Source organism: Nuphar pumila, chromosome 13 (genome assembly GCF_984573655.1).
Source record: "Nuphar pumila chromosome 13, dmNupPumi1.hap1.1, whole genome shotgun sequence".
Taxonomy (NCBI): domain Eukaryota; kingdom Viridiplantae; phylum Streptophyta; class Magnoliopsida; order Nymphaeales; family Nymphaeaceae; genus Nuphar; species Nuphar pumila.
The window spans coordinates 86383346-86527524 of NC_143261.1; the positions used below are offsets into that span (position 1 = coordinate 86383346).

Below are 144179 nucleotides of genomic sequence, written 5' to 3' on the forward strand. Positions count from 1 at the left end.
CTAGTGTGTCTGAAGGGTGTCGAGAGGGATACACATGGTAAGTGAAGTTTCTTGGTGGTGTAGTTTAGTTTTGGATAAATATCAAGGATGATCATAGCCATGTCTGATATGTTGACACCCCTACTTTCACCTGCCATCAAAGAGCTTTATGGAAATGGATACTTACTGTTCCGGACCACCATATTTTTCACCTTTTTGCTCTGATGTATATACCTCTTTGGCACTCTAGAGTGCCCCACAAGGCCTTACGGCCTAAGAACTTCGTGTATTCGGACCCTCTCTCCCCCTCTTGATGTAGTTTGCTTTCAAGTATCTATAAAGAAGCTTTTTGCATCCTTGTCTCTTTGCCATCTTTGTGTTTGGGCATACGCGTACTCTTGCTTCCGCTCGTGCGCATGTGTTGTGTGTGTTCTTGTGCGCTCAAAAGGCCTGCCTTCGGTGCTTGTGATTGCCCGAAGCTGCATCACGGGGGCCTTCGCTTCTAAGCCCGTGACAAGTTGGTACCAGAGCCTTGTCGACATTGGGAGTGACAATGGCGCCGAAGAAGATTGCCATGACTCCTTCAAGCAGTATGGTTCCTGCTGAAGAGGATTTCATGGTCGATGATTGGGTGCCAGTCATCTCGCGTGATGTGGCAGAGCTGACTAGGTCAGTGACCAACATGGAGAAGTTGGTTAATAGAACTTGTGTCGCTTTTAGAGATCTCAATGCAGAGATCAAGACAGCAGTAGAGGGAGTGGAAGACTCGGTGGAAAGTCTTGCCACTAAACTTAACTACTTGGTGGAGGACTTTTCCACCAGATTTGATGATTTGTTGGGTCGGTTCAACATCATGGCTACTGAATTGGATGTTGTTCGACAAAAGAATGAACAGTTAGAGCGACAGTTGAGAACTGCCTCGGCTGGCAATGTTACAACAAGCTACTTCCAAACTCAGAAGAAGTTGAGTCTAAGGCAAGCATGTTGGCAGGATTTCTTGGCAGAATTCAATATGGTCCTTGAGTATAAACTAGGCAGGACCAATGTTGTGGCCGACGCCTTGAGTCGAAAGGCGAAACTTGCAGCTTTGCTCACCTGGGATGACAGTGTGATCCAACCGACGAGCGATCTTCTTGAACAAGTGCGTGAAGCTTCAAAAAGTGACCTAATAGCTCAATAATTGATTATATTGGTGAAGGAAGGAAAGACGCGGAGATTCTAGCTAGAGGATGGTTTGCTCTGCGCCGCAGGCGATCGTCTATATATTCCGCGACAAGATACCTTGAGGAGGCGCTTGATGCACGAGTGCCATGATACTACTTGGGCGGGTCACCCAGGACAACAGAGAACCTTGGCATTGTTGGAACGTGCATTCTACTGGCCGCAGATGCGCGATGACGTAGATGCGTATGTGCGGACTTGCTTGATTTGCCAACAAGACAAGCTCATCAATCAGAGACCCGGTGGACTATTGGAGCCCCTACCTGTGACTAGTCGTTTGTGGAAGTGCATAACCATGGACTTTATTGTAAGCTTGCTGAAAGCACAAGGTTGCAGTTCAATTTATGTGGTTGTGGATAGGTTCTCGAAGTATGCTATCTTCGTGCCTGCCCTTGCCACCTGCTCAGCCGCGGATACTGCAAAGTTATTCATGCGGAACGTAATTAAGCATTGGGGAATTCCAGAGAGCATCGTCAGTAATCGTGATGCACGATTCACTGGCAAGTTTTGGCGAGAAGTGTTTCGCTTGATGGGGACGAACTTGCATTTCAGCACAAGTTTCCACCCCCAAACTGACGGACAGACAGAGAGAATAAATGGCATGCTGGAGGAATACCTGCGGCACTTTGTCAGTGCCAACCAAAGGGATTGGGTTGATTTACTTGATGCGGCCCACTTCTGCTACAACCTTCAAAAGAGCGAGTCATCCGGCCATAGTCCATTTGAAGTCGCAACTGGACAACAGCCGCAGACTCCGCACTCCCTTGCTGCGCGAAGATGTGGAAAAGCACCTTATGCATACCAGTTTGTCAGAAACTGGCAAGATCAGACAGAGTTGGCGAAGGCATATCTAAACAAGGCAACCAAGCGCATGAAGAAATGGGCAGATGAGAAGAGTCGCTCAGCAGAATTTCGAGTTGGAGACAAAGTGTTGGCCAAGCTCTTTCCTGACCGCACAGCTATCTTTCGGGGCCACCACCGAGGCCTTATTCGCAAGTATGATGGCCTCTTCACCATTATCAAACGTGTGGGAAACTTGGCGTACCGGCTGGACTTGCCAGCAAACTTTCAAGTGCACCCGGTATTCCATATATGCAACCTGAAGTCATTCCACAAAGATGAAGGAGATCTTCCACGGAGCATGCCTTAACGTGCCCCGATCCCGCAGCGAGCTCCTTCAACAGTTAGTGAACCAGGCAGAGATCCAGATATCATCCTCAACCATTCCAACAACTATCTAGGGGAAGTCAAAAAGTACTTAGTGCAGTGGAAGGGATTGCCAGAATGTGAAGCCACCTGGGAGAAAGCCAGCAGCATGTTTAAGTATCGACAACTTGTAGAAGGCTACCATGAACAATTGGCGTCGAGGACGGCGCCAACTTAGGCGGGAGAGCGTGTTTCGGACCGCCATGTTTTTCACCTTTTTACTCTGATGTATATACCTCTTTGGAACTCTAGAGTGCCCCACAAGGCCTTACGGCCTAAGAACTCCGTGTATTCAGACCCTCTCCCCCTCTTGATGTACTTTGCTTTGAAGTATCTATAAAGAAGTTTTTTGCATTCTTGTCTCTTTGCTCTCTTTGTGTTTGGGCATACGTGTACTCTTGCTTCCGCTCGTGCGCGTGTGTTGTGTGTGTTCTTGTGCGCTCAAAAGGCCTGCCTTCGGTGTTTGTGATTGCCCGAAGCTACGTCACGGGGACCTTCGCTTCCAAGCCTGTGACACTTACAGTCCACAAATGGACCTTTGGTACTTAAAGCAAAATTAGAGCGCTATTTGAAAGCCCTCTAGGCTAGGGTTGCAAACGGGTCAGATTCAGGAAGCCAAATTTATAAAATTTGGCTGTCATGATTCCAATGTATTTTGGGATCTGAAATTTGAAAAGTTTGCATCCTTACTCTAAGCTCTTGCGGAGGGTGCCGGAGAGTCCTTAGCCATAAGTATGCTTTGCTTATTTCATTATGCACGATGTCTGTTCAATAATTTTAATATAGAAGCTCATGGTCTATGTTACACGGACACTCCATTTTGGCTGTCTTCTTATTTTTTAGGCATATTGAAAAGTTCATAAAAATGATCGTATCCCGTGTCAATGTGACATAGCTCATAATAAACATGAGTTGCTCCAAATACGGCCTCTGTTTGACAGATTTAGTGAAAAAACTAAGTCCTGAATTTTGTTTTAAAAAAACATGACTTTTGCAATGTTAAGCAAAAATGGATCTTTTCATGTTTTTTCCTTAACCAACCATTTCTTTTTTATGCCTAAGAGTGATAAGCACTTTTTCATACGGCTAAGATCCTGGTTAGTAACAGGGACCTGTAGATGGTCATGACCAGGGGGTGTCAACGGGCCTGGTTTACTTGGACCCGACCTGAGCCAAACCTTATAGGGTCTGGGCATAGTGATAAATAAGAAGACCTGATTAATATCTTGGATCCCAAGGTCCGATTACTACATGGATCTGGGTATAGTTTGTGAAATTTTATACCAGACCTGAATCTGACTCGAGTTCGATTAAGACCCAAAAAAATCAATAAAAACTATGATTTTACCGGGTATTGTTCAAGTTTGGTTCATGTAGTTCTTATCTGGTCTGGATATGGTTTTTCTTATAATGGATCCGATTAGACTACCCGGTACCATACCCAAAAATTTGGTACAAGTCTGGTTCCACCTGAGTTCTAACCAAATCCGACCCGTTCACCCCTAGTCATGACCATAATCCCAGTCTTATTCAAAAGCTAGACCGCAAGAATTGATTGCAATTCGGGCTAAGCACATGAGCGATTCTGTGGTGGGGCCAGAGCTTTACTCTTGACTCGTGAGATTGAAAGTGGGCCTAGCGACACGAGCCGATACTGTGGTGGGCCAGTGCTTCGCACTCATGAGAGGTGATATTAAACTCTAATTCTCAAACTCTCTCTCTCTCTCTCTATCTATCTATCTATCTCTCTGACGCGATGATGCGAGCTGGAGAGGTGAATGAGAAGTCTGTACAACTCGAATCAACTGCTCATGAATTAATTCATGCCTGACAGACCTCAGCGTAGAACTAGTCTGGGACCCCTTTCATTCATTGCTCTCTGTCTCTCTCTCTTTGTGATAACTCAAAGAGAACTCTCATGGCCTTTGTTTTCGTGCTGCTTGTGATCTTTTTGCCTCCTGAGGAAGAAAGAGAAGCAAATGGGGTTTTCCAATCCTACGTTTCTCATTAAATTCTTGCCCATTGACTCTCTCTCTCGCTCTCTCTGCTTGTGTAGCTGATAGTACGGAATATTTTGAGTATTTATAGCTAAGGGAGTCGATCCACACAGCACTCTTTTGGTTTCAAATTCAGGGTCTCCTTCACCTGACAGAGAAAGAGAGAGATGGGGAGAGCTCCATGTTGTGAAAAGCAAGGGTTGAAAAAGGGTCCGTGGACGACTGAAGAAGACGAGATCCTGGTCGATTACATCAAGAAGAATGGCCATGGCAGCTGGCGCTCCCTTCCTAAACTTGCTGGTACTCTTTTAATTTCCTACTTGTTCATTCTTTCTTCTTCTCCATCATTGTTTTCTCTATTTTTTTTTTCCTCTTTTGCTTCTCCTTGGTTTTAATCTGTTTCATGGTTTTTTTTTTTACGATCTCCAGTCAATGAAAATGTTGTACTTTGTTTAGTGTTGTCACCCATGGTATTTCTCTAGTAAAACGAAGAAATATATGAAGGGGGCTTTAAAACCCCAAACTAGCACTACACAGTGAATTATGTGCAAGTTGTAAAACATAACTTTCACAAACACCGAACAAGCACTCTAGAGTGGGATTTCTATATGGATTTTCACTGTAGAGGTTTGCAAGCATCCAAGTAATACGTGGTCATGGTCTTGGACGTCAAGGTGACTAGTAATAGGGTGGTGAAGGATGCCAACCGACATATGTTGGATACAAGGGGTGCATATATTAAGTGTGTTTGCTTGTTTGAATTGAGAGTCAGGCCCTATTCTCTTCCTTATAGGGTAGGGGGCATCAACACGACTGCTTACAAAGATGCAGGAATGACCTGAAGAAGGAAGACATGCATTTGGGAAGCATAAACATTTCTTGGTTTCAATTCTGATGGATTTGGACAACCTTGTCAAGATAACCTAATTCATTCACCCAGACCCAGACGGGCCCATAGTCCAAGTAAGCTGGATCCATTTCTTTGACTCCCACACAGTTGGGCAGGTTATGTAAGGGGCTCTCAAAGTGGCTTTGGTTCTTAGGATCCTTGGTTAGCGTTCTTGTTATATTGAAAGGGTGTTTTATTAGCTTCCCAGAGAGGACCAGGATTATCTGTTCTCTTCTTCTTGCTAGAAGCAGTAACCACACAAAACCTGGTGACATTGTGGAGGAGGCTGACTCAATTCTGAACTTTTGACCTACTTGGTTAATTTTGTTTCGTTTTTTTTTCCTTTTTGTTTTTCATGATCCGGACCATCTAAAATATTCTTTCAGCAGAACCACTTGGTTCATAGGCTACTCAAGTTGCACATTTTTTCCAGATGACCAAGTTCCTCAAGGTAATGTCATAACTAGTTTTATTGTGGACTTTTTAGTTTCAAGAGTAAGAGACCTCTTGGCTGTCATTTATATATTTTCAGTTTTAATTATTACTGTTTCCAACCGACACAATTTGTGGAGATGAACTGTCAACTTGAACAAGAATGTATTGTCAAAAACTTTACTTTACTCACTGGCCTTGAATTAAAACATAATTTGGAGAATCACAGTTCAGGATATTATGTACGTTTTCATTAATAACAAAAAAATTTAAAACCATTAATTTACCTCGATGCAGTCAAAACCCTGAAGGAAAGTTTACTTTTTTCCATAAAAAAAAAAACTGAAGTAATGGGCCTCTTTGTTTAGGGTATTGATAAATTATTCTTTGTATGGGCTCCCCTAAATGCTACATTCATGGTCTTCTGCTCTAAATTCATTTCTTAGCCACTATACTGCATTGAAAAGTATTCAACTTGGCCTACCTATACCTTCCTCTTGCACAAAGCTCTGTCAGTGTTTATGAGTCCATTTGAGCGAAGGGATGGTTCTAGCTGGAGCATATGCAGTCCATGTTCCCAACATGGGAAGTGTCAGTGGCAGTCAAAGCAGTGGACCCTGTTGAAAAATATGGTATGTATACGTGGTGTATCATTGTGTGTACTACAATGTACTGTACCATACTCTCTAGTAGAAACCACCTATTTCTTAACATTTTCTTGATTTTTTGAGCATCAAACCCTGTGGATATGATCTACATGGTTTGTCTAATCAAAAACATGTTTTGGATCGTCTGATTATGTTGTTTAAGCACGAATTTTAAAAAGCATTCACACAGCCACACATATATAATTGGTACGTGTGTACCTGTGTGCATTAACCATGGACAGTCCAATCAAATGATTGGAAAGTGAAAAACCTCTATAGATGTGCTCTACATTGTTCGCTTAGTGAAAAATGAAAAAACAAAGAGATCATATTATCCCAATGTGTAAAAAGGATTTTTACAGGTGGTAAAAATCAACAGCCCATAATGTATCAAATTTTTTATTATTCAAAAGAACACGATTTTGTTCAAAAAACAAAATAAAGACATAAACCTAACCAAACAAGCAATGTTAAACAAATCTATAGAGTAAAATTTTGTGAGGGGGATCGAAGTTTTCGACTTTTGTGTGCACCATTCACAACCCTACACACACATATATATAGTCACTAGAATATGAGAACTAATGTGTGAACCACAATTTTTATGAATTTTTATTCTTTTCTCTTGAATCTAACTGTACAGATGTGATCTACATGCTTGGTTTTATAAAAACACACTCTTGAATCATCCAATTTTGATGCATAAATGAGATTTTTTTTAAGACTTTAAAATCAATGGTTCATATTCTTCATAAATATTCAAGCATTCAAAACTCATATTTTTTCATCAAAAATACACGATCCAATGGTTGATTCTTAGCAAAATTCATCATGCCAAGCACAACAACATGGTTGGATTTGCAAAAAACGTGTTGGAAATGCCCATATTTTCAGTTCTCATATTTTGGTTCTCATCTTCTAGTGATTATATATATATATATATATATATATATATATCACATGCCATTCACAATGTGATGGGATCAAGTGCAATCACATTACACAAATGCAATGTGCCACTGCACCTGATCACCATCCATTTTCTGTTGGGCCCCACTCTGACAGGCTGTACAACAGAAGATGAAGGGTGATCAGGTGCTGCAGCACATTGCATTTGTGCAATGTGATTTCACCTGATCCTGCCTCATTCACACACGCGCACACATCCATGCATATATATTGCACAAATGCAATGTGCTGCAGCACCTGATCACCCTGTATCTTCTATTGTACATCCTGTCATAGTGGGGCCAAACAGCAAATGGATGGTGATCAGGTGCTGCAGCACATTGCATTTGTGCAATGTGATTTCACCTGATCCTGCCTCATTCACACAGGCGCACACACAATCACATTGCACAAATGTGCTGCAGTACTTGATCACCCTTCATCTTCTATTGTACAGCCTGTCAGAGTGGGGCCCAACAGCAAATGAATTGTTATCAGGTGCTTAAGCACATTGCATTTGTGCAATGTGCTTTCACCTGTTCCTGCCTCACACACACACACACACACACACACACAATATATATATATATATATAATGTAGGTTCTTGAATATTAGGTGTTTGATGGGGTTTTCAGGGTTTTTTCGTTTTATTTTTAAATTTTGACCATACAGATGTGGTCTATGTACTTGGTTTTATAGGGATCAGCTCTTCAAGTGTTCGATTCTGACACATGAGTGTGTTTTTATAAGGTTCAAAAAAACAACGGTACAAAGTCTTTGTAAATTTTTGAGGCTCCAAATATCATTTTTTTTCATCAAAAACACATGATCTAGGTGTGGATTCCTCGTAAATCGACCATGCCCAACAGATTTATGTGGTCGGAACTGCGAAAAAAATATCAGAAGAGTAGAAAAACCCATCAAGCACGTATCACAAGCACCTACTTTCTCTCTCTCTCTCTCTCTCTCTCTCTCTCTCTCTATATATATATATATATATATATATATATATATATATATATATATATATATATATATATATATATATATAGGAAAAAAGGATTGTCCAACCAAAGGAAGGTCCAAAAACTACAAGCAACGACAATTGAATGGCTCCCCTTCTCTAATGCTTGAACATGTCATCGAACAAACTTCATATGTTGATTTTTTATAATTTATTTAGTAAAAAATATGCTTTACACGAAGACTTTACAACATATAGACATGTTTTTTGAAACGCAATGCATATAAAATTTTACAATACAAAGTAGAGCATAGCACCTGATCACCCTTCATCTTCTGTTGTACAGGCTGTGAGAGTGGGTCCCAGCAGCAAATGAATGGTTATCAGGTGCTGCAGTACATTGCATTTGTGCAATGTGCTTTCACTTGTTCCTGCCTCACACACACACACACACACACACACACACACACATATATATATATATAGTAGAGCATAGGTGCTTGAATATTAGGTGCTTGATGGGGTTTTCAGTTTTTTTTTCATTTTATTTTTAAATTCTGACCATACAGATGTGGTCTATGTACTTGATTTTATAGGGATCAGATCTTTAAGTGTTTGATTCCGACACATGGTGGGTTTTTATAAGGTTAAAAAAATCAACGGTCCAAAATCTTTGTAAAATTTTGAGGCTCCAAATATCATTTTTTCCATCAAAAACACATGATCCAGGTGTGGATTCCTCGTAAATAGACCATTCTCAACTCATTTATGTGGTCGGAACTGCGAAAAAAATACCAGAAGAGTAGAAAAACCCATCAAGCACGTATCACAAACACCTCATGTTCAAGCACCTATGCTCTCTCTCTCTCTCTCTCTCTCTCTCTCTCTCTCTCTCTCTCTCTCTCTCTCTCTATATATATATATATATATATATATATATATATATATATATATATATATATATATATATAAAGAGGATCGTCCAACCAAAGGTCCAAAAACTACAAGCAACGACGATCGGATGCCTTCCCTTCTTTAATGCTTGAACATGTCATCGAACAGACTTCATATATTTATTATTTATAATTTATTTAGTAAGAAATACGCTTTACCTGAAGACTTTACAACATATAGACATGTTTTTTGAAACATGAAAAATTGATCGCTCACAATGCATATAAAATTTTATAATACAAAGGATTGTGGGCTTTGTATTGTGGGCCATTGATTTTTAGTGCTTTAAAAAATGCATATAAACATTGAAAATTCATATCCAAAACATGTCACTCACTAAATAAATGATATAAATCCAATATGTAAAGTCCGATCGGTGAAATATTCGATCGTTAGAGAATGAATGCCGTCAATTATCATCGGTTGTAGATTTTGGATCTTTCTTTGGTTGGACGGTGTCTCCTATATCAGTGATATTTTGAAAATAACGCTTTAATATCGGCTATTTCAAGGTATCTGCTAATATCAAGAATATCTCATGATGTTTTCAAAATATCGAGATAATAGCATAATATTTTTTGGGGAAAACTCTTTTTTAATATTTTAAGTTTGCATTTTCTATTATTTTTTTCCTTTTATATTTTTAACTCCTTTTACAACTTGTATCTTTATATTTCGAAAGAAAAAATAATGCAAAACTTATTATTTTCTTGTTTTTTTTTGTTATTATTTGTATTTTTCAATTTTTTAAACTTTCAAGATTTTTTTGAGAAATACAAACTTTTGAAATCTCTCTAAGAAAAACCCTTGCTGAGAAATTACCTTGAACGATATAAGTGACTATGATATATATATATATATGCTACTAATAAAGGTACACAACTAATGAGCTAAAAATCATTGGTGCAAGTTATATTGACTCGATCTAACCTCATATATGTGTTCAACATGTTTTGTTTGCTAAAGTCTTCGAACGTGCTTTTCTAATGTAACATGAAATTTTGGTACAGTATGAGCCATTGATTTTTGAACCGCTTTAAAAACTTAATTACTATTCATAATCAAATGATTCAAAACAAGTTTCCTACTAAACAAACCATGTAGATCACATCCGTAGCATTTGATCTAAAAAATTTAATTTTAGTTTTTTTAAGAAAAGAGTGATTTCTACTCATTAATTCCTTAGGTTCATTAGTAACCAATATTTATCATATATATATATATATATAGAGAGAGAGAGAGAGAGAGGTAAATATTGATATTTTCTCTTTTTGGTATTTTTAGGTCTGCTTCGGTGTGGTAAGAGCTGTCGGCTAAGGTGGACCAACTATTTGAGACCTGACATTAAGAGGGGCCCTTTCACTCCTGAAGAAGAGAACACCATCATTCAATTGCATGGCATCCTTGGCAACAGGTGCTCTTCTATTAAATACTTTTGTGCATCACCCCCCCTTCGCTTTTCACCTTGAAGCTCATGTTGCCGTGGCCTCTCAGTCTCATTACCTTGACAATTTTCGGAAACAAAATTTCCAACCATGTGCTATAAGTTTTTAACTCTACTTTGGATTCTCTGTAGCCGTAACCCAACAGTAGTGCTGACCGCGTGTTTCCTTATTACTCCTTCATCCATGAAGCTGACAAAAGATTGTCTACTAAATGACAAGAAACTCGGTTCATACATTGTGGTCCCAAGGATGACTACCAATCAACCATTTACACTGTGTGATCCTTTATGATCTTGTCCTTCAAATAGCATGTTACCTACTCTCATCATGAAAGATTGATTATCATAATATAAGCATTCTTAGGTCATATAATCCGTCTCATTGTTGTTATCATCATGATTATTGTTTTCACTCTTGTCCTCGGTGATCTGCCTTTAGGTGGTCATCCATAGCCTCTCAATTACCCGGCCGAACCGACAATGAGATCAAGAACCTGTGGAACACTCACCTCAAGAAGCGGTTGATCCGAATGGGTCTTGACCCCACAACTCATGGCCCTCACTGTGGAGCTGCTACTGCATCACCCTCTCAATCCTTAGAGACCACTGCGATGCGCCACATGGCCCAATGGGAGAACGCGAGGCTGGAGGCCGAGGCAAGGCTGTCCAAAGAGTCCCTTCACTTTTCCTTGCAGACTACCACAGCTGCAATGGAGGAGACTGGACCCATTTCGGATCATTACCTTAGGATATGGAATTCTGATGTAGGCGAATCGTTCCGGAAGTTCCGCAACAGCATCAGCCATGTATCTTCTGCATCCTCATCAACCAAACATGGATCAGAAGCGACTGCCATGACCACCAGCACCAAGATTGGAGGATTGGAGAGTGCTTCGGAACATGGCATTGGTCCGGTTTTGGCAGATGATGAGTCCAAGGATGATGGCTCGTCGAGCTCAAATGAGATGGACGGATCAGCCATTTCATTCTCAGGGCTGTTGGGCACTGAATTTCTTGTGGATTTCACACAAACCATCGGGGAATCAGCTACTTTTAACGGTGGTCCACCTCACAATTGGCCATGGACAGAGTTGAGATCCGACTTCTGATCCAACTCCATTTCTCACTGTTTCGGAATCAATTTTATGGTTGTCTCTGTGCGTGTTTTCTTTTTTGTGTCTATAGTAGCAAGAAGTTGAGACAGCTCCCTTGTTTTCAAGATTGGAAGCCAACCTTGTTTTTCTTAGATGGCCATGAAGCCTCCTATTTTGTGATATATGAAGTGGCTGCATTTCCTGTCATGAAAAATGTGTGTGGGTACGTAGCTTTGCATTTATAATTTTTGTCTAGATGATGAAATTGATGAAATATGGTTGAAGGGGATGATGTAATTTAAAAAACAAAAGAGTGCCTCAAAGGATGGATTTACATTTCTTGACTCCTTTATGAACTTTTCTATGTAAATCACATGAATTTTGAAGCATGGTTGCTTTTCATTTGGTTTCTTCGTCTTATGCTTTTATTTTTGTTGTGTGCTTGGTCCCACAGGGTCGGACTAGATCAATTCATGGGTTAGGATAGGCCAAATCTAAATCAGGTAGATTGGTCGATTGATTCTGTTGGGAGAAAAATTATCTCTCAAACCACTGCCATGTAAAATTTTAAGTCAAGCTTCTGTACACGTGGAAGATTCTGTCAAAATTTTATAGCCTAACTCCATGGGGTTTGGGAGATAGAGGTTTAGAAACAAGCTATTGGATTGAGACAAAACTGTATTTCAAAGGGTTAGGGTAGGTCAAATCAAATTAGGTAGATAGGTTGACTGATTCTGTTGGGTTCTAATAGAGATTCAGAGAAAAATTATTTCTCTCAAACCACTGCAGGAAAACATTTAAAATTTTAGGTTAAGCTTCTATAAATGTGTAATAAGGTTCCGTCAAAATTTGATAGCATAACTCTACGGGGTGAGATAGAGGTTCGGGAACAAGTGACATGGTTTATGTTTTGGATTGAGACAAGACTGTATTTTGCCTCTTGGCAGGTTTTAATGGAAATATCAGATCTCCTTACTGGAAGAGATAAATTCTAATATTTTGATGGTAGGACGGGGACTCGTTGGGGAAGCTAGTGTTAAAATTTCAGACCTAAACTCGCTATGGTTAAGGAGATACGACGTTTTCCGATTTTGACAAAAACTCGTTAATAACAACCAAGTTTTGTCTAAATTTTGAAAACTACTTGGGACAAGGGGGTTCCAACATGGGTTTGGGATTAGGTAATGGACATGCTAACTTACTGGGGTTGGTTAGACTTAGTCACGGTCATACACAACAACTTGAAGGTCCAAGTTGAGGTCGGTTCAACCTGGAATGATTTCGGGACAACTGAGCCACCAAATCCTAGCATTGAGCCATCGAACTAAGACATGGGTCCTTGAACAACAAGGGAGTATTGAACAACAAGACCTACTAGAGGTCTGTAACATCTGCGATTTTCTTGGCTTTCTTGAAATTCTTGATTTTCTTGATTTCGAGTTATTATGAAATTAAAACTCAAGTTATGAAGAAAATTGCAAGAATAATTATAAAATTTAAAATATAAGGATTAAACAAGAAAATAAATGATTATATATATATAATTGTGATTATGGATCTTGGATTGGGTTAGGTTTGGATTCAAACTTGCGTTTGGATCCAATGTTGATTTGAATCTCATGTTTGGATATGAATCTTTAATGGGGTTTTGGTTTTGATTTTGGATCTTTTTATTTGGTTCTTAGATCCAACTCAATTAGGTTTTTAAATTTGGATTGGGTTTTGGATCTGGATTGGGTTTTTGGATTTAGTTTATTTTTTTATTTGGACCCAAGTGGGATCCACTCTGGTCCCTAGAGAGTCTTTAAACTATAGAAGGCTCTAGAGAGGGTGGGACATCCCTCCCTAGTAGAGTCATAATTAATTTAAATTAATTAATAATTAATTAAGATTAAAATAAGAGCAAATTAAATTAAATTAATTGCTTAATTAATTAAGAAGATTAGTTAGGATATTCTTGGATTAGGACTCATAAAGATCAGCCCTAGAGAGCACCATATGGAATGGAACTCTAAGGAGGGGGACGCCCACCTCCTTGTTAGGTTTTCCATTATAAAAAAAGAAGAGTTCTCTCTTATTATTCTTTCCTATTCTTTTATTCTCCTTCTTCTTTCTCTTCTTTCTTTCTTTTTTATTAAAACTTTTTTGGCAACCATTGGAGCTTTTTCAAGGTTCTAAGAAGAGAGACAAAGGTCGATCTATTGTTGAAAACTCAGTCAAGGTAGGTATATCAATCGCGTAGACATCGATTTTTCCAAACGCATGAAATATGCGTGAGATGATTTTCAGAATGATGGATCAGACCTTGAAACACCTCTAAAATTGATTTTCAATCTTAAGAATACATTTTTATGGATCTATATCACCAAAGAATAAAAAAGAAGAAGAATTTTTGAAATAAGATGATTTACGGGCATTTAAAAAAATGATTTGAGAAAACTTCTTTATTGTTCTTTATTAGATTTTATTGTTCCAGCATGATTAATATGTTAATCTTAATTTATATTTATGAGATATAGGTTTTATAAGTTATAGAAATTTGTTATATGCTTGAATCCATGTTCTTATATGCGAAAGATCGTTTTAAAGGAGGTTTTGGCAAAAACGTTTTTAGAGTTTTTATATTTTTGATAAAGAAAGTTGATCTGAGCATGTATGATGGATTATTTCATGTTTAGATTGATTAAACAACATGTTAATGTATAAAGAATCTATGTGTTCATGATTGTTTAGGGTTTATTATGATTCTGACATAGATGTAATCTTATTCGAGTTATTTCTTGATGGTTTTACGATTCTTGGATGTTGCTTGTTAATGTTTTAGCAAGATTAGTATGGATCTGAGCAAATATTTATTGTATGAGGATGTAAACATGTTTAGAGTATCAAAAATTGTGATTATATGTACCTTTAGCTTGAATCTTGTTCGTTCTTGATGAATCTTACATGAGTTTGAATATTGGTTTTTCAGGAAAAAAAATCAATAGCTCCTTGAAAATAAAGTCAATAAATTGAAATAAAAATACTAGAGTGTTCTACACCCAGAGCTTGAATTTAGAATCTTGAATTGCTTCGTTTGGAGTAGTATTGAAGCCAAAACATCCCTTGCAACAGAGTACTGGTTTTCTGCTCTGTCTGCAGGACTTTTCCGACCCATGATTTTGTTGGTTTTAAATACTCAATCAAGATTGATTCAAATAAATTAGGAAAATTATGGGTGAAAGGAAATAGGTATAAAAAGATCTTTTAAAAAGGGTTTTGTAAAAAGATTTTTGTGTAGGCTTGGAAAAATTTCCCAATCCGAGATAAATTTTTGCAGATGATAGGATCTGACTTATATTTTTCTTGAACAGGGTTTAGTCCAGAAATTTTCATGATTTATGTACAATAAATTTTTTAGTTATGTTTCTTAGACTGTTTTGCTGAGACATAAGGGCATTGCTAGTAAAACTGGAAAAGTGTAATTCGGTCTTTGTGATTTTTGGTGGGTTTTTCAAAAATAGGTTAATAGGAATCCAAATTTACACATGATGACATGTATGAATGCTAAAATATATTTTATATTATGCATCATGACTATGAATATTTATATTAAAATGTGAGCTGATATGCATGCAAACTGTATGTATTCCATATTATTCTTGATTTATAACCAATCATATGACATGCATGTTAATGAACATTAAATCTCATAAGGTATGATCAATATAAAGTGAATTGTTACACATGTTGCTTGTTTAAGCATGATCATGAATTTCATGTGGTTGCAACCTTTATTTATGCATGTGAGCATATGGAATGGTGATAATGATGTGTGATATGCGCATGTGTGTATGACTTGGTGTGAGCCAAGGTTCGGTGGAACCTATGGGTGTCTGTGGTGCACCAGAGATAGAAAATATATTCATACACATAATCATATAATTGCCTCGTAGAGGCTGGGCTCACAGTGTTAACTGTGAGATCTGAATGGGTCAAAAACAGACTTTCTTATGGAATCTCAAGTGGGGAGATTGGGTTGGTGAGCCCGGATGCGTGTGCGGTGTGCATATGTAATTTAATTTATTAGCCTAATAATTAAATAACACTCATGACCCATTTAGAACAGGTCCTTTGAACTGGGGCCTACTTTGGAGAGAGTAGGAGTACACACGACCATGTGACCGTTGTTTTGTTTTGGAGAGCAACGACATCTTGTGGTCCTTGTCTCTGATCATAGGGAGGCCAAACTACCATGTGTCCTAGGTGGTGGGTCCAAAATCTCTACAAAGTAGGAATCGATTTTGCGCAGGACCACTGAAAGTTCTCTTAGTTACGGACCACTCTAGTGGGACCTCGAAGTGAGGTTCCAGGTTCTTTTAGTTCAATGAGGTTAATAAAATACATGAAATAATATGCCCTTCATTGGATTGGATGAATCAAAGTTAGGAACTCAAGAGTGTACCTTCAGGCACGAAAAAAAAGTGGCACATAAAAAATCATAAAAAATCATTGTAATATTTCAGTTTATGCATAAATTATTATTTTATTAGCATGATGCATTATAACATATTATTTCTGAAATATGAATGCGGGCATGATTAGTTGTGTAATTGTGAATTATGCTTAATTCTGATATTGTGATGTTGCATGATGTAGATGTTATCTGAAAATGTGCCAAAGTTTATTTATGTGATTGGAATAATTATGTTCATGTGTTTTGGTGATTGCCTACTGAGGTTGTGGACTTATGCCTCTATTTATAATATTTCAAGTAATAAATAGGTTGATAGGTGATGACCGTAGGCTTGGGGTGGCGCCAAGAGGGTCACAGTTCTTTGCAGTGTATAGGGGACTTGATATTTTATTATTTGTTTATTTGATTAAGTCATGTTAACTCTGATACAGTTTGAGACTAGTATTTGATTTAATTAAATGCATACCATAGTTTGATTTAGTTATTCTAGTTTTATGCGTACGTGTTGTATCTGTAACCTGCCCAAGGCTTGAACTGTATTAAAAAAGAGTTTCCGTTATGTTTCTTGAAAATCATGTAAAGGGATTTAAAAGAAAAAAAAATCCTAAATTTTTTATTTCAAAAATTAGGGTGTTACAGGTCTGCCTTATGAGCTTGAGGCAAGCAGTAGAAGAAGAGAGAGACATAACAGAGGCTAGAACCAAGAGAGAGATAGAGAGAGAAAGCTAGGCGAGTTTTAGATAGAGAGGGAGAGAAGAATTTGAAAGAGGGAGAGCAAGCTTCAATATCAATTTTCATTCCTACAAATGGGGTTTTATAAGCCTATATATAGGCCAAGAACTGGTATTAACACTACTTCATAAGTTACAAAAAATAATTTAAGAGTTATTCTAATATTGGACAAGACCTAAGCCTAAGAATAGATAACACCTTAGAATCAAGGCTAACTTTAAATAATAGAAAATGATCGTAATGCACCATAAATATGACACATGCCCCAAATTTTTTGCTATTCTCCCCATGTCCAAAATTATAAATACCCAACTTCGTTATGATCTTTTTAACCCTCTCGAAACTGGGAAAGTTCGCATGATATATAGCTTCACATCATGGGTAACGCAAACTCCCACTAAAAAGAAGATCTGTGCATTTCTTTTTGTGAACATCATGGAGGTCGTATAAAATTATGTGTGAACTTTGTGTTACGAACTTTAAAACATCGCACATATCTGACGAAATTCGCACATGTGTCACAAAGTTCACATAAAATTATGTGTGAACCTCATGTTACTCTCAAACTTTGGAATATCACATACCTGATGAAGTTCACAATATGTCACGAAGTTCACATAAAATTATGTGCAAAACAATTTAGTATAAAAATAGAAACACCGCACCCAAAGCTCTTTTCCACAAATTTTTAGGGTTCTTTGTGGTCCCCCAAACAAAGGTTTGTGGTTGTAATCTTGACTCCCATCCCAAAAGTATATAAAGAGGGGGAGGGTGACTCAGAGGTAAAGAAGAGTCACCCATTGGCTCACTCTGATATTGTTGAAGACCAGAATACCTGGATAGATAATGTTGGAGATGCAGCCAACTGCAATGGCAATGGCGAGATGATGATGGAGGTACCTCACCAAGGGGAAGATGAGAAACCTAAGGCTAAGGTTAATGTGGATCATCCTTAAGAAGAGGATGTATCTCAGGGTCCTATGACTAGATTGAATGTTGAGGGCGATTTTCAGGTTGAGCTGGAGAGTGCATTGAACGATTATAAGGGGGATCATCCTTACGAGTCTAAGTATCCAATCCCAGAGAAGTGCAAGCTTTGAAGAAGATGTTGTAGTGAGGAATAAGGTCTAATGCTCGTGGATAGGGATGCACAATGAACTGTGTCGGCTCAGGCTCGACCCTGTAAAGCTCGGCTTAGGCTTCGTTCATCTCGTAAATGAGCCGAGCTTGAACTAACGTCTAAGGCTTGACCGAGCAAATGAGCCAAGCTCCATGCATGTATTTATATTTTATATAGTATAAAGTTATATATTATATATTAATTATTAAATATTGCCCCACCCCTTCCACCTTTCTTGAGCCACGACCTGCCCTTCTTGAGCCCTATGCTTCTCGAGCCATGTGACCCATCTCTCTCTCTCTCTCTCTCTCTCTCTCTCTCTCTCTCTCTCTCTCTCTCTCTCTCTCTCTCTCTCTGTGTGTGTGTGTGTTAGGACTTGGAAAAGGGGGGAAGAGGCAGAGGATCCCTCTCCCACCAGCGTCTTTAATGGTGGTTTGGGTGGGTTTCCCGTCGACATACCTCATTTGGTGAAAGATCGGTCTTCTATTGTAAGATCCATAATTTTTTAGTAAATTTTTGAATAAAAATAAGAGGGATTTTAATGTAATTTCATCGTATTAACCTGGAATATGAAACAAAGAAATTTTGTAGACCCAATTATACTTAGGACATATATATCCTCAGGGATATATACTCAAATACTCAGGGAGCCATATCACACTCATTGGGCAAAATGAAAGAATTTTGCAGAGCCAATCTGCTTCGTCTCATCGAGACGAAGAGAATGACATACTTTTTGGCAAAAAATATCAGCAAAACCTCAAAATGTGTGCACCCCATAAAAATATCTCGTGGGCCCTATATAAGTATCTTATAAAAATATCTTATGGGCTCCACATAACTATCCTATGAAAATATCTAGTTGGCCCCACAGAGATATGCATGTCATTTTATTACTTTAGCCTTAAGTTTGGATCTGGATCAGATGGTTTAAATGGATTGAATCCAGTTTCTGTTCACATCCAAGATCCATGAAGTTGGCTATAAATAAGAGAAGACCCCTCCTTTTAGAAAATTGCCCCCCCCCCCTCTCTTGTGTTCTCTCTCCTTTCTCTCCTCCCTCCCCTTTCTCTCTCTTGGTTCTAGCCTAAACCAAGCCCGCTTGAGGAGAGCTTGGACCTGTCTGACCCAGCATGAGCCCACTTGGGTAAAGCCTACTTGACCTACCAGGTTAGCTTTTCTCTCTCCTCTTTTGTTTTTGGTCTTAGCCTCGGTCAAGATCACTTAACGTAGACTGAGCCCACTTAAGGTGAGCTTGGACCTGCCTGACCTAAACTGAGTTTGATTGAGTTAAGACCCCTTGACTTCTATCTTTTCTCTTTTTGTTTTTGGTCTTAGCTTGGGTCAAGCTCACTTTGCTTGTTTTATTTTTGCCTTCAAGGGCATCGTACTCATAAGGGCCACTGCGCTATAGTAGTTGTTGCACCTTGTTAGGTCAATGCTTGTTGCAGCTAAATATGCCAATCAGTCAATCTAAAGTGATCCTTAATTATGTATGCCTTTGCAAAATACTATACAAGAATAATATTTGTAAGCGTTGTTGTGCCAGAGTTGGTTATCCACCTGCAAGGGATGAAGCGCTCTTGAAGGCAGTAAACACCAAGAACAAGGTTTGCATGTATATAAACAAAAATAATGGTAGTCTCTGTCTATACGAAAATTGATTGGGGTTGGGTTCATATTCTTTTTATGCAGAATGCACTGGATTGCCTATGTGGCACTCGATGTTCTAATAAGAACGATTATGTTGTTGAACCCCTTCAAGACTTACGCTCATCGAGGTAGTCAATGATGATACCACCTCGAGTAACATACTATATCTGATAAACCAAAGAGTTCAGAAGGTCTTCAAGTCACTCAGAGGTTAGGAGGTCGGGTTATCCCTAAGATCTAGAAATTTAACCCCACTACTGCAGTAGAAGGATGCATCCAAAATGGCTTAGCAGGGTTTATCTCGACATATAAACTATTGCCCCGCTACAAACAAGGTCACTCAGGCTTCTGAGCATACAAAAATATTGTAACACCTGTAATTTTTTAGTAAAAAATTCTGAATAAATTCATAAAGCATATCTATATGAAAATAACATACGAACTCAAAATGCGAAACAAATAGATTTTCGCAAATCATATATACTGAGGATATACGTATATATGCTTAAACACTCTGGGAGCTATAACTTCCTCCCTGAGTAAAATCAAGAGATTTGTATGAGCTAACTTTCTTAGTTTCGTCAATACGAAGATAATGACGTACTCAGAATTTTTCAAAAAAAAATCATTGAAACCCTAAAATTTTTTTGGAACCCAAAAAAATATTGGCGAGCTCCACAAAAATATTCTTCAAAAAATATCTTGTGGGATCGATAAAATATTCTATGTGGGTCCCACACCAAAGGAACCTCTTGAAATTATTTTTAAAGCTAAGGGCAAAAATGTAAAGAAGTATTCTGGAAAATTCTAAAAAAAGAAGCTTCCATGGGCTATAAATAGGGACCCCCTCTCTCTCTCCTTTCATAAATTTCAGCCCTCCCTCTCTCTCCTCTTTCTCTCTCTAAAACGTCCCCTACCTAGCCTAGCTCACCTGAGCCCACTTACAGTGAGCTTGGACCTACTTAGCCCAGGTTGAGCCCAGTTGGTCAAGACCCACTTGACCTACCAGGTTAGCTTTTCTTTATCCTCTTTTTCTTTTGGTCTTAGCCTAGGTCAAACCCACTTAACCTAGACTTAGCTTAGTTAGGGTGAGCTTGGACCCACTTAACCCAGTTTGGACATGACCCCTTAGTCTTGATGGCTTGTTCTTCTAAACCCTTTCTTTGCCTAAACCCAACCCATTCGACGAAACCTAACCTAGTTGAGGTAGTTTCGAACTCAGTTGAACCTAAGCTAGGTCTAAACCGATTCTTAGTCTAGACTTCGTTGGATTGTCATTCCGTTGAAAGCTGCAAGAGACACTCTTAGTTATTATTGTACTGAACGTAAAGGACGTGTTGGCCACGACTTAGGAGTGCCTCAACTACCTCGTTGGAGTACTGTCACGTATCTTAGTAAGTTTGATTCATCGATCATTCTCTCTCAAGTATTTATTGATTTGTATTATGATATATATCATATACGTTTTGAAAGTAGTATTTGACCCTAGTCTTTGGTTTACGTTCTCTTAATTAATTAGAAACAATGTCTAGTTAACCTTAGAGTAGCTAATTACTTCTGAATTATTCCTTAAGCTATGATTTTAATTAAGGAAAAATATATTAAAGTATTAATGTAGAGTTTGGAACTAATTGGATCGAATCCAACTAGAAGATTCAAAGTAGAAAAAAAATAGTGAAATAGAATTTCAAGAAAAATAAAGACTAATATGGAATTTTTTAAAAATGACTAACATGGAATTTTAAGAAAAAATAAGGACTAAAATAGAATTATAAGAAAAATAAGAAGTAATATGAAATATTCATAAATTAAGGTCTCTCAAAGTAATATCAACAAACAATGAAAATAATAAATAATAAAATATGGTAAAAAGGTAACTAGGTAGTTAAGATAGTTGAATTAGAACTAAACTAGAAGACAAACAAGTGGGGGCAATTTTTGCTAATCATGACCTTGGGATTTGCAATCTAAGTGAGATCTACTAAATCTCAAGTAGAATCTCTACAAATCTTAGGTAAATCAAAAGAAGAAAAAAAGCTAGAATCCTTAGCTTTAGTGTAGGTTTTCATATTAGGAAGAATCTTCATGTGATATGGAAGTCAAGGGTTATGCATGGGAGAATTTTTTTGAGAATTGGGTTGGACAAATCCCAACCTTCCATTCCTTGCAAATAATATAAGCCACGCATCTTTCTTGTAATCATTACCTCTTGCCTATAAATACCACTCAAAATTGAGAAGGAGAAGCATCCGAGAGTTCTCCCACTCTTCTCTCTCTTTTTCTCTTTCTCTTCCATGATTTTGGCATTTTGCTCATCTTCTCCTTTTTAGTGCAGTGTAGGGTGTCCATTGAGGAACTCTACTCTACACCATTAGTGAGTTGAAGATTTAAAGGTGAAGTAGTTCAAGCTAGTTACAACAACAAGATAAGTTTTGAGGATTTATGTTTTATGCATTTTGATATTTATTCAAACTCTTCTCTCTCTTATTCTCTTTCTCTCTCCAAACCATATAAACATGTGTTTCATAATACATATAGGTATGGTAAAGGAATTTGCATGATATGAACCATGATGATTATCTTTTTTTATGTATATAGTTCTTGAACCACACACGATTTTTGGCAAGGTACATGGTTGAAATGGAGGTGCACCACCTCTAATGGTGTTTCCTCATTTCAAAAACCATGATCAAGCGTAAAAAGTATTTATGTTTTAATGAAGTTATCCTTCTTGAAAATTTTAAGCATCTCATGAATTTTATTTCTCTCTAAGCAAACCATACTTAAGAGATCATCATATTTACTACTTAATGTTCCTCAATAATAAAGATTTCTTAAAAATTTGTGTGAATGTGATAAGATTCAAAAATTGTAAATGATTTCTCAAAAATTCATTTGAATGTGATAGGATTCACAAATTGAAATTGATTTTTTAAAAATCTTTGTGAATGTGATAGAATTCACAAATTGGAAATGATTTATTGAAGAATCTAAAATAACTCATGAAGAAAAAAAGTGTTAGATAATCAATTGTGATTTACTCAAATTCTTTAAACTCATTGATAAAAGCAAATTGTCTTAATAGGTAATGAATTATTTCAAAAGGTCAAGAAACCAATATACATATTTATTTTGACAATTCTCTCATCTCTTGAGGTTTCACTCTTGAAACTAAACAACAAATATATCTCAAAAATATGTTGCCCTATGTACATATTTGAATTACTTAAACTATGATGAAACAAGGCTGATCAAACAGATCCAGTCTGGACCCCAATCATGGTCCAGGCTAGGTATGAACCATGCCTAGGCCATACAGGTCTGAACCAACAACCGGTTCAGACCTGAGTCCATTTGGGTTAGCACAGACCTACCTGAAACCGAGCAGACCAGTTCAGGCAGGCTGTGTTGAGTCCGTTCAAACTGGTTGGACCGAATGGTCTGGTCCAGCCAAGTCTGAACCAAACCGTGTTGTCTGGTCCAGACAAGTCTCAAGCTAGTTAGATAGACCAGCATCCAGTGGTTCCGTTGGTATTGAAATCAAAACAAAAAAATAAAAGAAGAAGAAAAGAGAAAAACAAGAAAAAGGGAAATGGAAAGCATGGTATCTACAAAAAATCAATTTTTGACAACGAATGAAATGGAGTTTTAACTTGAAAAGATTATGCAAAGTCTAATTCAAACAATATTCTCCTATGCATACTTGGAAGAAAATATTTGTGTATGCCTAAGCTTTTCCATACGTAAAAACATCATAACGACTTATACACTTTTGAAATTTAGGGTTTAATTGCCTTAAGATCAAGGCAATGCAAAGAATGAATTTGTTTTGGACTACACGAATGAGTATGATCGAAGCAATGTGACATTGTATAAAAATCAATACATGTATGTGTATGATTCCAACAAGTGTGTGATGATTTGTCACACAAAAGGCTTACACTCATCTATACTTATACTTGAGACAATGCAACATGAAAGAACATTTGGATCTATGCGTATGATAGATGCATGACCGATACTTTTACACATGCTTATGATAAAGGCAAAGCGACATTGCACTGTCTATGCTTATAGAATTCACCATATGACAAACACTCATGAAAATCATATTTATCTATGCTCATGTATGTGATGAGTACACTTTGACATAGAACAATTATGCTTATGCTTGACATAAACACATTGAGTCATAATGTCTATGCACGGGCCAAGTGCCATATGATAACTCTTGTTTTGTATTGTGCTAAATACAAATTGCCTATTGCCTCACATATCAAGTTACCAGTATAAGCTTGAGTGAGTTGGGATGATGTAATATATACTATTTTTTGTCTGCAAAAGGCTCCCTTGAACCTGAGGCATTCTAAAAACGAACCTATTCATGATGCCAGTGTGGGAAAACCACCCAGAGGCTCAATGGAGATTGTGAAGCATACGATGTAGCTCAAGCTCATTGCAGTTGAAGGTGGGGTGCATCTTAAGTATCTTAGGTGCAGCCTAGAAAATAAGTATGTGAAACAAAATTTATTTTAGAACTTTTTTTTTTTTTTGAAAAAGTAACTTTTAAAATAAAAGTCTATGGCTCAAGGCACCACGTTTTTGGAGCCTCATTGAGTAAGATATGTTCATGATTCAATAGTTTTCAAGATAAAGTTGAGATCTTGTTTTATGCCAAGGTAATCCCACTGTGCTTTTTTTTTCTAGCAGGTCTTCTTGGAAAACATTCTTTGGTCTCAAGATATAATAAGGATTTTTCGGTGACAGTTGCTCAAGAACAATCTTTTTGGGAGAATTGATTTTTAGAAATGACGAGACTTTTTTTAAGAAAAAAAATGGAGTTTTTTTCTCTTTTGAAAGATCATTTAAAAAAAAAACTCCCTTTTTTATATCATTCTTTTCTTAAAGGGGTTTCTTGGAAAAAAAATTGTGCTCGCCATTAAGTAACAGGTCGCTCTATCAACCTAGATGGGATGGATCCTATAATGAGTTCCCAAAGCACAGCCTACTTAGTTAAGATAGGTTAGGTAACCTAAAATGGGCTCTAACTGGCATAGTTTCAGTCCTACTTGGAGTTAGCTGCATGAACAAACTGTGTGTGTGACCCATTGGTAAGGATAGGCATTTTTTCTAGCACTATTTACATATCATGTTGGGTTTGTGTATGAATTCATGTATATTTCATGGATAGGTGCAGTGAGTTTATCCATTATTTGAAGCTTAGGTGTATTAATTGATGTAGTTTTTTCATAAAAAAAAAATTTTTTTGAAAGGCAAGAAGGGGTTAGGAAGACCCCTACCAGATAACTCTTAAGCCCCATGTGGCAGAGGGATTCGAACCTGGACTTGGCACAGGACCCCGCTTACCACATGGGATAATTTTTTGATAGTACCATTTAGATCAAATATTATGTTTGGCTTGTCTATGTTTGAATTTATGTATGTTTCGTGGATATGTGAAGTGAACTTATGTTATTTTTGGTCCTCAGCTGCATCGAAACGTGAGATTTTCCATAACTTTTGTGATAGTAATCACTTGAGTCTAGATCTAAACACATTTTCTCATCCAAATGTAAGGTGGTACTTTAATTTGGTGTTTGGTCATGTTTGCCGATGTGCAGATCTAAATCTGATTTGGTTCGTGTTAGGGTTCTTTTGTTTCCTTTTTTGGTTGTGTCTTATGTTTACGGATTCAAAGATTTGAATCCGATTTGATTCATATTAGGTTTTCCCGTTTTCTTCTTTTGGTTTAGGTGCAATCAAACACGACACACTTTATCAGGACCCGGTCAAACACTGGAGCACTTGTGTCGTGACAACTTCTCCAGGACAAATTCACAGTGACAATTCGTCCCAAGGACAAAATCTCCCCATGCAATCAATCATGGAGACAAACTTGATCACTCGGCATTGAGTCCGAGCTCGAGCCAGAAAGAAACATTTGAGTGTGCATGAATGACTAAGTTCAAACCCATTGGAATTCATGAACTTGGTCAAGTACATGATGCCCAAGACTTGGGCTAAGTTGTCCTGTAATGAAAGTCAGGTTCCAAGGGTTGTGAAGGCCTCGAGGAAAATACAAGGCTCAAAAAGGTTGGTCAATATTGGGTGAATGTACCACCGTGGTGGTTACTCATGTGGTCAGGAGGGTCCTATGTCAAGCTGAAGACCCAGGATCGAATCCCACTGGTGTGAGTTTCTACTTCGCAGAGCGATGAGCCCATTAAGTGACCCGGTTCTTGGTAAGGGTTTGCCTATCACGGTTGGGTCAAGTAAGGCTGGGTGGTCGAGTCCTGAAACTGCAGTTTTACCACCGTTAGCAGACAATTATCCACCGCTGATTGCGCTTTGATCAGCAGTGGAACATCATTTTTTTTGCCATCCAAGACCGCCACTAATGATCTTAAAACTCTAAAAATAGAGTTGGACAATAAGGGGTCCATAGTTAGGTCTCTCTCTCTCTCTCTCTCTCTCTCTCTCTCTCTCTCTCTCTCTCTCTCTGCTTTGATCAGCAGTGGAACATCATTTTTTTTGCCATCCAAGACCGCCACTAATGATCTTAAAACTCTAAAAATAGAGTTGGACAATAAGGGGTCCATAGTTAGGTCTCTCTCTCTCTCTCTCTCTCTCTCTCTCTCTCTCTCTCTCTCTCTCTCTCTATATATATATATATATATATATATATATATATATATATATATATATATATATATATATATATATATGTGTGTGTGTGAGTTTTGTTATTCATTTCCCCTCCCACTGTTGGGGATAAAATTTGAGCAGACCAAAATTAATGATGGTCCCACCACTTCCACACATTTATATGTGTATACCCCTTGGAGGGAACCTACTCAAGAGGGGGGGTGGGGTGCAGGACCCACTTGTGCTAGTGGGGGTAGTAACATTTGCCGTTTCTTTGACAAAATATCCAAACCTTTCAACCTGTACCATAGTCATATCAGTGTTGATTTAACCACGTTAAAATCAAGGAGTGTGGACTTTACTAGAGGCTAGCTGCATTTAATCGTTGTAAGGTAAGGCCTGCGAAATTTAAATAAAGCCTTGCCACTCGCTGCCTTCACGCTAATAAGAATTTGTGATTATTCTGAGCCTGCAATAAATTAAAGACATGCATAAACAGTATAAAGGGTTTAAATTTGGTACAATCGATTGTACCTACAATCTAGTTTGAATCTAAGGATGTGAATCGTTTTGACACAATCTAACCTTAGTGCTCAGCATGCTCGATTTAATAGGAATCAACTTTTGGATCATGTTTTTCATCAAAAAATATGTTTTTATTTGTCGGAAAAAATCAGCGGAAAGAAAAAACCTATGTAGAGGCTGGTTTCCTGCTCTCTAAAGGCCGGTTCCCACTAAACAAAACATGTAGATCACATCTATTGTGTTAGATGTGAAAAAAAACAAACAAACAAGGGGGTTCTGCCCCATCTGCTAGGTATTTTGCACATACAAATGACTATTGCAAATCTTAACTCGTAGCATACTTGACATATTGTCTACACTAGATTGTATTGTACCCTCTAATAAAAACTGTAGCAACAAAAATTATAAACAAGATGAATATTTTGTGAGAATTTGAATTGTTTTCATGTTTTTATTGATAAAATATGGAAAACAATAATATTTTGCATTCAACTAAGTGGTTCCTTACCCACAAGGATACCAAATATTTTCCCATGTGTGTGTGTTAGATTAGGTACTTTTTTATGATCACATTTGTATATTTTTAGATAAATCAACAATCAATAAATATAAATAGCTCATATTGCATTAGAAATTTGTGAAAACGAGTTCAAAATTTTCTTTAAATTAATTTGATTCATACATTCAAGTTGGCATCGAATGATATAACCAGTTTTTTTTTCTTTTATTTTCTATGATGAAACTGGGAAATTAAGGCGCCCCTCCCCCGATACATTCAAGTAGATAAGCACTGTGAAACACATTTGCAGGTTGGCATCGAATGATATAACCAGTTTTTTTTTTCTTCTTTTTTCTTTTTTGATGTTCAAGCTGGAAAATAAAGGTGAAGACAAGTTCTACTAGTAGATACAACTAGGTGCCCACCCTGACCCGCTGATAGCATGGGCAGCTGTCAAGGTGGGCACTGGTGTGGTGCCCAAACCAAAGGGGGTCGGCCGCTCTTTGGTAACGCATTTCCCCAATCCTGCTCACTCTCCCCTGATTTTGCCTTCTCTCTCTCTGGCGCCCTCCGCCTTGTCTGCAAGGCTCCACCGGTGCCGGTCATCCTCTCCTGCTATGGCCGGTGGTCAACTCCTCCTCCTCCTCCTCCTCTCTCTCTCTCTCTCTCTCTCTCTCTCTCTCTCTCTCTCTCCACCTCTACTAGGGTTTTGTACGTGTGTGTTTTCTTTTTTTAATTAGCATTAAGCAAGAATAATGAATACTTGATTTTTGTTAGAATATTAGAGCTTTTATTTATTTATTTTCAATTAGCATAAATCTAATATTTTTTTAGGATTTTGGGTAATGATTTGGTTTTTTTTCAAATTACATTATTATATAATGTAGGTTTGGGGTTTGTATTTGGTATTTTTTTTAATTATCATTAAGTGTGATTCCATTGACAAATGTTTGGTTTTGGTTATCAAACCCCTAAATCTTTGATTTTTGTTAGGATTTATGCCTTTTATTTTGTTTTCAAATTACTTAAATATTTAATTAGGGTTTTTTTTTAATTAACATATCTATAAAATGTAATGTTTGTTAAGATTTAAGGTTTTTATTTGTTTTTTTTAGAATGAAGTAAATGATTAGTTTATGGTTTTAAGGTGTATGTGTGTGTGTTTAATTACCATTAGGCATGAATCCATGAATATTATGTGGTTTGATTTTTGTTAGAATATTAAGGTTTTTTATTAATTAATCACAACTGCATAATTTATAATGTTTTGTAGGGATTAGAGTCTTATTTTTTTTAAATGACATAATTGCTTAGTTATGGTTTAAGGGTTTTTCTGTGTTTTTTTATCAATTATCATTAGGCATGGATATATGAATATTGCAAGATGTGATTTTGTTTAGAATATTAGTGTTTTTATTACTTATCATAAATGCATAATTTATGTTGTTTGTAGTGATTAGTTTTGATTAGTTTTTTTTTAGAATGTATAAATGTTTAGTTTATAGTTTTAAGATTTTTGCATTTTTTTTTAATACCCATTCGACATGAATCCATGAATATTGTGTGATTTGATTTTAGTTAGAATATTAGGGTTTTTTTATCTAGCATAAATGAACCTTTATGATGTTTATAGAAAATAGGGTTTTGATTTGGTTTTTTAAAACATATTGTTAGTAATTTTTCCTAAAAGCTATATTGTTAGTAATTATATTTTTTACATTATATTTGTGCCCACCCTAGGTCAAACTTGCAACGCCCCATCACATGGTGACTTGAACAAACTGGGCCCGTTGGTAACCAGATGGTTAGGTCGCACTATCAAAACCGAGGGTCTTGGGTTTGAATTCCATGGGGTTATCTCACTTGCCTATAAACACACACATATGCGCATGCGTGCACACAATTGGAGAATACCAGTGACTGTCCTAGGGATGGATCATCAAAACCCCTAGCACTAATTGCCCAAGATGTTTACTGATGTCTTAAATATGGGGATAATTGTAATGAGCCTTATGTTAAAAGCGTCTGTTAATTTGGAGTTTCTCTTATATCGTACTTACAATATTTTTCCTCGTGTAAAAACATTCAAGTCCTTAGGAATGCCAGTTTCCAGAAAACTCGTACAATTTTTCAACCCAGTTAATATATTTTCCTCTGATTTGTCTTCAGTGGTGGATATTCCTCTTGCCATCCAGCAGACCATGGCAAACCATGGTATTCACTTATTTTTTATATATTATACATAAAACATATATATTTTATATATTACACTTAATAATTCATATCTGGTGTATATATTTTTCATGCATCCTTCTCCTTGTATATATATTTTATGCAATCTTTGTTTTATATATATATATATATATATATATATATATATATATATATATATATATATATATATATATATATATATATATATATATATATATATATATTATCTGTACAATTCAAGCTGAAATGAACATCTCTTGTTTGGCTCAACTTGTTTAAGCTAATGAGCTGCTTGTGGGTTGTGTTGCCAGCTATACAAACCAATCACAAACGAGTTCATGACGAACCAAAATGAGCCGAGTCATGAGCTGATCGGCTCATTTACCAGTCGCCCTAGGTGTGAGCGGCATTCAGGGATTGATCTCATTGCCATGACAGCACTACAATTGCATAGATGTAGTCCTGAACTTCTGATCGCCCACTGGTTGCAAGTTATAATTCTTTCACTTGAAAAGATTTTGATAAAAAATGCCTTTCATGATTCACCACTATATAAAACCTTTGAGTTAGACTATCACCTTGATACTGAGCTTGATATTTTGCACTGAATGCATTTGGTTAAAGATGGGATGTGTTTTCCCTTAGGGGTTGCTTGATGGCGCATCCGGCACGTTGTGCAGGACAAAAAAGCTGTCAAGAACAACATTTGTAACAAACGTTGAACGTGGCGGACATGCGAAACACTCTTTAATATATAGGTCAAGAGGTCGGCGGCAAGGCCATCGGCAGCAATTAGTCGGCGGTGACAGGCCCTGGTCTCTCTTTCTCTCTCTTCTTCTTCTCTCTCTCTCTCTTTGATTAGGGCTCCAGGGCTATCTTTGATTTTATTAGGCTTTTTTTATTTTAATTAATTAGAATATTGAATCAAATTTCTTAAATTAAGGCTTTGAATCAAATTTCTTAAATTAAATCTTTTTATAGTTAGTTTGATTAGGGTTTTTCTTGTATTTGATTAGGATTTTTTTTAATTTTCTTAGGTTAGGGTTTGAATTAAGGGTTTTAATTTAATTTTATGGTTTTTTTGTTTATTTATGATTTATTTTATTGTTTTGTTAGGGTTTGAACTAGGGGTTTTTTATTTAATTTTATGATTTTTTCTTATATAGTTTAGGTTTTTTATTTATTTATGATTTATTTTATTGCATTTTAAGATTAGTTCATTTGATTAGGGCTTTTCTTGTACTTGATTGGAGATTTTTATTTATTTTCTTTGGTTAGGGTTTGAATAAGGAGTTTTTATTTAATTTTATGGTTTTTTTTCTTATAGTCTAGGGTTTTTTTGTTTATTTATGATTTATTTTATAATTTGATTAGAGATTTTTTTATTTTCTTTGGTTAGGTTTTGAATTAGGGGTTTTTTATTTAATTTTATGGTTTTTTCTTATACTTTAGGGTTTTGGGGTTTATTTATGATTATTTTATTGCATTTTAAGATTAGTTAATTTGATTAGGGCTTTTCTTTTATTTGATTATGGTTTTTTTTCTTTAGTTAGGGTTTGAATTAAGGTTTTTATTTAATTTTATGGGTTTTCTTATAGTTTAAGGTTTTTTGGTTTATTTATGATTTATATTATTGCATTTTAAGCATTTATGATTTAATAGGATTTGATAATTTGATTTTTTATTGTTAATTTGCTTTTAGGGTTTGATATTTTTATGATAAACTTTCATAATTAAATGTGATATGACATTTATTAAATCATTTATATATATAAAATATCATTTCTTATTTTTCTCTAATGACTCAAATTGTAAACATTTTTAGTTTTTAGATCTAATCCCAGATCCATATCCGATGCTAAAATCCATAATAAACATGTCAAAACACTCATATGGTTGGACGGATCGAGTCATATGATCCAAAACAAAGTTATCCAACCCATTATCCGTGTGTGTTCATGTTGTCCGCACATAACTTAAAACAAAAGTTGGACACAAAGAGCTCAACCTCTTGTTCAGTCGAAACAAACATTTTGGACTTGGTACAATTGTTACAAAACAAGTGTTTTGTCAGTTTTGCTTGTTCATTTCATCCAATCCTGAAGCCATCAAACAAGCCCTTAAAGTTAGACCATCACCTTGGTATTGAGCTTGGTCTTTTTCTCTTGCATTTGCTAAAAGATGGAGCATGCAATTTGTTTTTAAAAGCCAAATCTATCCGACTACTTGCAAGTTGCAATTCTCCCACTTGGAGAGATTGATAAAAATGCCTAAGGCACTTGGGTTATTTAGCCAAACCATGGTCATTTTGGCCAGTTGGAAGTAGGTTTTGTGTTTTACTTATGTGCCAACAAGGCGAACGTTTTAACACTACATTCTACACTAAATTTCGTATCAAATGGACTCACCAACACATACTAGCTGGATCTGAACCTACCAAGATAGCAAGCTGCCCTTGTTAATTGCATCTTAAACCTCCACCTAGTTTTTAATCGACACATTCAGATCTATGCATGATATGTTGTGGTGACTGTGATATATGACCATGACAAGCTCCTGATTGCAAATGGATCCAACACCGAAAAACGGACTCGTGTTGGCGATGCAGTTGACATAACCCATTTAACTCTCTTGTTGAGCTAAATGACGAGGTCAAGCCCACCTCAAATTCCATAGAGTGATGGAAAGCATTGACCAGGATTGCACCGATATAACCATTGGAAGGAAGAGGGTGCCGCATCCTGCACAGACAATACACCTTTCAAGGGCATGACCTCTTTCAGAAGCACCAAATGTATGGCTTGATCAGGAGACTTTTTCTCTACATCACGTATTGGCACTTGCGGAAACCAAATTTAGACCATTTTCTTCTCAACTCAGACATGTCCTAAAATCAACCGACACTCAAAGTTGAGCATGATGAGCATCACATTGCAATATCTAGGACAATAATAAAGCATATTTCATCATAAACCTAGTTATTTTAAAAGCAAACACAAATGAGTTGCAGCCAAACAGAGCCGTCTTATCCACAGCTTGAGAACCAAAATTTCCATAAGCAAGAAAAATAAATATTATTGTGTCAATATTTATTGTTGCAGATCTCATGCCCTTGAAATTTCAATAGAAATACAGTAGTGTAACTACGACATCGCACCACAACATTCTCATATCAAGACTCCACATGATCAACCGCTCTCTTTGCAGCTAAACTGCTTCAAGATGGAACTAGTTGTAACAAACAGCTTTGCACAGAAAGCAGCTTTCACCCGTTGTATCCCTCCAGCAAGTATCACTTAGCTTTGGAATCAATAACCTTCTTTGCGAAGGATGGCAAGCAGAAAGCAGCCGAATGAATCTGAAAATCGATACGATCTTATGATGAGTAATACAGAAACAGGTTTATATGGGCAAATCTGATTTAGAAGTTATCAAGTCGGTTGATTAGCTTATGTTAGCTTCCCATCACCAGTAGAGTTGGCCTATCATCCAAGCCTCCAAGTGATTCAACTCCTGTAACCTAAGATTCATTGTGTATTACAGCAAGCAAAAAAATTAAAGGATAAGGAATCACCTCAGAGTTGTAAAATTTCAAAGGGCGACTTCCTTTGCCTTGGTTCCCATTTTCAACATCAATGGGATTCACCGGGTGGCGAAAATCAACAGCTGGACCCTCAGTCGAGCAGAGCATGAACCCAATAACACCACTGGAATAATGCAACATATGTAATTTATCAAAACCAAATCAAATATTTGACTAATTAGCATATTCTCTAAAAAGGCTACCTTGGGTATGTTGGCACTGTCGTCCATGCATAGTTGACAGAGCCCTTGAATACCTGACGACAGTTAGAGACAACATCTTCTATTATGTGCATATGCAACCAGATACTTTCTGCCTGTGTGCACACCACTCCTCCTGGGCGAAGTACTCTAGCTACCAATTCAAAGAAAGGCTTCTTGAAAAGTTCTTCAGCAGGTCCTATAGAATATAGAAGCATTTGTTAGTAAAGATCATGGTTACCAGAAACTTCAATATATCCTCAGGAGCTTGCTTCCCCAGAATCTGCTACATGAGCCAAAACTAAGCACTTATGAAACTCACTTCCCATGTTATGGGAGGCGTAGTTTCATAGATATGAGGTTTTGGGCAAAGTAATTGTACTTCTGTTAAAAATCAACAGATTTATGCGTCTACAGAATTGTGATTCCTATAAGAAAAAGAAATATCAGTTGACCTATTAATTGAATTAAAGGATAAATTATAAATGACAACCCAATTTTAAATTGTTCAAACTTCAAAGCATAAGAGGATGCAATTTTTCATTAAACCCAAAAGTCAGATAATTCATTTAGAAGATCAAGTCAAGTAATTCATTAAACTATCATGTATTCTTCCCTATATAATTCATGGACTTTTATGCTAAAGGTAATCTGGCATTTATTAATTTGCCAATTATCAATTATTGTGACACTAATGAATATTTTTTTTTGTCTTCAAAATATTCATATCAATTTTTGTCTTTATATTTAATAAATGTATAATAAAATAATTATGTAATACCATAAACAGAAAAAATTCAAATTACATGAGCAATTTTCTAAAGAAAATAAATCAGCCAGTTGAGATTGGATTAGTAGTATCATATAGTGTGATAATTTTGGATTTTTTATTTCTAAATTATACAAGCTTCCTAATTCACATCTTAAACATTTCCTAACAGCTTGTCACTTCCTTCTTCACATGAACCTAAAAAGCCCTCATTCCTCACTTCCACTTCCTGCATCGTTTCTGGATTCTGATTTCCCTTTTGGCGAAATGATCTAGTATATAAAATATATAGACCAGGTAGACCAACTCAAAACTCCAGCTAGTCACGCAGAGATATACCAGGAGGGAGACCAGGATGACTGCAACTCAAAACTCAAAACTCGAGTTAGATTTACTTGTAAACGAACCGAGCAGCTCATGACTCGGCTCAAGTTCGGTTTGTCATGAACTCGTTTGTGATCGGTTCATATAGCTGGCGAGCGGAGCCACAAGCAGCTCATTTAGCTTAAACGAGTTGAACCTGAACAGAGGGTGTTCGGCTTGGCTCGAGAGAGCTCGTATAGATAAAATATCTATATTTTTATGTATAATATATATTTAAGTGTAATATATAAAAGAATAATATGTTTTTACATGAGCCAGCTCGTCTCAGTCAGAGCAGCTCGGCTAAAAATGAACACAAGCCGAGCCACTCACTGGTAAACGAGCTGAGCCCAAACATGCCCTGCTCAGTTCATTCAGCTCGTTTACCAGCCCTAATTCTGAACCAAGATGAGCTCCTCTAAATCATCTTAACTAATAGCTACCAGGCAGTCAAAGGAAGCTCAACGGAGTTGAATCACACAGTGATTCAGGCCAAATCACAAGAACCAACTTGGTGCACCTGCAACTCCAAGTAGGAACTTTTGATACTTTGAACTGAGAAAAGGTGTGAATACCTATTGGATCAGAAGAGTCAACGATAACTGCATCATAAGTGCCTTCGAGGGCAGATTTAAGAAAGGCCACTCCTGCAGAAAGAGAAACAATGAATATGAGCAGAACAAACCAAATACTGGTTGAGTACATTAACCAAAGGATGCCAATAAATCCTGAGTTGGTCCCTTTTCCTCAACTAACACTCCAAAAGATTTATGACAAACAAAACAAAACAAAAATGACCAAAGTCAGCCAGAGGCTGTGTAGTGTGTCTATAAGTTCACAAACTCTGCTGACCGAGCATGTTGCAGCAACTTGGCCAACATGTTCTATGATGGCCCAAGTTTTATGAGCCAATATTTGTGCTGCATTAATGCAGGCAAAGATCCAATGTGCACATGTTATCAAGTCCCAAATATATGATTTTGAACTTCTCTGCCAACTGCTAAAGGTTCTGAAATGACAACACCCTTCCAGACTAAGAAATAGAAAGAGCTCATACCATCACCAATGTGGAGATTGACACGGGGATCTTTAAATCCTACAGCTAGGTCAGGAAAAAACCGTTTAGAAACCTGGAAAAGAGAAGCACGTGTTTTTAGCATTCTTGGACTCACATGAATATAGAACATGATAAATATCTCTCGCCTAAAAAATGAACCCCTGGAGCATGGATGCAATGATGTAAAAGAGAAAAAAGAAGGAAACACATACTCAAGATATCTTTCAAAAACTTAATTTTGCATACACATACAAAGTACCATTAATGATGAAAATAAACACACACTAGGAACTCCAGATCACTGAAGGTTCCAGTTCAAAGACTTAAATCCTTTTTTTTTCACCAAGAGACTCAAATAAGAAAAAATTCCAAAAAACTCCTTGCTAGAGCATTAGTGTACCAACATGTCTATCATAGTGGCAAGGTTAGGCATGAATCAATGTGCAACAGCTACTCCAAAAATATTCTATTAAAAGCAATGTCAATCAAACCCAAATCTTTTACTAACATTTAAGAAAAACAATGGACCTAGAATCGATGACAAGCTACTAGTTTTCTTAATAGCAATCCATATCAAAATTCAATGGAAGTGGGAGAAGAACCATGCCTGTATTTAAAAAAGTTTCATGGTTAACAGGAAAACATTTTGTTGCCACAGATACAAAGAAATACACAACAAAAATGAAAAATAGTAAAGAACCAACTTATTGATAGTTATGCATATTTGGAAAAATTGCATCTATCAGCATAATGAAAGCAATTGATTTTAGAAAAGGAAACAAAATGGATCGAATTTTTTCTCTATTAAAAAACACATGATAGATTGGTTTGGGTTTCTGTTGACTAACTAAATACATTAACTAAGCAAAAGTTGACTAGCATTCTTCCGCAAGTACCACCATCAAAAGAAACAACTAAAATATGCAGACAAACATTTTCAATGTAATTTAACTTACTTCCACAACCATTGCGTCAATTTCACATATATCAATTTGTTCCACAGAAGTATGGCGTGCAACTTCCCTCAGAACACCACCATCACCTCCTCCAATGACCAACACCTGAATAAAGATTATCAAGTTAAAAGAAAAAGAGGAAGAAAAGAGCATTTCAGATTTCAATCCCCCACAATAAATGTATTCAATTGTTCATCGCTCCTTGTGAAGACACAAGTTGAGAATTTGAGTCACTTTCTCAGATAAAATCAGCTGATACTCCTAGTCCTAAGTTAGATCCAGAGTACATGAAAGATTATAAAAAGAGTTGGTTCACATAATAAAATCGAACAACACAATCTCAATAACAATTAAATTCAGACAAGAAACATAGTTCAAACTGAATTTACAAAGCTTAGGTTGAATATGTTGCCAGACAAAAAAAACATTGAACATCCTGGGAAAAGGAAACATATTTCTAGCAAAAAAAAAGTTGAAGGATATCATTAGTTTGGAATTTCATCCAAGTCATACTCCTCATCTGAGAACAGAACCCAGGGGCTTGGGAGATGTGTGACAGAGTTCAATACAGATTTTTAAAAATATGTGATGTTATCCATGAACAAGAGAGAATGAATACCTTCTTAGGACTTGGAATGGAGCAAAGTGGAAGGTGAGTTATCATTTCTTGGTAGGCACACTCATCCCTCTCTGAGACCTGAATCACCCCATCCAAAACAAGGACCTTCCCATATGTTGATGACTGTAAGAGAAAACAACCCCACCCCACCTAATTATTGCTCAAATATATTCAAATATAAAATGGATGATAAACATCAAAACAAAGTGAGAAAGGGAAAAGGGAAATCACTGTGAAGTACAGATACCTGGAACACAATAATGTCTTGGTAGTCAGACTTCCCCTGGAAGAGGATTTCCTCAATTTTCAGGGAGTGTGCTTCTCCTGTACAATGTCAGGCAGAGCACTAGGAGATTATATTGAAGCATTCCAGTAATGTTCAAATCATTAATTATATGATAAAGGTCAGGAGCTAAATAGACTAGAACATGAACAGTTCACCTCATCTCAAAGTAATACAACCGTACATTCCATAATCGACGTTATGTATTTTATTTACAATATGTTTGCATCTTGCTATGGATTATGTCAAACGACATTTTGATGAAATAAGTCTTGCTGTTCTTCTACTGGGTTTGAGACGAATAAATATGTCAGTACAAACAACCATGATAATCATGTTGCAACATGTTTAACATCTACCAATTTAAGGACAATAGTTGGTGGTAAGGACAAGCTTGACCACTAGGTAAATGACTCATCCTTGGTCGCACATACAAGAAGAATGTGTTTGAGGCCCGCGTCATGAATAGAAGAATCGGACAAAACAACATCAACTTGAGCTGACCTCTTCAGCCACAGAATCTGGCCAAGTCAGGTTAATCCATGAAGTCCATGGCTCCATGCAAATATATTAATGTACCACTCAAGCAATAAAAGAATGCCTCAGTATTTTGGCCTAGCATTCCGAGTTGCTTAACTACAAGATTGTGTTTAATGTGCTAGGACTCAATGGCCTTTCAGTTATACATATGTTCACTCAAGACTAGAAATAAATTACAATGCACCTCATCTTGGACACTTGAAGACAAACTCTCACATGTACAAGGGCAGGAAGGCCCCTACATTCCTTGAACTGACTGTCCTTAAGGAAACATATTCCTTAATATCAAATTTAACTAACATCAACATGAAAGAGACATAAAATTTGGTAGATCAACATAAAGCAGAGAAACAGTACAACATTGTTCAATTATCACATTAAAATGAAAGTGTGCACACTCATTCATAAATGATAGTGGTCCAATTATTATCCACCAATTCTATTTCTAGCTAACAGATTGTATTATGGCATTTGATCTTCACAAGCCCTTCAGGATCCCATTGGCTCAGCTTCAAAAGATGGAAAATGCATTGCTTTGAAGACAAAAAAAATACAGTCTACATGTCTCATGCATAACTTAACAGCCTCAGTCACTTAAAAACCATCTACACGTCTCATGCATAACTTAACGAGAGCAGAGCAAGTGATCTGCCCAATCACTTTTAGAAAAGTGATATGGCATCCTCACCGTCCACAATGTACACAAGGAACAATGGACGGTGAAGATGTCAAATAACTTTCTTAAAGTGATTTGACAGATCACCTGATCTGCTCTCAATTTAAGAGTTGATAGAAGACACGTTGGAACATGCAACAGCAAACAACAATTTGTAATGCTGCTTATAAGCAAATTGATGTGTGGTTTCATGTGTATCTTCGTGATCCTTTCTATCACCTGCAAAATTTCAATTTGAACTAATGCAATGGAGATACCTCTTTGTCAAGGACAAAACTGATGGTCCAAAATTGCACCATAATTCATCTCTTTTTCATGCAGATTATCTCACCAATCTCATTTCTTCCATGCCAATTACCAAGAAAAGGCATGTTGCCTGCCTATTTTAGTTTATAGCAACAATATTGATGGATATGACAAACGAGTAACGCAGCCATTCATATCCTAATTGATAGAATATCATCGAGCTTGCCCAGCGAACATTCAAAAGCACAGGGCAGCCATACTTTCCTAGAATTTGTTAGCAGATGGGACATCAGAATTGAGAAATTCATGTTTGGATGAATTTCCAAATATCTGTCATGGAAGTGGCTATCTTGTGACTTTCTCATTAAGAGCAGTACATGAAAGCATACGGGTAGGAGGGCAAAAATCGAGTACCCATGAGATGAGATATGTTTCTACTGTCTATTCGAGCTACAATTAACACCACGTGCTACATACTCTGCATCTGAAGAACGTAGAAGACAAATAGTGGGAACACATGTCACCATCATATTTTGACTCAAACCAGCATCAGAACAGCCATCTCTACATATGACCGTGTTTCCACTGCTCCAAAAAAACAGAAAATGGTGTGTATATATATATATATCAGGTGGTAAGGTTTTGGAAGAATTTTTTTATTTTTTCTAAAATCTGATCATACAATTATGACCTGCATACTTGATTTTATAGGAATCGACCTCTTGGATCGTTCGATTCGGAAAAGCAGTTAGGTTTTTATAAGATTTAAAAAATCAATGGTCTACAATTTTCAAAAATATCCAATGCTTAAAAAATCATTTTTTATCGAAAAACATGGTCCTAGTATCATTTCCTAGCAAATCGATAATGCCGAACACATCTGCATGGTCAGATTTGCAAAAAACAACCCGAAAACCCCTGTTCACTGTGGTAAGCTGGCGCTCAAAAAGTATTAGGCAGCTATCACTTTATATATATATATATATATATATATATATATAGAGAGAGAGAGAGAGACAGTTCTGAAGATATCTATTTGAGTTGAAAGTATGCTTAAAGCTAACATCGATAGATAGGAAAACACTTATAGCATGCCAAACCAAAAAGAGAAAGGAGCAAAAATAAGCATCGTTCCTCATAACCCACGAAAAGAAAACAAGTGATGCACAAAAGGAGAGAGAAATATGAGGCCCATCAACCAAAACCCAGGAAGGAACAATCCCAACAAAGGTGGAAGTCGAAAAAACCCAATAATTATAAGATCATCAAAAGGAGAGATTGGGGGAAGGGGGATGACCCACCTGGCCACATGGGGCTCATCTCGGAGAACCAACCGGGAACAATAACATTGATGCCGTTCTGCGCACCAGCGTCACCGGCCGATGATGGGTTCACTGCCTCAGTTGGTGCTGCAGCCATCTCACTGCTTCCTTTCCTCCTCCCCTTCTTGCTTTTCACGAAGAGAGAGAGAGAGAGAGAGAGAGAGAGAGAGGCAACCAGAAGATGATTCAGAAAATCATGGCCTCTGCTTTAAAAAGAACGCATCCTCTCAAAACGCCAAAAACATAAAAGTAAAAAGAAAAAGAAAATTATAGTCCCCCGCAGTTATGAGCTGTCCAACTCCAACCCTTCTCATCAGAACCTATCCACATTCAGGACACTGGAATATGCCTTTTTGTGGGACCCGCATGCAAGGAGACTGGGTCCCAAAGAGCATTGCAGTTTCATTAACTTTTCCTTCTTCACCAACTACTTGTTAATTAGATACAGATAGGGATGTCAAGGGGTTGGAAATGGTTCGGTTAGTAGGCAGCTAAATTCGGATCTAATTAAAAATAGGAATTAAATTTAGTATTAATTTTGCATTAAAATCTAACTAATAATAAGATGCCTAACCAGTGAAGTAAGAATATTTTGATGCCTCTATACAAGAATAAAGGTGATATATATGATTACACAAACTATCGTGGTATAAAATTCATGAGTCATACTATAAAACTTTGAGAGAGGATGATTGAGTATAAGTTTAGAAAGATTGTCATGATATCGAAAAATCAAATTGGTTTTATGCCTGGAAGATCAACTATAGAAGCTATACATCTTTTTAGACAACTTATTGAGAGATATAGAGAGATGAACAAAGATTTGCATATGATTTTTATTAATTTGGATAAGACATACGATAGAGTACCTAAAGATGTTCTCTGGTGGACAATGATGAAGAAAGGTGTTTCTCTCAAATACATTAGTATAATTAAAGATATGTACGACGGAGTAGTAACCAATTGTGGAGGAGTGACAACCAATTTTCCTATAACGGTTGGGTTACATCAAGGATCTGCATTAAGCCCTTTCCTATTTACTATAGTGATGGATGAGCTTACGAGATCAATTCAAGAAAATGTGTCGTGGTGTATGTTGTTTGCTGATTATATTGTTTTGATTGATGAGTCTAGAGTTGGGGTTAATGATAAGTTAGAATTATGGAGACAAGCAAGAGGTTTTAAGTTGAGTAAGAGTAAGACAAAATATATGGAATGTCAGTTTAGTAAGCAATGAAGTAGTGATGGGAGTGTAGTGAAGCTTGGTGAGCAAGAAATATTGGTGGATGGTTGTTTCAAGTATTTGGGATCTATCATTCAAAAGTATGGAGAAATTGATGGAGATGTAAATCATAGGATAAAGGTTGGGTGAATGTGGAAAAGTGCAACTTGAGTGTTGTGCGATCGTAGAATGCCATTGCGGTTGAAGAAAAAGTTTTATAAAACGACAATTAGGCCCGCTTTACTATATGGTACGAAATGTTGAGCTGCCAAGAGACATCATATTCAAAAAATGAGTGTAGTTGGGATGTGTATGCTTAGATGGATGTGTGAAAATACAATAAGAGATAATATTCGAAACGAGAAGATACGTAAGAAGGTAGGCGTTGCATCCATTGAAAATAAGATGAAAGAGAATCGTTTACGGTGGTTTGGACATATTCGGCGAAGGCCTAATGATGCTCCAGTTAGAAGGATGGAGAAATGGAAAAATATATTAGTTAAAAGGGGTCGGGGTAGGCCTAAAAAGACTTGGATGGAGATGATAGTAAAGGATATGAATGCTTTGAACCTCACCGAGGACATGACATTGGATAGAAATGATTGGAGAAGAAGGATTCATGTGGAAGACCCAGAATGATTTTCTTTTTTGGTTCATATCGCCAACCCCAATTGTTTTGGGATGAAGGCGTAGTTGTTGTTGTTGTTGTTTGTTGTTGAATCTAACTAACATTTGAATATGATTAAGTGTAAATATCGGGTTTTAGACTAGTCGGATCTGAATTCAGATTTTTTTTTTTCATCCAACTCTAAATTGGAATATGATAGGCCATATTCGATTAAGTTGGATTCGATGATGCCTAGATCGGACCCAAATCTGATCCATTGACATCCTTACATACAAATGTTGTCATAATCAAGTCCAATTGGCGGATTTGAACCCAATCAGTTTTCCTTCTAGAAAACAAGTTGAATCAATTTTTAGTATTATTTAATGTTTATGATACTTATTAAATTTTGATTGTACCCTTTAACTCATCATTTATTTCATTTTTGTACTTTCATAACTATTTCTAAATGTTTGAAAATGACTCAATCTAAATCTGAATTAGACTATGGTTTTGGAAAGAACAATTTAATTTAGAAACCGATTTTGAGAATATAGATTTGATATTAAAGGTGTTAAGTTGCACAGATGTGCGGTTTGTTGTAAGAGTTACATTAGCCCTTCCATGTGATGAATGGATCGGGTAGTTCTTGGATGACTCACACTTGGAGATGCAAAAGGGTCGGATTCAGGATAGAGTTTTTGCAGTTTTTTTGCTGTTTTGGATCCGACTACTCCTGATGCGACCCGTTTGGGTCCCTACTCACACACACTTTATGTGCAATTAGGTCATGATCATCCTTGTTTATCCTAACGATAGGCTGTCATGCAAAGCAATAGTGCACCCATGCTTAATTAATATATGGTAGGTAGGTACTAATGATAGACTTAGTCATGTTAGGCCACACCTAATCTCTAATATGATATTGATGCATTGTATTTTTATAAAAGCCAAAATGTGTTTTGTCTTGTTCAAAAGCCATAGATGCAAACCCTTGACTAGGGTTGGAGGTAGGCGTGTGCAAGTGCAGCTGATAAGGTGAAGTACATATTGGGGTGCTTTCCTTTTCATTTACTACTCTCAACCTCTGTCTTTTCATTCGGGTTGGGTTGGTGGTCTTCTTTCTCAGACCCAGGCGGTGGCTTGGATACTGACTTCCGGATTATAACAAGGTTGGACTAGTCCCAACCATAGTGACAAAAGTTTAAAAACAGAAAAAAAAACTTGAGAGAATTTTTTTTTCTTTTTTTAAATCTTGCATTTTTGGGCAAAATCTCGACAATAAAAAATAATTTTTACAAGAACATATAAATAAAAAATATTCAAAAATAAAAACCATACAATTTTCACTATAACATAAATATCCTTTTTAAAACACAATATTTATTTTTTTTATGAAAAACTCGTGAGAAATTGAAAATATCTCAAGAAAATACATTTTTTAACTTTCGGATAATTTCCCTAAATATTACAAGATTTGTCACTATGGTCCCAACCAATGTTAATAGTCATTTTGAATCAGCCAACTTTTAACCACGGAAAGACACATGTCAAATTAAAATATTAAAATAATATACAAGAATAATTTTTTATCATTTTTTAGGATTTATTTGAAAATTAGCCATTCTGGTCATTTTCATATCGATTTTCAGCTGATACAATAAGAATGGGCCGATTCGCAACAATACTGACAGCATTCCCAACTGTTGCTTTATTTACAATTTAACTAGGGTATATGGAGGTAGGGGTGCAAACTTTCCATTAGGGATGTAAACGGTTAGGATGCGGGTCGGATCTATGCATTATCAAGTCCCACTTAATCCGCTTCTGAGTCAGATTCAGATTTGGATGAAAAAGATAAAAACCAAACCTGGATCTGACTAGTTTAAAATCCGGTATTTACACTTAATCGGGTAGGGTTTTTAGTCGGATTCGGGTGTAAATGCAAAACTTAATACCAAACCCTGATCTAATTATTAATCGGATCCGAATTTAGCTAACAAACCTGCCTAATGGACTTGGATTCGAGTCAGATATTGGGTTGCACCAGAACCGTTTACATCCCTAACTGCTGTACTCCAATGGTGATGGATTTGAATGGCAATTTTGGGTTGTCCACCGAATAGATCAATGTTGTCAGTATCAGTATCAGTATCGGTCCTATATCATTTGGCCAACGATACAGGTGAACAGGCCGATACCGAAACTCAATGAAGAATCAGCCAAAACATAATAAAAAAAATATTATGTGTCAATCAGAAAGTGACAAGTGTTAAAGCTATTAAAATAATATTAAAAAATAATTTTAAGTACTTTTTACATTTATTAAAAAATAGCCGATTCACGAGTGAAGTGTATTGATTTTCTGCCGATACAATATTTATCGGCCGACAACATTGGTCAAGATTATTTCAAGAAACTGTTATAAAACATGATTATCACGGTCTACATCATTGGATTAGGGATGGCATTGGATCAGCCTGCTCCGGCTTGCCCCATTTAAACCAGGGATGAAGGACATGAAACGGTGGCGGACGCCAAGGTTAAAATCAAAACCAGTGCGAGTATGGAGGTGAGAATAGACTTAAGCCTTCCTCAAAGTTTTATATATATATATATATATATATATATATATATATATATATATATATATATATATATATATATATATATATGACAGCCACCAAGGCTGCACATGGGGTTGGTGCATCTCCAATTATCCAAACCGACTAAGGGTGATCAAAGCCGGCCTACCAGGCTAGTGCCAGAGCAGTAAATGTTGTGAGATTAGGTCTAAATTTTATGAAAAAATGTGATACTGGTAAAAAATAAAGACAATGATGAAGTCTTGATATTTTGACAATATCTTGATTTTAATATTTGAATTAAAATTTTGGGCAAAATCTTGTGGAATAATGTTTTGTGCATTTTTTAGTTTTATTCTTTTTGGTATTGTGAATGTTTAAATTTGCCTTTTCTGCCGGGATTTCCCAAAAAAGTTGGCTCAATTTGTCAAAAATTTAAAAAAATCTTTGTGGCAAATGAATTGTCATTTTAAACTAGATCACAATGGTTGGAGCTCTTTATGGGGCTAAAGAGAAGAAGGCATGTCATGGCTCAAAATAAATTCACTGAATTTAACTTTATTAATAACTGGGAAGAGAAAATTATACTATTCTTAATAACAAGCTAACTGAAAATCAAAAGGGACAGAAACAATAAAAACTCTAACTATGCTCGGGCCCTCAAACAATATTCAAGGAGCTTTAAGAGAGAGCTTTATAATCCTTTTCTTGTGTATCCACCTCAGCCCACCCTCCTCCTTATGCTAGTACAAGACCTGTAATATAAAAAATAAATAAAAAGAGACATACCATATTCTAAACAATTATCAAATGAATATCAAATAAGCAAATTAAAGTTAACTAACTAAATAAAGGCAACTAAATTAAGAAAACAATAAAGAATTAATTTACTAAACTAAACTACAAAATTAAGAGGGCAATTAATAACTACAAAAAAATATTAATTATTCAAATTAAAATTAAACTAAACTATCTAAATTATCTACTAGCAATAATTAATCTAATTAGCTAAATTAACTAAATTCAACTAAATAAACAAAATAGTGAATTCAAGAAATAAAAAAACTAACTAATAACTTCATATATCCCATGTGGTAAGCAGGGTTCTGTGCCAAGTTGAAGGCCCAGGTTCGAATCCCTCTGCCACATGGGGCTTAAGAGTTATCTGGTTGGGGTTTGCCTAACCCCAACTTGCCTTTCGAAAAAAAAAAAAGACAATAAATAACTAACTAAAAAATCAAGAAATCAAGCTTCTAAAGCTTTAACTAATTAATAACTAAAGAAATCATGTTAATCGAATAACAAGAATTAAAACTAACTAAGATACTAAATAACAATAAATAACAAACTAACTGCTTGCTTTACGAATTAAAAACTAACAAATAAAGAAAACTAACTATGATAGATAATGTATTCAATGAATTAAAATAAGAATTGGCTGAGTTATTCTATATTCTAATCTAACAAGATTTACAATATTAAATTAAACTAACTAAGACTAACATATTAGCATGAATCTAAACTAAATAATGAATGCTGGAAATAATATAATATATATTCTAATATATTTCTAATCTAAGCAATTAAATCAATAAATTAAAATGAGGACAAGAATCGACAACTATTATTTTTAATCTAAACAAATTTGGAAACTAAAACTGAACTAACAATGAAATAATCATGAATTAATTTAAAACTAACCTAACTAACTGAACTAACATTAGACTACAGAACTATGATTAATCTAAAAACAGCAAAATAAGAATTAACTATTCAAAAAAACAATAATTACACTAAAGACTAAATTGGCTAATTTTTGTTAATCTAAACTAATTTATAATTAATCTAATTAATTTAATAACATCAAACTAACTACCAGACTCATCTACTATTGTAAAATAAATAGAAATTGACGTGACTTAAAATTAATCAAAACATAAATAATGATTCCTATCTAATTTGGCTAAAACAAAAATTTTAATTAAAAACCATAATGGAATAAATTAGCAACTAATTTCTAATCTAAGCAATGAAATCAAAGTTCTGGAATTTAAGTTAGCATTAACTAACTAATAAAAAGAAATAACATTAACATATTCTATGTGGTTGAATTAAAAGAAAAACTATTATTGTAATATATTAACTATCGATTTAGTTAAACTAACAATAAAATAATCACCAACGACAATTAAATTTAAACAAACTAATTAACATGCTAGGAGTAATAAATTAAGTGATGCAATCAAGAAATAAACTACCCTTTTAATAAAAATAAAGTGGAAACATTCAGATCTACTTACGAAATAATAAAGAATTAAAAATTCTACAAAAACCCTAATCGGCTACTTTAGAAATTCTAAATAAATAAATACCAAAAAATTTAAAACCTATTTTAAATTACTCTAAATCTAAATCTAACCATGAACTAAGTTAAAAATCACATGAATAATAAAAATAATCTATTTTAGATCTAATGATTTCAAGAAAAACCTAAAACTATTCTTGAAAAACAAGAAAATTGATAAAACCTTAATTTATCTATTTTATTTTTAAAAAAAACTAAATATGAAAATAAAGAAAATCAGATCTACTCTAAAACTAACCTAAATTTAATCTAATCAAAGCAAATATAAAATAAACTACGCTACGGATTCATACAGACAAATTTTGTAAATCAGAACTCACCCGACGAGCCTTTTTAGTTAGGTTCGTTGACATGGACGACTCAAGACTCGACCAAAACACCATCAAGAAAATGATAAGACATCAAAAACATATTATTGATGATAAATAACACATAATATCAAAAACTCAAAACAAAATGAAAAAGAAAATGGGCCAAGACTCAGGTTCTTTAAAAAAAAATAAAGGGTTAAAGACCAAAAAGTAGAGAGGGAGAGGAAGGTGCATCTTAAAGGTTGCTCGATGAATGTGGAGGTAGAAAGGAGTGGACTTACACCTTGGTTTTTATGCCACAAATATTCTTTTTGTTGTTGGAATCCATTTTTGGCTGCAGCACGTTGGAGACCGAGTTGACAAAGATGAAGATCGATGGTAGGAGAAAAGAGATCAGTCGGTTGAAAAGGAAGAAGGTTCTCGGTCGGTCGATCATGAAGGTAGATGGTGGTTTACACTAAATCTGAGTTGAAGCCTCCAGCCGTGTGTACCTTCAACAAAAATAAAACCATATAAGAAAAAGAAACACACAAAACAATAGAGCAGAAGAAGATCGAAAATCGTAGGCGAGTAACAAGGGGAAAGAAGGAGAAATCTAGAAAGCAAAAGGGAAAAAATGGGGTGGAGAGGGTCGTGTGAAACCCTAGAGAAAGACAATGAACAATGGTTGGACGTTCTCTTTAAATAATGGTATTTTATGAAAATTACAAAATAAAACCATATTTTAACTATTTACAAAATAGTACCTACAACTATCTAAATTGTAGCAAAACCACCTGTGCCAATTCAAAGAGGTATTTTTTGATATTTTCCTTTATGGATCTTTGGACTATGGTTCAGATGACATGTAGACCAGATTTGGACTATGTTTGCATGATTTTAGATTGGATCTGGATCCAGTTCACATCAGTACAGATATGATTTTCTAAAAAATGCTCTAATTTCCTCGTTTTAACTGTGGTTAAGGCACTTTCAGCCCAAAAAAAATTTGAAATATTTTTTGAGATAAATAAAGTTCTTGTAGTTTCAATTATATGTCAATGCTTTCTCTCAAACTAAATCATTTTGTTGAGGGGTATTTGGACAAGATCTTTGGTGTAAAATTCAATTTTCATTTAAATAATTTGTGAAGTCATTAGAAAAATATTCTTCTTCTAAATTTGATCAAAAAATAATAATATTGGTTTGAAATTTGTTTTGTATAATTTTATGAAATTCTTTAAAATATGAGAATATGTCAAATCTTTGCCTGAGAAAATAGATCCAAGTATACCTAGTATAATCATCAATGAATATAACATAATAAGAGAATCCTTCTTTTGACATGATTGGTATAAGTCTCCATACATCCAAATGCGCAAGTTCAAAAGGTTTTGATGAAATAAAAGTTTTAGGACCAAAAGGGATCTTCATTTTTTCAAGAATACATTCATTACATATAAACTCTTTATTACAAGAGTTTTTCAAAAACAAAAAAAAATGTTAACTTAAATACATTAGGATGACCTAATCTTTAATACCATACAAAAATATCTTTTTTCTTGACAAAATTAAAAAATGATTCTTTGGAAAGATAAAAAAAATCCATGTAGTAGAGGTTTCTCTTCCTATAGCCTTCTCTAATCAGCTTTCCTAACTCATGATCATGCACCCAATAATTTTTTTGATGAGAATGAGACTTCATACCCATAATTCAAGAATTTAAAGGACATATAAAATATTTAAATTAAGTTTTGGAACAACTCAAACTTTAGGTACTTGAGTTTTAAAATGTTTGAAAATGTGCCAATACTTTTGATTTCAAGATTAGTTTCATCGACCATAGAAACATAAGAGTTATAAAAAGATTTTGTGCATTCGGATAAGAGATATTCTAAAGGGGTCATGTAAAAAGAGGTACCGAAATTAAAAATCCAAGAAAGCCTGGAGGAGAGGAAGTAGATACAGTGACACCGAAAGTGGATATGAAAGACGTCTTAAGGAATTGTTGAAATGCTTCTCTTAGATGTCTAATAGAATCCTTAAGTTCTCTTTCTCTCATGGTACCTTCATCACATTTTTTGGGTGGCATTTCTTCAACGGTTATCTTTCTTTTTAGCTTAAGATAATCCGGTCTATTGTGTCCCACCTTTTGACAAAATGATAAATCATTCATCTTCTTCCTCTATTGTTATATGTTCCTCCTCTATTGTTATTTTTTCAAAATTGAGAATGTTTATATGCTTTAACATTATTACTTGGTCTTGACATGGCAAGAACCTCTTCACTTCCTTTTGTCATGCCAAGTCAGGTATCAACTTGGTATATTTCTCCAAGCACATCATCAATTGAGGTGATTTTGGTCTTGTGCAAGATATTGGACCTAACTTGCTCAAATTTGGGTCTTAACCCTAATAAGAAGGAAAATAAATGTTCCTCTACAAATTTCTTTTGCCTCTTTTCAATGACGGAACCTTCCCATATGAGTTCAAGTAAGACTAATTCATCCGAAAGAAGTGAGAGAGTACCATAGTAGTCCCTCACACTCTTATCTCCTTGTTTAACACCTCAAATCTTTTCTTGTAAAAAGTATTTTCATGCCAAGTCTTTTTGCATGAACATACATCTAAGAAAAAAACATGCCTCGCTTGCCTTTTTAAATTTGACTATGCTTGTCGCAATCTTGAGGTCCATGCTATTAATAAACCAAGAAAGAATTTGGGCATTTTCAACTTTTCAATCTTTTATTTTGATTTAGTGTTCTTTGAGTACAACCTCTCTTTCTTCATCATTGAGAATCTTCACTTGGTCACAATCCTTTTTGGTGAGTATGAGTTGTGATTCACATGTGGTACCACTCAATACCCCCGTAATTTCTTTCCCTTAATGTGGTTTTAAAAATAGATCTCCTATGAGTATTTGTTTGGATTGGTAAATTCACTTTGCTAGGCATTGCTTCTCCCTCATCGTTGAAACTTTGCATGTATAACATTCGGATTTTGATCAATTGGATTTTGGATAAAGTGGATTTCATATCAGCCTTTTCAAAAAAGACATTTCAAATCCCAATTAAGATAAACCTCAATTTATTAATATTTCTGTCTCCTAAATAGATGTTTTTGAGGTTTAGTCTAGAAGATGAAGCAAACATCATGTGCACATAACATCAAAGTCGAGTTCTAGACAAAACAAGATTTATTTGATGAAAATCTTGATTTTGAAAATGTTCTCACTTTAGATGTGATGCTAACCACCAAAATAATATTTTTAGGCTTCAGTGTAGATTGTAGAAGTGCAAGGTGTTAATTTTCTAACATAGCAAGTCACATGAATCGGAAAAGTAGATAAAAATTTTGAAAATTGATTGTAATGTATGACAAAAATGATGCATTTTTAAAAAATCACATAATTTATCCAAATCTGCTCGATGACAAAAACCACAAATGTTGGGCTTTAAAATAACCATTCTAACCTTTGTATATGCGAACTTGCTGAGGATATGTGAATTTTCTCTATGATGGTCTTTACTATTGATTTTTGACTAAAAAATTTAAGGATTCTAGAGAAACAAATTTTCAACGACATCTGAATCGCTAAAAAATGATGAACGGGCACTCAGATATAACCTTGACAACATTTCAAAAAATGGATGAACAGGCACAGTTGTGCCTAGCCCAATTATTCTATGTTATTTTTTGGCCAGTTGCGCTAGAAAAAAAAAAGAAATAAAAGGGATAGATGGATCGATGTGTTAACTTTCCAACACCACCAAGATCGCCTTGATCTAATGGGCAGTTTGAGAGAAACATCTTATGAAAGATAGACTTTTCGATTATACCGCACCCTCTGACTTAAACGTATATTCACATGATTTTTTATGAACCATGAAGTCCGCATAAAATATAGGAAGAAAATGACCAATATTTGTGAGAATGAGGAAGTCCACAAATATTTTATGCAAGGATGAGGAAGTTTGCATGTATTTTATGTGGACTTGCTTATCCTCGCATAAAATATATGGAAGATGATTCTATTATATGACAAAATTGACATGTTTCTAAAAAAACCTTATAATTTACCAAAATTTGCCCAATAACCAAAACTACAAATATTGGGCATTAAAATGACCATTTTAACTTTCACATATACTAACCGCCTGAGGATATGTGAATTTCCTTTATGATAGATTTTACTATTGATTTTTGACCCAAAAATTAAAGGATTTGATAAAAAACACAGAAAAGAACAAAAAAACTAGACAAAAATACATTTTCAATGCCATCTAAATTGCTCGAAAATGATGAACTAATACTAAGATATGACCCTGACAACATTTTGAAAAAAGGAGATGAACAAGCATTGTTATGCCTAGCCCAATTATTCTATGTCATTTTTTGATCACTTGCACCAGAAATCATGAAAAAATAAAAAGGACAGACAGATCGACGTGTTAGCTTTTCAACACTACCAAGATCGCCTTGATCTAATGAGTGGTTTGCAAGAAACATCCTCTGAAAGATTTTTTGCTTTATCGCACCCTCTCACTAAAAGGTAGATTCACATGATTTTTCTTTTATGGACACCACGAAGTCCACATAAAATATAGGCAAAAAATGAGAGATGTTTGCAAGAATGAGGAAGTTCACATAAAATATATGCAAGGATGAGGAAGTCTGAATATATTTTATGCAAACTTCGTAAGGCCATTCTCTTATAAAATATATGCGGACTTCATGAGGTCATCCTCACATAGAATATGTATAGACTTCCTTATCCTCGCATAAAATATATGCAGACTTTCCCATCCTCATAAATATTGGTCATTTTTTGAATATATTTTATGCAAACTTACTTATCATCGCCTATATTTTATGCCTTCATGATGTCCACAAAAAAATCGTGTGAATCTACCTTTTAGTTAGAGGGTGTGACATACCTGAAAAGTCTATCTTCTAGAGAACATTTCTCCTAAATCATTCATCAGTTCAAGGCAAACTTGGTAGTGCATTGATTTGTCTACCTTTTTATTGTTTTTCCATATTTTTAGTGCAGGTGGCCAAAAAATAACATAGAATAATTGGGCTTTGAGCAACCGTGCATGTTTATCTTCTTTTTTTGGAACGTGATTGGGGCTATATCTCAGCACCCGTTTATCATTTGTCAATGATTCATATGTCATTGGAAATGTATTTTTATTTAGTTTCTTTGTTTTTTATGTGTTTCTCTGAAAATTTTCAATTTCTGAGTCAAAAATCAGTAGTAAACTCTATCATAAAGGAAATTCGCATATCCTTATGAGGTTTGCACATCTGAAGGTTAAAATAATTATTTTAATGACCAACATTTATAATTTTAGTCATCAGGTAGACTTTAGCAAATTATGAGGTTTTTTGAGAAATATTTCATTTTTGTTGTACAATACGGTTATTTTTCATAAAATATATTCAGTCTCCTTATCCTCGCATAAAATATATGTAGACTTCTTCATCCTTGCAAATATTGATCATTTTCACCTATATTTTATGTGAACTTTCTTATCCTTGCCTATATTTGATGTGGACTCTGTGAGTTTCGTAAAAAAGTTGTGTGAATCTATCTTTTAGTCAAAGGGTGTGATACAACCGAAACCTATCTTCTGGAAGTTGTTTCTCCCAAACCGCTCATCAGATTAAGGTGATCTTGGTGGCATTAGAAAGCTAACGCATTGATCTGTCTATCCTTTTTATTGTTTTCAATTTTTTGGCACAGGTGGTTGAAAAACAACATAGAATAACCAAGCTAGGTGTAAGCATGCCTATTCATTTTCTTTTTTTAGAACATTGTCGGGGTTGTATATCAATGCTCGTTTATCATTTTTTAGAGATTCAGATGTTGCTAGAAATGTATTTTTGTCTAGTTTCTTTGTTCTTTTTTGTGTTTCTCCAAAATCCTTAAACTTTTAGGTTAAAAATAGTAGAAAAGTTTATCATGGAGAAAATTTGCATATCCTTAGCAGGTCCACACATGCAAAGGTTAAAATGGTTATTTTAATGTCCAACATTTGTTGTTTTGGTCATCAAATAGATTTTGGTAAATCATAAGGTTTTTGTAACGTTCTACAAAAATCCAACCTTTAAAACTTTTCCTAAAACCCAAATTTTTAAGAAAATTTAATTTTTTTCATTCGTGTAAAACTAAACATGACTTCCAAAGGGTAATGTGTCAACAAACTCATCTAGGACTATGTTTCAACCGTTCCAAATACTAGGCGGCCTGCTTGAGCTCAAGCACAAGCATATATTAACCTCTCAGTATCAAATATGGTACAAAACCATCCATAGACACAACTCGATTGTGTTGATTATGCTATCAGAAGTCATATAATAAATGCAGAAGATAAAATATATTTAAAGGTTAAGACATTTGAACACTTACGTAATAAGATTGAGATTTGAAACCTTCAAAGAGGTGAGTTTACACTACAAGAAAATTGTTAATTAGCGACGGAAATTTGCGACGGATTTTTTCCGTCGCAAATTAGCGACATATTAGCTAGAGAAAACTTTCTTCATGAATCTGTCGCTAATTAGCGACAAATTAGTGATGAAAGTTGTTTCGTCGCTAATCCGTCGCTAATTAGTGAAAGATTAACGACAACAAATTTTCGTCGCTAATTCTCAATACAAGAAAACCGTTTTAGCGAGGGAATTTTTTTGTCGCTAATTAGCGACGGAAAAATTCCCTCGCTAAATCCGTCGCTAATTTTCGATTTAAACCGAGCGCGAAATTTTCCCTCTCTCCCCGTTCGAAATTTAAATCGACCGCGCATGATTTAAACCGCTCTCTCCCCGTCAAAGAGCGCGCCGGAGAGCATGACGGCGATGAGGCAGTTTCACAGAGGACGGCGATGCCGGCGGACGACGATGCCGAAGGACGGCGACGACTTCGGAAGACGCAGTTTCATGGAGGACGGCGACGACGGAGGACAGCGACGATGGAGGACATCGATGACTTCGGAGGATGCAGTTTCACGGAGGACGGCGACGCCGGAGGACGGCGATGACTTCGGAGGATGCAGTTTCACGGAGAACGGCGACGCCAGAGGACGGCGATGACGACACCGGAGGACGGCGACGACTTCGGAGGACGTCATTTCACGGTGGATGGCGACGAGGCTGAGCGATTGCTGGAGGACGGCGACGCCGGTTCACGGAGGACAGCGATGCTGGAGAGCACCGGTTCACGGAGGAAGATACAAGTCTGGCGATGAGGCAGAGCGATCGTTTTGTGCAATGCCTGTCGGGTGCGGTATAAGTCTGGCTTATTGTTGTCGGAATACCGCCCGACAGGGATCAATTTTTTTTAAAATTTTTTAAAAAATTTAGCGACAGATTAGCGACGGATAATGTTCGTCGCAAATTTGCGACAGAATTAATGACAGATAAGTTTTTCGCCAATTAACGAGCACAAATTCGCGATGGCCTCTATCCATCGCTAATCCGTCGTTAATTCGTCGCTAAACAGTTTAGCGACGGCTTAGCGATGGATAGAGGCCATCGCTAATCCACAATTTTCTTGTAGTGTTAATAGCTTCACTTGTGGAATTAAAAGCAAGTCATGACATAAGCAAAAGGTTTTATTTCATTCCAAATAACAAAAATGTTTAATGTCTTTACAAGTCTTTAAAACAAATCAAACTCTAAATCTCCAACAGATTGTAACAGGTAAGAGTGTCCCTCAAGAGCATAGTGTCTCATCCTTTGTCTTAGTCCTCCAAGATAATATCTGTAATTTGTTTGGGCATTAATGCAATGTGCTCATAGGATACACCAAAATTGAACTTGAAGAATACAATCAAGTTTGGATTGGTACAACCACAATGTGATTCTCATCATTATAAAATGAGGGTCAAGGCAATCCACATTCAAACATTTATCTATTTATTCTCATTACATTCATTTATTCCCATTGCATTATTTATTCATTCCCATTGCATTCATTTGCATAAATGAATAGACAATCAAACATGTCACACATATAATTGTATAAAGGAAGTAGGTCAAATTCCATTAATTGTATCCAACGTAAAACGCATGCACATGCTTTTCAAACAAGTTAGAACATATGAGTCTGTCGTAATCATAACAAGTGCATTCACAAATTGCATATAATAAATAGGTCAAATCTCATTTGATCATTCCAACATATATTATATGTGCATGTTTTTTTAAGTAAACAAGACATACAAGTTTATAATCATTTATGACATTCACATCCATTCTTTCGTAAAAATATAAACAAGTCAATCACATGACTATGATATACATTTATGCTTTTATATAGCCAACATGTCAATTCTAGTAACTATATTATGCATTCTTGCATTTTATAAAAAGGAAGAGGATGTTTCTCACAATCTTTCCAGTGTGTGTCACACACACACACACTTGCATCTCATATACATTTCAGTCAACTCCTTGACTTGAATCATCTGGTCAATCACATGACGCCTTACATATCTTTTTATTTACATGTATGCTTATATGCAATCACATTTGTAAATATTAGCAATCTACATGTCTACATCCTTATGTTTATACATATAACAGAAGTGATTCTAATAATCTAATGCATTATTTCTTTTGATTTACTTAAGCTCATCTCCTACAAAAGAAGATATAGCTGTCTAAAAACAACCATAGGGTATTTATTATGCCATGTATTTTAGATTTTTTCTCCTATGTCTTAACTGGGTCAATCCCATGTGGTCAATCCTACAATGCAATGATTAGGAGATGGACATGAAGTCCTTCTACGGGTCTATACCCACATATGCCACTCAAGCTAAAATATAGGGGATGTCTTCCTTATCTCTACAGAGTTTCTGGCCCTACCTTGTGAATTCTCAGGTAGACATGTTCCCATAACTTTTGTGGGACAGAGATGAGGCACACGTAGTCCTCCAACATATTTATACCTACGAGGTTTGTACCACATTTTTTTTTCAAGGAAGATATGAGATTGGAATGGACCAAGTCATCTCATTGAGAACGGGACTGACCCAGCTATCTTGGAGAGCCCAGTTTCACTGGCACTTCATAAGGACCTGTGGTCCCCAGGTTATCTTTCTTTAAAGTCATATGTCACATTTTCAGTGTCATTGTCTCACATGATAACCCTCTCTCTCATGCATGATACATGATACACCTCATATATGCTTTGATGCATGATACATGTCATAATTAATTCATGTTTTTTATACATGAATCATTCATAATATATTCTTATGCATGATAGATTCATGGTATACATGGCATGTTTCATATACATTCATTTCACACATGCATTTATTTCACTCATGCATTCATTTCAATCAAACATTCACAAACATGTACCTGCAAAAGTACTTTATATTTTGCTATTCTAAAATCATATCAAGCATGGTCGCCGTACCACAATAAGAAAAATACTTCAATTCTCATACTTTCAAATCATGTTTCGCATGATCTCTAATTTTTTTTCAATATTTGCATGATGCATTGTATCATACACACTTACCATGGGTATTTACCCGATTTCGTAGGCATTGCATTTTTCAAATGTGCATTGACCTATAGCCGCTTTGCGATACTTAACATTAAGTATCGTATTTTTGCCATACCTATGTAATAGTTTATATAGACAAATAACACATATAGTTAAGCATGATATCTACATTTAAAACTTAAATTAACATATGTATATATTAATATTCATACATGGATATCAACGATGCATGAGTACTTACACAAAACTGAATATGTGATGTGCATGTTAGCTCATTTGACTATACATATTTGCATATGCTCACATGAATTTATGATGCATCTCATATCATAATCAAAATATGACGTAAATGCATACCAAAATTACATCAAAACTGAGTCTTAAATACACCAATTCATCACATAAAAACGGCTTTTAAACCATGTCCAATATCACATTTAAATCTGATATTTTTTTCTCTTAGGCATTTTACCAAACACTTATCGTGCAACACAATTCCCAAGGCAAAAATTAAAATTTCAAAATATGCAAAATATAAAATAGAATTTATTACGCTAACTAAACAATTCTAAATACATATTTTAATTGCTAATTTATCCAAAATTTATCAAATCCTATCTATTAGGCATGTACACAACCTATTTACGTGAAACTAGAACTATGCTACATCCATAATCTCATTAAGCGATAAAGAATATATAATTGTGACAACACTACCTAGATAAGCATTCTAAAAATTCAATTAAGGGTTATTACCCTTGTAGTTCTAGTAAAACAATATAGCGAAACCCAAAATCCCTAGGGGTTTCACAATCCGCAATAAATTGCAATAACGACAATTGATCAAATACTTGGTGTGCACGTGCAAATGCCAAGAAACCCAAGTAGTGTAAAAGAGGGTTAGTTGGAGCATTTTCATGCTAACGAAGATGCTACACAACTGCACGAATAATGACGTAGTGTCAGAAGGCTCCTCCACACAAAAATTGGTACCAAATGAAAATCGGGTGGGGGTAATTTCTCAAAAATTGACAAAAATGGAATAAGCAAGGGAGGCTAGGCTGGTCGGCTAGTTCCTCTAAGCTGGATGCTCTCCTCTAGTCTGCAAGCTCTCCTAGGGACCGCCACGCTGCAGCATGACTCCCTAGGTTGCATGGTTCCCAAGAAGCATGATTCCCAATAGAATTGGTTAAGAGAAGAATATTGAGAAGAAAAGAATAGAAGATGAAGAAGGAGATGATGATGAAGAAACACAGCCACAAGAGTTGAGCATGAATCCCAATGTGGTGTTGTGCACAAATCCCCAAAAAAATAAGAAACGATGAGGGGTTAGAATTAGAAACTATGATGAAGAAGAGGAAGAGATGAAGAAGAATATGGAGGAGAGGAAAAACTTAACTAGTGGCATCAATCCCTAGGGAAATGGTTGTTGTAGGTGGTGCAAATCCCAAGACAACATCGACTAGTGTGAATCCCAAGAGAGAGAGTCAGCTACTGGGATAGAAAGAGGGAGAGATAGAGTTCTCTACAAAACCCAAAAGAAGAAGCATAAGAGGGTGTCTGTTGTGAGTAAGAAAGAAAAAGGGAAAGAGAGGGTCGGATGCCCTAGTGGGCCCCACCCAACTTGTCTCTCCTTTCCTCTATGCGCCCAAGCAAACTGAGTCCAAATCAGGTCCAGTTTAGGCTCGGTTTGGGTTCCGACTCGAGTGGGTCGGTTCTCACTCGATCACAAAACAAAAACCCAAACAAAAAAATATATAAAAAATAAAATACATATATATTGTCCATTTTGATATCATAAAAATAGAAATATAATTATCCAAAAAATGAAGGTTCTTTAATCTCTCAATTAGGTTGGGTCGACCCTTTGGGTCCAACCCATATAGATTCCAACTCCACCTTAAAAATCCATTTTTACCAAAAACAAAATCCTAAACTTTGCTAAACTCAAAGCAAATTTATTCTAACTCAATTAAATTATTGTTTTAACAAATCTTCAACTAATCATTATATTAAATTAAAATAACCGCTTAAATTATTTTTTTATCAAAATACCCTTATGAGAAAAATCAATTGTAAGCTAACTAAATAGATCTAGTTAACCTCAAAACACTGAAATTACTTTGATAAGTCATAGACAATCAAATACATATATTTGATTATACATTAAATATATTTAATAGCTAACTGCCTGAAATAATTCTATAAATACCAATTATATCTTTAATGGCCAAAAATGAGCAAATGAACATGTAATATAAAAAAAATTAGAATTTAAAAACTTGAAACAAATTTCTGACTCGATTATAAAGATATTCACTTTATTTATTTATAACTCTCAAAGTTTACAGATTTTACAGTTTTTTAGAAAACACATCAGTTTGTCATACAATAGGGTCATTTTCCATAAAAAAAAATTATGATACATTTTTTGAAAACTATAAGTAGAGGTGTCTCTTCCTAACTTAGCATCTAGATCTTGAGTGTGAGACTATTGCTACTATGAAAATTGAATTTAGCCTAGGTGCCTTATTGGACCTATGCCCTATGAACAAGTATAAATCAATCTTGCTCGGTCTATTCTATCAAGCCCAAGACTCTTCAGAGCCTCATTCTGCGGACACTAGCAAAACTCCATCACTCTCACCAGCTAACTTTGAAGGACCTCCCAAGCCCGAGGTGAACATTTCTTTGTTTTTTATTCAATTTTGCTACTTTTTAGAGTAGTATATTTTGTTTATTTATTTTTACTTCTTTTAGCCTGGTGGTGTCCCACAACACTGAGGGCTCTCTTTTCAGTTTCAGGTGTAAAAAAGGGATATGAGGGCACAAATATGTGAAAGAAGCCTATTGAAGAAGCTGATGCCCTATTGAAACCGATTTCTTGTTGATTAGAGAGGAAAAACATCTTAACTTGCAGACCAATAAACCCACATTTCTTTAAAATAAAAATGTGATTTCAAATTTTTCTATTTTTCAAAACCGTTTTTTAGTGCAAACTGCACCATGTTCTTACTCGCAAAAGAAAAGAACAGTCTCATATTATTCTTCAAAATGTTGTGTGTTTGGATCTAGGCAATTGAGTGGAATTGAAATCTAATGTCATCAGCAAATTATGCTAAACTCTTTGGCCTTTTGCTAGCCATGAACAGGAATTTAGTGGAATTAGACTTTTTTTAGGCCCTATTTGGAAACTAGTAGCTGGGATGGGAAGTGGTATTTCAGGAACCTGGATTTGGCAGCTACCTGTCAATTTCATGCTCTAGTGTAAATACAATGCAACTTCCCATCCTAAATGCATCAACTCCCATCCCAGCTACAAGTTTCCAAACAGCCACCAAGTGGTAGTTTAACCAACTTTTTGCCAAATGCATTAACTCCTATCCCAGTTCCTAGATTCCAAAGAGGCTACACACACTAGAGAGGGACCTCAAATCTACACACACACTAGGAAAGGGTGGCACCTGCTAAAATTTTGCCTGTTGCTCAAGTGGGTCAGCTAATGAAAAATACGTGATGAAAGAAAGATGCAAACCACATGAAGGCTGTTCCTGATACTCGCAGATTGGATACAAAACACAACTCCAGTAATAGAAATATCTAAAAACAATTTGAATTTGAAATTTATTATTTAAGGAAAGCACGAAAATAACAATGGCATAAAGAAAGAACAATATATACTAAAATTCAACCAGTGTCATAACGCTGTCATTTCTTCAATCAATGTCACAACTTTCTAATTTCACAATTTTTATTGAATCTTGGATCTAATATGATCCTAAATAAAAATTGAATACTAGAACAGATTTGCATCTTAATGATAGGATCTAAATATATGTACCTTTGCCGCACCCCCGCACCCAAGTTTTTTGAAAGTGCCGCACCCCCGCACCCAAGTTTTTTGAAAGTGCCGCACCCACACCCATGTGACATAGACAACAAACAGAACAATTTCCCAAGTACCAGAACATACACAGAGATACAACATTATGTACACCATAATCAACACGCTCGAACAGCAATTAGAGAACCAACATGAAGGCACACAAGAAGCTCGCACATACTTTTCCCCAGGAATGATTTTAATCATATTAGCTTCCAAAGCAACCAAAGAGCTTTGTTGGTGCCAGACCTGTTGCTCGATATTTTGCAGCCTTCTCCTGAGACAAAAGCTTTTCTTCACCACACCTGGCTTCAGCCATTGCTCGCTTCTCCTCTGCAGTCTTGTGGAGGATCGCAGCCTTGTTTTTCATTTTCTCAGCATATGCAGCCTTCTTCTTTTCAAAGTTCTCCTATACATGGATGGGAAACATTAAATCTCTTTTATAGGATTTCCATTATTTACAAAAAGAAAGTTCCTTTTATGTTTTTTTTCTCCTGTTGATCAATGATTTATACAACACTTACAGCTGAACAAACCAAATCATCATCCAATTAGAGTGAAGTAGCAGATTAGTACGTCAATATTTCTTCAGCAAGAAACAAAAGGTAAATTGACAGTATTTGTCCATGATATAGACAACCAGGAAAACAGACTTAAATTGCTATAAGCGTTAACAAACATTTTTGAGACATACTTGGCAGAATAGCATAAAATTGTAGAAACAACATTTCAAGTAAGAAATTGGAAGCGATTAAGAAAATCTCCAGTCATACAGAAAAAGCACTGCAGACTAATACATACCTCAATCTTTTTCAATTCAGCTTCCAGGGAGGCTTTTTTTGCATTTTCCCAAGATCCGATATCTGACAGCCTTTTCTGGAACCTGTAAAGCATATACAATGTAATGATCAAATCATATCGGTTTCTAATTTCTAATATATTCTGAAGCAGAGTAAACTAGAATTAATCATTTAACATTGAGGAATATCCAAAAAGAGAGAACACAACCAGAAGGATAAGAGCAATGACAGATGAGGGTGACAAGTTTATTCCATCTGAAAATGTCGAAACAATTTTTTCAGAAATCACTAGTTTGCCAGTCTTGCACAAAAAATAGAAGATTCATATGTGTTTCTTGCCTAACGGTGATTCAATGATGACTTGTGCTTTGCATCATTTAAAAACTACTTGTATAGAGGCAACAAAAATAAGGTAATGAGTATAAGTCTAATTTTCCAAATATGTCTGGCCCTATCTCTATGCAGTAGACTTCATCAAACATTGGTATCGGGTCCATGTTTACAAATCATCAAGCTAATTTAGGAAGAATTGACAAAGAAGACAATAAATAAATAAATAAATGGATATGCTTTTAAGTGAATAGTTGACCAAAATAAGAGTTAATAAGAACCAGCTCTGAATACTGACATATCCAACCTTATATTCAAGCAAATGTACCAACTATAGTGCAGTCTGACTCAAAAGTTACTAGAGTTACTTGAGTCAGACAAGTTTTAGCTTTAAGTCATCAAGAACTAGGTCAAATCAGTGGCCACTAGCCACTGGACTTGATGTGAAATTGCTTGAAAGACAACAGCACTGAGCACACCTAGTTTGAACTATTTATAAGAACAAAACCATACTTGTTATCAGCCTTTGTCTTTTCACTCTCTTCCCATGCTCTGATCAGCGACAGTTTCTTATCTCTTTCAACCATTGCAAGAACGGCATCTGAAGATAACATAATCAGATCAAGGAACAAATTTTATGCATAAAAATGTTCCTGACAAATAAAAGCAAATTTTCACAAATTCAGAAAGAATAGCAACTACTATAACTGACAAAAATGACAGTTTTAGGAGATTTCTCAACTAGTTGACAATATGTACCTCTGTCAATAGAACCTCCTGAACTTTTCCCCACAGCAGAGGCAGCTGGTTCTGCAACCTCTGATGATAGAGAAAAAAATTAAATGCCACAAATAGAATAGAAAATTATGTCATCTTCATAGTTCTTTCAAAGGAATCTAGAACTATTAATTCCAATATCTAAACAAAAATGAAAATGAACCAGCAAGATGCTGGCATATGTTTCATCTTTGAAAATTTATTCTTCTTTGCACTAGAATAGCAGTATATATTGCAAAATTTCAACAAAGATGGGATCAATCGAGAGCCACCAAATGATGTGAACAATGTTAGCCTCCCAAGATATTTCAGACAGGCAGGAGAAAAATTTATTCCCATTTCCATAAAAAAACAAGTTTAATACTATAAACATGACAAGGACATCATTGTTTTGGGTGATTTTCCATCAAGATATCACATCTCCCACCAATGGTCGAATGCAATTAAAGCCACAATGTTAGCAACCATCAACCATAAAGAACACGAACACAGACAAGATTCAAAGCAAATTCATTACAGTAACCACCATGGAAAATATCCAATTGAATCAAGTAAGCTAAACCCACAAAGTACAAATCAGAAACGTCATATCACATCCCCGTTCATATCGGTAATGAGAAATGAAAAGAAGCACAGATGAAGCCAAAATGATTTATAATTACAATCATTCTCTTGCTCAAAACAAAATATTTGAGGGCAAATAGAAAACTGTGGATATCTCATTCTCTCAAAAGAGGTGCACCCATTGGGTTCCCCAAACACATCACAAAACTACCAAAATTGATCCTGCCACCGAAAGCTTACTTAGTTACCATGCTCAAAATCTATCAGCAATTTCCATCAACCGTGTAAAAATGACCATAATTTAAGAAACGCTGTATGGAATATCACAGATGTGAATATCTACAAGAACTTGATTCTACAAACAACATAGCCAGTAAAAAGTATTACAAGTACTGAGTACCATTGATCACAATATGAGAAGAATTCAATACCATTGATCACAAGATGGAGTCAAGGAATGTATACAACCAAATCCAGTTTGATACTTGTCCACAATTCAGATGAATGGCATAGTGGCTGGTCCATTTAACAGGAATAAAACGGCTTCTGAACTTGAAATTCAAATTGTCATAGGTTTTTCAACAGGAAATACAAGAAAAAGGAAGTTGGAGAGTGTCAGAAAAAAGGCACTTTGTAAGATAAGGGATCGAGAAAAGGAAGAAAATAAATTTGTAAATTTGGTTACTTGAAAAACAAGCATCTAGTGATGAGGTTCTTCAGAAAATATGAAATATCATACCGCAAAAAGTTTTCAGTAAAAGCACTAACTAGTGAAATTTCTCAAAACAAAAAGTAAAGAAGATAAGAGGTTCACACTAGCAATGGCAGTACAAACGTTGTTTTATGGTTTACTTCTACAACCTTTTCTTGGAGAGGCAAGGAAGCAGAAGCTACAGATAGATCATCATCCATCACTAACACATAGGAATTTAACTCCAAGAACAGCGTCGACTGGTTAGGAAAATTCACTTCATTCATGATAAGATTTACAAAAGGATACCATAGTCATGAATGAAAAACAGAACAACATAAAGCAGGCACAATCTTGTTGTTGTTGTTGTTGTTGTTGTTGTTCTTCTTCTTCTTATTATTATTATTATTATAAAAATGCTGAAAAGAAACGGATCATCCATCACACCCACAAAAATACATGAAACTTGGAACTGAATAAAAAAGTAATAATCCAAAATTTTAGTTCTCTTATGATAAATCCTGAGCTATTGTTTAGAAGTTTTAGTCTCCCACAAAATAACCACAAATATTTCGGGGACAAAATTACAAGGAAATTCCTCCGGATTTCACAGGAAATTTTACATCAAAAATTCCTATATCACCCATACAACAAAAAATAAAAATAACTAAAACACAATAAAAACGTAAACTATGCAATAAGAATCACTAAAACACAGTGAGGAAAAAAGAATAAAAGTAATCTACCAGCCGACACAACTCAAAGGCAGCAACAACGACCAAATAATTCCACCGAGAAAACATCCACCGACACCCTATAATCAGAGATCCAACAAACAACAATTCTTCGCAAGTTCTGTCTCGTCTTTTCCTTACCGTGGTCACTGGACTCCCTTCAGGTTCGTTACAGGGAAGGATCTGAGCACGACAGAACCGGAAAACCAGAAAAAAAAAGAGCAAAAAGCTACCACAGAAATACCTTGTTGTTGGTCCATCAAACATCATACAGATGATAAAAACAACTTCCCAAAGAACACAAACCTCACCAAAAGAAAAAGAAAATTTAAAACCAATTTCTCCGTAGAGACGTTGGATAATTTATAACCAACTAAAACTAACATACACAACAGAAAACAAATTTAGTCAGAAATTTCAGGTGAAACGCAAACCAGACACCTGAAAATTAATGAGAAAGAAGAAGAAGGAACAACAACTGAAAGGAGAGAGAGAGAGAGGGCCTCACTCTCGATAACGGCGAGAGCCTTGGTGTCGCCGGTCTCGGCGGCGGCCGGCGGGGGGACGACGGCCTTCTCCTCCGCCACGTCCTTCGGAGGCTCCGGCGGAGATGCCAGCTTTGGCTCGGACGTATAGCCAACCTCCTCCACCTTGGGCGTTTCCTCCCCCATCACCACCACCAATTCTCCAACATAGAAACAGAGAGAGAGAGAGAGAGAGAGAGAGAGAGAGAGAGAGAGAGGTGGGAAGTGGGTACCTCGTTTTGTTTGCTATATTAGTAATTTAACTGGCTTTCAACGACTATCGTTGGGGAAGAAAGGACCGACGCCAACGGTGCACAAAGGGTCCAGATGTCGCCCTCCACTGCCAAACCCCCTTTTTTTTTCTCTCTCTCTCCATCCCGATTTCGAGGGTTCACCCTTCCCTTAGACAATGAAATAATCTTAAAGCAAGAAATGAGTTAATGACTAAGAAGGTGAAAGCAAGCAGGAAGTGTTATAAGAAACAGGAAATTTTCAAATACCCCAAATGTTTCTGTTTAATTCATGCGCACACCAAACTCTTCAGAGTTTGCTAATGCTTACCAAAATTTTTACTTGAGTTAATCAAATAACCTTAATTTAATTATCTCTAATTAATTTAGTTATAATTTTTTAAAATAACCATGCTATCCATATGTCTTGCCACATGAGAGTAGTTTTTAGAAAACTTTTTTTTTTTAAACCTTTTTTCCCTTATCACAAGTCGTCCCTCTCTGTCTCTGAACCAAACAAACCAATGGTGCTTAGAGCTCACATAATCACTATCATGGCAATAGCTAATTGATCATGATTTTTGAAATAGTAAAACTTTTGTCAATTATAACCAGATTGCATAGTCACCATCATGATAATAACTAATTGATTTTGATTCTTTAAATATTAAAACTTTTGTCAACTATAACCGGATTTACTTTTAGGTTAAATAAAAATACATTTAGTTTCAGTTCAGATATTTATCTGGTGAGCTATTGAAGAACCAAAACAGACCCAGTTGTACTATTGATGGGTCGAGTGATTGTCAGATTGATTAGCTTATTACAATTTAAGCTTTATATAAATTTTTTATTGAGTTTCATGGTGTAGTGGCTAGTGTCTTGTTTTTTTTATTAAGGAGGTCAAGGGTTCAAGTGTCATTTTATTTAATAAACTTTTTACTCAAAACACTTGGTGGTTGATAGCCCTACAAAACAGACAAAAACTTACTTTGTTCATACTTCTAAAATAAAGGCAAACTAGTATTTTTATTTTACCAGTTATAAAGGTAAAACAGTAACGTCAAAAAATGATGGTCTGGATGCAGTACCAGTATTTCAAATCAGATCTGAGTGGATGTGGGTTCAAACCAAACCCCACCCATTGACACTGGTCACCCATAAATGAAACGAATCTGACCTAAGTCTAATTGGATCAGATCCATGTTCAACTACGCAGAACACAACAAGCTCTGCTGCTACTGCCAACATTCCCTATACGACACCGATCGCAACCTCTCTCTCTCTAGGCCATTCTTATTCCATTTTCCACATTAGTTTTCTCAGAATTCTCTGTGAAGAATGTGAGTCTCTTCATTCCCCTCTCTGAAGTCGAGCTGAATATGTTTTTTTTTGTCTATTTTCAGCTTTAGTTTCTTCTTGTTGGATCGAAAAAAATTGTTTTTTTTTTTAGGTCGCAAATATGCGTCAAGAATCTTCCCAAGCACGCCACCGAGGATCGACTCACGGAGTTCTTCTCTCAGAAGGGAGGGGTCACCAACACCAAGAATATGCGAACTGCATAACTTGCTTTCCCTCACGCTTCTTCTTCTTCTTCCTCTTTTTGGAGTTCTTCCATGCTTGTTTTCACCACAATTCATAGAGTTTTAGTCCTGGTTTTCTTCGAAACAGATATGGCAAGAGTCAATAGTTTGGCTACGTGAAGTTTCGAAGGGAGAGGGAGTGGGCGAGGCCGTGAAGTACATCAATAATGTGTTTATGGATACTAGCAAGCTTATATGCGAGGTGGGTGTTCGATTTTTCTTCTTTTCATGTCTCTTTTACTGAGGACTGAGCTTGTAGGAGTCTAATTTTTCAGGAATTTCTAGTTTGTTGATTGAGTGCAATCTTTATTCTTCATTTGGTCTGTGCGGTGGGTTTTAACTTTTTAGTATTGGTTTCTTTTGTGATGACTTCTCTTATAGATTTCTATGCATTTTGTGTAAATTATATGGTAATTGATGAAACAACCTTATGCTTTAATATAGTATTTCAGCTAGCCATTTGGTTTTATTGACTTAAGTGTGCCTATTTACGTAGTGAGGGTGACTTTTTCCAGGCTTGCAGGTCTCTTTGGCAATCACCCATAGCTAATGCACTATGTGTGTAATGGTAAATTTTTTAAATAAATAGTACCTTTTATGGTTAATAGAAAATCTTTGGGTATTTTGATTTCTGATACATTACTTGGGAGCCTTGTTGCAGATTGCTTCTGCCCGTAATTTATGATTGTTGTCTTTTGTAATGATGCTCGGTTACCTTTGGTGAAGATTGGATTTTGTTTCCACATTAGTTTAAAATTGTTGTCCAAAGTTGTTTGACTCTAAGGGTTTGTAACTATAAAAAATGCAAGATAAGGCACTAATTTTAGTGAGTCGTTGTGAGCTTTGATGGGTTTTTTCTGATTTTTCATGTCTAAGCTCTGAGGTTTGTTGTTTTAGATGGCTCGTAAAGTTGGTGACCCGGATACTCCTTGCCCATGGAGTCGCCATTCCCTTCAAAATGGAGGCCAGGATGTTGATGCCGCTAAAAAAAGTGTTGTGGATGCTAGTGTTTTGAATGAATGCATATGTGAAAAGAGAATGCATTATAATTATCATTCATGGCATTCAATCATGCAGTTATGTGCCCAAATTGAAGGCCTGAATCATAGTGATAGATTCATTATGCATGTGCGTGCGTGAAAGCAATATAGTTAATGTAATTGAAATATTGTGTTATGAATTTTAATTCTATTGAAGCTTGTGATATGAGGGTAAGCAGTATTTCAGATTTTGTGAAACCAAGTTTTTGAACATGAAAAAGTTGCTCTTCACCAACCACGAAGATAGAAAAAAACTCCACGTTAACCACGGGGTGGCAGGTTAAGAAACTCATGAGTAAATACTGATGCATCGGGTTTTAGGTGTTGAGATCTCTCTCTCGACTTGGTCGTCTCTCACCCAAAACTGGTGAAAGGTGTCTAGCCAAGGTTAAGTCACAACTTGTTTGAAAATATCTTTCTTGAGTTGTGGTCCTGATCTAGGTTAAGCCTGTGTAGTACCCACAGGGCTAAAAAGTGAAATCCTAAGTGTATATGCATATGTATAGCTACGACATGCATCACGTAAAAAGAAAAGTAAATAAATATAATTAAAGTTACTCATGCATGAAAAAGGCTATCAATTCTTCATTGGTAAGTGCATGCATTATTTACGTGCTCATGCATAAGATTGTTAATTATTTATGAATGTGTTTTTTGTTATGCAACTGTGATATCATACATACCTAAAATTGATACTTGCCTGATTCAATGTATGAATTTATTGAAATATGTTAATATGTACTGGTTTTGGTTTACCTGTGTTGGTATTCCATATCAGGCTTTCATGAGTATAACCTATTTTATAGTTTTTGAGGTGAAATATGATGCATAGCTGCAGAGCGGATGCAGAATGCTGAGGCGGCGTGAAGAGTCAATCTTTTGTTTTTTGAGGATAGTTTAGAAAAAAATATTAATTGTTATTTTAGACTGAAAATACTTTAATAAAATTTAAATTATTAAAACTAAATTAATTTTAGTAGTGAATGTCATTCACATTTTAATTTAGTTATGATGATTATTCGTGTAACCTACACAGAATGTTTAACCCAAAGAAAAAAATTGTTTCTGTTGACTTTAAAAGAAAATAATTTTTGTGAACTTTTTTAGGGTTAAAATTTCAAAGTGTTACAAGTAAGGATAAAAAGGCCAAGAACCCACGAAATTGGTTATCAAGCAAATTTGGCAAATTATGGAGTTTTATGGAAAATAAGTCAAATTTGTCATTCAGTACAATCATTTTTTATTTATTTTTATTATATACATGTCCAAATATGAGATTTAATGATTTAGATCCTGATTTAAGCACATTTCGATGGATCTTACCTAGACCAAGTCTAGATCAATTACTTTGAATACACAATTTGTATGAACCATGATTCGACTCTTATCTGACATGCTTACACCCTAAATTCATGCTCACACATATAGAAAAAAAAACACTCCTAAATATTATAGGGTCAGGGTTTGGTGATAAACAAGGAATTTCAATTAGAATTTGGGTCAAAATCAAAGAGCAAGGAATTTCAATTAGAATTTGGGTCAAAATCAAAGAGCTTCATTAATATATGGAGCTAGGTATGGTTTGTAAAATTTTATAGCAAACACGGGCCCGACTTGAGTTTGGACTTTCGACTAAGAACCATAACTTTTGATGTAAAAAATATTATTTTATTGAGTAAGGTTCACGTACTATTGTCAAGGGATTGGGTTTGGTTTGGACCTAGGTGGAACCATACTTGGACCAGATTTTCGAATATGGTATTGGGTCAACTATAAAAAAAACCTTACCCGAAATCGATAAGAACTATTTGAACCAAGCCCGAACCATACCTGATAAACCATATTTTTTTTATCATTTTTACATTAACTCGGGTCGGGTCCGAGTCTGGTATAAAATTTCACAAGCTGTACTCAAGTCCATGTTTTAATTGAACCTTCGCGTCCGGACCAGGGTCTTAATCCGGTCTTCTTATTTATCACCATAATCGGACCCTATAGGTGTAAAACCCATGATAAAAAAATTTAATTAGCTTTTGGGTCGGACCCGACCGGATCCGAACCGGGTACTCAGCAAACACCGCCCCCCCCCCCCCCCCCCCCGATCTCTTTTTAAGAGAGGGCGCGGGTTAGGGTTCTCCCTCCGCCGCAGCCGCTCGCCCTCGTCCCTCTTCGCCGTCTCTCCTCTCCCGTCCGAGCTCCGGCCATCCACCCCTTCTCCGGTTACCTCTCCCCCTGCGAGCAACCCCCGAACCCTCCGCCCTCGCTCTCAGGCGTTCCGCATCCTGGCAGCCTCCTCCGTTCCCGACCTCGTCGACGCCCCGCGTCGTTTTCTCCCTCTCTCGTTCCTTTTTTCCGGCCACCGTGGCACCAACACCGGCTGCGCCTCGCCGGTTCTCAGGTACCCCCCTTCTCTTCTTACTCTTCTTCTTCTCCTTCTTTTTCTCTTTCGGTCGGGCAGGGGGCGGAGCCCCCTGCTGCTGCCCTCTTTTCGTCAGGCAGGGGGCTCCGCCCCCCTGCCTGTGTTTTCCTTTGGTGCCTCTGCCCTCTTTTCCGTCAGGCAGGGGGGCGGAGCCCCCTGTCTTCGCTTTTCTCCGGCCGGCGCCCCCTGCCTCTGTCTTCTTTTAGCCCCGTTGGCGCAGCGGAGGGGCTGGATCCCTCCCTGCCTCCCTGCCTTCGCAGTGGAGGGGCCGAGCCCCTCCCTGTTCCCCCTGTTGCAGGGGAGGGGTTGGGCCCCTCTCCTGTTGTCTCTGCTTTTGTAGGGCAGACAGGGGCTCGGCCACTGTCTCTGTTCTTCTCCTGCAGGAAGGGGGCGGCCGAGCCCCCTACCCCCCTCTGCTGTTCGGGCATGAAGGGAGCGGGGCTCCCTGCCTCTGCCACTGCCCGCAGGCAGGGAACTCTGCTGCTCTTTTGCAGGGAGCTGGGCTCCCTGCCTACCCGCGCATCGGGGTCCGGTCTGCCGACCACTGCGGGTCTTACCGGACCCGCTTCTTGTTTTGAATCATGTCATGCTAACGTCTTTACGCTTGCGTTGCACAACGGAGCTGGCTCACACCCCGTGGCTTGAGTCCGTGCTTACTTAAGCTCGCAAGAGTACGCAGAACCGCAACCCCACCCGTTGACACTGGTCACCCTTGAATGAAACGAATCTGACCTAAGTCTAATTGGATCAGATCCATGTTCAACTATGCAGAATGCAGCAAGATCTGCCGCAGCAGCCAACGTTCCCTCTAAGACACCGACCGCGGCCTCTCTCTCTAGTTTTTTTCCGATTCAAACCGGGTGTTAGATCCCTTCTTATTCCATTTTCCAGAATAGTCTTCTCGAAATTCTCTGTGAAGAATGTGAGTCTCTTCTTTCCCCTCTCCGAAGTCGAGCTGAATATTTTTGTTTGTCTGTTTTCTGCTTCAGTTTCTTCTTGTTGGATCGAAAAAAATTGGATTTTTTTTCTTTTTTTTTCAGGTCGCGAATATGCGTCAAGAATCTTCCCAAGCACGTCACCGAGGATCGGCTCAGGGAGTTCTTCTCTCAGAAGGGAGAGGTCACCGACTCCAAGATTATGCGAACTGCGTAACTTGCTTTCCCTCTTTGCGCTTCTTCTTCTTCCTCTTTTTGGGGTTCTTCCGTGCTTGTTTTCACCACAATTCGTAGAGTTTTAGTCCCGGTTTTCTTCTAAACAGATATGGCAAGAGTCGACAGTTTGGCTTCGTGGGCTTTCGGACGGAGAGGGAGGCCGGCGAGGCCGTGAAGTACTTCAACAATGCGTTTATGGATACTAGCAAGCTTATATGCGAGGTGGGTGTTTGATTTTCCTTCTTTTCATATTTCTTTTACTTGGGATTGAGCTTGTAGGAGTCTAATTTTTCTGGATTTTCTAGTTTGTTGATTGAGTGCAATCCTTATTCTTCATTTGGTCTGTGAGGTGGGTTTTAACTTTTCAGTATTGGTTTCTTTTGTGATGTCTTCTCTTATAGATTTCTATGCATTTTGTGTAAATTATATGGTAATTGATGAAAAAACCTTATGCTTTAATATAGTACTTCAGCTAGCCATTTGGTATATATGTTTATTGACTTAAGTGTGCCTATTTATGTAGTGAGGGTGACTTTTTCCAGGCTTGCAGGTCTCTTTGGCAATCACCCATAGCTAATGCACTATGTGTGTAATGGTAAAATTTTTAAATAAATAATACTTTTTATGGTTAATAGAAAAGCTTTGGTTATTTTGATTTCTGATACATTACTTGAGAGCCTTGTTGCAGATTGCTTCTGCCAGTAATTTATGAATGTTGTCTTTTGTAATTATGCTTGGTTACCTTTGGTGAAGATTGGATTTTGTTTCCACATTAGTTTCAAATTGTTGTCCGAAGCTGTTTGACTCTAAGAGTTTGTAACTGTAAAAAATGCAAGATAAGGCAGTAATTTCAATCAGTCGTTGTGAGCTTTGATCAGTTTTTTTCTGATTTTTCATGTCTAAGCTCTGAGGTTTTGTTGTTTTAGATGGCTCGTAAAGTTGGTGACCCGGATACTCCTCGCCCATGGAGTCGCCATTCCCTTAAGAATGGAGGCCAAGATGTTGATGACGCTAAAAAAAGTGCTGTGGATGCAAGTGTTTTGAATGATAAAGGAAAGCGGGACACAGCTGGCAGCAGAAATCTAAAGGACTCCAAGGGAGAAAATGCTGATCCTCAGCTTCTAGAGTTCCTCCAGATCATGCAACCACGCACCAAGTCAAAGCTTTGGTCGAATGATACCTTGTTGGCCAGAAATGCTGAAAATATTTCTCAGGTTAATGGCAAAGAAGGACAGCCTTTCAAGGGTAGCAAAAAGCAGTCTATCCAGATGCAGGTGCGACTAAATGGTGGTGACAGTGATGCTGATAATAAATCGGGTAATGCTGTCAATAATGGGTCTGTTGACACCTCTCACAAGAGGAAGTCAGATGTTATTGTTCGTGATGAAGTTGTTTCTGACATGGATTACTTTAGAAGTAGAGTCAAGAAAGACTGGTCAGATTCGGACGCTGATGAGGAAGGCTCCCATGATGAGAGGGCTAGTGGTGGTGATCATACACAGTCAGATGTAAAGGCAGGCCGTGTTACCCAAACAGATGGTCACCAACAAAGAGTGAATGAAGGCAATATTTCAGGTGATGCAGACAGAGAAAATATTGATGGTACTGTTCAGTCATTGGACTTAAACCCATCGGAGAAAGGTGAGGCATTTGACACAAAGCGCCTATTTGTTCGCAACCTTCCTTACACAGCAATGTGAGATCACTTTTTTCTTTGACTCTTCTTGCTTGGTTCAATCTATGCAATCATTCAACTTGTGCAATTTAGTCATAATTCATTGGCTCCATTATTTGTTAATTGGTTTTTATCTGTATGTGAAAACTAGTGAAGATGATTTGCTAGAGCATTTTGGCAAGTTTGGAGAGATCTCAGAGGTGCACCTTGTGTTTGATAAAGAGACAAAGCGCTCCAAAGGGTTTGGCTATGTGCTATACACACTACCAGAGTCTGCAGTCAAGTACTATTTCCTATAACTGTGTTAAGCTATTGTGCTTTTTTCATTTTTAGCAAGATGTTGTGGATGACATGGAATACTCCTCTTGGAGAAGTTAAGGGCTTTGACGTCTTTCTTGCCATGCTTCCAGAGGCTATTTCTCTGGTATAATCTTATTGCTAATAAATGCTGCATAACTATGCTGTGCATGGTCAATAACTCTGGTTTGTCCTGTTTCTGGCATATCATTCTTAAATTCTTTATTGCGTTGTGTGTTTTCTCTTGATATGTATCCTATACACTTCCATTTATCATCTCTCAAGTTTCTTTGGGAGTTCACGTCTATATCATTCACTGATCCACAAAGTTCTTAGATCAATTCTACCCATAATAAAATATTTTTCCCACCATTTTATATATTAGGAAGACTGGTAAAACTTATTTGTCCCATTTTGTTCTTTTCTTTCTCAAAGTGTTCATGTTTCCTCAACATTTTAATGTTCATTGTGGGATGCCTTTCAATACTTTCTGGTTTCTTCTTTCTCTTTTCTCATGTATATTTGATTTATTCCTCCACTGTTTTTTCACAGTAGCTTAATCTTCCATTCTATTTTGTTTGGCAATTCTTAAATTGTTAATCAAGATAGAGGTTTGTAACCTAAATCCTCCCTCTTAATTGTTGAAGGGCACTCGAAGAACTGGATAATTCAACTTTTCAAGGACGATTATTACATGTTATGCCAGCAAAACAGAAGATTCCTTCTGAAAAGTTACAGTAAGTATCTCCACCATTCATATTTTTGAGTATCTTGATTCTTCTTAGGGTAAGTTTTGCAAAAACCAAAATTTGGACAAGTAAAATAAATTTAATATAAGTCATTGTTTGGAGACAACTTTTTTGAAATTTGAAATTAACAAAATAGATAAAATAACAAACTTAAGAATGTCAAATAGCACTATAAAGTTAAAACTTTTATGGTTTCCTTTCTCTCTCATAGGCATTATACACCTTAGTGTTTGAACTTTAAGAATCTCAGATCATGGTCTTTTAAAATTTTAGAAATAAATTGTTTATTGATTGGATGTCCAAGCCCAACTATACTATTTTTTGTTGCACGAAATGTCTAGGGATGATAATGCTTTTGGGAAAACTTCAGTCAAGTTTAGGCAGCAAAAGGAGGAACAGAGGAAGGCATCTGAAGCTAGTGGCAATACACGAGCATGGAACTCTTTGTTCATGCGCCAAGATACTGTGAGTTTTGTCTTTAAACCTAAGTGTCTAATTTATTAGATTTTGTATACTTCACGTAGTCCCTGTTATACATCTTATAAAACTGTAACGGTTTTGGAAAGTTACCAAAACAGTAACATGTTATAATTGCAGAAAAATACAATTTGAGCTTGTTTGGGGAGTGTAAAATTATTCTTGAGGCTAATTGTACTTTTCCGTTGGAAATGGCTAAATTCTGTGCCAGAAACAATTAATTCATGTAAAGGCTGTTGGTCAGTAAGCTGAAGTGCACTTTAATGTTAAGAAGAAAAGCTACTTCCACAACTTTGCATTGAGGTACCATGCATTGAACATGTTATCTCATGTTGTCTGATATCTTTGGCTTTCCATTTTTAAAGTGCATTACATGGGTATGAACCATCCTTTCCAGATCTGGAACTGGGGCCATGATTGCATATTCTTATGTTTTTTAAAGTCCACAGTGATGAATTGATTGGTATTTTCTCTGTGAGCCATAATTTCTTTTTTCCTTGTATCTATTTTTTTTAATTTTGTGTTAGTTACCATTGGTCAATGCTCTACCTTCTTGTAATCATTGGGAAATATTGCCTACTTGGACAGTGGGACTTCTAGGTCATGTTGCCAAATGTTTTTGTTAATCGTTTCTGAGCATATCTTTTACCAATAACCATTGTTTAGATTCTCTGGTTCTCAAAGATGTCAGTTTGTCCTACTTTTGGTTTGATAGTGTCTATACACTATTTTTTGTACTTGTGAATAAATACCACCTTATGTGCATGCTCTGTCACAGGTTGTTGAAAACATAGCACGGAGATATGGTGTTAGCAAAAGCGAATTTCTGAACCCAGAAGCAGATGATCTTGCAGTTCGTATTACTTTGGGCGAAACTCATGTTATTGCTGAGACAAAGAAATCATTAACAGCTGCAGGAGTGAATGTGGCTGCTTTAGAGGAACTTGCTTCTGGAGGGACTGAAAATCTGAGAAGAAGTAACCGCGTGCTTCTTGTTAAGAATTTACCTTATGGTTCCACAGAGGGTGAACTACTGAAGATGTTTGGGAGATTTGGGAGTTTGGACAAAGTCATTCTCCCTCCAACAAAAACATTAGCCCTGGTATTTTACACCCTTTCTTTTAAGGCTCTAATTGTACATCGTTTCCTTTTTTTAAGACGGTGTGTATGAACTGGATAATAAATGGTGGTCTTGGTTAATCATTTACAATCATATGATTCATCATGGGGTAAACTACCTCAAAGATTTGTATTTCAAGAAAGATATTCCATGAACATATCTAGAGAAACTACATGGCAAACACCTGCTGTCTGTTTTCATGATCATATCAAAATAAAGCATAGTTAAAGAAAAGTCTTACTAATAGCAGCATGTTTGATATGCTAATCATCAGTAAAATGAAATCACGAGGTCAAAACTCCACATAACATTTAGATATAAAAGCTACACTGCAATCTAGTGAGTAGTCTTGTTCTGTTAATGATAGTACTCTGTTAATGTTGTTGATTTAGAATTATGATTTCCAGACAAATCTTCAAATATTTTGATAGAAGATACTGTTTCCCACCAGGTGTCATTGTTAACCTCTCAGTGGCCCAGCCCACTAAGTGTTTTGCAATTTGTATTGAATTGAAATTTCTGTTCAGCCTAGTTAGTGAAATAGTTCATGATAGAGAGAACAGATGCCAAACATCTCTCCAAGATCTTGAATACTGCTTATGTGTCTACTACTGACTGATTTAATAGCGCTCACAAAATATCATGTGTAAAAGTCTACTTGGAAGTGATTAGCCATGTGACTTTCGTTTTGAAGTTTCCTTTCTATAATACATCTTCCTTTGAGGGGTTTGCTAATGCAGTGTGCAGTTGGAAACTGCATAAGAGTCGTGCCTTGTTATCTCTATACTGAGAAAATCATTGACCAAAATGTCAATTGGTCAATGGTGTTTACTAGTCTTGAACTTAATTTATTGACTATCATCTTACAGATATTCTACCTTCAACGAATCAGTATCAATAAGTTGGATGTAATTTTGTCCTTCATTTGTTTGAGCCTAAGGGCATGTTTGCTTTGGTCACAGGTGAGGTGAACAATCACAGTTGAGCAGGTAGAAGCTGTGGTTGTTGGTCACAAGGTCAATCTTGTGACCAACTTTCACAAGATTCAAGACTAAAATACTCACAGCTGGCAATCACAATCACAACTTGTACTTTTCTCATGTTTCACTAACCTTGAGAAAGTGTTGTGATTGTGATTTACAATCACAGGACAGGGCATTGCAAACATGCCCTAAAAGAGATAGCATGACTACTGGCAAATGGTTATTCAGAAAAGGAAAAGGGCTGCTGAGAAATGGATAATGGTTATTTATGTTCTCCGGTCTTTCTTTTTAAAAGTGGTTGGCCAAATGTGTTGCTATTCACAAAACCGTACCTAGTTGATATTCTTCCTCACTTGGGCATGCCTTGGTGACATGCCTTTAAACACCCGTGTCAGCACACATGCACACACATTTTTCATGCGGCTTTTGCTATTGCCTATTAACCTAATTGCTCCTGATGGTTGACTTTATGATGTACATTAGTAATGTTCATAAATGATGCAGTGTTTTGAAATTGCTGGTTGATCCAATGTGATCAGTTATTGTTGGGAACGACTTTCAATTGTCTTTTCTCTTTTTGGTAGTTGGTATGTAATACTAGTTGGTGGTTAGTATTACTGACCACCACCACCGGGGCTCCACGTGGTTGGTAGAAGCTGTCAGTGCTCGTCTCCCTGTGGTGCAATGTTGCAGGTTTAAAAGCCCCAGTGGTACATTGAATTATAACTGGCGGGAGTCTGCCTAACCCCAGCTTGCCTTTAAAAACAAATGTAATACTATTCGGTGGCCCTTTTGGGTGTTTGATGCTTGTTTGTTTGTTACAAAGACTTTGTACTTTTCTTTATAATATATTTTTCTTATTTTCCTTTTCCTTTAAGAGTAGTACACTAAGGACTTGGTTTTCATGTTCTTCTCATTGCTTTCAAGTAATTTAGATATAGATGGAACCTTGTCTTTATTATATTTCATGTGGAAATGTTTGCCTCTTTTTTCTCATTCAATGGTTATCCTTTTGCTGATGAAGTTCTCTATAATAGGTATGTTCTTCTCATCATTTATGGTTCCTATGAATATTTTGACAGCATGCCAACTTTTGTCAACTCTTAAAAGTTTTTTCCTCATGAAAAATTTCAGGTTATTTTTCTTGAATCTGCTGAAGCTCGGGCAGCTTTCAAGGGACTTGCATATAAGCGCTACAAGTATTCTTCCGTTTCCCCTCTTTATTTTTGTTTTGAATTGTTACTCTTCAACGTTATCAATTTAAAGAGTTCCAGGGTCAGGCTTGGAGTTATTTTCAGAATATGGTATATTCTGATCATTTCTGCATAACTGAAAAAAACTTTAGCTAGCATGTTGTTTGGAGATGTTTGTATATTAACTATTATTCTCTTTGGAGGAAACAGTGAAGGAGCTTAACTTCTTTCTTGATTTCAGAGATGTTCCATTGTACTTGGAATGGGCCCCAGACAATATTCTTTGCTCAATTCATGCGGCAGGTGCTGGGCAGCCGAACAGTACTGTTGGTGAAAAAGATAAAAGAATGGTGCTAGAACAAAAATTCATAGAACTATCTGAGGATATTGATCCTGATAGGCTTGAGGTTTGCCACTTCACCCACTCTCTCTCGTTCATGCTTCTTTTTTAGTTAAGCTGGGGGAAAGCTTGGGTAAAGTCTTTTTACCTCACCTCTTGCTGATCAAAAGCAATTCCTTAAAAGTGATTAAATGATTCATAGGAGGGTGTAAGGTGGTAACTGGAATGGATAAAAGAGCACTAGAATAAAAAGGTGGCTAGGCATAGGAATGAAATAAGCCCAAATAAATTTTTTAATCCATCTATAATCTTCATTTGTGCAAGTCAAGGCAAATAAGATGCTGGAGTTTTCAAGGAAATGGTGTCCATACACGAAGCCTAGTTATGGAGATATTGCATGTTACTTTGCAGTCAAATGAGCTGCTAGTGGTCCTCACTGCTACCTCTGTCCTTATACCCAGCTGTTGCCCCATCTCTTAATCTAAGCTCTCAAGTTTGCTCCTCTATGGATCAATCTTCCCTACATTTCTTTATTACTTCCACCCAAAGAGTTGATAAAAGAGAAAATTATTAAAAGCACTTAATTATTGAAATACTACTTGTGTTGGAAAATTTCTATATCATGGATCATGTGTTTATTGTATTGATTACACATTTAAGCTACACGTCTGAACACAATTTTTTACTTCTCTGGTTAGTGAGTTTTCTGGAGGGTCTGATACATGGTACTCATGTCCAACTATGACACCCATCTTTATATGTAGGTAGTTTAGCTTGTGATCATCCTTCCTATGTCACCTGGGTATGGGTACGGAGGGTACGACACGGCGATTTCAAAAAATAAGGGTACGGGGACACAGCTATATATATAAGGTTTGGGTCTGGATCATATGTGGATCCATATTAAGGTCTATATGTAATTTTCGAAAAAAAGAGGGGAATGCAAATTTAAAAACCATAGTTTTTGTATTTGTGTAATTTAAAAAAAAATGAGGGGAAATGAAAAGTTTTTCAGGGAGCCCTACCTCTACCTACCTTTTTCATTTATGAAGGTGGCAGGTTCTTGAAATTATCCCTCTCCTTTCCTTCTAAAGAGAGAAAGAGAGAGGGGGTATTTTCAAGAACCCCTTGCTCCCACCCTTTTTTCCTTTATGAGGGGGCAGGACAGTTCTCAAAAATACCCCTCTTTTTTTCCTTTTAAAAGAGAGATAAGGGGTATTATCGAGAACCCCCTGCCTCACTCGTTCGATGAAGAAGACCAACCCCAGCCCCACTGTCCCTCTCTCTCTCTTTCGGTACGAAGAAGAAGAACAAGGAGAAGACAAAGAAGATGGAGGAGGAGGTAGGTACTTCTCTCTCTCTCTCTCTCTCATTCTTTCCTCTCATCGGAGCTCTCTCTCTCTCTCTCTCTCTTGCTGAGGGTGGGAAGGCGAGGTTTGACAGAAAAAAAGCGAGAATGAGTTTTGGGTTGGGTCTTAGTTGGACCCGACCCGACCCGTGGGCCCATGTACCCATGCCGCACCAGGTACCCACGGGTACATGGCCTGATTATTCATACCCCGGTAACATAGAGTGTATCCAAAATCACACCAGCAGACTTTTCCATTTTCTATTGGGATATAAAGATCTTTCCTTTTATGTGGAGGCTATCAAAACTAGATATTACATATTGATGGAAAGCCCTGATACAGGTTTAGAAAATTTTGTTGCAATCCATGGTCTCCATAATCAGTTATGTGATCCTTGGCAAATAACAAGATGCTGTTTTCACATAAAACATGCATGATGTTGAGGGTGACTTTTCTCTCAATCTCACACCACTGGTTTTTAACTTAAAACTATTAAGAATTATATTCATTTAACCCTAACCAAGTCCAATTTTATCTATATCATATATATAAATACATAAATGCACACATACACGTAGTGTTAACTTAAAACTATTAAGAATTATATATACCCTCCCCACACCCCCACACTCAAGTTTTTCTTAAGTGTCGCATCTGCACCCGTATCCACACTCACATCCGCATTCACACCTATGTAACATAGCCCCAAAGGTCAAAGTCCATTCTTCAAGTGAGTATATTTGGAATCTTGGATACCCTGTCAACCAAATTTATGGCCTTTCTTTGATAGTTTTAGGGACTATCTGCCATTGTGATGTTTTGATCCATGTTAAATTGGTATTTCTAACAGGCTCCCTACTAGGGTTGTACCTGTACTAGAACTGGGTATTCTTGGGTATGGGTCAATTGAGTTTTGAACTTGATCAATTTTAAACATTTTATGATCCAATGAATGTATACTCTAAGCTCGACATCAAAGTGTATGCTATTAAGTTATTAACTACTATCTATGTCACATGGGTACAAGGTGTAAGTTCTGGCACGGACGTGGGTTTGACAGTCTGACACGACAATTTAAAAAAAATGTAGGGGCGGGGGTACACTATATATATTGGTTTGGATTTGATTAAAATACAAACCCATGTATTTTGTGTTTTTTGGGAACGAAAGAGGGGAAGAGGTGAGAGGGGCAGTCAAAAGGGTTTCGCCTCTCTCTCTCTCTCTCTCAGGAAGATGATGAATAAGAACAACCGAATAACAGAGTACGCCTCTCTCTCTTTCTCATTTTGTCTTTCTTCTTCATACTAACAAATATCATTATCAACTATATCTTGATGAGGCTATTTCTCGCGATCTTATAGGTTTGGTGATAAATCTCGGGGCTTAAAAGCTATAAAAAATAACAAAAATAGGAAAATATCATTTTTAGACATGAATACATAAATAATAAAAGAAATAAGTAAAAAATGTAAAAGAAAGAAGAAAATATATTTAAAATATAAAAATAAATAAAAACAGTAACACTAATTGATAATATCATGATATTCTCGTGATAATATCTCAATATTATCAAATTGGTGATTCAAAATATCATGATATTTTACCTATATTATCGTTTGCTGAATTTACAGCGATAATGTCATGATACTTTGAAAATATCACCAATATTTGTGACTATGCTCTTCCTCCTCCTCTTGCTTATCTTCTTACTCTGCCTCTTTTTCCTTCTTTCCCTCTTCCTCTTCTCCTTTCCTCCACCTCTTTCTCCTCCTTCCCCTCTTCTTTCCTCCTCTGCCTCTTTCTCCTCTTCCTCTAAAAAAAATTCCGTATTTCGGGTCAGTGGTGACTGGTCTGGATTTGACTCGGCCCAGGATGCACCTGGTGCACGGGTGGTACCTGCCACACCCAACATGGATGCATCAGGCTCCCTGATGCACCCATGTGACATATCTATATATTCGTTGATCATTTTTTTTATAGAAAATATGAGGGTTAACTCCCATTGGATTCGAACCTAAGATCCCTCGTTTATGGCATGCAACCTAACCATCCAGCTATCTCATTTGACCCTCGTTATTTGTTAACTAGACACTTTTAACAAATTTTTAGAATTTTAGTTCATAATTGACAGTCTATAACTTCATATTAAGCATTTTCTAAAATGTAGCATAATTGCACTTTTTTGTATAGTTCAACCCGGATCCAATTGTTTTTTTTTCCAAAGAGAGAAGAATCTACTTTCTTGAACTATATTAAATCGGACTCATTAGATGTGGATCCTAACTTCACACAGGCACATGCTGTCATGCATAACATATTTTCTACAGTCTTTTATATGTACAAACAACTTCATTTTTTTCTTTTTTTGCAAATCGAACCCTGTAGACATGATTTACATGGTTTGTTTAGTGTGAATCAGTGATCCAGTCAGCAGATTCCAATGTGAGCATATCTTTTTCCGTCGATTAAAAAATTGACGGTCATAATGCACCAAAATTTCTTGACTTAGAGAAAGGTTTTTTGTTTGGTCAAGAAATCACAATCCAAGCGTCAATTCCTAACAAATTGACTGCGCTGAACATATCTATGGTGTCAGATTGATATAAACAGCTTGCACCTATGATTTCTCGGTTAGATTGTATCTCCGGTGGTCCAGCCGCGAGGGGTGTCAATGGATCGAATGACCTGAATCCAATCCATACCGGATCCTATAGGGTCAGGGTTTGGTTACAAAAAAGGAGGTCCGATTAACTATCCAGGTCGGACCCATGAGTTCCAATTATTAAATGGGTCACGTATGGTTTATTAAATTTTATACCAAAACCAGGTCCGACCCAAGTTCTGATTACGATCTGTATTTTTTCAATGTAAAAAGCTTAAAAAATATTATTTTACCAGTTATGGACCTGGTCTGGTTTATGTAATTCTTATCGGATCTGAGTATGGGTTTTCTTATAAAAAATCCAGTTGGACTCGAATCTGGATCCAATACCTGCATCAATTAGTCGGATCCGGGTTTGGACCCACCCATTTTAGCGGGGGTCGACCCCTACCAGCCACTTGTAATATATATATATATATATTGGTTGTTTCTATTTTGAACTTTTTCTCATTTATATGATTGCAGTCTCGTTCAGTTTTCGTGAAGAACCTAAATTTTGCTACTTCTGAAGAGTCTCTTAGGAAGCATTTCACTGAAAACTTGAAGGCTGGAAGTATCCTAAGTGTTAAGGTAACATACCACTATATCAGTGAATTCTATGATGTTTTTTGAGCTTTTCTTCCTTAACATGGATTTTGCTATTGAACGTTGTAGATAAAGAAGCATGTAAAAAATGGAAAGAATCTCTCAAGGGGATTTGGTTTCATGGAGTTTGATTCATTGGATACTGCAAAGACATCATGCACTGATTTACAGGTATATATATTTGTCTGTCTGTAAAATGGGTTCCTTTTTAGCCACATTAGCCTTTTAGCTAATTCTACTTGGTACCTATGTCAGGAATATTGCTGATACATTGATTTAATGGAATTGTTTCCTGACGTTCTAACTACACATGAAGCATGTGGACAATAATGCGAAGTATTCATTTCATTAGTAATGTGATTTGTTCTGAATTAGCAATAAAATCATGATTTTTGCCAAACTTTTTTCATACTTCACATGAAATTTTTCCATAATTTTCCCTAGAAAACAATTCTTAAGAGCATTGGAACTATTTCCTTGTGGAGAGTACCTTGAGAATAGCAATTTTAACTCTGCTTGTATTAGCTTTGACTATGAATCCAGTACCATCTTCTGGTTATTGGGGCATGTTTTTGTTGGAAAAATAATAACTTTGCATGTTACAGGGAACTATTTTAGAAGGGCATGCATTAAAGTTGGAACTTTGTCATGGCAAAAAAGGTACAAGTGATGGAACAGTGTCCTCAAAGGCAGAGAAGGATAAGAGTTCAACAAAATTAATTGTGAGAAATGTTGCCTTTGGGGCAACACAGAAGGATTTGAAACAACTGTTTAGTCCATTTGGACAGGTAATGTTCATGGATCTATGCTTGATATAACCATATACCTTATGATCTTATCAAACTGCTAATGCATATTCAAATCATATGGTGGAATAAAAATGCAGCTGCAAAAGAATATGTTTGTGATAGATGTTGCTAATTCTTGACGTGAACCATGTTTATAGCAATATGGTTCATTTGTCACTGTCTATGAAGACATATTCTGGGTTTTTGAACAATATTCTGGGTTATTATTTGGTTTCCTTTGTTTTTTGTCTTTTTTTAGGTTGATGTCTGGCATGATATCACACAATTAATTGTTAGATTCACAATCCTAAACAGAGTGTCCATGTCATTCGCCTGTTTGCACATTGTTAATGATGAATAGCATTTATGCAAAGAGTTGCTTGCCACAATTGTGTGTCATGTAAGAATATTTGTTTGATATGGTATGTATGGATTTGTATTTGCTACAATCGATTTTACCTACAATTGAGTTTGAATCTCATCATGTGAGTTGTTTTGACTTAATCTAGCCTCATAGATGTGTTCAACATGCTTGATTTAGTAGGAATTGACTCTTGGGTCATGTTTTTTCATTAGAAAAACATGTTTTTATGAGTTAGATTAAATTGATACATTCATAATCGTTGTTTTATGGATTGTCGAAAGAAACCTGTATACAGATTGGATTCCGATGATAAAAAAGCTGGCTCTCACTCAATAAAACATGTAGATCACATCTGTGGTGTTAGATGTGACAAAACAAACCAAAAAGGGGGGGAGCGTGTTAAAATGTAAAATACACATTTATATTATAATAATAATATTATTATATTATTATATACTTTTCTATTTCTATTTTTTTCTATTTTTATCTTGTTTTTTATCTAGTTCAAATTGAACTAGATAATAATGTTTTGGTCAAGTTCTGATTGAAACTTGACCAAAGCTCTAGCCGTTGGAACTAGTCCAACGGCTAGAATTCTAGCCATTGGACTAGTTCCAACGGCTAGAGATGAGCTCTCCTCCTTTCTCTTGTATAAATAGGGGTGCATCCCCTTATGTAATGTGTGCTCTCCAATGTTTTTTAAGCATTTGTTCTCATAAATAAAGTGTGTTATTTATTTAGTGTTTTTTCCATCTATACCCTTTTATGGGTATTGTCTAAAGTATCTTTTAGATACTTCCTTTTAAGAGATTCAAGTTCATTCGTGGAAGACGACCATTTCATTACAGAGCGCTACTTTGATAAGTCGATTTTATTTAAAATCGACTTATGTAACATAAACATGACATTTTGGTCGTCATACCCGTGTCGACACATGATGACATGGGTGCGGGTACCGGACCCAGTGTGGGTACTCCTGGGTTCGGTGGCACTACTTCGGGTCGGGTCCAACACAAACCCAACCTAAACTAATTTTTTTAATGGTTTTACCTTGGTTCGGGTCTCTCACTCTCATCGTCCTTCTTTCTCGACCTCCCCCCTTTCTCTCTCTTTGGTCTCGTCTTGACTTTCCTCTTTCTCTCTCTTGTTTCCCTCCTCTCTCTATTTCCCTCTCTTGATTCTGGTTTCCCCTTTTCTCTCTCTCTCTCTTTTCTTTGCTATTTTGTCTTCCCTGTCTCCACCCTAGCCAGCGGGAGGAGGGGAAGAAAAAGAGAAACAAAAAGAGTAGGAAATAAAAGAGATGGAGGTACCTACCTCCTTGCTTCTTCATCTTCTTATCTTGCTCGTTCTCCTTCTTCATGTGTGTGTGTGTGTGTGTATATATATATATATATATATATATATATATATATATATAGAGAGAGAGAGAGAGAGAGAGAGAGAGAGAGAGAGAGAGAGAGAGAGAGAGAGAGAGAGAGAGAGAGAGAGAGTACCCCCTTCCCTTGAAAATAAAAGAAACAAATTTCAACCCACCCCCTTATTTAAAAAAATCATTTTACCCCTTGTTTCTTTTCTTTCATTTAAAAGTGTTACCCACTCTCTCTCTCTCACACACACACACATAACCGTGTCCCCGTACCCACATTTTTTGAACTTGCCATGTCATTACCCTCCTTACCCACACCCGTACCCATGTGACATAGAAATCAACTGTATCAAAAGTTTAACCTAGTAGGTGTTTACCACACTCTTAGCCTTAAGACTACCCACTGCTCTTCATTAGTAATGGATTTTAGCCGACATTGAAACCTTTTCTTTATTTGAGAACATCTTCTTTCCCAGCAAACTTGAATTTTGGATAATGGGGAAATATTCAAGCCCATGCTACAAGTCATCCCCTTTATATACTTCATATTTACTTTGATCTTGCATTGCAGTTTTTTCTAAATTCCTAATATATATCCACTTTTTACTAACAACCGGTGTTTTAAAAGTTTGGATTTGTTGTGCAATAGGCGAGCCTTTTGTGCTTTGTTCATGAGCAATTTTCAAAGGCTTCCACTCTGATACATATGTGAAACTTACACCTCTTACCCAATGAGGCAGGTGCCTCTCTGAGAGGCTTTACACCCTATCATAAAGGTGTGGTCCTCTCAATACCTCATAAGCATATTCCTGCTACTTTTAACAAAGTCTAGATACTTAAAAAATCAAGATACTTTGTAAACTTTGGGGGCTTAAATACTAGATCTAAAGAAACGTGAAACATTTAAATATTTTCTAAGTAAAATTTCAATATTCTAAAGAGTGTTCCCCCATGTGATGTTTCCTTTGTTGATTTTCAAATAATGGTTGCATGTCTATTAAAAGATTTGATATGTGCAAATTATTTTGTGCATCTGGTGACATTAGTTTTATTGAAGATGAGATAGTTATGAACACCCAGCCAGAGTTGGTTGATACTCCATTTTGACAGCCGTTCCATATCCCTTTATATACCAGGCATACTGGAAACTACATAAAAATAGCCGTATCCATGTGATATAGGTTCTGTGTAGGAACCAGATCGAAGTCGGCTATTTGGTCCAAACCTGATACAAACTGCGCTTACACTCAAGTGGAAATTGCTCGGATTTAGCAACTGCATCAAGGATAATAATAGTTTAAAATATAAATAAATTTTCCATCATCTTGTGTGTTTCTGTGGTATAGATACCTATACCTGGCTTGACCGGTTGACGTTCACAGAACATTCTTTCAGGTGTTAGAGCTGAAATGATGAGTAAAGCATTAAATAATGCATGTTATTGTTTCCCATTCAGATTTTCCTCAGTCACCGCAGTTTGTTGATTGAATTAATTGTAGACATAAAACAATCTGAACTGGAACAAATTGTCTTGTCTGCTTTTAAGAAAAGATGGGGTTTTCATGATTTTCTGACCTATCCCTAATTATTGGATGGTGAAGATGAGTTGGCATAAGAAAAATATTAATTTGAAGCATTAGGAATTGGCTTGCTAGTCCTAAAGAACTAATCATCATAAGATACTAACTGGAGCATATTGCAAAACTGTTTCTGTATTAGAGAATCATCATGTTCATCGACATTGTTTCTTTCTTCATTGTTCATCTTTATTGTCATGGACATTTGTATATGATACATCACACTATTTCTTGTTACACTGGACTTTGTAGCCTGCTCGATTACTCACTGCTCTTTAAATGTTCATGTTCTTCCATATGCATTGTTGACTAACATTTCAAGCAATTATCAGATTAAACAATTACGGTTGCCAAAGAAGTTCGATGGGAGCCACAGGGGCTTTGCTTTTGTCGAGTATATGACCAAACAGGAGGCTCAAGCTGCATTTGATGCACTCTCAAGCTCCCATTTGTATGGTCGCCATCTGGTAAGGTTTAGACATGATGCAATAATGCATGAACTGCACACATCAATGGAGAGTCATAAACATTCACGTACTACATGTCCACCTCCTTGACACATTTTGCATGAGTTCCTACCTCGTCTGGTCTATGCTGTGCACAACCTTTGACTGCTGTATTTCTAAAGTTTGTCCTATTTTCTGAAGGCTCCAAAGATTTATGATACGGCTTTGTAGTGCAGGCAAGCACAACGTTGTCACATATGTGTGCATGTCATACGTGACTTGGTACTAGACAATGACAAAAGTTCTAAACAGTGTTTTTCGGGCACACATTTTATGTGAGGTCTCCAACGAAAAAATATCACAATATTGGTAGCTGTGGGAATCGTCTTAGTTGTACATTCATGAAGATTTGCATCGATAGACTTGCACTCTTAGTTCCTTGTCCTGAGGGTTCTGTCCATTTTTTTTGTCTCCCATGTGTGCTCTTTTGGAGAGAGCTAACTTTCCAATGCATTCTCAGGTTATAGAACGAGCCAAGGAAGGTGAGAGTCTGGAAGAATTGCGAGCTCGCACAGCTGCTCAGTTTGGTGATGGTGTAGATGGGGTTGGGAAGCTGTCCAAGAAGAGGAAACAATCGTCTGTGGATGAAGCCAATGTCAAGTTTTAGAGAATCAAGACTTAGATGCCCCCCCCCCCCCTCTGTCTAGTTTCTGCTAATGGTTTTGTTATTTTTTTTTGGGGGGGGGGGGTGTTGTGGGGTGGTTGGGTTGTGGAATATCTATGACATTATTGATGACATTCCACCATCCCTATTTTGTTCTTTTTTAGGGCGTTAGGCGTGCCCACTTAACCAGCTAATGGATTTGAATCCTGATCATTCTCCGTCGAATCCAGTTGTAATTTCTTAACGAGTCAGAACTGACTACATGTCCTTGTTGCTGAGACATGGATCTACATTGTTTTCGATTGAACCTAGTCTGGCCTATTTACAGGCCTACAGATCTTCATTGCTGTAGGACATATACTGGCCATGGATGGGGAAACCACCCCAAACGAGTCAGAACTGACTACAGGTCCTTGTTGCTGAGACATGGATCTACATTGTTTTCGATTGAACCTAGTCTGGCCTATTTACAGGCCTACAGATCTTCATTGCTGTAGGACATATACTGGCCATGGATGGTTTTTTTTCCATATGGATGGGGAAACCACCCCAAATGGGTGTAAACCCAGTTGCACCCCTCGACCCCAAGGAGCCACCGGCTTCGGCTTCTCCAAGGGGGTTAACACCCTTGGGAATCGAACCCCGTCTGCCTGTTTGACTGCTGAGGCCCCTACCAACTACGCTAACCCTGGATCAGGCCTTGGATGATATTTCGTCCACATTGCATGGACTTGGAGTTGGAGCTTAGTATCGGTCCATTTCCTGTATTCTACAAAGGGAGCAGTTCACGTTTGGGTTATATGTAACCCATTTAACTGGTTGTGTTTAGCTGCTGCACCGGATAAATCTGTTCATGTAAAATGGTTGTGTTTTCAAAGTAAAACTGGTACAAGTATTCACGGATCCAGATCTGGTTAGATTATCTTGTAATCTAGATTTATTCGGGAAATGACACTTGGGTCTAAGCGGTTCCAATCATAATCGGCATTTACCAATGTTATTAAACAGTGATGGCGCGTTCGTTTCTGTCATGTGAAACAGTCTCCGACTGCAATGGAAAACATCCAGTCTAAATTTCCTGAAACCTGTCCCGTGTTTGAAAAGAGACCACTTTGTTTCCTACTGATATTTTTTATCAATGGTGTATGGGACATGACACGTCTATTACAAACACCGTTTGTGCTGTCCGTGTGGTGTTTGTCCAATGGATCAAAGGCGTGCTTGGGGATCTCTTAATCTGAGAAACCAAGGAATTGTGAAGCCAGGCTTTTATCGATTCATCAGCCATGAAGGTGAGCATGCGGAAAGTTCATGCCTTCAGAGGGTTTTAAAGGCAAGCTTATTTAGCTAACTGCATCAAGCAATTCAAGTTAGGCATCATGTGCATTTCGGAAACTAAATTTGGAGCTTGTAGGTCACAATAATATAATAAAACTTCACTTCAAAGCTTCGGTGGGACGATCAGGAGGCATATTATGTGAAAGGAGGGTTTTATATATATATATATATATATATATACGGAGAAACTGCCCTCAAGAACCGTACTTTACGATCATTGCCCTGGTAAAACTCTGAGGGGTGACCCCTTGCCCCTCTAGAGCCGCCATGCTTCAGCTTGTGCAAAGGGTTACACCCATGAAATTTTAACGCCTAGCGGCCTTAAGCCCCATCCCACTACGCAAAACCCCTTTGCGGCATGTGGAAGGCTTGGAAGACACCTCTCGATAATTTATGAGGTTTTAGCATGTTAAGGTATTTCAAGCCACAATAGCATAATTGTAACTAGTATGAGATTCAAAATCTCATCTCAAAGACTCTATTCTCATGCATGTATTTTTGAGTCCTTTACAAACTCAAATATGCATTTCATCTAAAATATAACAATTCTATACATACAACTCATGTTGAAGAATCACAAATACATGAAATCATTTATGGTATCAAGGCTAATTCACATGCATTCATTCTATAATCACAAGAAAGGTGTCCTTATACAATATATTATTAACTAAAATGCTTATAATTTTTCTTACCTCAAATGCAAAAGCTAAACTCTAGTATACGGTAGAGTCTCTCATATGATCATTACATAAGTATGTTCATATTAATAAACATGATTCTTTATATTTTATCAAAATTACTAAAATACTCTTCTTGAGATAATCTGTCAGACCTCGATTTTTGTGCCCTTAGTTTGATCACAATCATAGGACATACATATTCTTCTCTACAACACGAATCCAACACACTAAACCTTACTTAATTCTGAGTTTAGGGTACAAAGTTATGATCATTTTATTAATTTGATATCGGGTCACACATACAAGGGTAATTTAGTTATTTTAATTGACTACGATCTGACCTGATTAAGCCTAGGTCAGATTGGGCTCGGTCTGAGTTTAAAACACTGGGTTTACTGAACCTAGTTCGAATCCAATTGAGTTTGAGTTCAGACTCCATTGAACTCTCTGAATCCCATATCGGATTCGTTCACTAAGTGATGCAGATCCATACCCAGTTTGGTGCAACTGAACTGGACCCAATCTATTCTAGCTGGGTTGGTTCAGTTCTGTCTCAGTCAGAGACAGTTTGGACTGGTTCAGTTCAGTTCTAGTTAGGAATAAACTGAACTGAATTCAGTTCAGTTTTAATAAAAAACAAACTAGATTAGATCAAGTTCAGTTTTAATCTGGATCCAAAACTACTCCGCCTAATCACAGGCTGGATCCAGACCTAATTCAGTCTGGGTCTGGTCCATCCTGAGCTAGTCCAGACCAACCGAATCAAATTGGAACCAGACCTCAGTTCAATCTAGACCCAATTCAAAAAAATTGAGTAAGAGCCCAACCCGTCCCGTCTCTTGTTCAGCATGGTTTATTTGCTAAGGAATTAGGGCACGTTCAAAAAAATTTTTTTTTTTGATATTTACACGGAGACACCACCCTCATAGAGTAAAGCACGATAAATATTTGGTGCTATTGAAGGCACACAAGTATTAAATTGGAAATCATAGGTTCAAGCTTTTATGGACTCAATCTGACCGTAAGGATGATTTGTCACTAAGAAATCAAACCTTGAATGTATTATTTCAATCTAAAAATATGTTTTTTCGAGACGTAAAATTTTAGTGCATTGTGAGTTATTGATTTTGAAATCCTTAAAGAACCTGCTTATATATCACATTTACATGATCGAAATACATTTTCTACAGAACAAATCTTGCAGATCACCTTCATATGATTTGACCAAAAAAAAATCCACAAAAATATGAAAAGAAGGTGATTTTCTACTGGCAAGCGCAATTGAAAAGAGAAGCACTTAATCTTAGGTGCCGGAGAAAATACACATTCCTTAACTATCAATTAGAAGGGAAGACGCTTAGCAGGTGTATGAGAAAAGGGAGAAAAGTTTTCACTACTAATCAAGCAGGCGGAGCAAGTCAAGTTGATTATGAATCAAAATCATCTTTCATTTTAGGGCAACTGAAGTTCTCATACCATTCTTTCCAGTGAGGCCCCCAGCCACTACCTAGCTTTTGTTTGCTTCAAATTTTTGCTGTGAGCAGTTTAGAAGAAACCTACGTGAAATTCAGTCATGTAAAGCCGAGAATACAGGTACCAAATTCTGTTAAAGTCGTCAAATAAGTTCGTTAGTGAATCACGTTAGTAGGACCAGTCTAGTCTGTCTAGTCTAAGCCTATTGAGGTTCGCTCTAAAGATTTTTTAACTTCGTAACTTTTTAAAAATGATGTTACTTTAAGGGACAACAGAAAAAAAAATGAAGTGTATTTTTGGCCTTTCTGTGATAGAAAAGCTGCTACCCTTCACCCCCAATCAAATTGTACAAAATCTTATGGTAGTAACAAGTGATTATGCTGGAAAGTGTGAAAAAGTTCTATTGTCAACATATTAGATTCAATTCCGTGCTTTTTGTGCTGCTCCTATACTTGGTGGCAACAGTCTTTTCCAACATGTACTGGTTTTTGTGTACATTGAAAGCTTGAAATAATCCAGATTTATTAATTGATTACCCTGCTTACGGCGCTTCAATGCAAAGCTTATTGCTTGATTGCAAAACAGTGTTTGAGTACTTCCTCATAAAAGATAAAAGAATGCACTAGCTGATTTCACTTGATAATATAATATACTTTTGCATTACAAGAAGCTATCTTTTGGCAGGCCCCGGATGAGCCTACTGGGCAAATCCAACTAATTCCTCTACACACAGATCCCACTTCCTTTCGTACATACACATGAATGAACTAATTCTTTTACACATACAGATGGCTAAGTCCATTTAGCATTTTTAAGATTACGAAGTCATTATAAGCTGTTGCCTTTCACCTTCTACCTCTGCAAACTTGAGATTTATCTCGGAGTAGCGTCCTTGCATTTCCTTCAGCTCATCCTACATTGATGTGTTTTTCTTCTTCAGTTGTGATATTTCAGCTATCAATTTTATGATGTCATCTTGATCAGGTGCACAATGACAGCAGGTTTTCTGCTCATTCCTCGAGTTAATAATGACGCTACATAAATATTATTTTCCATTAGATATTCACCAACATGATCTCAGTATCCAGAAGCTGTCAGTTGAAATATTCATGCTAAAGTTTCCAATAATTTTTCATTTGCAATGACCATCATCTTAAAGGTTACTAAATCAATGTTGTACCTTTTAGATGATACTTGTTCATTATGATCTTGGTTAAGCATGCCTGGTAGAGTCTCCATCTTTGTTGCTGAGAAACTTTTGCTGATGCTTGTTTCATCTTCATCACAGGAATTATCTGGAAACCTACAATCTTGAGCCTTCGACTCCTGCATCTTGGGAGCATTTAAACTATCAGTACTTTTGTTTTTTAAGACTAGTCAGTTCTTTATACTATGTTGTAAAATAGATGTAATAATTCATGACCATTTCCTTTACCTTCAAACTTTCAACTGTCTCTTTTTCAGAATTGACAGAGATATCCTTGTCCATATCAAGGCTCTCTTTGTGTTGACTGCTGAAGATAGTTTCCTGAAATTCAGCAGTTAACAATGATTATACAATCATAAAGTGTGTAAGGAATCCTTTAGATGCTCAAATAGCCCATACATCTTCATTATATGTGAATTTAGAAAATAGTGTCATCTATCAGAACCTATGTCACATAGGTGCGGGTGCAGATGTGGGTGCGGATACAGGTGCAGATGCAACACTTTAAAAAAACTTGGGTGTGGGGTGGAGAGAGGGTATATATATATAATTTTTAACAGTTTTAAATTAACACTACATGTATGTGTGTGCATTTATGTATTTGTATATATAATATAGATAAAACTGGACTTGGTTAAGGTTAATTGAATATATTTTTGGACAGAAATGGACCTTAGTGTGGTTAACTTCACTTGACACAAAGGAAGCCGTGTCTAAGTGTCGCACCTGCATGGGTGCGGGTGCGACGCGGGTGCGGTGCCCTGTTAGAAGAGTCCGTGTTACATAGATCATAACTTATCTATAAGAGATCAAAGTGCACACATCTGCTTAAGGCATAAAGAATAATCGGGAGTAACTTCAACGGATCCATGCATATTCAGAACTTAGTTTGGAAATAGTTTTCCTCAATTACAAATTATGAATGAGAAATCCAATGTGTTAATGTCATTCTAGCTGATCCAGAAATTTCTTTTAGAGTTAATAATGATAGATAGTCAATGCTTAAAACCATCATGAAGATTGTGGAAAAAATATATTCAATTTTCATAAACTTGTTATTAGACAACTGCTGTTGCCTTGTATATGTTTTGCCAGCAAGAAGCACTTGAAGTTCACTCTGTCTGGTGACAAGATTATTTTTCTCATACACAAACCATGGGACAAACAAGCATTGAGAAGGGTAGAGAATAAATTAGGAAAATAACAGAAGACCACAAATGAGAAGATACAAATGAAGATGAGCATATCATAATGCTGCAACAACATACTTGCCTGTGTTCTTGCAAATTCAATTTGAGGCCTATGAACTCATCAGAAATTGTTAACAAGGACACATTCAAGCTCAGTTTTATGCATTGGAATGGACAAGAGAAGCTAACAATTGTATGTTAAAATTGATCAAAGGGTGTCAGTTTTCTCAAACTTATTTCCAATATCTGGAAATATTTCTGTTGGCATCTCCTCTTTTTGTTGCCTTATCACATTTGATATAGCATTAGTGTAGCAATTTACACCATTCAAGAAGCACAACTTCTTTAAGAACATATAGAAGAGGAAGTTCAAACATTTATATATCAAGATTTATGAGGATGCATCCTGATGGCAATCTAGTATTGAACACCATGCAGGAAAAATTACTCTGGGAAGATCCATGAATCTGATATGAGCATACAGATTGTTTTATGGTTGCTGACCTGTACTTTTCCATAAGAGGAATTTGAGATATTCTGTATTAGATTCGCTGTAGTCTTTTGTAGTTCTTCAATCCTTGTGTATAGATCCTTCTCCTCTGCAAATTCATTTCTTGATTTTTCAAGAGTGGCTTCCTTCATCTTTACCTCTTCCTGTCAAACATTGGAACCATCATCAATGTGGGCACAGTAATATGTGTTCAAATAACCACTTTAAATGTGGAAATGTATTTTCACAATGTATGGAACACCACTTACCTCAAGAAGCTTGATTTTTTCTTGCAACTTGGTGACCTCCTTAATGCAATGTTGGCCATTGCTGGACTTATTGTTCCTTGGGCTTGCCTTTTCATTTACTTCAAGTGCTGTAACTCTTGAGTTGTTGTCCTTGACTTTCTTTTCAATGACTGTGATTGCATCTTCCTTCTTCTTCAAGTCACTTCTTAGTTGAAATACCTGTTTCCTTAGATTCTCTATCTCAAATTCATCATTAGACAAGGATTTCTTAAGTTCATTATATTGTGCTGTTATTGCTTTTATCTCTGATTGTAGAATACCGATCAATGCCTCCTTTTCAACCAACAAGTGCCTTTTGTCATGTAATTGTTCCAGTGATTTTCCAGCTTCCTCCCTTGCCAGAAGAACTGGCCTCTCAAGGGCTTTTCTTTCGGCATCTTCTCTTTGGACCATAAGATATTTTTCATGCATTCTGGTTTTCATTTCTTCCAGCTCAAGTAGAATCTTTTCTTTTCCTTCTACCTTCTTGAGAAGATCATTTCTTTCAACTATGATCAATTGTATATCTGCTTTAAGTGCAAGTATTTCAGCCGAGAGAGTGTTGTTGGTAACTTCTGTAACGTCCTTCTGAGCCTTAAGGTCCTTGGATAAATATTCAACTTCTGATAGTAGTTGATTTATGCTGCTTGTTTTCAAATCCAGATGGGCTGAAAGCTCCGCAAGTCGGTCCTCATATTGATCTTTGACCAGTTGGAGATCTTCAGTAGATTTCCTTAGCAACTCCTCTAGATGGTTCTTTTGGATGCGCATGTTACTAGCTTCTGTCATTGCTTGCACAGCCAGTTTCTCATTTGCATCAAAAGTTGCAGTCATTTGCATGGAGAGCATTCTAAATTCTTCTTGGAGCCTTTCAACTGTGTCAACATTGCTTTGCCTTGTCTTCCTCAACATCTCTTCTGCTTTTATTGCTCTCTGTTCCCGCTCTACTTTGGCATGAGTTAGCGCTGCCAGTTCAGCTTCAAATGCTTCTTCCTGCTTGGCAAGTTCTTTCTCCAGGTTATCAACATGAGCTTCCAGGTCGTTAATGACTGCTAATGACACTGAGGCTTCATATTGCATTTTTAGTTGCTCTTGTATCTGACTCTGATCAAGCTTAAAAGCCATGTCATGATTTTCTTGCTTCAGAATCTCATAATCAAGAGCAAGTTGTTCCATTTGCATCTCTATGTTATCACGATCCTTTTTGCATTCATCCAATTCACTTTGTAGTTCTAAAACCTTTTGCTCAAGTGAAGATGCATTATCTGCATTGTCATGCTTCTTAATTAATACTTCCAATGCGAGTTGATCTTGATCTCCTTCTTCATGCTTAGTGTTCTTTGGGTCTTGGTAAATTTGAACTTGATGTTTCTGTAAATTGTCTGTTGTTTTCATTAGCTCTTGGCAGCTTTCATCTATTACTGGTATGCTGCATCTTAAACTGGAGGAGACCTGAGATATTTCCCTTTCTTTCTGTTCTAACAACTCCTCTAAATCCTGAATAGCAAGAATCAGTTCAGAGTTTGCCTCTTGAGTCTTCTGTAGTTGCAAGTGGAGGTTGGCACTTAGTTCTTTCTCATAACTCAGTTCTTGTTTAACTTCTTCTAGAATGCGGATGGCATCATTGTTGTCATAATGGGAGTTGTTCATAACGTTGATGTCATTGTTGGCCCTTAAAGCCTTGAGTTGTCCGCATTCCTGTTTAAGTGCATCTCTCTCTTCCTTTAAGCTGCACATTTCCTTTGAAAATTCCTGCACCTTTCTGGTTTCCTTTACAATTTGTTTTCGCAATGTCTGGACTTCAAGATCTGACAACTCTGCTTGCCTTCCCATAGCAGCAATTTTGTTTTTGAGTTTTTCAACTTCAATTTCTGCAGCCTGCAACTTCTCATTCAAAGTGATCTCTTTAGAAGTGTTTGTTGAGTTTACTCTGCTTTCATTTGGAGTCCAACTGAGAGACCATTCTGTGGTCGAATCTTCACATTCTCTATAATCTGACATGGCATTGCGTCCATTGGCCAAAAGTTGTGGCGATTTTGCATTGCTTCTAAGAGGTGATAGAAAGCTTATTGCATCCTTATGGACGTTATTTTTGAATTTGTATTCATGGGGGAAATCATTCCCTAAGCTGCCATCTGAACTTGATGATGCTGAGATAACATCGGAACCTCTGAATCCTTTGAGATTGTCATCACATTCAGCAGTGTGAGGTACAGTATTTATCATGATAGATGGGCTGAACTGCACTGTTTCATTGCCTGCTGAGATATCCTGGAAAAAGGTTAGAAGATGTGTAAGTCAGCTTGTGCATGATAATATCCACAATAAAGTACTACATAATTGCACTATTACGGTAGAAAGTTCTTTATTGAAATTTAAATCTCGATTATGGAGTTCTAATGTTGAAGTTCCATGACACCTCATTACAGTTCTTTCCAATCTTTTAAGTGTGAGAAACATTTCTCCTCCACACTCCATTTCAAGGTTGTAAGTATCATATCATTATCCGTATCGGTCGAGCCCAAAATAAGATACGTATAGTATCATAAAAAATCACAATTTTTAATAAAAAATCCAAAAAAGTAATGAAAAATCAGAAAAAACTAGAAAAAATTCTAAAAAAAACATAACACATGAAACAATGATGAATTATACGAAATACAACCATAAAATCACATATGAAGCATTTATGTCTCTATGAGTTGTATAAGACATCATCAAACATCAACTATCTCCTCCACACATCTCAAGGTTGTAAGTATCGTATCATTACCCGTATCGGTCAAGCCTAAAATAAGATATGTATCGTATCGTAAAAAATCATAATTTTTAATAAAAAATAAAAAAGTCATAAAAAATCAGAATAAACTAGAAAAAATTCTAAAAAAGTATAACAGATGAAACAATGATGAATTATACAACATACAACCATAAAATCACATATGAAACATTTATGTCTCTATGAGTTGCATAAGACATCATCAAACATTAATTATCTCACAAGAACAATGAAAAATATTAAATATTTTGCAATCAATAACATGCCATAAGACTCATACTTTCATATTATATAAACAAAAATATTATGACAATAGTTGCACTCGATTTTCAATTGGTTTTCACTCATTACTTGAGTGCCCCATTGTCATGCTGGATCATCTGATGCCATTTTTGTTTGAGGAGTATGGAGCCTAATTTCAACCTTGATATAAATCTTTACTTTATAATTTTACTCATAATAAAGATTTTTTTACTTTAACCCACTTTCTTGAGTGAAAAATAGTGAAGATGCACTTTTACTTTAGCAAACCACAAAAGCCCTCTCCCTTGAACATGGATCGGCCCCCAAATTGCTCTCACGAGTTCTAAGGTGTGTGAATACCTCTCTAATGACTTCTACATAAATGAGGGAGACGGGCCTCAAGAGGTCTTTAAAACCCAAAACTGAAAAACTACGATTCAGCCATTTTTAAAGTGTGCTCACCTTGTATCGTACGATACACCATATATCGTATGGTACAAATATGATACACATTCGTATCGTGATACGAATACGTATCATATCAATATTTCTTATAGTAATGATACATACCAAACCATATCGTATGGCACATATGTATGATACAGTACGATACGTACAACATTGCTCCATCTTAATATGATTCACAATGACATAAGTTTTAGTTAGCTCATAGCCCTGAATATGTGTGTGTGTGTGTGCACATCCATAAAACAAGGTCCGACCTTCTAAACAACTTATCATGCATGATCTATTTGTTTGATAATTTGGTTTGATTCTTCTAATATTTCAGCAATGTAAACACCCCAAATTTTCATCATCCATTCTCAAAAAACCCTCCTCGTGCAGTGCCAACCCTGTTAGGTTAGTGTAGGAGTTAAACCCCGAGTCAGTTTCAGAAAATCACCATTTTACCAATTTTTATTTGGAAATTACCATTTTACCCCTAGGTCATCCCGGACCCCAGTCAGTCGGAGTCAACCAAGCTCATTGGTCAGTTCAGAACAATTAGAATATCAGTCATCTCAAGCTCATATGAGCTCACAATGAACAAACCATTCTCATTTCTGACCATTCCTGCCAAAATGGGATCATTTCCTCAGAAATGAGCTCATTTCTCACTCAAATCCAAGTTAATTGTCTCTGAGTCAGTCATTCATAGTCAGTCATATTCCCCAGAGTCTAACTTGAGCTCACCAAGAGTTCGAGTGCTCCAGTTTCAATTCAAAACCATTTCTAAGTGTCCCAGAGCCCATTTTAGTCCATTTCAGCTCTTTCAGCTGAAATTGAGCTGAGTTTAGTCAATTGAACTAGTGTTCGAGCTTCGATTTTAGTTCATGTTAGTATTACTGATCTTTGTTTTAGCTCAAGCCCAGCTCAGGTTGGTAATTCACTTCACTCCAGTGACTATTCCGTACCATTTCTCTAAAAATGGTAGTATTTCTTGAAAATTTAGTCGGAGAGTCCAGTTAAGTCAGTACCTTGTCAGTTCATTGAAGTTCTGAAACTCTAAAACCCAGCTCAATCAAACTCATTTTAGCTCAAACCCTAATTTTCAGTGTCATTCTAACCCAGTAGAGTCAAAAAACCATTTCTTCAACCATTTCGCAATTTTTATCAGTTTTTATGCTTTTTGAACTGGTACAACTGCCAATCAGGGTTTAAAATCCAAAATTCTTCATTCAGGGTTAGCATTTCGCATAGCATTTCATGTCATTTCTTATCATTTCATATCATTTCTCAGCATTTCATCACATTTCATTCCATTTTCGAAGTCCAAAACTCCAGTTTTATAAATTTCAATCCAGATTGAGTTTTAAAAAAATTTCAGAAATCAATTTCAAACCCTGGGTTTCCAAAATTGACATTTTTACCCCTGGGAGTCTAAATTTGGAAATATTTTCTCAAGAAAAATAATCTGGATTTATTTCAAACTCAAATTTTTGAATTCTACACTGGATTTGCTTCGCAACGGGATATTGAACTTCAAAATCCGAGCTCGTTTCGTCTGGAAATTTTCTGAAAAGACTATTTTACCCCTCTAATCGTCAAAATGAATTTCAAAAGTGGAATTTGGACCCGCTCTGAGATGGCCCATTCATTTACATTTCTATTTTATTAAAAAAAAGATGTTTCTTTTATTTGCTTGTTTTGTTTTTATTGTTTTTATTTATTTATTTTATTTTAGAGAGGTGGGACCCGCGAGGGGGGTCGCCCAAACCTCCAGCCCCATTTCCTTCTTCCTTCCTTTTCTTTCTTCCCTTCCTTTCCTTTTTCTTCTTTATTTTCTTTCCTTTCTTCTTTTCCTTCTTCCTTCCTTTTTTTCTTTTCTTCCTTTCTTTCCTTCTTCCCTTCCTTCCTTTCCCTATTCTCCAACCCATCTCACGTAAACCCTTCTTTCCCTCTCATTCCCTTCTCATTAAACCCTAAGTATTGACCCAATTAAAACCTAAGTTGAAAAACCAAAAAGAAAAAAAGAAAAAGGAGAGAAGTCTCTCACGGCTGCACCCCTTCTCATCTCTTTCACTCTCTCTCTCTCTATCTCTCCCTTGGTTCTCATTACACAGCACTCCCACCTTCTTCCTTCAACACCACCAACTGCACACCATAGCAGCCAACCACCTCCTCCTCTAGCAAGACTGGTTCAACACCATCTCGTTGCAGCCCCTTCAAGTCCAGCCTTCTAGCAGCCACCTCCGGATCACCTTCTAGCAGCCACCACGAGGGAACCGCCAGCCAGCCCCTTTTGTGACAGCTACCACAGCCATCACCTTCAATCTTCTTCAATTCCCAGCAAGCTGCAGCAAAGATACCAAGGTGAGACCCCTTTGGCTCATTGATTTTTTTTTTATTTGTTTGTTTTGGTTACGATAGAGCTATCGAGTGAGCTATTTCATTCGCTCCATGGATGAAGCCTCTCACTTCAATGGCTAACATAAATAAAGATTGTGTCTCCCCAATTATACCCTGTTTTATTTTTAAATTTAGGTAGATTTCATGTTTCAAACGTTGCTTTTAATTGTATTGCATCATTTTATATTATTTAGTTTAATTTCATCAAAACATCATTGATAACTCATTAATTTTAATTTTAGGCGTGTAGAATTGTTGTTATTGCATGCATGAATCCATGTCAATAAATTTCAATATTTTTATGTTGAATATGCCTATTTGTCAGTGATCTCCTGCCAAAAACCTGGATGGATTTGGGTTTTGGATCCCCTCTTTAAAAATCAAATACTAGACTGGGTTTTAAACCCTGTGAAAATTCTGGACACATTTTTGGCAGACTTATGAACTCAAGATCACCCCTGTGGAAGATCCGGATCATCATCAAAAAAATCACAGTGGATTCATAATTGAACCTACTAATGATCTGGAAATTTTGAGGTCTTTCCAATTAGTTTTGACCTCTGTCAAAAATAGGATTTCCCAGACCCCTGGGAAAATCTCGATTTTCTTTCGTCAGGGTATAGGCAGACCCTAATACACCGATTCCATTCAATCCGTAGTCCTTCTGCAAAAACTTTCAACACGAAAGTTGTTCCTAACCTGTTTTTATGTCATTTTCCAAAATTTGGGGATTTTTGGAACTGTTTCAGTATTTTTCACGAAATTTTATTTTCTGTCTGACATATTTCAATATCTCAAAATTTCAAAGATTTGGGTCTCTGATAACAGTGTGCCCTTTTCCAAACCGTAACCCGAATCCCAATGATGCAAAAAGATAAAATTTACCCTATTTGTCAGGGACATTTTACCATAATTTCAACCTTTTCCCCATCTGTTTACTATTTTTCCCACATTTTCTACCGAAACCTGTTTGTTTCCCCCAAATCCTAGTCGCCGGATTCCGATCCGACTTGCCGGAGTGGTACAGCTCCGACCATGGGTCAAAACCAGAAAGTGTAAAAGGAACAAATCTTGGCCTTGGTGTCCTATGTCACACCATAAAATTTGGAATTTTTTTATGGAAGTTTGATATCCGAAATCCCATTTAGAATCAACATTTTAGGCAAAAATCACAAAATTTAGGGTTTTTATTTGAATTTCTATATTTAAAAATACAAAAAATAGATTTTCGAGCTCCATTCTGTTTCTAGAGTTATTTTAGGTGTCCATGCCAAATTTGGTTTAATTCCAAGTTCATTTGCTCCATGTGTTAGTTTATCTTTAAATTCAAAAGCGAAAATCAGGCGAAAATCAGGTTAAATTTGATATTTTATGATATTTTCGCCATTTTAGGGTTTTATTCATGTAAATTAGCATGTAGAATCATATTAGGGTTAATTTCAATGTCATTTGCATTTCACATTTTCCATTTTTGCAAAATTTATTTCAGAAAACCCTGGTTTCAAGGCCATAGTCTTGTTGTCGGGGGTATTTTGGTCATTTTTGACCTAAATTTCGAAATTTCAATCTTTAATTTCATAAATTTTCATGCATATAATCATATTTCATCATATTGTATTTGATTTATTTCATTTGATTTTTAAAATTCCAAAATTTACAAAATTTCTTTTAAAAACCCTGATTTCAAGGTCATCAGGGGTATTTTGGTTATTTTGACCCCAATTTCGAATTTTCAAGATTATTTTTAAAATTTATTCATTATTTATCATGTTTATATCAAAGGGGGTATGAATTTGGGTTTATATCTGAATAATATCTGATAATTTTCCATATTTTCGGATAAATTCAGAAAAACCTACATTTTCGTGCTAATATTGTTTTCTAGTTTTGCAGAAACATTCAAGAAGAAGACTTAACTTTTTTATTCTTTTATTTCAATTCAATGTAACATTAAATGTAATATTTGGAATAAGAGTTACATTTTCTGCTTACAATATGACTGCATTGCATATAGTTTAATTTCTGCAAATTCAATATCTGAATGCATCATTCATGCTCTTATGGAGTTTATAAACTCGGTGGGATTCGTATTTATGACCATAGTCAGAATACGAAGAAAACCAAGATTTATGATCTTCATATTAGCCACATTCAACCTACACACTTAGGTTAACTTCAAAAATGCACTGCATTTTTCCAAGTTTAAAAAAGATTTCCCAATTCCTCAATGAAATTCCCTTTTCAAATTCATATTTATTCATTCATATTATTCAAATTGCATTGTTTTCAAATTCATTTTCCAATTTCAATTTCAGAAAATTCAGTTTTCTCAAGAATTTCCAAGTCTTTCTCAGGATCTGATTTTATCAAAATCCTAAGTTTTCAAATGACATTTCAAATCATTTCCTAAGTTCAAACCAAGATTTTCCAATGTTTTAAAATTCTCAAATTTCAAAATCCTAAGTTTTCAGAAATCGATTTTCTCAGAGTTCTCATTTTCCTGAGAATCCATTTTTCATTTCAAAAAGTCATTTTCTAATGAATTTCTTGATTTTCTCAGAATTCTCAAATCCATTTTCTCAGAAAAGTAATTCCAAATCTCAAAAATTGATTTTCCCAAGATTCAAGTTTTCATGAGAATTCATTTTCCAATATAATTTCTGATTTCCAATGAAATTCAATGATTTTCCCAGGAATTCCATTTTCAAACACTTCTTCAATCATTTTTCAAGCATATTTCAATTTTCCAAACAAACATCATATTTTCTCAAACTTGCATTATTTTCAAAATATCATAGCACAAGCCTGATTCTCTGTACATTTTAGGAAAAATAGAGCATAATTTAGATATTTGAATCATGTTAAAGCACATAATTGATCATTGGTTCAATTACCCCTGGTAAAGGCGTCAGGAACGGTTGAACCTCGTACCGACAGACAGATCCCATTCCATGGAATTTTCCCGCAAATTTTCAAAATGGAGGCAAGTTAATTTTCAAAACAATTTTCAAAACTTTGGTCGAGTTTGACTCGCAAAATTCGTTTCTCTCTCGCAAGAGAGGAAAAATTTTTTTGCGATGATAACAAGCAAGCTCCTTTTTCTTTTTCTTGCTTTTCCTTCTCACTTAATTCTTGATTGTGAAGAATAAGAACCAACTAATGGATTTGATCTAGTTTATTTAATGTAATTTATAGAACACAATTTCTTTTTGGGTTTCTGTTCATTGATTATTTCTACGCATTAAGATGCATATGTCTAAGACAAACTTGGAAATCATGTTATATTACTACAGCCATTCACATGGTATTAGAGAAGTATCAAGAACAATGGAAATTTAGAGATGAACTATTGGTAATTCACTAAAACTTTATTCAAGAAAGATGGCATTATACCTTTGTTTTTAAAATTAACATAAGATTTAGGCTATGTATTCAAAAGTGATAGGAGCACCTAGAAACACAAAATAAATGCATTAATTATAAATTTGAAGTATAACAATTTCTAATGAAAAATCAAATGTGTAAGCATTTGCTACATCACAATTTCTGATTTTTTAATATTATAACAAAATCAATATGTTGCAAATTGTCCCCTCCTAGGTGCTCAGCCAGTGACTAGTTCAGGTGCACTTTTAAGTTAACTACATACTACAGCATTTAGGTATTATGTTTTGGATTGGATATCTAATTCACTACTTAATAGGATATGGTAAGACCATTCTGTATCCAATCAGCTACATGATAAGATCTGACAATGAGTTTTTTTACATGTATAAAGAAATCTGAATCAGATTAAATGTAAACTATGATCCAGATGAAATTAAAAATTTATTCAGATCTAGATCTGGCAGTAGAAATCCTTGAGCCCAAGAACAAAACTGATGCGCACATCACTTGGCCCCTGGAAGCCAAAAAGGTGGGAAGGGGCAAGAAATAAAATTCTGAAAACTAAGAAATGGAAAGGGATCAGTTTGGATTTGTACTGGATCAGAGATGAACTTTTCTATCCCTATCCCTCAACCATCTTTTACAAACTAGACTTATGTGTCTTTCAGACAACTTCAGATATGTATAGAGAACTAACATGAGCGTGTTAAAATACATGTAATTCATATATATATGTGTTTATATATATATGTATTGTCTAAAATACTCAATAGGGGTATTTTAGTCATTTCACAAGTACCCGATAGGGGTACTTGTTATTTTTCATTTATTTTTGTAATTCTTTTCTTTTTCTTTTTTCTTTTTCTTTTTCTTTTTTGTTTTTTGCTCACATAAAAAAGGCCCCACCATGGAGTCGATGGGGCCCCCAACGGTCACATTTGTGACCGTTGGGGGCTCCCAAAGACTCCATGGGGAGCCCCTAGGTGGCTCTTCTTTTAAGGCCATAAGGCCAGCCCCCCTCTCCTTCTTTTGTGTATATATAGGGGTGAACCCCTCTTGTATTTTTCACTCTTGAGAGCTCTCTCTCTTTTTCAATAAGAGACATTTATATTTTTATGTTGTGTTGTCTCTTTGTGGGTTTGGGTGTTACCTCTTTTGTTTGTTCATTAGTGGGTATTGTAAGTGCTTATCGCACTCTTTGTTTTTCCGCATATTTCATTACATGGTATCAGAGCCTTGTGTATGCTCTTCTTCTTAATATAGCTAGTTGAGTAGTTATATTATTGTTTTTTATATCTCTCTTCGTTTGTCCTCTTGTGAGTGATTAAATAGAAGAGGAACAAAAGATTGATCTCTCCTTCAAGCTCAATGACTCCAACTACATGATGTGGGCCGCCGCCATGGAGAACAACCTCAAAGGTAAAAAACTTTTGGGATACGTTATGGGTACCATTCCAGAACCACAACTCCAACTCACTAAGATGGATGGTAATCAAGAGAAAGCTCTTGAAGAAAATGCACGCATGAAGACCATTGAAGATCACCAATCTAAAGTGGAAGATTGGGAAAGTAAGCATGCGAAGATTCTTGCTTGGTTCATAAACAATGTGGAGCTCAAGATTTGCGCCAACATTGCTAAGTTTCGAATGGCTAATGAAGCATGGTTCTTTATGAAAGATATGTTTACTCAAAAAGACCTTGCTCGTCAATTCTTTCTTCAAGAAAAAATCCGGACTATCAAGCAAGGAGAAATGAGTGTAAGGGATTACTATAGCACTCTTGGACCTTTATGGGATGAGCTATCTTTACTAGAACCAAAGTGGGTTTCTAGTGTGGATGTGGAACTAAGAAGAGAAAAAATGAAAAAAGAACACTTTTTCCAATTTCTACATGGGCTTAGGCCCGAATATGAACAAGTTAGATCTTCCCTTCTTCATAGATCTAAGCCTCTTTCCTTGGAAGATGCCATAGCCGAAATATGCCAAGAAGAAACTCGTCTTGGCATGATTAAAGGAGGAGATGATGTTTTGGCCGTATCTAAACCCGGCAACCATGTAAAAGCCTATAAGCCTCCACACTTTGGAAGGCAAAATAATTATAATGGCAACTATAGAAAATCCATTTGCCATCATTGCCAAGAACTGGGTCACATAAGACCTAATTGCCCTAAGTTAAATGAAACACCTAAAAACAAGGTTGCCTCCGTTGAAGAAGCTACTCAAAAGAAGGAGGAAACTATCAAAGGGAAGGAGTCTTTTTCTCTTGCTCAACTATCGGAAGCACTACAAACTCTACTCAAGATTCCATCAACCTCGGGTGCCGCCATAGCTTCTTCCTCTCCTCCAAGTATGTCTTCTTGGATCCTTGATTCTGGAGCTTCCTTTCATATGACTCCTCTTGAAAATGAGCTTTCCGATTTGTGTAATAACTCTAAAAACTCCTATGTTTCAACTGCTGATGGTACATCTTTACAAGTAAAAAGTTTTGGAACCTTAAATTTTTCTAAAGATTTCTTTATGCCAAACGTGAGAGTGGTACCTCAACTTAATTTAAATCTCATCTCTGTTGCTCAAATATGTGATCATGGATGTGAAATCTCCTTCTCAACTACGGATTGCTCTATACAGGATCTTCGGTCCGGAAAGCAGATTGGGCAAGGCCATAGGAGGGGAGATCTCTATTACACGAGCAACTTGAAACTTCCCACTAACTCTTTTTGTAACCATGTCCAAGATAAAAATATTGAAATTTGGCATCAAAGACTTGGACATCCAAGTTTCTCAAAAATGTACTCCTTTCCATTTGGAAAGGAATTTTGTAATGAGAAACATTTTGTTTGCAAGAGTTGTATTTTTGGCAAAATGAAATCCACCCCTTTTCCAAATCGAACCTTTGTGTCCAAAAGACCTTTTGAGTTAGTCCATTCGGACGTTTGGGGTCCTTCCCCAGTCATGTCTAAAGGAGGATACTCCTATTACGTTACTTTCATTGATGACTACACTAGATATGTGTGGATCTATTTTCTCAATTTAAAATCCGAAGTCTTTGACTTCTTCAAGAAATTTCATATGATAGTCAAAAATCAATTTTCAAGTAATATCTCTACTCTTAGATCCGATTCAGGTGGAGAATATCTATCAAATGAATTTCAAAATTATTTAGAAATAAATGAAATTTGTCATCAAAGATCATGTCCTAGAACTCCTCAACAAAATGGTTTAGCCGAAAGAAAGCATAGACACATCATGGAAACCACTAGGACACTCCTTATTTCCAAAGAAATTCCAAAAAGTTTTTAGGCCAAAGCAGCCTTAACCTCAACTTACTTGATAAATAGAATGACATCTTCATCCTTACAAAATACATCTCCATATGAAAAACTATTTGAAAGAACACCCGATTTCAATAGATTAAGAATTTTTGGGTGTAAATGTTTTGTCCTTACACATAAAAGAGACAAATTATCTCCTAAAGCTATTGAATGTGTTTTCTTAGGATATGGAGAAAATCAAAAGGGTTTTAGATGTTTTGACTTGAAAAATAACAAACTCTATGTATCCAAAGATGTAACCTTTTTGGAAAATGAAAATGGTTTTATGAAAACTAAAGATATTGACGAAAGTGAATATGCTTTCTTATTTGATCTTCTCTCCCAAGAAGATGAGACTCCTCAAGAAGAGGAAATCTCTAATGAGTCGTTGAATGACCTAGAGGATATTCCTCTTGACAATGTTGAAGATGAAAGTGATAGACCAATCCAAACCTATGTTAGGCGTGGTCAACAAGCTCAAATGAGTGCCTTAGAAAAATACTCTCAAGGGTCCAACATAGAAGAAACTTCTTTGAGGAGATCTGGCCGAATCTCCAATCCTCCTAATAGGTTCGTTTTCTATGAGTCTCTAACTCCAAGGTATAGAGCGTGTCTAATTGCATTACACTCATTTCATGAACCTTCACATTATAATGAAGCCAAAAACATTCCCCAATGGGTTGAAGCCATGAACTTAGTGCCCTTGAAAATGCAAAAACTTGGGAAATAACTTCATTACCCACTGGAAAGAGATCGATTGGATGTAGATGGGTCTTCAAAATTAAAACTAAAAGTGATGGTTCATTAGAATGCTATAAAGCTCGATTAGTAGCAAAAGGATATGCTCAGGAATACGGTATAGATTATGAAGAAACTTTTGCACTCGTAGCTAGGATGACCAGTGTTAGGACTCTTATCGCCGTGGCGTCAGTCAAAAAATGACCTATCTATCAACTAGATGTTAAGAATGCATTCTTAAATGGTGAATTAAATGAAGAAGTTTACATGGATCCTCCACCAGGAGTATGTATTGGTAAATATAAAATTCTCAAACTTAAAAAGGCATTATATGGTTTGAAACAAGCCCCAAAGGCTTGGCATGATAAATTTAGTAATGTAATGATAAGTTTGAATTTTCGTTCATGTTATACTGACACTGCTTTGTTTGTGAAAAGTGCAGGGTCTTCAGTAGTTATTTTACTACTTTATGTTGATGATATGATCATCACTGAAAGTGATGAGCAAGGAATTAATGATATTAAGAAAGTTTTAAAAGAAAATTTTGACATGTCTGACCTTGGTTTCTTAAGATATTTTTTAGGGATTGAAGTGGCGTACTCTTCTCGAGGGTACATTCTCTCTCAAATGAAACTTGCTGCTGACATTTGTTCCAAATCTGGTATCTCTGATGATAAGAAGACAGAAACCCCTGAAGTCATCAATGCAAAATTAAGGTTGGAAGATGGAACACCTCTCGAGGATCCCACTCCCTACCGGAAACTTGTTGGGTCTCTAACCTACTTATCCATCACTCGGCCACACATAGCTCATGCCGTCCACTCTGTCAGTCAGTTTCAACATGCACCTACAACCGTGCACATGAGTGCAGTCTTAAGGATCGTCAGATATATCAAAAACACCATAACTAAGGGAGTTTTTCTTTCCTCCTCCTCATCACTTGATTTAATTGCTTATACTGATGCTGATTGGGGAGAAAATCTCAATGACCGAGTCTCAACTACGGGATTTTGTGTTTTCTTAGGTGACTATGATTTCTTGGAGATGAAAGAAGCAACACAAAGTATCCTTGTCCTCAACGGAAGCGGAATATCGTGCTATGGCCACTACAACCATGAAACTTGTATGGCTAAGAAGTCTCCTCAGTGATATGGGCATTGTCATCTCTACTCCTTCGAAGATGTGTTGTGACAACAAAAGCGCAATTTATATTGCAAGCAATCACACCTTCCATGAGCGCACTAAGCATATTGAGATGGACTGCCATTACGTACGTGATGAATACCTAAGAGGAACCATAGCACTACCTTACATCACATCTGAGTACCAGTTGGCAGACTTCTTCACTAAGGCCCTTGCTGCTCCTCGTTTTTTGTTTCTCCTTAACAAGCTTTCGGTTATATCCCCGTAAAGCTTGAGGGAGGGTGTTAAAATACATGTAATTCATATATATATATGTATTGTCTAAAATACCCAATAGGGGTATTTTAGTCATTTCACAAGTACTCGATAGGGGTACTTGTTATTTTTCATTTATTTTTGTAATTCTTTTCTTTTTCTTTTTTCTTTTTATTTTTTGTTTTTTGCTCACATAAAAGGGGCCCCACCATGGAGTCGATGGGGCCCCCAACGATCACATTTGTGATCGTTGGGGGCTCCCAACGACTCCATGGGGAGCCCCTAAGTGGCTCTTCTTTTAAGGCCATAAGGCCAGCCCCCCTCTCCTTTTTGTGTATATATAGGGGTGAATCCCTCTTGTATTTTTCACTCTTGAGAGCTCTCTCTCTTTTTCAATAAGAGACATTTATATTTTTATGTTGTGTTGTCTCTTGTGGGTTTGGGTGTTACCTCTTTTGTTTGTTCATTAGTGGGTATTGTAAGTGCTTATCGCACTCTTTGTTTTTCCGCATATTTCATTACAGAGCGAAGGGAAGCTTGCTTGACTAGGTTGTTTCATTATATCCAAATCACATTTATCTTCACATGTTCTTCTTTTATAATATCTTTCATGGGGTACTACTTTCTATGTAAGTAAATTCCCTATGTTCATGAATATAATAATTTCTATTCATAAAATCAAGAATGCAGATCAGGGCCACAAGTTTGTTGGTCTAATTAAATAAAAGCTATGAGGGTTCTTTTTGGTGAAAGGATATGTTTTGGCTGTAAACATAGATCCTCCTAAGACATAATTGCATGTCCCTATTCCATGGATAGAAAATTATAAAATGCCCTTGAATCTTTTGTACCTGATGGTCGATAGCTTAATGTTTATTGGGACAGCAGATGAGAACCAAATGACATCAAGGATTTTTTTTATTTAGTAATGATATCTTTGAACCATCTCAGAGAAACAATCATAAACTAACATTTCAAGAGAATTTCAGTTGATCAGATTAACACAATGAGGGCATATCTCTACTGAATACATGGATATGGTGTTTGTTTAGGACATAAAATCATGGATTCACCATACCTGACATACTGTTGTAGAAGGGACAAGTAAGAGGCAACCATCTATTCCTTTTTTTGGTTAAGTTTTGGGGTGCTTCAAGAATCTTCAAACTTGACTTGCAGGCTTAAGACCAGAGAAATCTCTCAATGGAGAGCTTTTTGTGTCCAATGCTATCTGAAGGTGGAAGGAAATAGCCTTCACGAAATGTCCTGTGACTCCACAGAATTAATGTAGTTCGGAATGGGATGACATTGGTTCAATATATTTTGAAGTTCTATTATTAGAAAGCGTAAACCATATCTATATTCTAGAAGGCTAAAATACAGGGCCAGCTAAATATTCCATTTTTTTCTGAATTTTGAAGAGCAGACAGTACCTTCAAAGCCATTTTTGTGAGTGTAAGGTAGGAGTAGTGATATTTATTAGCAAGGATTCTCGGTAGAGACATGCTCCTGAGGAACTAAAGAAATAACTAATGGAATTACAATGGACAGTGGGAATATCTGTGTGGCTGAAATTCCCAACTATATAACTTGTATGTGCATTCTCCAGGATGTCATTAATTAGACAGATGCTTAATGTTGGAACTAACACAAAGACATTCTGGAGCAATCTAGTCAGACATGAAAGAAACCAGATATGACTTTTAGTTTCTTCTTTATTTGGAACAAGGATCATAAAGAGCAAGTTAAATGAGGACCTGGAGGTACGCATATCTTCTCCAGTTCTACTTAGGTGAATAAGCGCCAAGATCATCCAAGTTATGCAGTAGCTGCAAAAAAGAAGCTCGAATATGGGTTTATGATAAGTTGGCTGTCCTTTGTCAGCTTTCTCATTGTCCTAATGATGGGGCATGAAAAAAGTTTGCTAAGTAGTGTATGATAAACCAACATTATACGAATGGCTATTGGAAAAATTGAAGTGTGCTCTGATGGCAACAATCCAAGGGTATCTTTTGTCCCTGCATCTTATGCGCTAATTTGCAATCTTTAACTGTACAAGTTTATTAGCTAATCAAAAGTATCTTTTCTCAGCCACATTGGAACTATGGAAACAGAAAAGTGGGAAAATGAAAACTAGTTGAAGATGATGAAAGCTTACTTTACTAGCACAGCTGTTGGTGCTGCATGAAGTTTTTGAACTTCCGTCTCTGACAAAATCGCTGATGTGTCTCCTGAGGCTCTTGCTATGTGGGCTTCGCGTGGCCGCACTTCTTTTCTCGTCTTCTCTGCAGTGGCATCTTGAAAAAACAGAACCCAATACTCAGATCTGTACTGCAAAAATCTGAAGTCGATAAATATGAACATGTGGATTATTCAAGTTGGAAGGAATTTGCGGTACCTAGTGTCCCCATCAGCATGTAGTCTCTGAATTGTCACCTACATGCAATATCACAAAAGGAAAAGATTACGGACTACAGAATCGAAGAAACCAGTTAATTGCAAGTGCTTGATCCACATTTCAGTATAGCCAATGAATTTATTCCTTGATCTGTAGAATGGATGTCTTGAGACCGACTTGTGAAGGAACTGTTTGGAATAAAATGCAAGAAACAGGAACAAGGGATTCTTCTTATGTTCAAATTCAACATTCCAAAGAAGGGCATTATGTACTGAAGTGGGACTGCGCCAGAGTAGAAAAATTCACCCATCTTAAGAGGGATTTAGGAGAATTTGGACAAGTTCTTCCAAAGAGTTTAAGAAACAGTTCAACAAAGTCTGTTGAGAGAATGTGGCATCGGATCCCACATTGGCTCACACTGTTAGCCAAGTTGATCAGTGTCTCAATGTGAGGATTTCTTTTAAGTTTCTTGTTCTAGGCTTTTGGTTAGAATTACTTACATGAAGAATTGTGGAGTTGGAAGTTCCAAGTTGGAGAGAGACAGAACAGGGTTTGATGGCATCTGCATACTCAGCAAGATCAACAGCCGCTTGTCCTAGAAACCCACCTTTTGTCGATCCCTGGTGAAATACAGAGAACCCATCAGAACCAAAATCCTGGAACAGAAGAAAATGGTGGCAGGAAGCTTGGTTGCTTACATTCCACACGATAAATCGATAAATTTTCTCCTCGAATTTCCCGGTTTTCGCCTCTTGCGTAAATTTTATGGTCTCGCAGACCGGATTCTCCCACTGACAGGTCCCATTGCGAACCTGAGCCTTCTCTGTTTTCGCCGAAGGCTTCCCTGTTTCTGAAGGAACAAGAGCTACCAACAAACTATCCCATCCAGTTTGAGGAACCTGTATTCGTTGAGTTAACAAAAAAAACACAGAATTAGTTCATCTGCATTGTAAAGAAATAGTGTGATTTGTTCTTAACCCGAGCAGATACGGTTTGATCAGCACACTAAGAATTCAATGACGGAAATTCTGAGTTTGGTTCAACAAGAAGAAACCAACAGAAAACAAAAATTTCGAAATCTGATTGGTATGATCTCCCTTGAAAGTTACCTGAGTTGCATGAAACTGCACTCTGAACACAGCCTTGATCTTGTTCTTGTCACTCCTCCACTTGGTTCCCATGAACATCTTTCCCCCACTCTCGAATTCAGCCCTCCTCCGGCAGCCTCAATCATCTACCCCGACGGAAAATCGCGATGATCTCGATCTCCACTCTCGGGACCGCCGGCCGGAATCGCGAAATCCTCCATTCTCCGATTGCCATCTTCTCGGAGCCTTCGCCAAAACGACGCAGACTCCTCCACACTATCAAGGAGAGAATTACCAAATACAATTCCCTTCACAATCCCAACAATTTGATCTCTGGTGGGGAGTCTCTGTTTGATAAAAAAATCACTCAGAATCCGGCCACCGGCCAGCGAGTGGCTCCCCAGCAGAGCTCGCCAGAAAGACTCTTCTTAGGGGAAGAAGAGCTGAACCAATGCATCCAATAGAATTTTAAATCTTTGGAGTTAAAAAGGAAACACAAGGGATCAGCGTATTCTCTCTGAAGCAACCAGCCTTCTGTTCTCTCAGGCTAAAATAAATGAGACGTAAAACCAATAACAATAACAATAACAATGAATAAAGATAAAAGAAAAAAATTTGTTGGGGAGCCCTACACTAAACCGCACACTTTTGTGAAATCTAGAACGAGTAAGAAAAAAAAGAAAATGAGAAAACAACAAGAGCAGAACCCAAGTGGCGGATTGGATTTACGGAGTAACAGAGAAAGAGTTAAAAAATTAAAGATTTTTTTTTCCTTCGCTATAACTTATTGCTTTTTTGGAACCCTGTTACCCTATGCATGTTTTGACTTTTTGAATTAAAATTTGTTTTTTAAAAAAGAAAAAAAAACAGATTCTATACAGATTGTAGGGGTGGTTATTGACCGCACCTTATTATTGTTATTGTTTCCCACCGTCCAGACAAAACTAATATGGTACATTTATTTCTTCAAAGATAAAAGGGAGGGTGGTGTGTTTTCTCCCCAAAACACAAATTCGTGTGTTCCCGGGTGTGGTGTCCGGAGGGATATCTTGGGCTGCGATAATTCATATGCCAATGTTGCCCACGATGACTTTATAATAAAATAATATATAAAAAAGATAGATATGCTTTTGACAAAAATATCCTTCAAGAAGATAGATATGCGTTGGATGAAAATGTCCTCCCGCTCTCCGTAAATAGATTTGCATGTTTCGCCTTATATTTAACTTGTGTTACACCTTCTTATTCATGCCTGATGAGTTATGAAGCCTGATTCAAAGTTTTTGCCCTTGCAGGAAGGGGGGTTCGGGGGCTTCCCCCGGCGCGGGTCCTGCTACGGTTAGCGGGTGGGGGTTCAGAGGGGGCCACCCCTGACGGGGGGGGCAGCGCCGGCAGGAAGATTTTTTTGGGGGCTTATGTTTGAGACTCGGTTTCTTATGGATCATACCCAACTTGTTTAGGTTTAAGGTTGTCGCTCTTGCCTTGTATAAATTCTTTCTTTTCTTTCTCTCTTGTAACTGTTGAAAAGAGCAACAAGATTTCTCTCAGAGCGGCCATGGTTTTTTTTATTCTTTTTTTATTGAAAAAAATGATTTACATTAGAAATCAAATTAGAGAGTAACGATTTACAGTAAAAATCAAATATAAGAGTAGCGATTTACAATAAAAATCAGATAAGAGAGTAGCGATTTATAGTAAAAATCAGATAAATTGTACTGTAAATCGCTACTCTCTGATTTGATTTTTATTGTAAATCGCTACTCTCTGATCTGATTTCTACTGTAAATCGCTACTCTCTTATCTGATTTTTATTATAAACCGCTACTCTCTTATCTGATTTTTATTGTAAATCGCTACTCTCTTATCTGATTTTTACTGTAAATTTCTACTCTCTGATTTGATTTCTACTGTAAATCGCTACTCTCTTATTTGATTTCTACTATAAATCGCTACTCTCTGATTTAATTTCTACTGTAAATTGCTACTCTCTGATTTGAGTTTTACTGTAAATCGCTACTCTTTGATTTTATTTTTATTATAAATCGCTACTCTCTTATCTGTTTTCTACTGTAAATCGCTAGTCTTTTATCTGATTTCTATTGTAAATCGCTACTCTCTGATATGATTTTTACTATAAATCGTTACTCACTTATCTGATTTCTATTATAAATCGCTACTCTACTCAGTTTGACGTTGTCATCATTATCTCTGCTGTAAATCACTATTCTCTGTCTATTCAGTTTGACGTTTTTACCCTCATATCATGATGAACAATAGACATAATGCTGATTTTTCTGGTAGTTCAACTATTTCTCACGAATAGACGACGACAAATGGTGCTCCAACGATAATAGACGACGACGAAAGCAAAAGATGCTCTAGCGGCAGCAAACGACGACAAAGGGTGCTCCGACAACAGCAGACGACAACAAAGGGTGCTTCGACGGTAGCAGACGACGACAAAATGTGCATCATCAATCGAAGCTCCTGTTACAGCAGATGGTGCATCGCCAAAGGGTGATCCAGAACATTTAGGGCGATATATTGCGAGGAGCTCCTGTTAAAGTAGAGGAGTTTACTCCTTAGGGGGAAAATGATGATGATTTTAACTCTTTCCGGCGGAAGGATATTTTTATCCTTTACTAAAAATATCGTTTTATAACGCTAATGACGGGAAAGGGTACTTAAGTCTTTGCAAACACACTAGACTCCGATGCTAAGTGATGCTGACACACACGGAGAAATGAGCCCCACATGCTTACATACATGACGCTCATTGAGACCCAAGAACACGCACCTGTGTGTTTGGGGGGAAACATATAACCTACTTCAAAGATAAAAGCTAGTTCGCTGCTCACGTCAACCTCAATCATGATGTCATCATGGTAAGTGCTTTCATTACTTGGATATCAAATACTTGTCACAGTGCAATGAAGGGGAATGGTTGCATGAGGAGGGAGCTCACATAACTTGGATGAGTCAGTCAACTTTATGTAGGTAATTGGTATGTATGGATTTATTCACAGGAGTCGCATTTTTAAGTACAAGCACATCCCAGGCAGAAAGTAGTTCAATCTGAAACCATTGAATTCTCACCATCAGATGGTCCACATCATGAGGCCAGCCCGCCAAGTTGCATGAGCAGTGTGCACAAGTAGCCAGTCCTTGTAAAAGAGAAAGACCACCGTGCAAACAATGTAACTTAGTATTTTTTTTTTGTTTTTTAAACTGTTTGTTTCGAAGTGAATTGATGGGTGTAGTTGGCTCTTGTTTTGGACCATTTCTCAGCCGTGTGGTGAGATTGGAGTTCACATAGTATGGTAATGCTCAGGGGTGTCAATGGGTCGGGTTTGACCCAGACTCGACCCGTATCAGTACCAAACCCTATAAGGTTAGGGTTTGGTGATAAATAAGAAGGTCCGATTAGAATCTAGGTTAAACCTAAATGATCTGATTAATATATGGAATCGGGTATGGTTTGTGAAATTTCATACCAAACCCGAGCCAGACCAGAGTTCCGACTAAGATCCCCGATTTTTTCAATGTAAAAAAGATAGAAAATATTATTTTACCAGCTATGATCCGAGTCTGGTTCATGTAAACTTTATAGAGTCCGAGTATGGTTTCTCTTATGGTGGCTTCAATTGGATCAGGGTCTGGACCCGATACCATCATCTCAAATCAGGTTTGGATCTGGTTCTATCTGAATCCAAACCAAACCTGACCGGTTGACACCCCCAAGTAATGCTTAGTTAAATTACAAAAGCATGTCCTTCTCGAGGGAGTCTGATTACAGTGAAAAAAACAAGAGCATTGAAGAAGATAGTCCAAGGTTAGATAGAAGGGCACTTTTGGTTTTTTTTGTAGGTAAGGGGGACCTAGGGGGAGACAGCGTAAGTTATATCTTTGCAGACTTGGGCAAGACTGCGTTCCAGCATGGTGATCAACTGTCGATAGTACCTTTTGTTTAACCAAGAGTTAATAAAAGGAGTCCGATTGCGGGGTGCATAGCTAAGTCCGAATCTATCTTGAGCACTGTTCAAGAATTGGTCAAGATAACCTCGAATCATACTCACCAATATTTTTATAACGCACATATTTAAACACTTGTACTGCATAGTTTCCCGTGTATATATTGGATTTGTTTTCTTCAGATTTTTGGTCTCAGGATCTAGCGATGGATCATGAGAACAATCCTGTGGTAGTATACCCATGACTTGTTGTTAGTCTGGTTTGACTGATTCATAAACCAAAAACACTCACAAAGCGAAGCAGTCAGGGCGAAGAATTGTTGGCAAGATATTGGTCTAGAAAACTCTATAAACAGTCTAGGCCTTTGAAGATTGGATTTCCAAGAGTTCAGTTGACCAGAAAAAACAAAAGGTTGCTGGGCAGCATTTGAATTATTTACAAAATCTCACTAACAAGGATTCTCCCTCAGTGCCCTTGGTTCTTATCCCTTGCAGACATGCTTTATTGTACAAAGCCCTTCTATTGTCATTATTCTTTTATAACCCTTTGTTTATATCTTATACGATGTTGCCAGTTAAAATTCAAAAGTTTTTTTCAAAATTTATCTATTAGTTTTTTTCCACTTGTAACTAATGTAAAAACAACATAAAAAAAAAAAACTCAACTTAAAAGAGCAAATAAAAGTGGGATGTTTTGTTTTTTTTTTATAGTCAAGCTGGGGTTAGGCAGACCCCTACAAGGTCTTTGATAACAAATAGTAACAGTAATTATTTGTACAGAGTTACCCACCCATGAGTGGGTTCCAGTCTGAGGGGTAATCTTTTCACATTTGGATCATACTCCTAAAAAGTTTAGCTAAAATCCTACCAAAAAATTTGGATTTACAGTAATTATACCATACATGGTCAAAACTCTACAGAGCTCTTACCAACGAGGATGGAGCATTCTTACTGGGTCTTCTTTCCTCCAAAATCAGAATTACATCGCTGGCCCGTCTCAATAACTACTTTCCCTTTACATCCTGATTCTTTGATGATGTCCTCCGACTGAATAACCTACGTGCCAACCTTCATTTGTAGATGCTGTTGATGTTCCCACTTTATCCATCCCATCGGAGGAGGGTCCCATGTACCAAGGGATCTCTATCTTGAAGCTATCGTTGAGGTTGAGTGCTTGAGTTTGGACATTACCTGTTCTCTCATCACACATATGACTTGCCACTTTATCTGTTGGAGGATTTTTTTGGTGGGGCATCGAATGTCAACTCATTTCTGAGTCGCCGTAGCATCTAAATGATGGCATGAAAAGAGACCTCTTAGCTGACTTGGGTCAACTTTTTCGTTAACCTTGTCAGCCATCTCTTGCCTCCATTTTATTTTTTTTCAAGCATAGCCATTGTTCCCCATGAGTGAAGGACCCAAGCAAATCTGAATGAAAGATGCAACTCTTACTGGCATCTACTGGCCATGTAAAATTGCATGGCGGAGTGCTTTTTTGTGCCGCACCTTCTTGAACATGTCATTCCATTGCCCCTTGCTTCTGATACAGTCCCACTCACTCCTCATAGAGAACCCACCCACCACTTTCCACTGTATTTCATCTTTCCTCCCAGGGTGCCACACTTGTTCCTCAACTTCCTTCGTAACCTTTGGGGCATTCTTACTCTAACATCAATCAGTTTCATATTTGAGAGATGGTTTGTATCAATCATCTCCTCGACATGGACATTGTGCAAGGTAGTATACAATATATTCAGAGAGTTCATTGGCAGTTGCTGCATAAGAGGGCACCCTTTCATCCAAGGGTCAATCTAGAATTCTGTTTCCTTACCTCCCCCGACTTCCCATCGAATACCTTCCATAATAGCCATTACTCTACTTCGGATCCCCCTCCACCCATGAGAAACTGCCTGGTTCTTTTTAGGTACCCACATCGATTTCTTATTTGAGTACTTAGCTTTCACAAGAAGAATTCATGGGCTTTCTTCATTGTGACCTACCCTCCAAGCTAGTTTTCATAGGAAAGCACTATTGGTGTCCTCAAGGCTCTTAATGTCAACCCCCCCTCCATTCTTGGTTTACACACCTGTTCCCAATTCAAAAGATGCATCTGTGATTAGGGGTGGCAATTTCTGACACGACCCGCCAACCCGACTCTTAGGCGGGTTCGGGTTGGGCTTAAGCCAACCCGTTTAATAAACAGGTCGACCCGCGTAACCCGTTTATTAAACAGGTCGGGTTCGGGTTGGGGGTATGCCAACCCGCCAACCCGGCTGACCCGTTTAATAAACGGGTTAAGCGGGTGGGTCAACCCGCCAACCCATCTGCCCGACCCGTCAACCCGCCAACCCGACCCGCCAACCTGCCTACCTGCCAACCCGATCCGTCAACCCGCCAACCCGACCCGCCAACCTGAAAACCCGTTTACCCGACCCAACCCATTTATTAAATGGGTTGGCGGGTCGTGTCGGGTTACCCGTTTATTAAACGGGTCGGGTTCGTGTTTGCCACAGCCGACCCGTTTAATAAACGGGTCGGGTTTGGGTTGAGGTATGCTGACCCGCCAACCCGACCCGCCAACCCGACCCGATTGCCACCCCTATCTGTGATGCACATCATCAGCCCAAAGAAAGTTGACACATGATTCTTTCTATCTCGTGGATTATCATTGCAGAATGATGAAAACAACCCATCCAGTATTGGGGAAAGAACTCAAAACAACTTTGGACGCCATTGCCAAGAGCCTTCCGTACCACATAACTTCTCCACTAATTAACCACACATTCCTTTTTTAAGTGCCCTTCTGAATAGTGGAAGGCCCAAGTATGTCATTGGGAGTTCCTTAACTGGACAACCACTCACCTGTTGAATTTGAGCAATTCTTGCTCAAGAGAGATTGAAAGAAACAAAATTGGATTTTCCTTGCTAACCTTTAGACCCGATTGTCTCTCAAAGACCTCCAAGAGCAAGAAAAATTTTCTTATGGTGTTACCCCTGTCCCAGATGAAAAATAAGACATCATCAACATAGAAATTATGATGCCATTTAAAGTCTTTCATTTTGACAGGCACTATGTGCGAAGCAGGTTATATGTTCTCCCCGAAGACGGTCGTTAGCCACAATGCGTGTTTGGGGGTTCCAATGAGCGCCATGTATATAAGCTCGTGGGGCTCGTATCCTCGTGTGTGTCTGCATCACTTAGCATCATAATCTGGTGCGATTGCAAAGATATAAGCACCCTTTTCCGTCATTCTTGCCATGAAATGATGGTTCGGGAAGATGACAAAAATGTCCTCTATTCAAAAAAAGGGAAACGACTGTTCGAGATCCTCCATCTAGAAAAGTGAAACGCTGGTTCAAGAATGATGTTAGCTCTTTATAATCCAAACGTTCTATTTTTTCCCTAAGCAGTAAACTTTTGTACCATCTGCTATAACAGAAGCTCCCTTTGATGACGCAAACTTTGCCATCGTCTCCTACCACCGGAGTAGCAGTTGTACCGTCTTCTCCTGCCGCCGAAGCACCTTTTGCCATCGTCTGCTGCCACCAGAGCATCCTTTTTCGTCGTCTGCTGCCGTTGGAGCATCCTTTGCCGTCGTCTGCATAGTGGCAACATCGTTGCCACCATCGACTGCGTCTACCTTCTGGGTGTTTCTCCTCCACTGTCGGATTACCAAGGTTTCGTTATGCAAACAAATCAATTTATAAATATGAATGCTAAATCTTACAATTGGTTTTATTATTCATGCTAAATAACACCTATTTTCATACTAAAATAAATTGATTTGTACTTATCCACCTTCTGGGCATCAAAAAACACTGAGCACAATTTGTTCTTATGAAGGCCAAACATTTCAATGATGTGTACTTATGAGGCTATATTTCTACAACGATTTGTACGTTCGATGCAACAACGATTTATACGTTTAAAACATTAACGATTTAATGAAACTACCATGATTTATACTTAAGTTTGATAAATCGTACAACAATATATACGTATAAATCCAAATGTTACAACGATATATACTTATGAAGGTTGCGATTTATACAACGAATTGTAAGTTTGAAGCAGCAACAATTTATACATTTAAAGCACTAGCAATGTGTATTTATGAAGTTACCTCGATTTGTACTTAAGTTTGTCAAAATTTTACAATGGTGTTTACTTATGAAGCCAAATATTGCGATGATTTATAATGTTGGTGATTGTGTAACGAATGAGATAATTTGTATTATTATATACTTGGGGAGGTGGTTGTAACATATAATGATGCAGTTAAATTTATGTGTTGTGCAGGTTAGCATTGTCTAAAGCTCCTCAAACAAGAAATCCCCCTTCGTTCTATAGGATGAATATTAGAGAAGTTATCCGTCAGTCCTATCTTTATGAGCGTTATGAAAGATATCAAAATATAATGAAGATTGAGAATGATAAAGACAGATACAGAGCGTTGAAATTGTAATATGCAGAGGATTATCCATCAGATATTGAGGCTGAAGACCAAAGAAAGAATGAGGAAGAACTAAAGATGATGAAGAAGAAGAAGGATGACGAAGAGAAGGAAAAGCAAAAAAAGGAGGTGGATAACGAAAAGCAAAGGCAAAGGAAGAAGGCGGAGGGGAGGGAAAGGCAAAGGAAGAAGAAGGAGAAGGAGAATGAAAGACAAAAAAAGAATAAGGAGGCGGAGGATGAGAGGGAAAGGAAAAAAAAAAAAGGAAGAGGAGGAGGAGAGGGAAAGACAATTGAAGAAAAAGGAGGAGAAAGAGAAGGAAAGGTAACTGATGAAGCAGGAATATTTTAAAAAGCAAAGGAGGATAAGGCAAATGAAGGAGGCAAAGGAGATGAAAAGGCAAAAAAAGAATAAGGAGGAGAAGGAGGAGAGGAAAGGACAATTGAAGAAGAAGGAGGAAGAAGAGAAGGAAAGACAAATGATGAAGATGAAAGGCAAAGAAAGAAGCATCAGGATGAGGAAGAGAAGGAAAGGCAAAGGAAGGAGGATGACGAGGAAGAGAAGGAAAGGCAAAAGAAGGAGAAGGAGGATGATAAAGAGAAGGAAAGACAAAGGAAGTAAAAGGAGGATGAGGAAGATAAGAAAAGAGAAAGGAAGAAGTAGGAGAAGGAAAAAAAGAAAAGATAAAGGAAAAACCAGAAGGAGGAAGAGAAGGAAAGGGAAAGGAAGAAAGAAATTGAAAAGCAAAGGAGGGAGGTGATGAAGCGAAGGACGAAAAAAGTAGAAAAGCAGTTAGAGGTGGTAGAACAACAAGAAAGGCAGAGGATGGAGGGATGGGATGAAGAAGAGAAAATTATGACAAAGGTACGTAAATCGATCCTGTCTGTCGCGATTTACTGTAATAGGTATTATTGTGATAGCGATTAATGTATAGTGATTACTATGATAACAATTACTGTGAATGATTTACTGTGATAGATATTACTATGTATAGCGATTACTGTGATATTGATTATTATGTATAGCGATTACTGTGATAGTGTATTTGCAACGATTATTATTTATAGCGGTTACTGTCTACAACGAGGTGTAGAAGTACAAATGAGACTAATTTACAATTGATACAAATAATATGCTATTTTGTGTTACATGAAGGTCAGAAGAGAAGTAGAGCACCAGGTGAAAAGCTCGGAGGGCGGTGTCAGTGGCATGTAGTTCTGTCATGGTATGGACAACTGAATGAATATCAGAAGGATCAATTATAAAATATACACTTTGGCGACCTTCTCGACCATCATTATTTTAAAATGTGCTGGAACACCATGACCCACCTGATAAATAAGTGGAATCATTAGACGAACACATTCAAGTTTGATTCTTTTGAGATCACCATGACCCTAGAAGATGTGATGCGGATTACTGGCCTTAAGTGCCATGGCAGTGCTGTCCTATTATGGGATTCAAACTATAACACAAGGAAAAAGTGCACGACCCTTCTAGGAATGTCGATGAACGATTGAAGTCAATGTATTTCTGATGGAAGCAATTCCACATCGATGAAAGTTTTTTCTTTCCATAATAAACGGGAAGGCCGGTCCGCTATATGTGCATCTGAAGGTGTTTAGGGTTTAGGTTTAGGGTTTAGGTTTAGGTTTATGGTTTAGGTTTTAGGGTTAGGGTTTAGGGTTAGCGTTAAGGTTTAGGGTTTAGTAATATATTAAGGGTTTAGGGTTTAGTAATATATTATGGGTTTAGGATTAAGGTTTAGTAAGATATCAAGGGTTTAAGGTTAAGGGTATAGGGTTAGGTATAGTAATATATTATGGGATATTTGTACCGATTTGTAAAATATTAAGTGCTTTCTAGTATCGATTTGTTAGATATTATAGTATGTAATTAAAAATTGTGCATGAGGAATTAGCATTATAGCGACATGAGGTGGTCATTTGCATGTTCCAATCGTTGCTTATTTTGCGATTTCTATGGAAATCGCTTCAAAGCTTCGTACTTATAATTAAATAGCTGTTACGTGAATCGCTATCGTCAACAAGTATAAATCGTTATTTCAGCAAACATATAAATCGTTCTTTCTTTAAATGTACAAATTGTTGCTTCAAACGTACAAATCGTTGCTTCAAACGTACAAATCAATGTAGAAATCGTACCCTTCAAAAGTACATATCATTGTAACGTTTGGGCTTCAACAGTAAACGTCATTCCATATCCCGCTCGTTGTCAAAAATTGATATGCCCTGTGAGACCTGGATTCCGGTTGACGATTTATGTGATTTACGCAATGATGTATATGTCATCCACAACAATTTGCCTTTGTATAGAAAACATTAGAATAATATAACGCAAATCGCGGTTGTAGTAACATACTATCGATTTGCGAGATATTGTTTTGTTTGTTAATATCAATTTGTAAGCTATTATGCTTAATTTTCGTATCAATTTGTAATATATTATGTGATATGTATATCGATTTGTAACATATTATGTGTTTGCTAGTGTCGATTTGTAAGATATTTGTATTATGATATTGAAATGTGTGCATGTGGCATTTACATTGTTGCGCAATTGCGGTGGTGATTTGTGTATTCAAATCACTGTTTATTTAGCGATTAAAATTGAAATCGCTTCACAGCGTCATAACTATCATCAAATCGGTGTCACGTGAATCACTATCGTCAACACACATATACGATACATTATTTCTTTTATTAGCAAAGTAAATAACAACTCTATGAATAGTATAGTGCGATGCAACTGATGATCATAACAGATAACATGAAGAATGATGTGCATGTAGATTTACTTTTGCATGGTCGGCAGGAAGAAATCCTTTTGCCTCATAAGTGCGTGTAGTTTTCATTTTTCTCCTCCTTCTTCCTTTGCTTTTTCTTCTCTTCATCATCCTTCTTCTTCTTCATCTTTAATATCTGATGGATCAGGCTCCGCATAATAAATATTCAACAATTTGTTCATGTCTTTTTCATTCTCAATGTTCATTATATTTTGGTACTTTACATAACCCTCATTTATATCGGATTGGCGGATGATTTCTCCAAGAGTCGCCCCCTCCAACGACGAAGACTTTCTTGTCTTACGAATTGTAGTCATTGCTAACCTGCACAACACATAAATTTAACCACAAATCAGTGAAGAAATCAAACCCTTCATAAGTACATATCGTTGTAAATCATAAATCGCTACTGCATTAAATGTATAAATTGTGGCTGCTTTAAATGTATAAATCATGAATCGTAAATCAACTAAATCGCTATTGCTTGAAACATATAAATCATTGCTACATCGAACAAATCGCTACTGCATTAAATGTATAAATCATTGTTAAATTCAAACTTACAAATTATTGTAGAAATTTAGCCCTAATAAGTACATATCGTTGTAATGTTTTTCCTTCGTAAGAACACATCATGCTAACTATTTTTTGACTCTCAAAAGGTGGATAGGTACAAATCGATTTGTTTCAGTATGAAAATATGTATTATTTAGCATGAATAGTATAATCAATTATAAGATTTAACATTCAGATTTACATAACAAAAATTGATTTATTTACATAACAAAACCTTACACAAAACTCATCCAAAAGGACACAAGTTTTGCCAATCCGACAGTGGAGGAGAAGCACCTAGAAGGTAGATGCAGCCGATGGTGGCAACGATGCTTCGAGTACGCTCTAACGACAGTAGACGATGAAAAAGGGTGTTCCGACGACAGTAGACGACGTTAAAGGTTATGTCGTCAAAGAGAGCTCATGTTACAACAGATGGTGTATCATCAAAGGGTGAGCCAGAACGTTTAGGGCGACATATTGTGATGAGCTCCTGTTAAAGCAGAATCGTTTACTTCTTGGAGCAAAAACGATGATGATTTTTACCCTTTCTCTCTTTTGACGAAAAGATATTTTTGTCCTTTACTCGAAACGTTGTTTCATGGCACTAATAACGGGAAAGAGTAATTAAATCTCTGCAAACAACCGAACTTTAATGCTAAGTGATGCAGGACACACGGGAAAACAACCCCCCCTAACCCCAACACACACACGTGATTAACGTGGCGCTCGTTCAGACCCGAGAACACGTACTTGCGTGTTCAGGGGAAACATAGAACCCGCTTAGGTCCCGTTTCCCTCGCTCTTTTTTATTTTTTTCTAACAGTCGACCGTTGAAAAGAAGAAATCACTAACGGCTAACCCTAGTTGCCGCCTTGACCGGGCGGGGGTTGTTATATGGGTGGTCAGCCGCGAGTCTCTCTCTTTCTCTCTCTCTCTCTCTGGTGGAATCCTCTTTGTTCGATCTGTCCTACCATCCATCTGGAATTCGGGGGTGCTCACATTAAAGCATCCATACCTTTTGATGTTGTCACTCGCTGTTTTTTTGGGGACATCATCCAAGGTTTCGCGGAGTTTAGCCCAAAATTAGTGTGCGGTTGCGATGGATTCGTTGTTTGTTCCTCTCGCTATAAGATATAAAAGTCCGGAGGGGGGCAGTCAAATTTTGGGTTAGGCCGGTCGGTCGTTCGGGGTTTGCTGTGCGCTCGGTTGGCCTCGGTCTCGATCCGGTATCTCCCAACTCTGCTCCTTTTAAGATTGCGAGGAGATTCCAATTTCAATCGAGATGGCGTTCACCGGGACGTTGGACAAGTGCAAGGCCTGCGACAAGACGGTTTACATCGTCGATCTCCTGTCCGCAGACGGGGTTCCCTATCACAAGTCTTGCTTCAAATGCAGCCATTGCAAAGGCACCTTGGTGGTAAGCTGCTGCTGCTGCTGCTTCTTCTTCTTCTTATTATTATGGATATACCTTGATTCTTCAGTGTAATTAGGGTTAAATACATTGAATGCATTTTAGGCTGTTTTGGGGAAGAGGGTGTTGGAGGAGATTGAGATGATGTGGGAGAGAATTATTTGAGTTGGACTACTAAAAAAAAAAAATTTGGAGGATGTCTGGGAGAAGGAAACGAAGGGAGGCGCAAAAGTTCGGCAAAGAATCCGCCAAAACCCAAATCCCAAATCCCAAATCCCGTTAAAACCTCAATTTCGGCTCCCTCCATTGGCATTCGGAATTGGGAGGAGGTATTTTCAGTCCTGATTTATTGGTTTGTGTAAAGCCCAAAAACTGTTTTGTCACCTTTTCCACTTTGTGGGTTCCTGAATCGATGTTGTCAGTATCGGTATCGGCTCTGAATCGTTTCGCCAATGATTCAGGTGAATAGGTCGATACCGATTCTCGAGTGAATAGTTTTGAATAGGCTGAAAAATAAAAAACAAATATTTCGTATCAATCAGAACTTTACACGTGTTAAAACCATTAAAATATTATTAAAAAAATATTTTTAAGCATTTTTCATTTGTTAAAAAATAATCGATTTGAATTAGTATAGTATCGATCTCGGCCGATATTGACAATGGCCTGAATACTCAAGCCGGATCAGTACTGGCAAAAAAGCCGGGTCGGGTCAGGTACCCAGCAAAAATCATGACGCAAACTCAGGCCACATATTACTCAGGTCGAGTTTGGGTCGACCCAATCATTATTCTGGTTGGCATTTTTTATGACCATACTCAGGAATTCGGGTTCAGGTTCCCGATACAAACTCTACCTATTGTCAGCCCTACGACAAACGCATGGGATTTCATTGGATTTATGAGTCGGATTGTGTTTCGAATATATTACGAGTGGGAGAGGAGGCTGGCCTTTAATTAATTCCTTCATCACAACTCTCGATCTAAGTTCTTATGTGGTGTCCTTACTCATAAATGATTGCCTATTTATATTTATTTATGTAGTTATGTTGTCTCTCACATAATCTGGATTTTATTAAATCTTGTAATAATGGTGGTCAAAGATAATTTAGTTTTTGTTAGCTACACTAAAAAGTGCAAGCAGCACATTCAAAATTATGTTGCCCATATATCCTATAGGCAATCTGGTACAATCCACTAGTAGTGTATTGATATTTCTCACTAGATTTCACCTGTTGGAAGGAAGCTGACGATATAAATTGTTCTTTTTACCATTTAGAGGTTATACTCAGACTTGAATTTTGGCACCTTCGATACCAATTAGTCTATGCAAAATATCATAAAGTTCAAAAACTGAATACTGGGAAGACATGAAAATGTTTTCTCCAATTGCATCATTGGTTGAATCACCTTGATATTATGAGAGGATTAGTCACGGATCAGGTCCAGATTGCCATACAATCGTGTCCTTGGTCTAAGTCAAAATTCCATATGTCACGAATAACAATAATAAATCACAATGGACGGTGGACCCACTGTTCTTGGAGATGAATCTGGCAAAGCGTACTCATGAGACAGTTTTTTGTATGGCTGTGATCACACAAAGTAGAGGGACTGACGGCATTGTTTGAGGTTAAGCGGTTAAGAGGCTGAATCAAGAAATGCAAATTCAATCGTTTTTTGTGCCTCTCAACTTGACTAAAGCTTTCAGCAAGGATTCTCTCTGTGGTTGCTAAACTCAGTTTTCCTTGTGGACTTGGCAAAAGTTTAGTAAAAAGACAAGATTGCTTTGACTGTAAGTCTACTGTAGATTAGGGCACAGACAACAACGGATTGCCAAACGTGCTTGATGGTTTAAGTTGTTTTTTCAAATGTTCTCTACAAACTTGGCCTACAGAAGCAACTTAAAGCATAGTGGGTTTTCACTTTTTACTGAATGCAGTTGGAAATGCGTTTTTTTGTTTTTATGAAACTAAAATTTCATCATGTGGAAGACTAGGAAATTATAAATCTTTCATGGTTTATTAGTTGGTTATCCTGGTTACATGAGGAATTGCCTCCTAGGCTCTTACCGAATAGTCAAACATGGCAAAAGGAGATGTTAAAGACTATACCTTGTTTGGAACTTTTTATAACTGATTTTTTATGAAAACTACCTTAGGTGCGTGCATCATGGATTTTTTTTCTCTTTATTGTTGTGTAGTTATAAAAATATATCTATTACCCGGCAGTTATTTCCTTTGGTTAGGTTTCAATGATTAGCCAGTGGAAAACTTGTTTATCTTATATTTGTGCTTAAAAAATAGTGTTTTTTGTTATTACTGAAGCTGCATCCTCCTCCATCCTTAATATTATCTTTCCTATCTCTTTCCCTTGTTTTCTCTGAAATCCTGAAGTCAAACAACCAAGGTTCCATTTTCCCATATTGATTTGCACTTCATATGTGTCTTTGTATTCAGATGAGCAACTACTCTTCCTTGGAAGGTGTCCTTTACTGCAAGCCTCATTTTGAACAGCTTTTTAAGGAAACAGGAAGTTTCAACAAGAGCTTCCATTTACGTAAGATATTTTTTTTTTCTGCTTGCATTTCACATTTATTGGCTTTCATTTGTTTACATTATTGTTGAGTTTTATCTAATTTGTTTTCTATTTCTTAGCACCAAAGTCTTCAGAAAGGTCTGAACTGGTAAGTCATATTAGATTTTCCCATCCATTATTTCCTAGTTAACAGTAATATTTTGAAATACACAAATTTTAATGTTTCTTTTGTTTCTATTACCTAATTTTGTTGTTGCAATTATAGGCTAAAACCCCTAGTAGAATTTCCTCCATGTTCTCTGGTACGCAGGACAAGTGCACTGCATGTAATAAAACAGCATATCCTCTGGAGAAGGTTGGTTTCTGAGTTCTACTCTTAGAATTGTTTACGTTTAAAGCTAGATTATTCCATCTGCAACATGTTTTATTGCCCATTGTTGAGCAGAAATTACAGTCTCAGCTCAGTGCTAGTTCCTCTTCTACTCTTTATTATTCTGATTTCTTGGATTTCTAATTTCACTAACATCCCATTAAATAGTGTACTAAGACTTTGTGAGATATGACTTGATAATGCTAGGTCTGAGTGCATTTGTTTGTAATCTGGATCTGTCCCTATTATAAGTTCTATAATGTTGCAGCTCTATGTAATAAAAATTGGTGACTAAGCCACCTAGTCGGGCTAGGCACAGCCCATTCACTTAGAGCCATGCATCTTGGCAGTTTGGTCCATTTGTGGGGACAACATTGTCATATTTTTTTGTTTGACATGTTCCTATATATATGTGTGTGTGTGTGTGGAAAATCTTTTTGTACACTTGAGTGTACCACAATGGTGATACATGCTAGCATTTTCCAGCCACATTCCATCATCAGATTGGCTGCAACTGGCAAGGTCACACCAGCCAGCATGGACAGTGCTATCTTGACAGTTTTCAGCCAAACTAACACTGGAATAATGCAAGTCAAGAAGTGGCTTGTTCTAGGTCAAACTGGCCCAAAATTTTCTCAGATATTGTAGTGAAGGGCATTCATGAGACTAAACATTTATGGCCAGTTTCAAGCTGTGACAAGGCTAAATTCAAGTATAAAGCTTCACACCCTTTGAGATGGTGACAGCTTCAATAGTTTCCAGTTTCACAATGGCAAGAAAATGGTGGAGTATATAGTGCTGCCTATACACTCAAGTAGGATCAGCCCCCTAATTTAGCGGGTTTTTTAGTAGGTTAGATGCTTGCAAACTCTGTCACTGTCACAAACAAGAAGCAAATATAAAATCATTTTCAATAAAAAATGTACCACCACTTGTGTAGAGACAATGACCATCACATGTTGCTTCCATCCCAATGGATCATTATCTTTCATGTTTTGAAGTGATTTTTGTCTAGAATTTTTTCGTCATGTCCATACCAATTGTAAGTTCTTGAATGATCATAACCTATGTCACACGGACTCGGCTAGGGAGGCGCCACACCTGAGTCGACACGCCCCGACACGGGTGCGGCTTAGGACACGGCCTAGACTCGGTCAACGAATCGAGGCCGAGTCCGTCCTCGTTTTGGATTCGGTCAATGTTGACCGAGTCTATATTCGTCTATTTTAGGGTGAAAAAACTAAAAGAAATGATTTTTTTATATATTTTTTTTAAATATATATATATATATATATCTATATATATATATATATATATATATATATATATATATATATATATATATATATAGATATATATATATAGACCGCTGTGCACAGTGCACACTGCTGTGCTGTGCTGTGCACAGACTGTGCTGTATGCACAATCACGATTTTTTTTAAATAAATAAATAATATATATATATATATAGCCGAGTCCCCGTATCCAAAATTTTTAAAATTGTACCGCACCCGTGTCGCACCCGCACCCGCACCCGCACCCATGTGACAGATCATAACCTACATATGTTAAAAGTGGTTTGTCTAAAATTTGCTAGAATTTAATGTTTTTTTATATTTCAATTTAATTAGTTAAGCAGCAATCACTTTTCTTCAATCTGTTCCTTTGTGGTTGACCTAGCTGACTCTTTGAGTTGTTCTGCCAAGTTGCAAAATGTCTTCTCACTTAACTTGGTTATTTCTAACTTATATCTGTTATCTGATTCACCATGGATCAAGTTACCAATTTTGAGTTGTATTTTTCTTGAAAATATATTGGTTTTCTGTCACAGGTAACAGTGGAAGGGCAGTCTTATCATAACCACTGCTTCAAGTGTGCTTATGGTGGTTGCGCCCTCACAATATCCACATACGCTTCTCTTAATGGCATCCTTTATTGCAAGCACCATTTTGCTCAGCTGTTTATGGAGAAGGGAAACTATAGCCACCTCATAAATTCAGTATCCATGAAACATAATGTGGCACACATTACAGAGCAAGCACTGGAACAAGCAACACATTAGGCAATCGTTTGTTGCTGCACTCTTTCCAGTCTCTCTTGCTGCTACTATTTTTGTTTGTTATTTTATTAGACATATTTTGGATTATTTTGAATGTAACATTATGTGGAGAAATTCAAAAAATGCACTTGGGCTTTCTTTCTGATCGAGGATCATCCCCATTATCAATTCATGTAATGGTGAACATATAATTTGGTCTTGTAAAATTTTTAATTTCATTAATACTCTTTGCTATTTTATTGTACTGAAATCTATGGTGAAAAAAGGATATAATTTCATTCAGAATCTTCTGCTGATCCTTTGCTATTCTCTTGTACTGAAATTCTTGTTGAATAGAGATAACTTAGACTCTCTCTCTCTCTCTCATGTCACACTCATGTTTCTAAAGGCTTGTGCAAAACCTTAAGCCTGGTACTTGAATGCAATGTAGCACAGTAGCAAGCACTTGAACAAGCATCACATTAGGCAATAGTTTTGTTGTTCACACTTTCTAGTCTCTCGCTGCCACTGTTTTTTTTTCATTCCAATCCAAAAGTTTTTTTATGAAGAAAAATAATCCAAAAGTTTTTCTTCTTTGAAAAACTTTTAGATTATTCTGATGTTAATTTTGTGGAGAAATTCAAAACATGCATTTGGGCTTTCTTTCTAATCGCGGATCATCTACATTATCATGGATCATCTACATTATCAATACATATGATGGTACACATAAAGCGTGGTCATGTAAAATTGTTAATTTCATTAAAGTTCTTTGCTATTTTCTTGTACTTAAATATACAGTACACGGATACAACTTCATTCAGAATCTTCCGATCTTCCCTTTGCTATTTTCTTGTATTAAAATTTATGGTAAAGGGATATAACTTCATTCATAATATTCTAATTTTCCCTTTGCTATTTTCTTGTACTGAAATTACTGTTGTATTGAGATAAGTCGGATCTCTTCCTCTCTGAACATGGTTCAACAAATTAGATCTCAATCCCCATCTCTTAAAAATCCTATGTAAAGGGGACAAACGCTTGATGATGGTGGTGTTTGTAATTCTCTTTTATTCAATCCAAGTAAAGTTGGGTGTTGTGAATCAAAAGATTCCTATACAATACACTTTGAGCCCAAATGCCATTTTTTTTCCATTACTGAAAAAAGTGCCCAACTGCTTATGCACATTAAAAAACAATCCCTTATAAACCTCTTTTGGTGTCCTGTTCTCAAAAATGACACTTTAGTAGTTCATATATTTGATGGTACTGTTTTTGTTGCTTTTTTTATGAGCATGATATTCCAACTACCATCACCATGTCTGTTTTCTATAAACTTCTGGGCTTTGTTTGGGAGCTGGTGTTGGAGATGAGATGAGAGGGGTGATGGGGGTGGAGAAGAAAATGGGAGATGAGAATAGAGTTGTCAACTACTTTGGATTTTTGTATGGCCTTGCATAATTTTAAATCTATGGATATATAAATGAATAAATTTATGTTTTATTCATGAAAAATTTCATATTATTGCATACACTTGTGGATTGTACAAGATCATATTGTGCTGCTAACCAGTTATTTGCCAGATGAGCTCATCTGAAAATTAAATATAAATTATGTCAATTTGATATGAGAAAACCTCAACCTCAGGACTTTTAGATGCATTGCCTTTGATGTCCTACATATCAGGTTAGAGGTAAATTCTGAGTGAGTTGGGGTGATGTTGTGTGTCTTTTGTTTTTTTGTAGTAGGGTCTTCTGAAGAAGAAGTTTCTAGAAGATGAACATACTCACGGTGCCGATATGAAAAAAATCACCTAAACACCCGGCAAAAAATCATAGGGCATGCAACACATGCTTGCGGGAGACCCCTGTTTTCTCTCTATGTCAGTTAGACATTTTTTGTGTGCAAAGGGTAGGTAACCCTATGAAGAGACGATGGTTAACAAGGTAACCCTAGGAAGAGACGATGGTTAACAACCACACTTGTTGGTGACCTTGGTGACTTTCAAGTTGGAATTGGCTAAACAAGCTTTGGTCTTGAACAATTAACGTGACAATTATTGGTTCAGATGTTTCTGTACTTGGTAAGCAGGGCTTTTTCAGTACTCGTTGTGGTACTCAATATGAGCACACCATACAAGTCAAACCTCTGGTACATCTTTCAATTTAAGTTGTATTAATATATAATAATTATGTTTATTAAGTTAAAATCATGAGTTTCTAAACAAGTTTTCATAAATCAATTTTTTTAGAACGTCCTTATAAAAACCAAAATTATTGGATATTATTTTGGTACCCTTGAAATCTCTACAACTCCTTTTAAAAGAATCGTAATTTATTAATTAAAATTAATTAGTGAGAGTGTGACTTGGTTTAGGAAAGTATGATTGGAGATATCATCAACTGAGACTCCTATCTTAATGGAAGAAGGGTCCCCAACACTATAAATAGGGGTCTCACCTTTGAGAAAAAATCTTTTGGCAGCTTAGTGTAATTGAGCAAAGAGGCAAGCCCAAAGGTCTGCCACATTTAGGGTGGACACAAAACCTTGAGTTTGGTTTAATCTTTGGTAGTGGCTCAAGGAAAAAGTAAGTTGGTTTTTATCTTATGTTTTTTCTTATTGGGTGTGGCTTTTCATTGGCAGAGAAGTCTTGGTTGACAACAAAATATGATCTTTATCCTCTGTTTTCAATATTGAATAGATCTAAGTAATAGGTTGGCCTTGATTTTGTAAATAAAATCTTGTTTCTTAGTGTGGTTACTGTAAATCGTGTATGAGCCTTTGTCCATTGTTCTCCCATGAGTAGCCGTTTATAAAGCAAGCTATTTATGTGCTGACACGCCATATGAGAATCAGCCATAAGACTGTATCAGCTCGGATAGAAATCTCCTTCCAAGGTTATGAGCTTTTCAGTGCATTGTGTAGATGCAACCTATCATTATATTCTTTCAATAAGTTCGTTAAATTGCGTACTTTTTTTAAGAGATCGTTAAATTGCATGCTAATTATCGTGGCTCACAACTTCATTTATTGTGTGTTGTACTCTCTCTCTCCAATTAACTCATTAAATTGCTTGTTAATTTTGGTAGACAACTCATTCATTTCAAGTAATTTTTGTTGGGCATCTCATTGATTGCTCTCTCTTTCATCAATTAACTCATTAAATTGCCAGTTAATTTTCCTAGGAAACTCATTAATTGCAAGTAATTTTGACTAGCATGTCATTAATTTCTCTCTCTCTCAGAGTTACTAGGCTCAAAAGCTAACTCATCCATATCCATTTTCAACTAAAATGTGATCGATAGGATGGCCTTTGGCCGGGCTCTATAGAAATGGAGTTTACGTTAAATTTTTTATTGTTAAAAGAGACTAATATATAAAATTGTGTACATTTAAATTAAAATGTTTACTTTTTATTAAAAGCATTAACTGAAAAATATTAAAGCCAACAAATTCCTTTTTTTACCACTCAGAGTTGAGAAAAGAACAGGTAGAAACAATTAACTTAAAATGATAGTATTGTACGGCTAATGTAACGCAAGTTCTCAAAAAACTTATAATTTTCAACATTCTTTTGATGTCCAAAATCTTAAATAGTTGACATTATTAGGACACTTTTACGCTTCACAATTACAAAATATATGCATTTTTGTGATAAAATTATACTATCTATCGAATATGTCCAACACCCACTTAAATCCAGAACCGCAAGTCTGTCACAATATGTCCAATTACCAAACAAAACAATTATCCAATTGCGATAAAATTACATATCATGTAAATAGGGATACCAAACAGGACCAATGACATCCATATTAGTAAGCATTCTGGCTATCAATCTTATTACAATACCTCAAAACTCAATAAACTGACATCTATTGAATTGATAGAGGGTGTCTAAAAGATTAGTATCTACCAGTTCCCTTAAATCTTGACCTGAAAGATGTTATTTTATAATTCTCATCTTGCTGACTCTATCATAATCATACGATAATTACCAATATGCTGCTCCAATCATGTTGCCGAGTCATAGAAGTTTTGCCTATATATATATATATATATATATAGAGTGGTAAGTTGCGCAACCCTTAGGTGCTCAGCTACCCAAGGGATTATGTTGGCCGTCCATCGCAGGGTGTGATAGACGGCCAGCACAAAAACCATTAAAAAATACTAAAATGTGTTTTTTGCGTGTTTTAGTATTTTTAGCAGCGGTTTTAACTACTGCTAAAGGTCTCATTTTTTGTTGGGACCTCAGCAGTCAAAAACAGTTGCTAACTTTTTCTCATTTTTTTTGTGGACGGTCAGCGTGGTTGCACAGATAGCTGCACACCTAAGGGTTGCACAGCTACCACTCACTATATATATATGGAAATGAAAACTCATGAATTGGGCATGATGTTAAATGAAACATGCTAATGGATTTCTAATATTTTTTCAAAATTCTGACGCCATAAATGTGTTCAACATGACTGATTTACAAGAAATTGATACTTGGATAATGCATTTTGGATGAAAAAATGATATTTGAAGCCTAAAAAATTAGGATTGATTTTTGAAACATTATAAAAACCTATCCATGCATTGGAATCAAATGCTCCAAGAAGTGATTCCTATAAAAACAAGCATATAGATTGCATCATAATTTAAAAAATAATACTGAAAATCTATTAGCATGTTTCATTTAGCACCATGCCCATTTTTGTAGGTTTTCATTTCTCTATATATACGAGCTTAATGGTGGTTGCTTTATTAGCATTGAACAAGCCGGTGCGTGCCATGCGTCTGCCCAAAAGGCCTATAGCAGCGGTCGTTATTACTGCTAAAGGCCTTACATGCTAAAACACAATAGCCTGTAAGGCCGACCGCCTAAAGACTCTTTTTCTGAAAATTTCTTTTCACCGTTGATTGCATATGCGATTAGCGGTACAAATTCGTCCGATGTTATATAAGGGCTTTTGTGTATACATGGTCCTTTACAACCAACACTATCTAAACCTAAATTTTTAATTTTACTGCAAGAAACATGATAAAAAATGTCATCTGATAAAAAATCCTAAAGGGAAAAACATTTTAGCCTCTACTACCCTGCTTTTACTTTTATAAGATTTGGAATGATTAGATTAAAATTTAGCAGTAATAGGAAGAATCCAATTGTGATCACGTTAGCACATTAGTCCTGCTTAGGATAGACATGGAGTTTGAGGCATGGGCCCAACAAGTTGGTCCCAGTCTGGATCCAGATCTGATTCCAATCTCAAGTGCAATCATGGATCCCATTAAACCGAGTCTTTTTGGTACTAGATTTGTTGGAAATGTTAGGAAAAGTTTCAAAATGTTATCTCTTTTGATGATAGGAAAGTTCATATTTTATAAAGTTTTGATGCTTTATTGCTTCCCACCAAAAGTGTTTAGTCCCATATCTACATATCTAAGAGGGAGATATTTTTTGTGATTTAAATAGTCTTTGCACTTTATCACTCCGCATAGGAATGAACATATTATTCTTGCACACGTGCACATGTGTGAGATTGAGGTGCACTTTGCATGTTTACACCAAGGTCTATTTTGTCTGCACCTTGACCTTTTGGCCAAGTCGTATTTGACTTTTTGTTTCTCAATTGGTTAGGCCATTTGAAAGACTTTAAAAGGCATTTGGATAGTGTTTATAGGGCCTTGTGATTGTTGGACGGTTTGAAGGTCCTTGACCGTTGGTCAAAGGTGGGTGATCATTCTGGATTATTTTCATCCAATTTTTAAATCATTGGATTTATAGCTTCTAATATCATTTATCACAAAAACATATTAGCCTTCCTAATGTCTATAAATCTTTTTATTTTCGTCTTTTTGTTTATCAATTTTTCTGATTCTCAAGCTTTCTCTTTTTTTATTCTTTTGCACTTGTTTGGCTTGCAAAGTTCAATGTGTGAGAGATGTCACCTGATCTTGCAAAGCAGTAACACTCTTGATTTTCAAACCTAGTTGTATCCTAGGAGCTTAGTCGCGTAAAAACTTTGTTCAGATATTTGAAAATCCTGAAGTGAGGCGATTGAAGTTTTAAATATAGTGATCTTAAAAACATGCCTGTAGGCTTGGGATATCAGTTTTTCTAAATCATGTTTTTGGCCACCATTTGTTCTAACAATTTTAGAACTTGAATTTGGCCTCTGGTTTAACATTTAATTTCATCAATCTACTAAGTTATGACCTTGAGAAACTCTATCAGTTTAATGGGTCAAACTTCAAGCGGTGGCAATCGAAGGTCTCCTTCTTGTTGTCCAGGTTGCACATCTTTTCAAAATCCTTGTGTCACTGTTGTTGCTGGAAAAGTAGGGACAAAAAATAAAAGAAAGAGAGGTGGTACATAGACAACTACCAATGCAAAGGGCATATCCTGAACACTTTAGTTGATTCTCTGTTTGACTTGTATTCTCCTTTGGAGTCTGCTAAAGAGTTGTGGAATGCTCCAAGATCAAGTATAATGCATAAGATGTTAGAAATAAAAAGTTCATCGTAGACCAGTATGTTAATTTTTCTATTGTTGATGATAAGCATATACTTGTTCAAATTTACATGATACAAATATTGGCTTATAAGATCAAGTGAGAATGTATGTATCTTGATGATGACTTCTAAGTTACAGTTAGCATTAGGAAACTACTTGATTCCTGAAAAGAATATAGGAATCACCTAAAACATAAAAATGAGAAAATCAATTTGGATGGCCTCCTTATGGACATTCGATTTCAGTAGGAGATGCATTTTTGTGACAAAAAATAATTTGAGCCCTAAAGAGCATTATCCTAAAGTGAATATTATTAGTAACAGATATGACAAAATCATGAAAACCCAGAGAAACAAAAAGAATTTTGTGAAAGAAAAAAAATACATTACAAGAATGAGAGTCAATAGCGGTGATGAAATGTGTCTCTATTTCTCTCTTTGTCACCATTATAGACCTATAACAATGACAAAAAGTGGTCATCTAGTTTTGGCCTCTGTTGAGTAATAACATCAACAATTATAGGTTGTCGTTAAAGGATACATCATAATAACGATGACTTAGCCTATAACGGTGATGACCCTATAATGGTGACTAGCGTTTAACAGTGACTTCATAGTCATCGTTATAGAAGATAACAATGAGAAGTAAATGTTGTTATAGCCTACAACGGCAAGCATGAAGTCATTATTATATGCTATAGTGGTGACCTTATAATTATCATTATAGGCTATGACGAGTTTAAGACCTATAATGATGACACAGAAATGTCATCGTGATAGCCTATAATGGCGACCTCATAGTTACAAAAAAAAAGCACATGGGACTGGATATATTTCATGATAAAACCACATGCAATCAAGTGGGTTTTAATGTGATTTATAGGTTTATATTTTGTATTCTTGCAATCCCGACATGGGCATCACATCCTACCAGCTCCATCAATATGAGAACATGACACTTCTAGAAATCGATTAATTTAAGATGTTTAAGGTTCAAAACTTTTGTCGTAAACGTGTATCCATGATTGATCCATATTCATAGATCTACTATACTCAACAAGAGAATTTTTTAATAGCGGCAAAGCCAAGAATTTAAACTAGGGTGGGTACAAACACACTGTTTTAAAAGAAAAAAATGCCTCTAATTAGTAATTTGGAAAAGATGTAAAATTAAAAATAATATTTTGCTACACATTGAAAATAACATGAAAATTTGCAATCACCACAAAAATAACATGTAAAATTATAGTCACTAAGTCATTTCCTCCAAATTCTCAATTCTCAATTCATATACCACAAAAAACTTACTTATTACACCTCAAATGCCACCTCACAAACCCCTAAGAAACAATTTGCAACTAAAACATAGTGTGCCTTTGAGATAATGTTATGTCTAGCTATTATTATCCAATTGCATAAGCCTAAACTAATAATTATATTATAAACTATACATTGAAAATATATGATCAAAACAGGAAACCTGGCTTAACTGATTGTCTCCAAAAGACCATAGTTAAAGCATACATGATCACAACAAATAAGTATACCAAACTTTGACCTTATGGCAAGGGACACCACCTGCAGATTTTAAAGTTGTGACGTCCCGTCAACATGGTAGCATTCATAAGTCACTCTTGCTAAGTGGCAGAGTGAAATCTAAACTAGGGTGGCCACAAATGCAGAGTGAAAAGGAGAAAGAAAAGCACATAGAATCTAAATCCTAATTAAATATTCATTCTATAAAAAGTAACCTAAATTTTAACAAATATCATTTATATATAATTATATATAATAATTTAAAAACCTAAACCCCTAAAACTCTAAGTTTATAACTAAAAACATACGTGTTAAATCAAGTTTAATGTTGATTGAAAAGAAAAAATATATAAATACCTAAATTCTAATTGAAAAAAATATAAAAAACTTAAAACCTAATAAAATATTCATGGTTCATGCTATTTAAAAATAAAAAGTAAATCAAAAATCAAAATCTTAAACAAACATCATTCACATATTTATGCTAATTAAAAAAAAAACAAAATTTCTAAGTTTCTAACTAAAATTAAGTATGCAGAATTATGCTTAACGTTAATTAAAGATCAAAACACTAAAATACCTAATTAAATATTTACCTTATTTAAAAAACCAAAATCAAACACCTAAATGCTAATTAAAAAAAGCAAAAAAACTTAAAACCTAATTAAATATTCATGCTATTTAAAAAAACTAAATATAAAACCTAAATCCTAACAAACATCATTCATATATATAATAATTAAAAAACCATAAAATTCTAAGTTTAGAACTAAAATCAAGCATGTAGAATCAAGTTTAAAGTTTATTGACGTGGAAAAACAAACAAATACCTAAATGATAATTGAATGAAAAAAGCAAAAAAATCCTAAAACTTAATGAAATATTCATAGTTTATGCTATTTAAAAATAAAAATTAAATCAAAAGCCTAAATCCTAAATAAACAACACACACACATATATATACTAATTAAAAAAGAACCCTAAAATATAAAGCATGAAATTAATTAAGTTTAATGTTGATTGAAATAAAAAATACAAAAATACCTAAATGCTAATTTTAAAAAAAATGCAAAAAACCCTAAAACCTAATGAAAGATTCATGGCTCATGATATTTAAAAATAAAAACTAAATCAAACCCTACATCTTAAACAAACATCATTCACATATGTATGCTAACTGAAAAAAGAAAAACCTAAAATTTTAAGTTGCTAACTAAAATGAAGTAGGAAAGCAGTCGCGATAACATGGTAGCATTGCATGTAACATCATAAATAAAGTCATGTATTTTTCACATGCTAATCATAACACACATTATCATAATTAATTATATGCACATAATGCACAACAAGTATAAATGTATGACATTCATGTTGTGCACCCAACATGATAAAAATGTAACACAACATTCACATTATCATGTTTACACAATAGAGCATGGAACTCAATGGTCCATGCTTAAGGGTACCTACAACACATACACTTCTTATCTCTATTCCTACCTACCTCAGGCTCAACCTGGCTACATAGTTTATATATATACACTTCATATTCTCGAACAATCTATCCTGTACTTGCAGAATCTCCTTACTCTTTTCAAAAATTGGTACTTACCTAGGCTCTTTTGCCCATTTTCATTAGCATTGCATTTTTTTAATGCACTTAAGCTTTTTGACTCATTATTTGGATACTTAGAATTAAGTATCGCATTTGCTTAACCTTCATAGCAAATCATATCTAAACTCATAGGCAAGTATACAACCCTAAATATTCACAACTAAGTGATGTGTGCACATTTTTTAATTTAATCAATACAGGCAACCATAACAGTCTTAGATATCCACAACTAAGTGGGAGCGTGCACATGAGTTTAAACATAATTATAACTAAGTGGTGTGTGCACAAAAAATCACTAAAAACCCTAAAATATAATTATTTTAAAAGAAACCTATGTTGCGTAAGGTCACCACAATAAAATGTCTCAATGAAAGGAAGCAAAAAAAATAAATATACACACAAAATCCCTAAAAAACCCTTAAAATCTGATTATTTTTAAAGAACATCGGATTGATTAGGGTCGACCACAATGAAATATTTCACAATCATGAGCATTCACACGGAGGAGAGCAAATCGCATGAATAAACACACAAAATCCCTAAAAGAAACCCATATTGGGTTCTATAGAGCTGAACCCAACCGAGGCTAGGTTTGACAGGGCTGAACCTAGCTGATGGAACCCAAAGTTGGGTTCGACAAGGATGAACACAACCGATGCTGGGTTCGACAGAGGCAACAATGAGGCTGAACCCAACTAATCAAACCCAACCAAGGTTACGTTCCAGAGGTGACAACAAGGGGAAAATAAGAAGAAGAAGAAGAAAGACAAGAGAAGGAGGAGAGAGAAGGGTCGGTGTCAGTCGAGTAGGGAGGAGGGAGGCCGGGGTCCGACAACATCACCCAAGCAAGGAAGAGAGAGAGAGAGAGAGAGAGAGAGAGAGAGAGAGAGAGAGAGAGAGAGAGAGAGAGAGAGAGAGAGAGAGAGAGAGAGAGAGAGAGAGAGAGACTATTTAAATACTCAATAATGGCGACATTTATGTCGTTGTTATATAGTCATTTATAACAGTCACATAAATGTCGTCGTTAAAGTGTCATCACTATTGACCCTAATCCTTGCATATATATTTAATGGTCGCACATGTCATCATTAATGATACATATATAACGACGACATACAATGTTACCATTATAGAGCAAAATCCTATAACATCGTTGTTGTAATGTCATCGTTATTGATAAATAACGATGACATTTAATGGCCGTTAAATATTATCATCAAAAGTATTTTAACAACCACATATGTCGCCGTTAAAGACAATCTATAAGCGCAACATTTATTAATAGTTGTTAGAGACATATCTTTAACGATGCTATATAAAGTTGTCATTATAGATATATCTATAACAAAGATATATAAAGACACCGTTATTGCAACAATTCAACTCCAGCAATAGTGGTGACTTTTTGTGTCATCGTTAATGAGTCGCAGCTATTGACCCTCATCCTTGTGGTGGCAAACTTAAAAAAAAACTGACTATTATGTTTATGGCAAGTTAAGCCATTTTGCTAGAAAATGCAGAGAACAAAAAAAAACTGATCTCAAGCCAAGTGAGTTACAAGAAAGGTTTGTTGTAATTTTTGAAACCTTTATGGTGACTAAGAATAGGGACCGATAACTGAAAGCAATGTATATGTGACAAACAATATTGTGTATGAGGTGCACCAATGCCACATACATACTGGTACAAAACTAATTTCTAAAACCATAAGAAAAAGTACCAAATGTTTAAGAGACCGTCCCAATTACTTAAGAAAATTATATAACACATTTCTATAACATTATAAACTAGTATCAAGTTTGTTTCTATTAACATTTTTCATACAAACAACATTTTCATTTTATGGAGACATTATTTTTGCTAAGATTTTTAATATTATAATTCATAACAAAATATTATATAATAAGTAATTGATTTACATATTATGTTTAACTATTTTAATTTGTATCTTTGTGAAAATACACACTTGGTATCAATTTTTAGAAACTCGTGCCAATTTTTTTAGAAATCCTATTAATGTTTATTAGAACCTATATGTTCCTATATTATATTTTGGAATTCTATCAGTGACATTGGCCCAAAGCCGTTATAAACTGTAGTCAACTCAGCGTCATCCTCCCTGTAAAGCACTCCAGGTCTGACTTCCACCCTAGGTCAAGACCAACTGGATTTAGACTGCACCCAGCCCATAAGCAGTCCTAATCTATATGTGGGTCAGATCCAAATTTGGGTTCAGACCATTCGAAAGTAGTCCATACTATAGGGCAGCAAGCGATAAATTGCCCAACTCAAATAAGCTTATCGGATCCATTAAGAGGGCTACTAAGTTTAGTTCAATTAAAACGGACTAATGACCAACAGCGGCTCTGCGTGGTTGGTAGGAGCTGTCAGTGCACGTCTCCTTATGGTGGGGCGTTGCAGGTTCAATTCAACCAAGTTAGTGCAGGCTTTACGCAAAGCTGGCAGGGAATCATTGAGGGTCTTTTCGTCCATCGTGTAAAGTCAAACACCATAATCGACAGGCAACGGAGCCAAGGACAGAAAAATTCTCGACTAATTTCCGAAATGTCGTTCCCAAAATACCCTCGCCTGGTCCAAAAGAAGAAGGGGGCAAGTGCCATCCTGGCTAGTGGGACCCGCAGCCTCTTTCCTTCTGCATCTGCCGCCGCTACTTTTTTCTCTACATTTGCGCATTCGCGTCGTTTCGTCGGGAAATTTAGGGTTTTCTGATCCCGGCGAATTTGCCGGAAAACGACAGTCTTGAGTGCTCTGACTCACTGGAATTAGGGTTTTTCTTCTTCTTTTTGTGTTTCTCCAAGGAGCTGGAGATCTCGGTTTCCGGATATTCCGGAAAGAGGTGTTTCTAAAATTAGTATATTTTCCCTGTTTCCTGAAATCCTAGATTCTTGCTCTACCTCGGAGGATTAGAGAGCTTTAGAGTGGAAGTAAGTAGTGCGTGTCGGTGGTCAGATTCCGGCGAATTCCTGGGAAATCCGGAGCGACGGGACCGGAAAACGGTGGGTTTAGGTCTTTCTTTTTTGTTCGAATCGGGGTGGTGTTCTCTGGTTTGTGGTCGAGGATAGCGTTTGGTTTTAATTCCACAAAGTTCCATTTTTTTTCAAAGGAAAAAATCGTTTTTTCTTATCAGAGTACAGATTTTTTTTTTGGTTCTCTTGGGAAATTGGGATTTTTCTTGGAACCGAGTTATATTTTCGGTAGATTAAGATCTGAACAAATTGTGTTCCTGGTTGGTTTGGATTCTGCAGAATTGGGGATTCTTATTTCTGAAACTTGGGTTCTTCTTCGTTGTGATTCATAATAAGAATTTTCG

General features: G+C 36.5%; 6 protein-coding genes and 1 pseudogene across 11 annotated transcripts in view; 4 read left to right on the forward strand and 3 right to left on the reverse strand.

Annotated features, from left to right (window-relative positions):
* Positions 1-4570: 4570 nt before the first annotated feature.
* LOC149818988 (transcription factor MYB17 pseudogene) lies at positions 4571-11791 on the forward strand (annotated as a pseudogene).
* A 20878-nt stretch (positions 11792-32669) lies between these two features.
* Positions 32670-40471, reverse strand: LOC149818989 (spermidine synthase-like). Of its 2 annotated transcripts, XM_089985148.1 has the most exons (9): positions 40214-40471; positions 37415-37491; positions 37168-37290; positions 36549-36653; positions 35593-35665; positions 35111-35182; positions 33407-33602; positions 33195-33327; positions 32670-32978 (listed from the first exon to the last, which is right to left on the reverse strand). In XM_089985148.1, exons 1-9 carry the CDS (start codon positions 40329-40331, stop codon positions 32913-32915), a joined length of 963 nt encoding a protein of 320 aa, XP_089841274.1. In that variant the 5' UTR covers positions 40332-40471; the 3' UTR covers positions 32670-32912. The 2 variants fall into 2 exon arrangements, with proteins under 2 accessions (XP_089841274.1, XP_089841275.1); XM_089985149.1 differs by lacking the exon at positions 37168-37290.
* Positions 40472-54946: 14475 nt separating this feature from the next.
* Positions 54947-65514, reverse strand: LOC149818990 (remorin-like). Of its 2 annotated transcripts, XM_089985151.1 has the most exons (6): positions 65116-65351; positions 62601-62660; positions 62355-62442; positions 61513-61594; positions 60961-61120; positions 54947-55067 (listed from the first exon to the last, which is right to left on the reverse strand). In XM_089985151.1, the coding sequence occupies exons 1-6, from the start codon at positions 65276-65278 to the stop codon at positions 55048-55050; spliced, it is 573 nt and encodes a 190-aa protein (XP_089841277.1). In that variant the 5' UTR covers positions 65279-65351; the 3' UTR covers positions 54947-55047. The 2 variants fall into 2 exon arrangements, with proteins under 2 accessions (XP_089841277.1, XP_089841276.1); XM_089985150.1 differs by lacking the exon at positions 54947-55067 and having other exon boundaries at positions 60524-61120; positions 65116-65514.
* A 4570-nt stretch (positions 65515-70084) lies between these two features.
* Positions 70085-88333, forward strand: LOC149818991 (nucleotide/nucleic acid binding protein). The gene is made up of 16 exons (XM_089985666.1): positions 70085-70382; positions 71175-71325; positions 71444-71551; positions 71662-71776; positions 72481-73250; positions 73381-73512; positions 74174-74263; positions 74617-74740; positions 75531-75854; positions 77990-78054; positions 78290-78455; positions 82865-82969; positions 83054-83155; positions 83590-83772; positions 87412-87546; positions 88046-88333. Coding segments are annotated over exons 2-16 (2568 nt in total). The 5' UTR covers positions 70085-70382; positions 71175-71323; the 3' UTR covers positions 88193-88333.
* Positions 88334-92500: 4167 nt separating this feature from the next.
* LOC149818992 (uncharacterized) lies at positions 92501-113147 on the reverse strand. The gene is made up of 11 exons (XM_089986319.1): positions 113070-113147; positions 112773-112859; positions 112461-112580; positions 112031-112148; positions 100442-100674; positions 94840-97128; positions 94585-94734; positions 93119-93211; positions 92878-93009; positions 92751-92774; positions 92501-92596 (listed from the first exon to the last, which is right to left on the reverse strand). Exons 1-11 carry the CDS (start codon positions 113145-113147, stop codon positions 92501-92503), a joined length of 3420 nt encoding a protein of 1139 aa, XP_089842445.1.
* Positions 113148-125849: 12702 nt separating this feature from the next.
* On the forward strand, positions 125850-131464 carry LOC149818993 (LIM domain-containing protein WLIM2b-like). Its single transcript, XM_089984799.1, has 5 exons — positions 125850-126254; positions 128707-128806; positions 128905-128933; positions 129051-129140; positions 130987-131464. The coding sequence occupies exons 1-5, from the start codon at positions 126120-126122 to the stop codon at positions 131215-131217; spliced, it is 585 nt and encodes a 194-aa protein (XP_089840925.1). The 5' UTR covers positions 125850-126119; the 3' UTR covers positions 131218-131464.
* A 12065-nt stretch (positions 131465-143529) lies between these two features.
* The window catches only part of LOC149818994 (LIM domain-containing protein WLIM2b-like), a 13388-nt gene continuing 12738 nt past the window's right edge, over positions 143530-144179 (forward strand). For 3 of the 4 annotated variants that reach the window (XM_089984435.1, XM_089984434.1, XM_089984436.1), the window contains exons 1-2: positions 143534-143865; positions 144115-144179. The exon at positions 144115-144179 is cut by the window's right edge and continues 236 nt beyond it. The gene's annotated coding sequence lies outside the window, so the exon portion shown is untranslated. Of the gene's footprint in view, positions 143866-144114 lie in introns of all 4 variants that reach the window. The other variant, XM_089984433.1, reaches the window with a different exon arrangement.

Coding starts and splice junctions, on each gene's coding strand:
- LOC149818989 (XM_089985148.1), bottom strand. CDS start 40,331: ATGGCTGCAGCACCAACTGAGGCAGTGAACCCATCATCGGCCGGTGAC. Junction 37,291..37,414: donor AAGACATTATTGTGTTCCAG/GTATCTGTACTT, acceptor TTTCTCTTACAG/TCATCAACATATGGGAAGGT. Junction 33,328..33,406: donor ACAGTGCCAACATACCCAAG/GTAGCCTTTTTA, acceptor GCATTATTCCAG/TGGTGTTATTGGGTTCATGC.
- LOC149818990 (XM_089985150.1), bottom strand. CDS start 65,278: ATGGGGGAGGAAACGCCCAAGGTGGAGGAGGTTGGCTATACGTCCGAG. Junction 62,661..65,115: donor GGCTCTCGCCGTTATCGAGA/GTGAGGCCCTCT, acceptor CTCTATCATCAG/AGGTTGCAGAACCAGCTGCC. Junction 61,595..62,354: donor AAGACAAAGGCTGATAACAA/GTATGGTTTTGT, acceptor TATGCTTTACAG/GTTCCAGAAAAGGCTGTCAG.
- LOC149818991 (XM_089985666.1), top strand. Junction 78,055..78,289: donor CTTGCATATAAGCGCTACAA/GTATTCTTCCGT, acceptor TCTTGATTTCAG/AGATGTTCCATTGTACTTGG. Junction 83,156..83,589: donor CATCATGCACTGATTTACAG/GTATATATATTT, acceptor TGCATGTTACAG/GGAACTATTTTAGAAGGGCA.
- LOC149818992 (XM_089986319.1), bottom strand. CDS start 113,147: ATGTTCATGGGAACCAAGTGGAGGAGTGACAAGAACAAGATCAAGGCT. Junction 112,860..113,069: donor TGCAGTTTCATGCAACTCAG/GTAACTTTCAAG, acceptor CAACGAATACAG/GTTCCTCAAACTGGATGGGA. Junction 93,010..93,118: donor AGACAGTTGAAAGTTTGAAG/GTAAAGGAAATG, acceptor CCCAAGATGCAG/GAGTCGAAGGCTCAAGATTG.
- LOC149818993 (XM_089984799.1), top strand. CDS start 126,120: ATGGCGTTCACCGGGACGTTGGACAAGTGCAAGGCCTGCGACAAGACG. Junction 126,255..128,706: donor ATTGCAAAGGCACCTTGGTG/GTAAGCTGCTGC, acceptor CTTTGTATTCAG/ATGAGCAACTACTCTTCCTT. Junction 128,934..129,050: donor CTTCAGAAAGGTCTGAACTG/GTAAGTCATATT, acceptor TTGCAATTATAG/GCTAAAACCCCTAGTAGAAT.